Source organism: Oreochromis niloticus, linkage group LG7 (assembly GCF_001858045.2).
Source record: "Oreochromis niloticus isolate F11D_XX linkage group LG7, O_niloticus_UMD_NMBU, whole genome shotgun sequence".
Lineage (NCBI taxonomy): Eukaryota > Metazoa > Chordata > Actinopteri > Cichliformes > Cichlidae > Oreochromis > Oreochromis niloticus.
In genome coordinates, this window is record NC_031972.2 from 60,524,073 (window position 1) to 60,666,453 (window position 142,381).

At 40.1% G+C, this 142,381-nt stretch overlaps 9 protein-coding genes and 1 long non-coding RNA gene across 19 annotated transcripts in view; 8 read left to right on the top strand and 2 right to left on the bottom strand.

Annotated features, from left to right (window-relative positions):
- The first annotated feature begins 4,736 nt into the window (after positions 1-4,736).
- mterf2 (mitochondrial transcription termination factor 2) lies at positions 4,737-7,219 on the top strand. Its single transcript, XM_005471068.4, has 2 exons — positions 4,737-4,839; positions 5,656-7,219. Exon 2 carries the CDS (start codon positions 5,682-5,684, stop codon positions 6,807-6,809), a length of 1,128 nt encoding a protein of 375 aa, XP_005471125.1. The 5' UTR covers positions 4,737-4,839; positions 5,656-5,681; the 3' UTR covers positions 6,810-7,219.
- Positions 7,220-11,471: 4,252 nt separating this feature from the next.
- zgc:153031 lies at positions 11,472-17,127 on the bottom strand. Its single transcript, XM_003447073.5, has 6 exons — positions 15,116-17,127; positions 14,714-14,763; positions 14,044-14,149; positions 13,813-13,939; positions 12,670-12,785; positions 11,472-12,212 (listed from the first exon to the last, which is right to left on the bottom strand). Exons 1-6 carry the CDS (start codon positions 15,220-15,222, stop codon positions 12,122-12,124), a joined length of 597 nt encoding a protein of 198 aa, XP_003447121.1. The 5' UTR covers positions 15,223-17,127; the 3' UTR covers positions 11,472-12,121.
- Positions 17,128-17,272: 145 nt separating this feature from the next.
- cry1b (cryptochrome circadian regulator 1b) lies at positions 17,273-33,090 on the bottom strand. 5 transcript variants are annotated; one of them, XM_005471069.4, is made up of 13 exons: positions 32,950-33,090; positions 32,713-32,868; positions 32,072-32,547; positions 22,772-22,880; positions 22,236-22,378; positions 21,928-22,112; positions 21,714-21,802; positions 21,038-21,178; positions 20,609-20,920; positions 20,123-20,274; positions 19,433-19,635; positions 18,746-18,883; positions 17,273-18,367 (listed from the first exon to the last, which is right to left on the bottom strand). In XM_005471069.4, exons 3-13 carry the CDS (start codon positions 32,227-32,229, stop codon positions 18,282-18,284), a joined length of 1,716 nt encoding a protein of 571 aa, XP_005471126.1. In that variant the 5' UTR covers positions 32,230-32,547; positions 32,713-32,868; positions 32,950-33,090; the 3' UTR covers positions 17,273-18,281. The 5 variants fall into 5 exon arrangements, with proteins under 5 accessions (XP_005471126.1, XP_005471128.1, XP_003447120.1 ...); XM_005471071.4 differs by lacking the exon at positions 32,950-33,090 and having other exon boundaries at positions 32,072-32,253; positions 32,348-32,547; positions 32,713-32,870; XM_003447072.5 differs by lacking the exon at positions 32,950-33,090 and having other exon boundaries at positions 17,273-18,364; positions 32,713-32,870.
- A 232-nt stretch (positions 33,091-33,322) lies between these two features.
- Positions 33,323-35,811, top strand: LOC112847336 (uncharacterized). The gene is made up of 2 exons (XR_003220832.1): positions 33,323-34,049; positions 34,654-35,811. It is a non-coding gene; the product is annotated as an uncharacterized LOC112847336 (long non-coding RNA).
- Positions 35,812-37,770: 1,959 nt separating this feature from the next.
- On the top strand, positions 37,771-99,905 carry btbd11b (BTB (POZ) domain containing 11b). Of its 2 annotated transcripts, XM_003447071.5 has the most exons (17): positions 37,773-38,870; positions 76,230-76,385; positions 84,401-84,605; positions 88,335-88,487; positions 88,735-88,900; positions 89,601-89,690; positions 91,635-91,736; positions 93,405-93,498; positions 93,817-93,952; positions 94,995-95,215; positions 95,316-95,494; positions 96,975-97,080; positions 97,392-97,494; positions 97,964-98,045; positions 98,200-98,268; positions 98,393-98,506; positions 98,619-99,905. In XM_003447071.5, exons 1-17 carry the CDS (start codon positions 38,018-38,020, stop codon positions 98,826-98,828), a joined length of 3,039 nt encoding a protein of 1,012 aa, XP_003447119.1. In that variant the 5' UTR covers positions 37,773-38,017; the 3' UTR covers positions 98,829-99,905. The 2 variants fall into 2 exon arrangements, with proteins under 2 accessions (XP_005471129.1, XP_003447119.1); XM_005471072.4 differs by lacking the exon at positions 91,635-91,736 and having other exon boundaries at positions 37,771-38,870.
- A 2,799-nt stretch (positions 99,906-102,704) lies between these two features.
- On the top strand, positions 102,705-110,776 carry mlc1 (modulator of VRAC current 1). 5 transcript variants are annotated; one of them, XM_019361873.2, is made up of 12 exons: positions 102,705-102,823; positions 105,708-106,028; positions 107,355-107,444; positions 107,610-107,663; positions 107,777-107,878; positions 108,020-108,121; positions 108,226-108,297; positions 108,664-108,780; positions 108,904-108,960; positions 109,248-109,370; positions 109,544-109,714; positions 109,921-110,776. In XM_019361873.2, the coding sequence occupies exons 2-12, from the start codon at positions 105,771-105,773 to the stop codon at positions 109,999-110,001; spliced, it is 1,227 nt and encodes a 408-aa protein (XP_019217418.1). In that variant the 5' UTR covers positions 102,705-102,823; positions 105,708-105,770; the 3' UTR covers positions 110,002-110,776. The 5 variants fall into 5 exon arrangements, with proteins under 5 accessions (XP_019217418.1, XP_025765168.1, XP_005471130.1 ...); XM_025909383.1 differs by lacking the exon at positions 102,705-102,823 and adding an exon at positions 105,063-105,373 and having other exon boundaries at positions 109,924-110,776; XM_005471073.4 differs by lacking the exon at positions 102,705-102,823 and adding an exon at positions 105,064-105,373.
- A 1,301-nt stretch (positions 110,777-112,077) lies between these two features.
- panx2 (pannexin 2) lies at positions 112,078-119,903 on the top strand. The gene is made up of 6 exons (XM_005471077.4): positions 112,078-112,192; positions 114,256-114,921; positions 116,087-117,201; positions 117,497-117,632; positions 117,869-118,054; positions 118,288-119,903. The coding sequence occupies exons 2-6, from the start codon at positions 114,693-114,695 to the stop codon at positions 118,602-118,604; spliced, it is 1,983 nt and encodes a 660-aa protein (XP_005471134.1). The 5' UTR covers positions 112,078-112,192; positions 114,256-114,692; the 3' UTR covers positions 118,605-119,903.
- Positions 119,904-120,191: 288 nt separating this feature from the next.
- On the top strand, positions 120,192-127,305 carry trabd (TraB domain containing). The gene is made up of 10 exons (XM_003447135.5): positions 120,192-120,322; positions 120,870-120,910; positions 121,149-121,203; positions 121,693-121,859; positions 122,219-122,359; positions 122,774-122,884; positions 122,984-123,123; positions 124,045-124,217; positions 125,544-125,640; positions 125,757-127,305. Exons 2-10 carry the CDS (start codon positions 120,887-120,889, stop codon positions 125,926-125,928), a joined length of 1,080 nt encoding a protein of 359 aa, XP_003447183.1. The 5' UTR covers positions 120,192-120,322; positions 120,870-120,886; the 3' UTR covers positions 125,929-127,305.
- Positions 127,306-127,937: 632 nt separating this feature from the next.
- selenoo1 (selenoprotein O1) lies at positions 127,938-136,111 on the top strand. The gene is made up of 9 exons (XM_013272499.3): positions 127,938-128,630; positions 129,577-129,780; positions 129,868-130,045; positions 130,274-130,404; positions 130,566-130,843; positions 131,014-131,182; positions 134,082-134,267; positions 134,494-134,650; positions 134,854-136,111. The coding sequence occupies exons 1-9, from the start codon at positions 128,077-128,079 to the stop codon at positions 135,064-135,066; spliced, it is 2,070 nt and encodes a 689-aa protein (XP_013127953.1). The 5' UTR covers positions 127,938-128,076; the 3' UTR covers positions 135,067-136,111.
- Positions 136,112-136,849: 738 nt separating this feature from the next.
- The window catches only part of mapk12a (mitogen-activated protein kinase 12a), an 8,142-nt gene continuing 2,610 nt past the window's right edge, over positions 136,850-142,381 (top strand). Inside the window, exons 1-7 of the mRNA XM_003447068.5 lie at positions 136,850-137,133; positions 139,232-139,361; positions 139,458-139,516; positions 139,632-139,743; positions 139,825-139,854; positions 139,990-140,037; positions 140,235-140,349. Coding sequence (XP_003447116.1) covers positions 137,015-137,133; positions 139,232-139,361; positions 139,458-139,516; positions 139,632-139,743; positions 139,825-139,854; positions 139,990-140,037; positions 140,235-140,349 — 613 coding nt within the window. The 5' untranslated portion in view covers positions 136,850-137,014. The remainder of the gene's footprint in view (positions 137,134-139,231; positions 139,362-139,457; positions 139,517-139,631; positions 139,744-139,824; positions 139,855-139,989; positions 140,038-140,234; positions 140,350-142,381) is intronic.

Below are 142,381 nucleotides of genomic sequence, written 5' to 3' on the forward strand. Positions count from 1 at the left end.
TATTTTATTGTAAATGAATTATTTTTTGAACTCCTTGTGGTTTCAGAGATTATGAGATGATTATTTTAGGTGTGATCCACTTATTCAAAATGGTCTGCTTCTCCTTTCTCTTTTATAATACCTAATTCCCTGCAACCAGGGTCAATGACACCGAGGACAAAGACCAGCAACACCTTATTCAGATGTGTGTGCAAGCAGGTGTGGGGGAACTTTGAACCAGTAGGATGGTGGGGATGTGATCGCAAGGAGCTCCAATGAGAAGGGAAAATGTACTACAGCAGAAAATCTCATTATCTAACATCTGTCCAAAAGCTAGCCTTACTACTGCCAACAACTGGAAAGAGCAAATGGATGAAGCAAACAAAATCATGCCAAGTACCTAGGTACTAGGTGTAAGTACCACTAGGCCTGGAAGCTTGGAAGCTTGCAAGCCTGTGAGGGTGAGGTGGTGAGGTTTTACAGGGCACAAAGTACGAGGCTTCACTGGACAAGATAAAAAGAGATCTGTTAGCTCCACTACTGAAGCCACAGAGAAAGCCACCAGGTAGGTTTGGATTAAGAAGACAGATTAAGCACCTTTAGGCAGCTGTTGTGATTTGATGTGAAATAAATAAAACTGAATTGAATCCATTGATACTTGCTGCTGGGACATAAGCTGGGGTCTGATTAGCTCCAGTAGACGGCCTGGAAAAAGTCTGATGCTGAAAGACTGCATTACTCCAGGTTACATCACTCATCATGCATCTTTGTGTATCTGTGAGATAAACCCTTCTTCCTCCATGCAAGCTTGATTGCATATTTGTAAATGAATGCAGTTCAGGATTTGTTTACCATCATAGTGATATTGAGTGAGTGGACTAATCTGAACTAAATCTGCATTACAAAACTTGTATTAGGTTATGTTTCTGGTATATTGCACTGTCACTTTTATTTATTTTGTCACTGTGAGAGGACACAAATGATTCATCCGTTGCTTTATCAGTTTAATAATGCAACAACTGAGGAATTTGTACAAGACACAAAAGCTATGTCCTGTTATATCAAGCTAAGCGACATTGACAGTACATTTACAATATGAATGTGAATAGAAGACAGCGTCCTTATCAGTGTTACTACTAGAAGCCTTGAAATATTGCAGTTTGATTATAAAGTAACTGTCTGTGTCTTGTGTGACCTATTTTTTTGGTAGCTGTGAAAGATTTTAAATCTGTCAATAATAAACTGCTCGGCTTATTTACTTCGCCAGCCTTCTGCCCAGTTGTTTAATATGGCACCAGACTAATTAATAATAATACTGACTTGGAGCTGCCATAAAACAACAGGTCACAGCTCATCTTATTACTCCACTTTTTCACTCTATGAATGCTGAGCTCTTTATAGCTGATTAATAGTACAACTATGAAAATCAATACCTCTCTCTGGTGTTGGGTCCTTGGGTAAATACTTGCTTAACATTAGCAGCATACTGTAATATGAAGCAGATTTTCTGTTTTCCAACACTGTAAAGGTAACATAAACCAGGACAGATCTTATCTTCTTATCTATGTAAAATCTGCATGTTCTTGTAACAAAGTAGTCATTCTCTTGGATGTCTTTCTTTCATTTTCACAGGTTGTTACTGCCAGAGCTTGCAGTATGTCAAGGAGAGAGGGCAAACAGATAAGGGGGAAACCCCATATCTGCACAGGAAACAGGTTAGTTGTTGGTCTAATAAGAGGACTTGGTCAAGATGGATTCATTGGATAAGTTGGATAGGTCAGTAAAACATACTGACTTGAGTCCCATTAGGCGATCTGGCAGAGATGCAAGTCTATGATTAAGAGATAGTCTATTTGTAAGCGATAGAATCACATCAAGTATGTTGCAATACATTTATGTTTCAGGTCTTGCCAAGTCACGCACCAGTTACATCAGTTGAGTTATGGAGCTTCTTATTTCAACTTGTTGATTTGCAGTTACAGAACAAGGTATCTGTCTGTTAGATTCTGCTGTAAAGCCATGCTATGAAAGGTGTCTCTAAAGAAAGGTACACAGTTTGTTGGCTTTGCAACTAATGGTACAGCTACACTCTTGTGTAAAAAGCCCTAACATGACTGCCGTTCAATGCATTAATCACAAATTAGACCCTGCAGTCGATGCTGTAAAACATGCTCGAGAGGCCATTTTTACATATTTACTGATGAAACTCATTTTCTTTTTTTCTCAATAAATGGGCTTGCAGATGTGGGTAAAAGGGGGTTAAATGCCCCAGATCACCCCACAGGAAGCAGAAAAAATAAATCATCAAAGCAGACTATACAAATACACCCTTAGTGCTTACATAGGAATTAAGTACCAGCCAGGTGTTGCTAATCAAATGCATTTGATTAACTGAAATATCAGCAATTGTGGCCACCTCCATAAAAGCAGAAGTTCTGGCAGTTTGCTGGTGTGAAGCATTCAGGTGTGTTTTAATGCAATGCCAAAGAGGAAAAACATCAGCAATGATATTACAGAAGCAATTGTGCTGCCCATCAATCTGGGAAGGGTTAGAAGGCCATTTCCAATTCATCATTCTACAGTGAGAAAAATTATTCACAAGTGCAAAACATTCAAGACAGCTGCCAATCTTCCCAGAAGTGGACATCCCAGCAAATTCACCCCAAGGTCAGAAATAATATCCAGTGAAATTGCAAAAAACCCAAGAGCTACATCTCAGACAGAACAGGCCTCAGTTAGCAATATTGAATGTTACATTTTATGAAGGTAAAGTTAGACAAATACAAGAAATGTGTCTGTTTGGAATGCTTACCAAGAAAAAGCCTTTCCCAAAAGAAGATCACAGGATATAAGCAAAAACACCTCATACCAAATGTCAAGCGCTGTGGTGAAGGAGTAGTTTTGTTTTGCAGCCACAGGACTTCAGCACCTTCCAGTCATGAAGCTGACCATGACCTCTTTTGTTTACCTGCATTGAAGATTCAAATGTGAGGCCATGTGACAGGGAAATGATGTTATACAACAGGAAAATGATCTCAAGCACAGATGCTGCGATGAGACCTTGAGTGCATAAACAAAGACTCCAAACCTCAATGAACGAAAGCAATGTTATAACAAAAAGTGGACCAAAATTGCTTTAAAATGATGTGAGAAACCAATAAAGTCATATATAAAAGCAATAAGAAATGAGCATGAGCTATGTGGGAGTTCACACATTTATTTAGAGTGTAATTTATTAGCAAAAATGCAATATATTAAAAGCAAACAAACAACTGATTGAGTAGTTTTTTTCTATTTAAATGTGAATTTTTAATTTAAAAGCCCCTTAAATTTACATGGAATCTAGTGACACTTTGGGTGGCTGTGGCTACAACGTAGCTTGCCATCACCAGTGTGTGAATGGGTGAATGACTGGATATGTAAAGCGCTTTGGGGTCCTTAGGGACTAGTAAAGCGCTATATAAATACAGGCCATTTACTTTAAGAGATTATGTATTTTTTTATCCATCCATCTGCTTCCGCTTATCCTTTCCAGGGTCGCGGGGGGCGCTGGAGCCTATCCCAGCTGTCATAGGGCAAGAGGCAGGGTACACCCTGGACAGGTCGCCAGTCTGTCGCAGGGCCAACACACAGGGACAGACAACCATTCACGCTCACATTCACACCTAGTGACAATTATTATTGTCGATTATCCAATTAACCTATCCCCTCAAACTGCATGTCTTTGGACGGTGGGAGGAAGCCGGAGTACCCGGAGGGAACCCACGCAAACACGGGGAAAACATGCAAACTCCACACAGAAAGACCCCAGCCTGATGGTGGAATTGAACTCAGGACCTTCTTGCTGTGCGGCAACAGTGCTAACCACCGTGCCACCGTGCTGCTGTACAAATATATTTTTTTTATATATATTCATATTTTGCTTCAGTGAATATTAACTTCAACCTTGCTTTAAATGCAGCAGTAACAGCATTAATTATAACAATGTTTGAAATGATGACAGTTCTTGTGATTTCGAGAGTCTGCCTCTGTGTGTGTAACTGTGCTACTGCTATAGATAATGAATGTGCATATGTTGATTCCTGCAGTGACTACTGTTCCTCTGCCAATAAAAGCAATCACAGGCTGCTACGCACGGACTGGAATCAAAAAGTGTTTTAATGTTAGTTTTACTTGACTTGTTTATGAGGCTCATTTTTAAAATCAGTGATCATGTACAGAAACAATCATCTCAAAAATGACCGGATTTGAACAAGATCTCAAAAGGAACTCTCTTTTTTTTAAAACAAAAGCACTGACCTCTTTTCCTTTGAGACATATCATCTGTTTACTATTATATAAACTATAATGAACCCAGATACTCACTCAACAGCAGCAGTTCCTGTACTACTTAGGGAACAGCTTGCAGAGCTGGTGATCAAGCATCGTGATTAAGCACCAACTGCGAGGAAACTCTCCGTGCGTTCAGTCCAATTCAGCCCGGCACTGATTACACTCATCAGGGCCCCGTATGCTGCAGGGTTTTGAAAGAGCACCAACTGCTGTTTGAGATACAGATTTTTGCCAAAATTATTTAATTATCGGACATATGGGCTGCAATAAAAAGAGTGCAGCTTTGAAAAACAGAGAAGTTGGGCAAACTGGTACATCAAATAAAATAACACACTTCTACATCGACTTCTCTGCATTCTGTCTGTAAAATAATTTTTCTCTGGGTCACTTGAGTTTACAGGTAGCTGCCTTGCTGTGCAGTACCAGTCAGGGCCTCTGTGTGTCGCTGTGGAACACCACACAACACAAAGTGTAGACGAAGAAATCGGTTTCATAACAAAACGTCACATCCCCTGACCGCTAACAAAGGTAATTCATTTTTGTTTTGGTGATTTTGCAAAAGTTTCCCCAGTGTTTCTAAAATGTATACATCTTTTGTCAGCAAGAATGAATAAATATTATAATAAATGAGCTGTCAGCTGGATATTGAGACTATCTCGCATAGTTGTTAGCTCAGCTGACACGCTCTGTACCCGGCATGACTCTTCAAATGAAAATACTCGGGTCAGTGCAAGAAGCGTTGTATTTTGACATGGTCAAATAAATGCCGTCAGTCATACAAGCAGCTTCTGTGAAGATGTAACGAACATGTTTATTTACAGTGCTGAAATAAAAAGCTTTGAGTAACAACAGGCTGCTTTCAAAGATGCTATCTACAAATAGTCGTCAATAGTGTCAGGTAATCGAGTTGGCTCTTGCTTTTCCCCTATGAAACATATGGCAGCAGCTGTACAGAGAGACCATTAAGTTCTGATAAAAAGCCTCTGATATGCATGCAAAGATAGGATGAGTGACATTAACTAAAGGAGCATGAAGCATTGGAGTCGGAGCTGGAAGATGATGGTACAAAATGAGATGAAAGATTTAAAGTGTGTCAGTTTAGAAATAATAAAGGTAGATGAATCAATACAGGTTGTGCTTTAGAAATATCCCCCGGCTCTGCGTGCCTGGACCTTGTTTTTGTTCGCTTAAAATTTCTGGAGTTAGTAAAACATTAATATTGTTCTGTTGTCATGATGGGCGCTAACCAAACAGAGCAAGGGTGACCACAAGCCTTAAATAAATGTAAGGATTGGCCTGTGTGCTCTGGTTACTTAAATATTTTCTTTTCCTCCTTGTGTTTAGGGGATTGGTGTTAGGAATTTGCATCAATGCTTCGTTCGATCGCAACATTCCTGTGCCTCCGGTGCCAACCTGTCACAGCTCTACCTTTAAACCTCAGATCACGTGCGACACACAGTGTAGCAGAGAACCAGCAGACTGTAGAAGCTCTTTATGATCTATCTGTGGACATCCAGAAGGTCCGTAAACTTAAAGGATGGGTGCTGCTTCAGAGTCCAGCCTACACAAAAGAAGTAGCCGAACTCCTAAAGAACATGGGGGCCTCGGGCCCCATCATTGCTCATATTTTAACAAGTCATCCTGAGGCTGTCCTCTGTAATCCTGAGCAGATTTACACTCAAAAAGAGCTGTGGATGTCTGTGTGTCCAAACCAGAGGGAGCTGGTTGGTATCATTGAGAAATTCCCAGCCTCATTTTTCACCTCCTCCAGTCACCATGACAACCAGCGAAACAACATCTCCTACTTCCAGAGTTTAAACCTGAACAAACGAGTCATCACCAAACTCATGGCCAGCGCTCCTCAAAGCTTCAGCCGGCCAGTAGAGCATAACGAGCTGATGGTCCACACCCTCCAACAGGCCTACCAGGAGCTCGGGGGGGAGGAGGCCAACATGAAAATCTGGCTTCAGAAGTTGCTGAGTCAGAACCCGTTTGTTCTTCTCAAGCCTCCAGAGGTGCTGAAAGAGAACTTCCTTTTTCTGAGAGACAAGGGCTTCAGCACACCCCAGCTGCTCCACCTGCTGTCCAGGCTGAAGGGCTTTGTGACTGAGCTGAACCCAGACAGCATGCGTCGCACTCTGCTGTACTCTCAAGACACCATTGGGTGCTCTGAGACAGAGCTGCGGGACATCATCCTCAGGTGTCCAGCTCTTCTGTACTACCCTGAATCTACTCTGGCTGAACGTTTTGAGGGTCTTCTCAGTGCTGGGATCAGCATGTGTCAAATCACAGAGACTCCAACTGTCCTAGAACTAACCACGCAAATAGTAAATTATCGCATCCAGCGACTCAAGGCTCGAGGTTATGACATAAGGACAGGTAGTCTGGAGGTGCTAAATGGCACTAAGAAGGACTTTGAGATGAGCTTTGGAAAACTACAGCTCCGTAGGGAGAGACCACTTTTTAATCCTGTCGCCCCTTTAAAAGCGGATGATTGACACGGGTTGTATGGACGAACACTAACTGGATCCACGTCGTTCATATGGGTATTTGTACTTTGTAAAAGATTAAAGTGTCTTAATTACAAATGTGCTTTCACTTCCACTTACATTATAATCATATGTTTGAATTTATTGCTGTAGTTTAATTGGATCATTTAACTACAATGATGCCATTTAATCTGTACAGTGAATTTTGTCTGTGAAGATGCCTTAAATTGGAATCTGAATACTCTGTAAAACAACCTATTAAAGACTTTCTTCATAATTAATTTATTTTTTACTTGTATGTTTAAAACTGGGTTTTAAAAACAGCTAAAGGTACAATGCAGAGAATGTTTTATAGGCTTTCTCCTGCCAAAATCTCCAACCTCGTGGGATGTAATGTAATTAAAATCCAGTTAACAAGCTATGGTGTGAAGTGTTGTGAATGGGTTTTTTTTTTCAGTCTATTTAGGCTGTGTGAATTTTTCCGAATTGTAAAAAAAAAAAAAAAAAAGTAAAATTTTCACTTGTAGTTCAGACCAAAGAAAGGTGTGATTGCACCCCAACATTCAGTTTTTACAAGTCTGAGGTGTTACAAAGAAAAAGCAGTGCACTTTCATGTAGGTGTAAATTCACACTGGAAGAGATGACAGCGGCTATGTGCTGATTTATCAGACTGATATCAGAAAGTGAGACAAATGCAACGGCATCTTAATGTGTCGGTTTTAGGGAAGATGCAGTCCCTTGTCAAAAAAACTCCTTACAATAACGTCACATAAAACTCTGCGTGACATGACAGCTTGGTGACAGACGTGCTGATTGGTCTATCAGATGTATCACGGAGAACAAACAAGGCTTTTCAAACCATTTTATTTACTGTCTGTGCAAGTGTCTCCTTTTCACACAATGTTCTTGGCTGCACAACGGTTCCCCTCAGGGATGAAATCTAACTGCGCCTCAGATTTTTATTGTTACTCTACAGATGGAGACACTTTATTAGAAGCTATTTCACTTCTAAAATGTCACTTCATTATCATTTCAAATGAATTCAAATGCACCCACGCAAGATAAAAAAAAAGGAACAAAGTGATGTGCCTTTGATTTCGGACTGGACCTTTGCAACCTTTCTGGCATTCAAAAAAATCAGTAGACTTTCATTTCATTTAGACTAAATCGATTTTCCATAAGGTTTGACTTTATTAATTAAAGGTTTTCATGTCTGTGTGTGTCACGTGGTTCTAAAAAGGCTTTTGGATAAGTGCCCATTTTAGCGTAAGCCACAAAATCAATATACAATCATACTAGGCATTGTCTAAACCAAGAGAGGGGACCATAAAATGTCTAATTTTGAATGTGTCTTAATGTTTCAAAGCCACCAAAAGCCCTTGAAACATGCTTAAGAGTGCCTTTTAATGGAAGCGAGCATCACAACTAATGAAGTCATGACTTTATGCCTCAAGGTCCCCTCACTCTTATAATGTAGACGATGGGGGTCACAACAAAGAGACTGAGGACTTGTGTGTCTAGAGGGGCGGGGGTGTACGTTAACAACCTCCCATCTGCTGCTGTCTGAATCACTCACCATGGTCCCGTAGACATGGCCGTAGCCGTTGGGCAGATGATTCAAAAAGTGAGTGCATCTGGTAAAGAATTTGAGCTCAGCAGATGGATGTTTGACTAGAGTTTATTTTCCAGCCATTCACAACACAGAAGCCCTGAGGGGCTGCAGCGTTACCTCGAGTAAACTGCAGCTGACGAACTAAAGGTTTCTAACTCTGCACAGCGCTGACATTTGCTTTAATTCATCATGTTGCAAGGTTACAGTGTTCGTCTTTAGCCGATGCTTAGTCATGAATACGAGGGAGTTAATCGGGACGTATCAAGGCGAGGCAGATGAGACGAGGCCTCAGGTGTATAAGTGGAAGTCATCTCAATTTCTTACCCAGTGTCCTATTGTCCTCAGTGGACACCCTCATTCTCCTGTGCTGAGCGCTTGAATTACACGGGCAGGCCAGAGAGGTTAATAAGTAGGAGTATAAATTGTCCTTTTTCATTTCAAACACACCAGTGGTTGAAACTCCCCATGCTTAACATTCTGCTTTTATGGGTCATATCTCACAGGAAACAGATGACATCTGCAATTAGAAGATATGATTTCCAGCTGACGCAGGAGCTCAGACGACCACTGCTGCAGTAAATAGTCCTCATTTGAAGTCAGTGTGAGTTAAGCCCTGGCATTTTCATTTAGAAGTCTATTCTTCAAAAGCAGCAAAAGGAGGTGGAAAATGAGCTTTTTGCCACTTAAATATTCCACTAGGAATATTTAAGTGGCAAAAAAATCAAAATGCCTTATGTAAACCAGAAAAGAGAACCAAACATTAGAATATTTCAAAAGTCATGTTTGGGTTTTATTCATACTAATGTCACTCATAGAGTTTCAGCTTTAAAAATGTGTTTGACTCCATGCTGTGAGTTGTTCTGGTGTATTTACATTTATATCATGAACTGGAGATACTGTGTGCTCTAATCTCAATTTCTCTTTCCCCACCTACACTAGAAAGTTTGTTTTCTGTCACCCTGATGACACCACACAAATATACTTTACATTCTGCAGGAGGGAAATAAATGTCACATTGATGGATGTTCAATAGCAAGAAGTAAATAACTTTCTATATTGAATGTTCCATCAGAGATTCACAACTTTGAAGCAGAGAATCATCTGTCACTTGGTGAAATCTCACCTGTTGAGGGCTGTGGTCTGTTGGACAGCACAGTCATTTATTCACTCGTGACTGAATCTATCACTTGATCAACCACTTGAAACAACAGTTGCATGCCTTTAAATAGCAGGTCTTTTTTTTCTGAGTTTTAGCACTTTTACTGTTTCTTCAAATAATTCTTGGGCAGTATCAAAAATCAGATTTTTGACAGCAGGAGTAGGTTCGAGTCCTATGCTTTTACTGTTCTTACTAGGACAGCTTATGAAAGAAGATTTCAACCAATCATGTCATCAAGCCCTGTCTGTTTAGTAACATATGTTGTATATACAAAAACGTGTGTACACTTGCTTTGAAAATGTCAGAAGTCAGAAGAGAACTGCCAGACTGCTTTGAGCTAATAGTAGGGCAACAGTAGGTTAAATAACTACTCATTACAATCAGGGTATACAGAACAGCATCTCTGACCACACAGCAGACCTTGAAGATGGGCTACAGCAGCAGAAGACCACACCAGGTTCCACTCCTGTCAGCTAAGAACAGCAAACTGGGCTCACCAAAATCAGACAATAGAAGATTGGAAAAATATTGCCTGTTCTGAGTCTCGATTTCTGCTGCAACATTCAGATGGTACAGTCAGAATTTGGTGTAAATAACATGAAAACATGACCTCATCCTACCTGGATCAACAGGTCACAAAGCTCAAATCATCTCAAGCCATTTTCTTGACCATGACGAGGTCAGTGTACCCAAATGGCCTTCAAAGTCACCAGATCTCAATCCAATAGAGCACCTTTGGAATGTGGTTGAGCAGGAGTTTTGCTTCATGGATGTGCAGCCAACAAATCTGCAGCCACTGAAAAATGTTTTTAATGTTATAAAGCCAGAAAAGATCCACCCTGACTGTTAAGCAGTTTTCTTATGATTTATTGTTTCTGACATGTGTTGTGAAAACTGCACTTGGATCTTGTCAAAGTTTGTTATTATGCGTGAGATGGACTCCAGGACCAGTGTTTTGTGCAACTGGAAGAAGTGAAGAAACTTTCTTCTACAGGGATGCAACAATGATCTGCAAGTATTGTATACCATGAACACTGACACAAATACAAGAAAACAGCCTTTGAATAGCTGTCCACTGTAGTGACCACTATGCATGAAAGGGTTAAAGGGAAAAGACTTGAAGGATGAAGACTGAATGAACGCTTGGTGACCTTTTTCTTGACCTTTTGCGACTCCCATGCAGTGGATGAGACGATCCAAAACATGGGTTGGTGATGCTCTTATTCAGGAATGGGCATTTTGGGCTGCAGACTGTGACATTAATACCAGTGTTGATAGCATTCCTCTTGCAACAGTAAACTAGACATGTGCCAAAAGCCTGCTGTTCTGGTTAAAAATATTTCCTTGGATAAAGACCCCTTTGCATTCCTCATTTTTCTGAGCTTTTTAGCAACAACTGTTCCTCTTGTAGTTGGACTAGTGAATAACTGTGCCACTATGTATCCTGTCCCCGTATGCTCATTTCATTGGCTCTGATTAGATATCTACTGAGGTGGTGGCTGGTTAAAGATAAAGACTACATGAAGTCATCATGACAGAGGTCAAAGTAAAGTAGTGATGGATGCTAAACAGGAAGATGAAAACTTCCAGAAAACTCTCACTTAGGTTTATAGTGAAACACTGATCCATGAAGTCTTTTTGATAGACAGTCATACACCCACAGACAGTCAATGGAGCTTTTTAGTGCTCAAATAAATAGATAATTTACTCATAGTTGAGGTGTTTTCTTGTTCTGATTAAGTTAAGTTTTATTTACTGAGCAAATTTCAAAAATGCACTAGCTAGAAGCAAGATGTAAAATATTGATAATCATTTAACAGCAGCGTGCTCATAAGCTTTTGGTCTCTTGCCTCATTCATATACCTCCATCTACTGGTTAAAAGGATCACATACAGCCAGATAAGAGTAAAGTATTTAATTAAAACTGGGGAAAAAAAACAAACGTGTCAATTATTTCTCCATTAAAAATTCACCATGTATCTATGGTTCTGTCATCAAAAACATCCCAGCAAGAGCCGGTATTAACAAATATGAGTCTCACAATTTCCAACTACCACAGATTTAAGCAGTAACATTTTAAATAAGACGTACTATAATGTGAAAGCACACAGGTGGAGTTATTAAATCATCACTTTCTAAACAGGCACCTGTCAAGCTGACTGAGAAGGTAAGAGATCTACTGTGATACCTGGAGTATCAGAGGCTGGCGTTGATGCAGGCTGCTGACTGAACCAAGCACATTTTCTGTGCTGCATTAAATGACTGAGTAGGAGGACGAGATGGGAACACTGCCAAATGACAGGGCAATAGGAGAAAGTGACATGCCAGATCTGATTATAGTAGCTTAAAAAAAGAGCAGAAACTAAAAAAAGTAAAATAGTTGAGCGGCAAGCACTGCAGCACTATTGGAGTGTCTGTACTTATAGCAGTTCAGTGGCTACGGACTGCAAAGACCAAGAAGTCACATTTATACTGTTTGAATTATTCATCGACTACATTTCTAAAAGTCTTTTTTAAGATATTGGCATTTCTTTCCTTAAAAAAGGTATTCTACACAGTGTCAGCAGTGTCTCTCTTGAATACTTGGTATTTGAACTTAATGCCATTCTCCTCTTGAATTTCACTTGGCACACCGGGAAATCTTATTTGAAAACAAGAGAGGAAAAAAGGTTAATTAGAACAAAAACAACTGATCATAATTTAATAAAACAATCAAAAGGCAGATAGGTAGAGTAGAATTATCCTCACATTCATTAAATTGGATATTAAAAGGTTGATTATAAAACTGCACGATAATCTCCCTTATGTAAACATTTGCCAATTTACTATTTCAATTCAGTTTTATTACAGTAACAAAGCTGTTCAAACCCTTGGTAAGCAACCTGTTAAAACCCAATGTCTCAGGCTGACAGATGGTGCTGATGTTGACTTTGTTAAAAAAAAACAAAAATCACTTCCTCACTGGCGTCATAGGCTGGCTGGGTCCACATAAAAAAAGCAAACCCTTTCATAACCATTTCAGTGCCAGCAAATTCGCAAAGAGACACTGAGCCTTTGGGATCGGTATGCCCTGCACTTCAGATGAGGTGAAAACTTACCCTTCCTGTAGTTGAAATAGATTTTTGTCAAATTCTGGGAAGAAAACATCACAGTCAAAGTCAGCCATGACATCTGTCAGGTAAAGCAGGTCACACCAAGGGTGGTTTAATGCATCCTGGTTAAAAGGAAAAGGAAGAGAAATGCTTTTCACATTGAGAATACTAAAATATAGTTTTCCCCAAAGTAGATTTTAGGATGTTGTTGATGAATCTTCCCTATCATATATATATATGATAGCCCGGAGAAAGATGCATTAAATATATGCAAATATCCTCTGACAACCAGAGAACATAGCTAATTGCTACAGCCACTGCAACTCTGTTAAACCACTAGAAACAAATGTGTGAAAATCTGATCAATATATCACCCACTCAGTATAATTTACCTTTAATGGGGTGCTGAGGCTTAGAAAACAAGAATGCTGCGTGTTAACATGTCACTTTGGAAATAAGGCACTTTGTTATGCAATGGGAGAAAATAACCATCCACTTAGAGCCGAGTATGTGAATAATGTTCCTTGGTGCTAAAACACACCAAGGAGCCAAGCAAAGCCTCTTACTTTAAATGTGTGAAACTCAAAGCATACATTTGAATTTTTCACCTGTGACTCAGGATGTAGAGTCAGTAGTTAGCTTCCCGGCTCCTCCAGTCTGCACACTGACGTAACCTTAGGTAAGATACAGAAGCCCGAATTGCCCCCAATGCAAATGTGTGTGTGAATGCTAGGCAAAGTGCTTGGATATAGAAAAAAGCCCTGTGTATGTGTGATACTGGGTGAATGAGGCGTCTAGAAAAAAAACACTTTGAGTACATACTTAGACAAGTGCTGTATACATGCCAGTCCATTTACAATTTATTCGAGTATCACAGTAAGTTAGGACAATTCAGACAGGATCCATGTTAAAAACTACCCAGAAAGTGGATGAACTGAGGGCTTACACCAAAGTAAATATTCTTTTTGACTCCAAATCATGCAAGTCTATTATAGCAGAGTCCAAGAATAAAAATATGGAGCTGTAAATAAGCTCCTGTCTATGGTTTATAGTATATGGTTTCACTTCTATTACACGTGAACATGTCAATAACAGGTCTTCCACTTTAAATACACTGTAGTCTAGGTGGATACTGCTATACTGGTTTACCTTGTAAACCTGCACTCCGCCAACAATCCAGATGGTTTCTATTAAGTCAGCGAGGGGGGGCTCTGCAGCCAGGCGGATGGCACTGTCAAAGTCTCGACACAGGAAGTGTGCATGATCAGGAACCGTGCTGAAAGACAAGACCGCAAGAAGAAAGGATGATGAAGAGAAAACGGGGAAAAACAAAACTGATTTCTGGATGTCTCTGAATTTGCGTGTCTGTGTAACACTCACTCCAGGGTTTTACTCAGCACCACATGCAAAATATTGGGAAGTGGAAACAAAGATTCAGGGTGGGAGTCCCAGCAGAGTCTACCCCAAACCATAAAATTCATCCTTCCTGTGTTTTACAGAATAACATATAATTAATATCTCGGCCTTTGTAGCTTCGTTTCTTTTTAAATTATTGAACAAAATATAGGACTGGGTATCAAAATGTTCAAATTAATTAAGCCGTCCTCACAGAATTTACAAAACTACACTAAAACATTGCCAAATCCCTCAGCGCTAACGCCAAACTGAACTGAAATGTGTCCTAATTACTTGCTTTTTTAAAATGAACTCTTCCAAGATTTATTAATAATAATACTTGTTTTTTGGGGATGGTGGCTGTAGCTCCTGTAGCAGAGCAGGTAGAGAGCTACATAAGAACCAGTCTATTTACCATTTTTAAATGAATATATACACACACACACACACACATATATATATACATATACATATATATATATATATGTGTGTGTGTGTGTGTGTGTGTGTGTGTGTGTGTGTATATATTTATATATTAAATGTGCTCATCTCTTTTTGGTCCCTAAAGGCAGATGTGGTTTTGGAAGCAGTGATTCAAAATTGTGAATGACACCCAAGCCTGTATGAGAAATGTATGATGGGATGTGAAGAATACCTGGTCTTGATACCGTTTTGACAGTGTTCACAAAGTACTGGAATTCAGTCCTGTGAAAGTCACATTTCCAGTGTTAAGTCAGGCAGAAAACAGTTGCATTTCACAGTAAGCTCATTATTTTGAGAAAGCTGACTGCTGCTCACAGGGTACATCTTTTATTAGTCCTGGTTACTCACACTCTGACTTCTAGCACTGCTGCCCTCACTGTTACAACTTAATGACACTGATATTCACAGCACATACATGATTGTTACCTTTGTAACTACTCTTGCTGTTTGAACCATTATAGATAAGCAGAGGTAAAACTCATATCAGCTGTCGCCCATGCATATACTCCGTATGCTATTTTATTTTTTTTTAATTAATTTATTTAAAGCGTCACCACAATGGTTTAACTCTTACGGTAAATCCCAGGGCAGTTTTCCATCTTTCCCGATCCCCATGTCGTTGCAGGCTGCTGCAATGAGGCGAACGGGTTTCTTTTGCAGTTTTTCCCAGCTCGTTTCCATCTCCAGCAGCACTCAAGCCAAACAAAACAGGAAGGGAGCAGGGGATCAAGCTCTGCATCGAGAAACGCGCCTGTGTGTGGGAACAATTTATTGGGGTTTGGACTCTGTCGCCGCCCACCGAGTCCAAGCTCCTTATTGGACACGTTCAGTGCTTCCCCAATAGGATTGTTCGCGTTTTTCACAGCAACGCGACTCACGAGGTGCCCTCTTCGCTAATGCACAATAATCCCCCAAAATATTCAGACCCTTGTGTTACTCTAGTGAAAACAAAGTGAACAGTTTACTTCAAAATCCCAACACAGCTGCTGCATACACGAAAGCTGGTATGTAAACAAAGATGAACTTTGATTAAATTACAAAGTAACAAAATGTGCTGCAGGGTTCAGACTGGAAAGTCAAAAAAAACCAAAATAAAAAAAAAAACCAGTCTCCAACAAAACATAATCCAACAGAAGAACAATGTGAGGCCAGAAAGACCCCAAACACCAAAGCACTTTTAGATAAATGCGTAAAGGTGGATAAACGCTGAAGGAGAAGACGACTTGGAGCGAAGGACGACAGAAAGCAGAACCGATCGAATGTCACGCAGGTAAAACTAATGAAACTGATCAGGAGCATAAAGGCAGGAAGCAAAACCAACAGATATGATTGGTTAACCAACTAAAAGGGGGGTTATTCCCGCGTTGAGTTACGGGGATTCTTGTGAGCAACAACCCTTTTTCCTTAATTGGACAAGCTGGAAAAAAAAATAGATGGGTGGAAATAAAGAATAACGAAAAATCCTAAACACATGGATCCCATAATGGACTTAATGTTGGTGGTTATTGTTCAATTTAGAGATGTAGACTACAAAACATATTTTGCAGTAATGTGCAAAAGTCTTGAGCCACCTTTTCTTTTTCTTTTGCTTCCAAGGAGCCATGTTTTCTTCTATCTTTAAAAGTGAGCAACGGTTCTCCAGCTGTTCTAAATGTCTTTCAGTTTTTCTTTGGACAATATAGGTGCCTTTTCAGTCATTTTCCGTGCAGTCCTTGAACCTGCCTATTTTCAAAGAAATTTGGTTTTTTTCTGTCCACTTAGCACTGACATCTCAATCATCAAGCTAAAACAAAAGGGTATCCAAGTCCAGGGATAAACTAGTGTTGTGTGTTGATTCCCAAATGGCTACAAGCTGAAAACTTGACGTGGTGTGCAGCACATCCTTAAAAAAACAAAACAAACAATAAATAAATGTCCTCCAAAAAGCCTGGAAACCCATTCCTGAAGTCTCCTTGGCTAAGCTTTCTTATTCAAGTTTTCAGGCTGTGTTGCCTTATATGCCATGTATAATGTATACATACACGTTTCAATAAATCAACTATTTTCCTGTAAAATGAAGAAATGAGCCTCACAGTTCTGTATTCTAAATACACACAACTGCTGGGATAGTTTCACCCTTTCACAATATCTGTTGCAACATTTACAGCCTGAGTTTAAAGGTGGACAAACTTCATAAAGGATGCTGAGTGAACGAAGTCTGGCTCATACCGATATATAACTTCTGCTTAAATGTTTTAATGCAGGTACCAGTTTTATCCGTAAAGGAGGGCCTGACATCATTTCTTACTCGTAGCTTTAAGACAAGTTTAGTGCAGATTCAGTAGGTCAGCAAATAAAGGGAAGGACCTTTTGGTTAATCTGTCACCATGTAAATTGGATCTTACTGGTGGCTGAGTAACTCCAACTTGGCACCAACCACACATGACTTTTCATAGACAGGCTGAAGTTTCACAGCAGGAAAAGCAGGTGTGTTAATGACAGCTTCATTCCTCTTAGGGGAGGCGTTGCCGTTGTCCATACGGTTCCCTGGGACACTTGGCAGTGAATCATCGTGGTTAAAATGCCACACGTGCTTAATTTATCAAGTCAATATGTCTGCTGTGAAACAAATTTGAGGAAATGTCTACTTCAGGTTGGAATTATGAAGAAGGCAAACAGTGAATAAAATTAGCATGAAATGAATTACAGAAACAAACAGAGGCATTACAGTGCATAAGAAATGAGAATGCAATAATATTTCATCCTTTATTTCAATACAATTGTAATTTGGTAATTGATACAAAAATAACAGATTTATGATCACATGGGAGAAGGGGGGGGTGGGGTGGGGGGGTGCACATTTTCAGAGAACTTTTTTCGCCCCAGAGTTTATTTTGGTAGCTGTATTTACAAAGGAATTTTGAGGTCCTGTTACCAAATATACAAAAGTTGGAAATTAAAAAGAAATATTTACAAAACGTATGATGCCTTTTCTATGGCCTGCTTTAACAACGTGCTAACCTTATTTACAATCAATATTGTATGGATGTAATAATGATACTAAAGATACAGAGCGCTGTTAAAAAATAAAAAGAAAGTTTACCCAGGTCATTTTACTTTAAGTCAGTTTACTAAAAGTGAGTGATGGTGTCAGCTGAACGCAAAGAAAACTCCTACAGTTCTGTCACTCTAATGGAAATAGTTTTTTATTCTGACATTTTTACATACAGTGTGGAAGCTGAAGCATCAGATCAGGCTATCTGAAAATCACTGATTGTGTTTCACCTTCCAATTAGAGCCTGATCATGTCCTAACCTCACTAATGTGGAGTGTGGAGGGGGTAAAGCGCACTGGCTACTAGTTTCAGCATTTGTACAGTTACATATTGTAGTGGAAGACAATAGGTAGCTTCACAACATCCTGATGTGAAGATTTTATACTCAGCTGTATTTGCTGCTTTACCCCTTTTGCAGATTTTTTCTGTTAACTGTTCATCTATTCCTGAGATCTATAATGTGTCCGATCAGTCATGTTAACAGCTGACTGTTCCAAGTCCCGATAATTTGAATGTCATGTACTAAAGGGAGTTCTTAAGACTAAAAGTCAAGAGACAGAAGATAAATCCAGTTCCCCCCTCCCTTTCGAGCTCTACAATGGTTGGTACTTTTAGTTATTACTGTTCGTTAGTTGGGGCAATGCAGGGGGGATGCTACCCAGATGATACAGACAGACTGAGGAATCCTTGTTCTGCCTTCAGCACCCTATTTACTCTGCTTCCAGGATTTAGAGCTGCTTTCAAGGGGAGTCTCTTCATGACGACGCTTCTGCACAGACTGTGCTCTTTCTGCTTTAAAAACATAACATACGATTAATTTGCAAACAAACCGCATATATGCGTATGTGCAAAATGCACAAAAATGCTAAATGTTCATTTTCCAGTCCACAATTTTAGCTCAGGGCTCTTTATCGGTTTCCAGTAGCTTCTTGAGAACATAACAGTAATTCAGCTGTCCTCTGAAATAAAGCCCAATCCTCAGTTTCTAGTTCTCAACAGTTATCAAAAAAGCCCACAGGTAGGGAATTCATATATTTGACATTACACTTCCTACCACTGCAGTCTCATGAGTACTTATTTTAGTCTCAGAAATTGTATTTTGCAATAAATCAAGATTTTCAATGTTGTAGGTGTAACTATAAATAAATATTCAATATAAAACATACGTACCTGTTTGAGACATTCCCACCTGCACAGAGGGATCATTAGAGGACCCTGCTGGACCTTCATTGGTTGCTGTGCTGACTGCTCTGGGATTAGTGCCATTTCCACCAAAGTTGGAATTGGCAGGGACTGTTGCCAGCAGACCTGCGATACAACAAAAGCATTTCCAATTAAAATAGTTAATATTTTAACTATAGGTTAATTTTATTTAAAAAAATCCAGACAACAATATTATCATCATCATCATTATTATTATTGCCCCGCAACAGACTGATGATGACTGTCCAGGGTGATGGGCTCCAGCCCCCTCATGAAAATTGGATAATTGGAAGAAAATGAACTGGATGGATATTATTATCGTTATTATTATTACTTCTAGGTTCAAACTGTTACCACGTGTCAAACATATTCTCTGCTTGTGCAGTTGCAGATATAATTTAATACGACAGTAGGAGTATTATGGAGATTCCAGCAGTCACCTGTACTTATGAGTTATAATTTATCCTAATACATGGTTTCTAATGAAGGTATAATAAGGTTCTGTGCATTTATCAGGAGAAAAAAAAAAGTCATAGGACAAGAGCAGTCATCCTCACAAACAGCAGATAAAATGTTTATCTGAATAAATACAGGTACACTTAGCAAAATGAATACTGCCATGACATTTAATTAGTATCTAGCTGGCGTCCATACCTAGTCCTCTGTAGCAGGAAAGCTGCTGGTAAATCTGCTTCATTCTCTCAATGTTGATGCGACTGGCCTCAGCATGGTTCACCATGGGTTTGGGGTAGTGGACTCCTATGATGCACTTGGCTGCCTTCTGTACTTCCTCTGGGGCATTCCAAGGGTCGTAGATATATTTGGCTGGAAAACCCCTCAATATCGGCAAATAACGCCTGCAAGCAGACAAAATCAGACGAAGATGACACAATGTAATGTAGACTAATGTAACAGACTGGTCTAGGATGCTGGACGTACTGCATTTAATGTTACATTAGCTGGCACACATGCAGTTAATACTGAGGCTCAAAGTGCATTCTTTTTGTCTCATGACTAATTTTCATCAGTGTTTACCAATTACACCACATGACTGTATCACATTTCATATTCAGGAGAACCTCTGTGGTGCAACACAGGCCACATTATCCCAAATACACTAACAATTATATAAAGTGCTAAACAAAGTTCAATGTTCACTTTTGTAATCTCGATGCAACCGAGACGAATTATTCCTCCCATGTGAGGCCACCAAAAAAAAAAAAACCCTCCCCACAAGTTAACCATGAGATTGTACTTAGTTACTTGAAATGACTTTAGGGGTACACAAATACCCACACTATTGTTTCTATTTTCATGTGATACATCATAAAATGTCTTGCTGACCGAATGTAGTCGCCATTTGGGTCGGTGCGTCGTCCAAATCCCACGGGGCAGTAGCAGTGAAAAAACTGCTGGAAAAATGAACTGCAAGAAAGCCACATCCAACTGCCAGCATTTACACTCCAGTCTGCATCCAAAAGCAACTCTTCAAAAACCTGTTTTAAAAAAAACAAACAAACATACAGAAAACAGTTAACAACAAATGAGAGAAAGACGACAACAGCAAGGTACCCAATTTACTCTGACTCTTCTTTAAGTGCACTTTTAAACAATGAATAATAACCAGAGTGACTCATATGCACTTAAATCTGGTGCAGGAAACATGATTTTGGCTTCACTGGACATAAAAATCTATAATAACCTTTCAGGATATTGTTCTTCAATAAGGCTAGAAATAAACCTGACTCCTGAACATCTTCAGAGGGTTTTTTTTTGGCTTTAGAAAATCTAGCCTGATTTAAGCACTTGTTCCCTTTTCTCCGTTCTTACCTTCATGCCTTCTTCCCAGCTGATCCAGAGGTCTCCCCTGGTGAGGAAACAAGCAACACCGTGCCTTGCCAAATGATGGATCCACCCCTCTTGCCTCAGCTGGGTCATAATAGCATCGATCCAAGGAAAGCCCGTTCGTCCTTCTGCCCACTTGGCCAGTGCCTCTGGGTTTCGGTCCCAGGGTATCTGAACACAAATAGGGTTGCCATCCATCTTGTCAAAGCAGGGGTTGTTGGTGGCGGTTGTATAGAAGAACTCTCTCCACAGCAGCTGGCCGTATAAGGACAGTGGTGGTGTGTGGTTCTTCTTGACCTGATGGGATGATAGACAGCTTATTTAGGCTTATGAAAGAAAAAAACAAAAATCTGAAAACAGACACTAAAGCCTCTAAGCCCAACAAATATAATACTAATACTACGGTATTAGTACTTTTCTGTAGAGATCAGTAAGTTTGAAGTAGAAGAGCCGGCATGAGAGACATCCAAAGCGCAGGTAGGGGCTGAGGCCTGTTGGACTGGCCAGCAGAGAGTTAGCGTTCATACGTGGACGCTCAAAGTTTGCAACCCAGGCCTGTACCAACCAAAAAAAAAAGAAAAAAAAAAAGACAAGGTTAGAAAGCTTCATCTGAATAACTGACAATAATTAAGATGTGACATTTCTGAGTCTCCAACATCAATACGTGACTCAAAAAAAGTTACTACTGAAGGTCGTTAATGACGACAAACGACAGATATTACACTCTTGTTGTAGCTCAGTACAAAAAAATAAATAAATAAATAATTAAGCACAAAATAATGCAAGAGGAACTCAGCTGGTTTGATACTGGAAGTAATGTGAAGAAAAAGAGAAAAGGAAAAAGAGAAAAAACAAACTGGATTACTGACGCCTATGCACATATTGTGTACTGGTGTACTATGTTAAGAACAATAAAGAAATGTAGTCAAAAATCTGAGAAATAGCGATCATCCGGTTAAAGTGCATATTTTGTATATACTGAACAATTCACTGCACATGTAAGGCAGAGATTTCTTTTTTTTAAGACATTAAGCCTGAGGAAGTTTCTAAATTAGTTTTTCACTTTGTTCTCAGTAAGATGTATTTTTACCTTCCGCTCGAGATGCCGCTCTAGCCTCATGAGGGCTTCAGTTTCTCCTCCAGGCCATACTGCTGTGGTTAAACCCTCTGTCTCAAAACCTGAAAAAGTACCATATTTAACTTAAAAACTGCAGTTTGCCCCCAACTCTGACACTGATGGATGATAGACTGCTTTTATATAAAGGCAACAATGTATTAATGTGAACATAAACACAAAAACTTACCAAGCTCTTCAAGGGAGGGCACCCCAAACTTTTCATCATGGTCTTCACTGATTGGTGTGACACAGTTCTTAAGAACCTCAAATGTGATCGTCTCCGCTGGCATCTCCACGGCATCCATTCGATTTATTACAGCCTGGAAGCGTTTGTAGGTGAGTGGAGGCTGATTGCCATTAAGTTCTATAATCCTATGAAAGAGAAAAATGTATTAAAAGCAGTTCCTGCAGAGACAGAGTAGGTGGTCACAATCTGCCTTCAAACTGGTTCATTACAATGAGACTTTCAGCTTAATACTCTACACAGTCACTCACTTGTCTAGATTGTAGAGGGTGTGTGAAATCCGCACCATGACCTCCACCCCAGCCTCATTGGCTAGTTTTTGGATGGCAGCGTCACGTTCCTTGCCAAAAGGCTCAGAGTCATATTCATAAGATAAACGGTTTATCTGCCATTCCTGGGTAACAAAGAAACACAGTAGTGTTTACACATCTGCTGCATTTTATTGAATGCATGCAACATTTGAATGTCAGTGATAGCAAAATGACACTGATTAATCTAGAATTGCATACAATTCATTTCATACACAACTATAAACATGTTTTTGTTTTGTTTTTTTTTAAACACACACACACACACACACACACACACACACACACACACACACACACACACACACACACACACACACACGGGAAATACAGATTTTTCAGTCTTAACATCGATGTAATAAGTTTAGATCTCCTTTGTTTAAGTTCAGCAGTCACAATTTTGCACCTTTTTATTATATTAGGCTTATTTGAAGCAAAAATAAAGTGCAGGACTGCATCTTCTAATCCAAAACTCATACCTTAAATAGACGAGGGAAGACATCTGTAGGCTGGCCTCTAATGACAAACAAGCGGGAGTTGAGTTTGCGCAGGCTGGCATCCAAGTCTTCCAAACACTGCAGCAAAAACCTATTTATTAAAAAAAACAAACAATTTTTTTTTTTTTTTTTTTTTTTTTTTTAAACCCAGAAGGATCAGATAATTGGTTACAATTGATCGATAAAGTAAAACCGTATCAGTCTCATATGACCACTGATAACAGGCACAAGGAATGGAAAAGTTGTAATTGACTACAATTAATAAATTCAGTATAGAAATAGTTTGTTAGTAGATTAACCATTTCTCCCATAAAAACAACATGCAACAACCTCTCCGGTACCCTCACTCATGAGTTTTGATACCTGAATATAGATGTTTTCTGATGACTATGAGAGTTTCCATTTTTTCTTTTTTTTATAATTTTTTATTTTTCCATTGACATTCAGAAACAGACATTCACAGCATTTACATCACATGAGAATACTTCTTGCATCTGTTGTCTGCCCTTATTGCCAAAATAGTATTTTAGTTTATATCCAGGCTATAAGAAGAGAGAAAAACTTACAGCCATAGCAACAGTTGAAACAAACAGGCAAAAAGGAAAAGAAAACAACAACAAAAAAAAAAAAAAAAAAAAAAAAAAAAAAAAACTATGTACTGATAGGGAGTGATCTTACTCTTGCATACTCTCATACATCATAACTACTAGTTTGTGAAAATAAAATCTGGCCTATGAGGCGTGACATATTTGACCCAGTTTTCCCAATATGATGTAAATTTATCCAATTTGTGATTAACAAAGGCTGTTATCTTTTCCATTTTATAGATGTCCATTGTGATGTCCATCCATATATTTATAGTTGGGCTCTCCGGTGATAACCATTTTCTGGTAATACCCTTTTTACAGGCCATTAGCAAAATATTTACTAAATGTTTATCACTTTTCGGCCATTCCTGAGGTACATGTCCAAAAAACATAGTCTTACTCTCAAAGGGTATTTCACATTTAAAGATATACTGTAGAGCGTTGTGTATTTCTCTCCAATAGTCCCTCAAAACAGAACAATCCCAAAAAATATGGTAGTGGTTTGCACTTTGGTTTCCACAGTTTCTCCAGCAGACAGGGGAGTTATTATCATAGTGAGACTTCTGGGAGGGTGTTATAAAGTACCTAATTAGGCTCTTCCAGCCGAATTCCCTCCATTTTTGGGAGCTTGTACACATCCATTGATACCTCCATATTGCCGTCCATTCTTCCTCAGATATACTTATCCCTCCTTCCTTCTCCCATTTTATTTTAATATATGAAGTTGAATGTGATGTCAAGTCCAAAAGACCCTTATACAGACATGAAACAATTCTATCAATAGTTTCTGAATTATAGCTTTTTATAAACAAATCGATCAAACGTGTGCCTGTCTTTGTTGCATTTTTCGTCTTCGTATCAACATAATGCCGTAGCTGCAAATATCGGTAGAAATCTTGTTTTTCTAATAAATGTGTCCTTTTAAGTGTTTCAAAACTGAGCAATTTTCCATCTTTCATTATAGTACATAGGTCTGTTATACCCTTAGCTATCCAATCCTTGAATCTAGAGTCCAATTTATTAGGTATGAACTCTGAGTCATAAGCACACCATTTAAGAGCTATAATGTTGGCCTCTAGTTTATGTTCCTTTATAACAGTTTTCCATGTTTTAAGGGTCTGTTTCACCCATGGGTTATCCATGTTATTTATGTAAGTTTGTAAATTATTATCAGCTAGAATTGCCTGGATGGGAATGGGCAACATTTTTTCCTCAAGGTTTTTCCATTGGGCAGTGTATGACGGGTTACACCAGCATATCACTGCTCTCATCTGCACTGCAAAATAGTAATATCTGAAATAAGGCAAGCCCCATCCTCCCTTTTGCTTAGCCAGCTGTAAAGTTTTGAGGCGAACCCTTGGTCTTTTACCTTGCCATATATACCTAGATAACATTTTGTCCCACTCATTAAACTGATTTTGGTTAATCTCTATTGGTAGGGTTTGAAATAAGTATAAGAATCTTGGCATTATATTCATTTTAATAGAGTCAATTCTTGAGCTAAGGTTAAAGAAAGGAATTAAATTCCATCTTGCTATGTCGTCCTTTATTTTTTTATGTATCGGTAAATAATTCTGTTCAAATAATTTTGTAAGATCTTTTGATAGGTTGATGCCTAGGTATTTAAACGACTCTGTTTGCCATGCCAAGGTGTAACTACTTCTTATTTCGTCTGATGGGCTATAATTATATGAGAGTAGCTGGGTTTTACCTATATTGATTTTGTACCCAGATAATTGGCCATATTGTTCAAATGAGTGCATCAATTTAGGTAAAGAATACGTTGGGTGTCCAAGATAGACCAGAATATCATCCGCGTAACAGGCCAATTTATATTCCGTCCCTTTAATAATGATTCCCTTGATGTCTTCGTTTTGTCTAATGAGCTGAGCTAGTGGTTCTAAATATAATGCGAAGAGTAGTGGTGACCATGCACAACCCTGTCTGGTGCCTCTTTCTAGGGTAAAGCTGTTAGATAAATATCCATTGATTTTAATCCTAGCGGTAGGGTTGTCATATAGTGCCTGTATAGTTTTTATAGTTGTATCATGGAAGCCAAATTTATATAACACCCTGTAGAGAAAATTCCAATTAACGGAATCAAAGGCTTTTTCAGCGTCTACGCTTATCAAGTTTCCATTTTTTCAAGGGCAGAGATCACCTTCACTAATTTCTGCTGTCATTTTGTTCTATAAACAAGCCTGAAATATGAAAGGAATCAGAATACTTTAATAATCCCTAAGGAACTCCTAAACTCAGAAAAGAGCTTCTCGGGTTATCTTAGCAGGTTCTAAGGTCTAAAGAGCTAAATATTTGACAATATGGTGCCAGAAGTTATTAAAAGTGTAAAGGTTCAAATGCACCATGTTGCACTGTTGCATGTCCAACAATGCATTACGTTGGATTGCCAAAACTTGAGTATTTTGCATTTGTGAATAGAAAACACACAAAAAACAAACACATTTCCATTACAGTACCACCATCATCAGAAAAAAAACCTAATTTTAGAACATCACTGATGACCATCATGAGATATGGACAAAACACAATAAATAAACGGCAGACAGTTTCTTTCAGCAACAAAGATACTGCAGTGTATTAATGTGAACATGCAGCCCTCTTCTGGTGAAACTGCTGTAAATATTACTGGCAAAAAAGCAGAACATGTATACTGTAGCAGCACTCATGACTTATGCCTTTAAACAAACATTTTCTCGACAATTTCTCAACAAACCCAGCAGCAAAACAAAACACCCCCCCCAAAAAAACAAAACATCTAACATAATTAAGAAAAAATAAGAAAATCCTTAAGTCATCTCCATGGTCTTCCAATTAACATCTGAGTGACATTTGTATAGTAACTGACACCTAAACCACAACTTAAAAATAATAATTGCTTTATTACTAGGATTTCATGATATAATTCAAGATCTAATAAAGAGTTTGGCTTTGGGAAGCAGATACGGAGTAAATTTTTTTTTTAAAAAGTTATCAGCACACTACCTATAGCTTCTGATAAATACTCTTATGCCTTCATATCCTCATTTAATACACTCGAGTTATTATCCACAAGAGTTTTAATAAAGGCTCGCTTATCTTCTAATTCTACAAATTAAAAACCCTTTAACTGTATGGAAGTAATGAGGAAAGGAGGATTCATGTATCATAATATTCCCACAGATTACAGTATTTCTTAATTTCCCATTGTTACACTGGTCTTCCCTTCTGACACTCCCTCGATATTCCTTTCTGGGTCACACTGACCTATAATCACTTCTGGAGTGGCTTCCCCTCCTCTCTCTGTGCTGCAGTGTGCGTCTGCTGTATTGTGGCAGTGGAAATGGGTGTGTTTGATGGTTAGTGGAGTCAACGATGTGTCAGAGCTGAGCTTGAAGAGACTTGAAAACTGACTAATGTGCAGCTGGTGAAGTTCTGCTCCAGTTTAGTGTCTCTATATGTGCATGTGTGCAGTATTAGAAATTGTGCCGTCTTCCATTTACCTTGCAAATCTTCCTGCCCACTGCAGTTTTCTGCTACTAGATTTAGCTTAACACTCTAGCACTGCTTGCCCAGATCAGCTTAACTCCCTACTTTCTGAATTCTGTTCTGTCTGGTCAGCTTCCCTCAGTAAACCTCTGCTCCACTAACCCCAGTATGCTTCTCTACCTCTGTCTCACCACTCCAGCTCCCCTTCTGAGCCATTCAGACCAATCTGAGGTCACAATAATCACCTTTTATTTACAACCAGCTTTTTCTCTGTGCCTAATTTTCCCTTTCAGTTTAGTGCTTTGTGTAACAGAGTGTATCCAAGGTTAAAACATGGGTTTTCTTCAGCATTTACTGAAAATAAATAATCCATTATTTTTTCCATTAAGGCTCACAAGCTACAAAGCACAAATTACTGACCAGTTTGTATTGTTTCAGCATGAAAATGGAGACAAGACAGGGAGAGCACTTCCATAAGAACTCAAACATATTCCATTCAATCTAAATCAGTGTACCAGTGTGTAGTAAAACTAAGCAGTTATAGCTGCTTCAGTTATAGTTGCTTGCAACATTGTGAACAAATGCGGCTGTATGGACGTATGGGATAAGCTAAAAATAGTGAGCACGTAATAACACGAATGACATGGTGTAGCTGACTAAGGGGGGGTGTGTGTTTAATATAGGTCAAAGCAGTGAGGGTGGATGACGTAATGACCATAACAACATACTGACCCAGATTTGCAGCCCCTGATTTGCAGCCCCTGATTCAGGGTTGAACAGCAGAGTCAGTAAGCAGGAAAAAATAGCTTGTCAGAGTGGCTGGGCAGCAAACTTACTGCCTGCAACCTTTATATGTCCTTCTTGGGATATAAATGGTGAAATCCCTCTCTCTCCCACATAGACTCAGTAATAAATACGTAATAAATATTTTTTGACCACAGTCAACTGATTTTAAAGACAAAAAGAGCTGGACACTGGTGCAACATGTGACTAGTAATGTAATGTAACATATATACATTTGCAATAAATGAATATAGCAAAAATAATTCACTCACTGCTTTCTTGTAACATATGCAACCTGTAATATACTTCAACTTAACTGTCTGCAGCTTCCTCCAAGATCCACTGACTATCAAACTGAAACTGTAATGTCAAAGGGTGGGTTTAAAGAGAATGAATAAAGTTCTGTAGAACTTCTGTACAATTAACCATCAACAATATCATCTTTATTTTTTAAATTACTAAATCTGATGAAAATTATTCCACGGATTCTGGGAAGAAAAAAAAAAAGCTATAAAACAAGAAAAAAAATATTGCCAACTATTTGGAATTGGTTAAGATCTTGGTCACATATCAGCAATTTCCCTCCAGGAATTTGCTGATATGTGTCCTTATATTAAAGCTATGATTATTATCCCTTATACTGAGATGATGATGGTGTTACTGTCATCCTCTCACTGAGTTAAAAAACTGTGGCAAAAAAAGAATCTGGAAATGCACAGCAGAAATCACAGCGTTTTAGTTGTTCTGAATTCTATTAACACAAATTTTTAATATTGGTTGGGGCTAAAATTGTGCTCAATATTAAAATTTGATCAATGTCCAGCCTTACAAGGGAAACTAGTCAGGCAGATTTATGCTTTATTTAAGGGGACACATTCAATATTTTGTCCATGACACAATATGGTCCTCTCTCAGTGTTGTACTCATTTTCCAATTACTTGTACCTTTGCTGTTGGAAGAGGACCAAATAACAGGCATAAAATTATAATATTGCAGCTAATCAATGCTTAAAAACAGCTGCAAAGTACCACCCCCTAAAGCATAAATGTAGATAGTTTAAAACTACTACTTTAACGACTTGTCTGCCTGATCAAAATGAGCAATCAAATTCCCATCATCTATGGAAAGATGTGCAATACACTTGAATTACATAATTCTCCATTCTGAATTAGATAAGTGCTTCAGAAAACAAACCAAACATTGTTTAATAAAACAGTACGCTAGTTAGTTAATGTTAGAGAGCCACTTTGCCCTGCTTCTCTCCTCTTTAACTCTTCTACAAAACGTGCTGGAGTAACGCCTTGCTAGTAGAGCTGGGCGATAAAACGATAACGATATGTATTGCGAAATAACTTTTTCTTGATAGAAAAATTAAACTATTGCGATAGACCTCATCTCTCTTGTCCTCTTTAAAAAAAAAAAAAAAAAAAAAAACAGCCAATCCAAATTAAGTAGCGCAAAGCCGAACCAATCACAGCCGCAGCGTCACGTCACGTGACTTGTTACGTGCAGCACAAGTGCCAAGGCTCACATGTGTATTTGTTTGGGAAGCAGGCAGCCGGGCTGCCCGGGTAATGGAGGAAATGAGATGCCGACTAGAGAAAAATCAACCGAGAGCGTGAGCGAAGGTTACCAAAGAAAAAAACGATGATGGTTCCAATGCCGGAGAGCTTGTCGAACGGAAGGGCCACAGAAGTTCCGTAGTGTGAAGGTATTTCGGCTATTTCAAGTCTGACAAAAAACAGAGTAGCGCGCACTGTAAATTGTGCCGAAAGCAAGTCTGGAAATACAATAAAGCGGTGCATGCTCAATCTCTGACTGAAAGCGCTGATTCGTCATTCGGCTTTTGTCAGACTAAAGTCACTGTTAAAACTGTTTGAAAAGCTAAGCTATACAACAAGGAGAGATTGAGAATTTCCTTTTAGTTCTCAGTTTATTTGATATTGACAAAAGTTAGTCAATTTTGTCTGTTCTTCTGTAAAACGACCTAAGATTTATTTTTAGAATTAAAATTTTGTTTCTAAGTGGAATTGACAATTTAGTGGTCTGTTTTGTTTGTTCTGTTTTGAAACTTAAACGCTTTAGCGGCTGCCTTTTGTGTAGTTTGCAATATTTGCCTTTATTTATCTGAAACTGAAGTCTCATGTTCCTTAAGTACATCTACCCTGTTGAACTTATTATGGGAAATAAATATTTAAATCAAAACAAGCTGCTGATTATTTCACATTTTACTTGTGAGCAACGGCACATTTAAATCTTACAAATATAGTTATTTGGCTTTGTTACGGCTGCGGCCATATGAACACTGTGTGCTGTCTTGTTCTGTCTCTCTACTGTGCTTAAGTCTCTTTGCAGGTCCATCCCCTAATGAAGAGTAGCGAGCAGCTGACTGGCCTGTGGAACACGTGCCCACGTTCAAAAAGCCCCTCTGACAGCTCCCGTGACCGTGAGAGAGAGAGAGAGAGAGAGCGAGAGAGAGAGAGAGGCGAGCGAGCAAGCAGTTTGACAGCTGACTCGGTCCTGGCCCTGGTTTCCAGCCTATACCTTTGCTGTGTGTTTGTGTGAGTGTGTTCTGTGAGAGCCGCTCTTAGTGTATTAACTTAGTGCTTAGGCACCTATAGGCTGAAGCGGAAGGGGTGAGCCGCCTTTTTCTTTGGAACAGTTTTCACCCGTTTTCCGGGTTAGGGAGCGAGGGTTAGTATTGTCATTTGTTTGTTTTGTTTCTTTCTTAGGGTTTAGTTAGTTTTCTCTGGTGGGACTTAGTTGGTTTTGTTTATTATTTTGGCCTGGGTTCACCCTGGAGCTATGCTTCATTACCTTTAATAAAATCACCTTTTTTACTCACAACTGGTTTTGGATGTTTGGCTTGGGAACCAGGGCGGGTATCTGTCTCTTTCTCCTCCAACCTTTATGTGCGTCCCTACACGCCTAGACTAGGGGCGTAACAGGCTTATATCATGATATATATCATTATCACCTGAAATGAAAAAAACATATAGTGATATGAAAAAATCTTATATCGCCCAGCTCTACTTGCTAGTACTGCGTTGGGTCCCTCTTTGCCTTCAGAACTTTCTTAATTTTGTGCCACAGTTTAAACAGCGTGCTAGAAACATTCCTGAGAGATTTCCATATTAACATGACAGCGCCGCACAATTGCTGCAGACTGGGCAACTCCACATCCATCATGCAAATCTCCCGTCCCACCACATCCCCAAGGTGCTCTACTGGATAGAGATCTAGCGTATGTGGAGGGCAACTGAGTACTGTGAACTCGTGTCATGTTCAAGAAACCAGTTTGAGATCATCTGAGCTTTGTCACTTGGTGGAAGCAGCCATCAGAAGATGAGCACACTGTGGTCATAAAAGGATTGACACGGTCAGCAACAATACTGAGACAGGCTGTGGCATTTAAACAATGGTCAGGTATTAAGAGATCCAAACTGTACCAAGAAAATACCCTCCAGGATAAACTCATGCTTTTATGTTGTTTACACCAATCTTTGTATAGCCAGAGTTTCTCATTTTTAAGCTTAGGGTTGTGGCACCTGCTGAAGTCTTTTCTTGTTACAGTCCATCTGCTTCGAGGTTTTACGTGTTGTGTGTTCAGAAATGCTCTTTTACATACCTTGGGTGTAATGACTGGTCATCTGACTCGTTGTTACAAGTTAAATACCCACAAATGTGGTCCTTCTCTTCTCACCTCTGGCACCAACAAAGCATTTATATCTACATAACTGGGTATTTTCTCTTTTTCAAACAATTGTCTGTAACCAAGGATGGCTCTACTGGAAAATCGCAGTAGATCAGCATTTTCTGAACTACTCAGACCAGCCCATCTGGTCTCGACAACCACGCCACATTCACAGTCACTTAAATCATGTTTCTTTCCCATTCTGACGACTCACTTAAACTTTATCAAGTCATCTTGACCCTGTCTATATGCTTAAAAGCATTAGGTTGCAGCCATGCAAATGTCTGATTAGATATTTGAGTTGAAGTTCAAGCAATGAAGTGAAGAGAGAGTGTGTGCAGTTAGTGAAGATAAAGGTTAGATCTAAAACAATATTCAGTTTTGATTGGGTGATTGCTAAAATACCACAGGTCTTGATACTAAGCAACTACAACCAGGGATTAAGTTTGATCTAAACACTGTGCATCCTTTGACAATTGAACGCATTGTGTGGAGATGCAGTTCTCCACAGGTCTGAGGAATCTAAATAATATGACCTCTGTAACAGGCGCTTAAGGATTAAGTGACCAATTGTTCTGATTAGGTTTATAAAGTCAGTGAAGATGTTTGCCTCAAAGTCCATGTTATCTAGATTCAAGTTTAAACTACGAATACCATGAACAAACCTTTAACACACATAACAGTCCTATATACCCCCCACTTAAAGCTAAATCAGCATGTGACACGTCTTACCTCCACCTGTTGATGCCCACATTGGAGGATCCAGCGAACCAGGGGTCTAGGATATAAATACAACGAAGGGTGTCCGATCCCCGGATAGAGTCTTTCAGAGACGGGTTGTCATGCAGCCGTAGTCCCTTCCTGAACCAGTGGATGGTATTGACCACCATGTCGCCTCCCTTATTTGTTTACCACTAGTGGGGTGAAAAAGGTAGTAAGGAGTTCCCACAAACAACAAACGGCGCCCTCTAACGTTGTTCTGTGGCAAAATAAAAGTCACAAACACACATCCGAGGCCGAAGTAGTTTTAAAGCTGCTCTGCGTTCCTGGATGGCGATAAAGGTTTGTCCGACCTTAACCTAGCCTAGCTCCATGAATTTATCCACAGCGTTGGGTCTGCTGACCAGCAATGAATGCATGTGTAGAAAGGTGGAAACCGCAGCTGACGCAGAAAAGGGTTGCAACTCTTCTCTCAATTAGCAGCAACGCTGAAATGGAATAATTCAACATGATCAAGTTCGAAAATAGAACGTTAACAGCATTAAACGATGTTTCAAATGTATTGTTTTGATAAGCTAACACACAGCGCTTGCGCGAAGGCCATATAAAATATGCTAGTAGTTAGTAAAACGTACAAACGCGTACATACTTACGTTTTGTTGCCACAAACGGGGTTCGTATGCACAAATTCAACACTCTCTCGACCTTACTAACATATTAAACACTGTACATAAACTACATCACCAGCCTAAGTCGGCCATGCAAGATGTCCTCGTTATCAACATCTCCACCCACAGGAATACGCAGGGCTGAAAGGAGCGACGTGATTGGCCAGAATTAAACGTTATGCAACGTGTTCCCGGTCACGTTTCCATAATGTGCTTTCATACCTCTGCTTACGCGTCATCTGCGGTTATTTTTAAATGTTCCACCATCGATTTCGATGTTTTCTCGATACAATCTCTGGCAAACTCCGTTTTTAAGCGAAAACCACGTAAATATCGTCTAAACTGGGAGATTAAAGGCAGCTAATGGGAGACTTCGGTTTCAGTTATGTGGTATACCCACAAGTACCCGGATGATCACATGCCGCGCGGCAAGGCCAGCTTCTGAACAGGTGTGCTCGATTCTTTTTCGTGACCGCACCGCAACCGTGCGTTTGGTCGGACATAACTAACCCCGCCCATTGTCATCATCAGCGGTAATCTCTAACCAATGTGTACCCCGCGAGCCACGTTAAATTACATAAAAACTTAAAATGTGACATGGCATCAGCAGTTGTTAATACATAACATTTGCTGCAGAGTTAGGTACTATTATTACTATTGCACAGAGCTTCTCTAATTGGTTTGGACATGAATTAGATTTTTTTGTGTGACAACTTTGATTGCAATAAATAAATTGCAAGTTTTATTTGAATTTTGTCTTAATTTCATGGCAGTTGTGTCTAAAGTCTGTAAGACGACACTGGCATTACATGAAAACTGGGCAAATAAGTTGAACATACCCTTTAAATAATACTGCCAATTTACATTGTGGCAAAAGTAATGTAGCTGGTTGTCACGTGGGTTGCTAATGCCACATTAGAGGGCACAGTGAAATGTTGTTGATATCACACATTTGTCTTTACAAGCTGTCCATTTCGCAGTGATAACAAAACTTTGAGGTGATGAAGTACTTTAAATGACACATTTATTAAATAACCAAAACTGGGCCCACATAGATCGTACTACTAGCAGGGCTGGGGTGTACATTTATCATAACTGGGTATCCTTTGGCTCTGAGTGAGGTACAGGATTACTGGATCAAGACTAGATTAAAAAGAGGTTTTAAGTTGTATTCATTTCTAAGCTTTTTGATAGTCTATCTGGAAGATTTTAAAAATGTTTTACATTATGTAACCACTTTTTTTTTTTTTTTTTCTTACTGTAACCCTGTTTTTAAGTATAGGAAGAACCAGCCTCATACATTTGTTAGAGCATCATTAATGGTAAATTACTTTTTGTTACTATCAATTGCAAAAATCAGAAGGATGGTCATTTTGACCTTTGGTTTAATGAAGGAATGGTTATCGAAGGATATTTCACTCATAAACAATTATGAATGCACAAGTTATTGAATTTTAGGTGTAAAATCAAGCAATAGAAGTTTAATGTAACTTGTTAACAGGTTTTGTTTAAATAACAGAAATAAACCTTTTGATGATATATTGCATCCCACAGAAATGTCAGGGTTGGAGCAAAAATAGCACACTGTGCTCAGTAAGAAGAACATGTTGTATCACCCTGGGGCAGAATGACAAGTTATATCATTGTCGCACAACCAGATCTGTGAAGCTGTGCAATATGCCTCCTTCTTTTCCTAAGTATCGTGCGTAGCTTTTAAAGTACATTACACCTGAGCATTTCTGTTTCTGCTTTCTAAGTGAAAAAACAGCTTGAAACATCCTGCTCAGTGAACCAGAAAATAAAAAAGAAAGTAAAGTTTAATGTAAGGGAGCAGTGTCTGGACTTTAGCTGTTCTGTTATAGGTGTGGATATGAGAGGAATTTCTGTCACTTTCTAACCATCTGTTTTTCTGTCTGCTTGCTTTAGAAGTCCTTGACTGCACATCTCTGTCTTCTGGAGAAAATTACAGTAGATGTGCAGGAATACCACAGCAGTGTGGTTATGTCATGATCCTGGGTCCTTTTGACCCAGCGTTTTGTGTTTTCTATTATGGTACTATGGTTTCTGTTCCTCCTCGGTTTGTGTTCATGCTTTTCTGCCGTGCATTCCTGTGGTTAGTCCGTGTCTTTACATGTATGTGTTCCTGTTTTATTTTGAAGGTCTTTGTCTTATGTCAGAGTGTCCTGTTTACGTTCCCCCACCTCGTCAGCTGTTATGTCTCCCAGGTGTGTTCCCTCCTGTTTCCCATCCCCCTGATTACTAGTGTGTATTTATTGTGTGTGTTCACTCGTCCTCGTTGCTGGTTCATCTGTGTTGTTTCCCTGCGTCTCTCCATTTGTATTTCCCCGGACCTTCCTGCACCTTCGTTTGTGGTTTGTTTTGTTAGTTTTACCCAGTTTAGGTTTTCCGGTTTCATGTTCACCTGCCATTCCTGTTTGTACCCACTCCTGTAAATAAATACTCACCTGCACCAGAGCTGCCGCCTTTTGGGTCCTCTCTACAAACTCCACACGCCTGCCACACCTGGCGTGACAGGTTAAGCCGTGCAATGCTTTTCACAATTATACAGTCAAAGTATTTGTTTGTTTTTTGCTTGTCTGTTTGTATTTTTTGCTGAGTGCATTGAAAAGTAATTGTTTCCAATGTCTGATGGCTTTTTCCGCTGTGACCTTCTGGCTTCTCAACGATATACGTCAACCATTCCTGAAAAAAAGTCATTTTCCATCATTTATTCTCTGCTAATATTTGAAAAAATACTGTAAAATCAGAGAAGCCTATAGATTTCTCTGGCTATAAGAAAGTTAGGTTACTCTAAGGATTATGTTGAAAAAGGTGCTGGTGATGCAGTCAAAAACATGCCATTACACTTATACCAATTGCCACTAGATGGCAGAATGAACCAGAAATTGTTTTTGGAGAGGATCAAAGTGCACTTTAACGTTTTTGCCTTTGAGTCAATTTTCACAAACTTTGAGGGTTTTCTGTCTTAATCTTCGTTTTTGTTTTATTAGAGCTATCCGAGCTTATGATAATCCATTTACCTGGACATGAAGCTGTGATGTTAAATGTTCTGAGCTTCAGTAGTTTTAATCAGTTAGTCTACTTTGCTTTTAAACACAAAGGTTGAGCAATGCAGCTTTTTCCCTTTATAGAGCAGCTATAGGCCAATCATGAAGGTTATAGTGCTGACACAAATCAATCAGCCTTTTGCTCTGTTTTTCTCAGTGAACCTGGAGAAAGAGGACATATACTGCAGTAAATGTTTAATGTGTGTGCGGCCTTCTAAAATGTGTGACAGGATGAAGAAGAAGAAGAAGAGCATGCATACTTGAAGGCAGATCTTAATCTACATCAGGCCACATCACAGTGGCCCAAGAGCACAAGATTCCTCATTGTTACTGATACAGCCTCTTCTTGGCCTCGTCTCATTTCAGTTACATTTAATGTGTTTCTAAATCATCTCAACCAGTTTGCTTTTCTTTTAGGCTGTTGAACATTTTTTAAACCCCTCTATATAAGGATATTATTCTATTTACCCCATTTACATGAGGACCAGAGAGACATCATAAGACAGCTTTAATGTGTGGTTTTGTAGAAATATGACTTTGTTTGCACATATCCCATAATCACAGAACAATACAGGATTATGCTTTTCAGAAATATCTACATGTATCATATGCTTGTATATACTGTATTTAATAAAACATATATTTTAACTGAACACTGATTTTATGAATTACATAATAATGACTTTGCATAATATTGACTTGAAAATATGTGCTAAAATGCTGTGACATGCAGTTATGTGTTGGCAAAGACACTAAAAAGAAATCAGAATGCCTCAGCAGGTTTTACTTTATAATAACAAGTTAAAGTACTATAATAATAATCAGAAAGTCAGTTCTGTGTGCATCAGGGTAGCTTATTAAAAAAGCTCCTTCATCTCTTTAAATGGAAAAGCTTTTGGCCCCACATCAATAAGGGATTTTGCAAACTAGGTGTGTTATCCTGCCAAATGCAGCATGGTGCATTTTAATGTGGACCACTATGCAGCACAGGTTTATGTTACATTAATTGTACAATGCAGTCATCGTCCAATCCTAGTTGTGTGATGAAGTTATTGTTGGAGCTTGTGATTGTTTTTAAAATGCCAAGTCGTTGCCACTGACAAATAAACTGAAGTTTTATTAGCTAACACCAGGGTTCACTGTTGCTCCAAGCTGCTGCCCAGTGCAGAAAGTACTGCAACTAAAATGTAAATGCCACCAGTTTAGGTTAATTACAATCAGCCATTTTTTGTGACACTGAACCCTAAAGCGTAAAGTTATTTGCACCAACCTTATTTTTTGTCAGCCTTACATTTCTTTCACTAGCCTACATTGTTACTGTAAATGCACGTTAATCGCTGTTACTCCAAAGTAAAGAATACTTCTACAGTGTATCGCTCGGTGTTCCTTTATTTAATGTATTCATGCAGATCCTGCAGAGCCGTGATGGATCATGGGAAGGGTAAAAAACTAAACGCAGAAACTAACGTTAGACCCTGAGAGATCCTAGATAATGACCTTGAAAGTAATTCCGATCTTTTCAACGAGTTCTCCTCCAGAGGAACAGAGAAGGATACATTATGCATGCAATCTATTATTAATGGTCTTGAGTCATGTTACGATCAGACATGGGCCCTCAGAAAATAACTGAAAAGTCTGTGCCTCTGGCGGGTTTGTCCTCTAAACACGGTTACATAAAAGCAGTTGCTTTTATATTAAAATATATATTATTCAGTGCAATTTCTGTCTTTTGTCTGACTGGTCATTTTACAGGATGTGCGGTTCAAGAGTTTTGGGGAAGCAAACTTTTATAAGGAGTAGACGACAGAAAGGGGGAAAATGAGCGGAGTACTCGTGTCCTTTACTGTTTGTATTCATATTAACAATCTTTATCAGGAGCTATATCGATGGGGTTTTTTTTTATTGATCCAATTAAAACACTTTGCTGATTCTTCCCGAGAGTCCATTGGTTGACAGCTGCGCTCGGTTTTCTCCGGTCCCGCCTCCATCTGTCAGCCTCTGCGCTTGAACAGCACTGTGTGACTGTTGATGCACTGTAGGGAGATACTACTCTTAACTTTATGCCTGCATGGACAGTTCCAAAAGAAAGCAAAAGAAAAGGAAAAGAATAAAAGATTTCAGTTGACAAGCTCGTGGATGGTGCTTGTGTATCCACACTGCTTCTTCGTCGGTATTTTCCCCCACTTTTTCCAAGCCCTCTTTTTACAGTATGAAGCGCAGTTATGGCAAGGAGTAGCAAGTCAGTAGCAAGGACCCTGGAGGATTTGACGCTAGACTCGGGTTATGGTGGAGCCGCCGACTCCTTCAGGTCTTCCAGTGCGTCGCTGTGCTGCTCAGAGGCACATGGAGGGAATTACTGGCATTTAACCGACTCGATGCACAGTCGACACAACAGTCTGGACACTGTTAACACGGTCCTGGTCGAAGACGCCGAGATCCTGGAGTGCACCGGGCAATGCGCTAAACTACCCGAGCTTGAGGATGTGCCGTGGAGCCTCGGGGAAGTGGCGAGCGCTCTGAGCAAGGACGAGGAGATGAGCCTGCCGACACCACAGCAGGACGTCCTGCACAGGCTCTCGGTTCTGGTCAGCCGGGCCCTGGTCAGGGTCGCCAAGGAGGCGCAGCGCTTGAGTTTGCGCTACGCCAAATGTACCAAATATGAGATCCAAAGTGCCATAAAGATGGTCCTGGCGTGGACCGTGTCGATGAACTGCATCAGCGGGGGCCTCAGTGCGTTGTCACTGTACAATATGAGCACAGAGGACGACAAGTTCACCCGCGGCAAGTCGGCGCGATGCGGACTCATCTTTAACGTGGGGAAGTTCTTCAGGTGGATGGTCGATAGCAGGGTAGCAGTCAGGATCCATGAGCACGCGGCGATCTACCTGGCCGCGTGCATGGAAAACCTCTTCCGCGATGTGTACGCGCGGGTGCTGCGCAGTGCGCTGCTGGAGCGGGATAACGGGATACCCAAGTTTACCGTGGAGACCCTGGAGCAGGCCGTTAACAGTGATGCAGAGATATGGGGCTCTTTGCAACCCTGGCAACACCTGATCTGCGGGAAGAATGCAAATGGTAAGTTAAGGATAAAGCAGGTCACTTCAACAAGAACCCCCTCTCCACTTTGCATTCATATATGTACACATTTTAAATTATGTCACTTGCAGAGTTACTTCTCTCTCCTCACAGTAGGTTTTAAAATCAATAACAGACTCTACACATGTCAGAACATTGAAGATTTATATAAATAAGTAGGCTTCATTCTCTCAGATTCACTTTCTGCAGGATTCCTGCAGCTCCTGCCTCCTCAAAGAACTGTGAAACTTTAAATGACATGAGGAAGGGATTCCTGCAGCTAGAATAGTGCTTTCCAAGAGTGCAGTCGCTGCAAGCAATTGAACACTGACCGAGTTGGTCTTCATGTGAAACTGTGATCCCCTTTTGTCCAGATTGCCTCGTTTGTCCTCTGTGCAAAGTTAGACTGGAGCTGCTGTTCTCTCATATCCTTCTCATACTGTATGTGGCTGTTTTGTTCAAAATGGGTGAGCACAGCATCCCTGGGTTTAGTTATTCACTCTGAGGGCTTTCAGTAAAGGGGGCTCTGCCTGCAGTGATGCTATGCAGAGATGAGTTTCTGTTCTTTTGACCCAGAGGGAGGATATTTATTTTCTGGGTATAGCAGCTGATTCTATTACAGAGTACCCAGACTTTTCAAGTGTTAATAATACTTTTTGTCTGGTGTCTTTGAACATATCTGAATTCAAAGGACAAGTCTAATAGTATTCTGACTTCACTGCCTTTTAACCATCAATACATCCGTAACCACTCTAAGACATTCTTGCCCCTGTTTTGATGGATGTTGTAAAAGCGCTGCTGTGACTCCTCTTGCAACAGGTTTACGTAATAAAAAAGGCCCTGGGGACGTATGTGCTGTTGTGCATTATTCAGAGTGATGCAAATAAAACTGAGTTATAGAAAGAGAGGGAGAATGAGAGACAGAGAGAGAAAGTTAGAAAGACTCTGTGACTGTATTGATGAATCACCCACAGAAGAGAATAGTACTTCATTTTACTGTGCCTCGTGTTTTAAGTGCATGTCAGTTGGTTTGCAATTTCCTTGCTTATTTGTTCACAGTAGTACAGGATTGTAGTTATTTAGTGAGACTCGTTTAGAGACAGGTGACAAATTAAAAGCGCTATACAAATACAGGCCATTTACCATTTACTAGAAAAACAAAGTACCTTAGTATGGTGTAAGGCAGGGGTGGGCAATTCCAGGCCCCGAGGGCCGGTGTCCCTGCAGGTTTTAGATCTCACCTTGGGTCAACACACCTGAATCACATGATTAGTTCGTTACCAGCCCTCTGGAGAACATCAGGACATGTTGAGGAGATAATTTAGCCATTTAAATCAGCTGTGTTGGTTCAAGGACACATGTAAAACCTGCAGGGACACCGGCCCTCGGTGCCCACCCCTGGTGTAAGGCCACCATGTGCCACAAGAACAGCTTCACTGTACCTGGTTCTCCAGTTTTCTTGGAACTCTGCTTTAGGACTGAAACATCATTCTTCCACCATTCCCTCATTTGGTGTTTTGATTATCTAACGTGTTTAGAATCTTCCATAAATGTTCAGTTGTATGGTTATGAGGTGACTGCAAAGGCCATAGCAAACGATTCACATTTTCATACTCATCAAACCATTCGATGACCCTATGTGATCTATGGATAGGGGCGCTATCATCCTGGAAAAGAGCGCTCACCTTAAAGATAATTTTCGGTGTAGGGGTCAAGCATTCAGGCCTGCCACACACGCTCTCACTCACTTGTCAAGAACACAATGAAGGATAATTCATCTGGATGTGGCCACATCTCTGTAGACCAGTGCCTAAGCTTTTTTTGCACCACTGAACTGTCAAATGTGCATTCATCTTTGTAATGAGAGGTTTATACACTGCAACCCATCTAATATCCCTCTATGTAATTGTCGGGGCTGTTCTCACTGACAGTCTGATCACGTCCTGCACACATATTCTCAGTCACCTGAGGAAGAGATCTTCTGCTTTCATTCTGCTACACATCACAAGCATCATGTTTATCACATATGTTCTATGTTCAACTCTAATTACTGATGTCTTTCTGATAGATGTAATGCAGACTGAATTTCTTAATGAAACTCTAGCCAGTTGGGTATTGTTTGTGTCTCCTGCCATCTGTGCCCCCTCTTAAAGTCCCTTAGTTTTTTTTTTCTTATGCTATCTTGACACAGAATCAGCAGTGCTCAGCAGTATTATACATGCTACATTGCATGATTGGATGATAATTGCTTAATTGTACCATGTAGTGCACCTGTGTGGAAGCATCTGCATTTTTGCTGTGTTTATCTACCGGTACTCATTTATAAAAGCTTTTTTGTATAGCGTGTGCATTTATTCGTAGTGATTGCAACACACACTGAACGTACACATGCAATAATGCCAGAATCGCCACATACAATTAAAAGTACCACAATAGAACGTCAGAACTTAGCATATGAAGACAAAGTGCACAGTACTAAATACAAGGATTCACTCAGTAGGCACACTCAGGCCACTTAGCATGCGGTGAGGCTCCAGCTGTGGAAGAGGTGTGATGAGTGCTGACCGGTGTATCGGATAAGTGAATTGGATAAGATGCAAATAAAATATCTGGAGCATATGGAATATTGACATAAAGCTCAAGGCTAGGAAAATAACGTAGTGAATGAAATCATGTAATACAGTGTAATATAGCATTTAGTTACAGGGTTAGGTAGTAATTATTAAACCACTAGCATAAAAATAAACATCAAAACACTAAAAATCAGTATTTTAGATATGAATGTTTGAAAGGGTTTACAGCTTTACAGAGCTTATTGGTTCACCTATCTTTATTAGTGCCATTTTTTGTCAGTTTTCAGAAAGTTTCTAGAACTTTGATTGCACTCCACCGGCCTTAACACCTCAGCAGATACATGTTAGTGACAAGCTAATGAACACAGTGAATCATTTAACAGCTTTTAGAGGCAAAAGCAGTTTTAAAAGGAGAGTAAGAGTACACCTACAATGAGGAGGTGGCAGGAAATTTGACTCCAAAATGAAGACGTATTTCTGTATCTACAAGATAAGAACTTGTTAGAGAACAGTTGCCTAAGAGGTGATAATATAACAGAGTTCAAAAGTTCATCCCTTACCACATTTTCTGTTCTAATGGCAAGACCTGTAAACCTTAAAGCATCCTACAGAGACAGAGAAAGCTGAAACACAACATCATTTGTTTTCTTCCTACTAAAACCAAACAGCCATCCAGTCTGAGGGTGGTTTGACCTTACTGGAGTCGCTGCCTGCCAAACTGAACTTCTATATCGCTCTATCCATTCTGTCTGTCTTACTCAGCCAAGTGGGAGTAATTTAGGTGATTTATCCATATTATGCTAAAGCTAGTGACCCAGCTTCTTGAAGAGGGCTTTATGAATATCTTTATTGCATCTCTTGAGCCAAAGCTTATTTCCATTTCTTTGTTGTCACAAATTCAATAAGGTGTTTTCCTTTTTTTAACATTTAGGTTCAAATACCTTAATAATTTGAAAAGTCATTTTTAGAAGGGGGCTTCAATTTCACAGCAGCATATAAAAGCTACACATTTTGCTTTCTTGCAGCCAGATATATGAAAGGCCTGCTTGACATCTATATAGTCAGTTTTAAACTTTGTCTAAAATCTCATATATATATATACATATCCATATATATCTATATATATATGAAAAAAAAATTCCCCACTCGCCCCTCCGGGTGGTCTATCCTTCAAGTTCGGGTCCTCTACCAGAGGCCTGGGAGCTTGAGGGTCCTGCGCAGTATCTTAGCTTTTCATAGGACTGTGCTCTTCTGGACAGAGATCTCCGATATTGTTCCTGGGATCGGTTGGAGCCACTCGCCTAGCTTGGGAGTCACCGCACCTAGTGCTCCGATTACCACTGGGACTACTGTTACCTCCTCCTTCCACATCTTCTCGAGCTCTTCTCTGAGCCCTTGGTATTTCTCAAGCTTCTCGTGTTCCTTCTTTCTGATGTTGCTGTCATTCGGAACCACTACATCTATCACTACGGCCGTCTTCTTCTGTTTGTCTACCACCGCTATGTCCAGTTGGTTAGCCACCACCAGTTTGTCCGTCTGTATCTGGAAGTTCCACATGATCTCAGCTCGGTCATTCTTCACCATCCTTGGGGGCGTCTCCCATTTTGACCTCGGGACGTCCAGGAACAGCTAAGATACTGCGCAGGGCCCTCAAGCTCCCAGGCCCAGGCCTCTGCTAGAGAACTCAAACATATATGTACACATATTCATCGAGATCTCAGGGCCTCCTCTCACCATGTGTGGCTGTGTGTTATTTGCATTTGCAGGTGGGTGTTGGGTTTCCCTGCTTCAGCTGTGGTATCCTGTCAGAACAGGAAACTATTCTATATGGTGGGATATTTCTTATGGCTCCCACTAGAGCTGGGACACAGTGATTCTTTGATTACCTTAATGACGTGTGCATGTCAGAAAGTGTCTAGTGGAACGTGATATCCACCGCGCAGGGATATCTTCCACCCTGGGGACCAGTTTGTAACCACACTTTATGTGTGAGATGACTTTCAAGTCTGGGCAAATCTTATTTGGTTTTTCAAAGGAAAGTTTCACCCTAAAGACATTTAAAGAGTTGTTGTTAGTGCACCTTGATATACTTGATCTGCTTTATTTGTATATTAGTGGCATTTCTCTTACTCTTACTCAAATAATTATTAATGGCATACAAACTGGACCAAGTATTCATAACCTCATGGCTAAATAGCAACAGCAGCTTTTTGTGTTTGAAAGGGGCTACTCTTTACTGTGTTTATATAAATGTCTTTAAGGTCATTTCTTTGGTTTAATGGGTGGCAACTGTCAATGCTGTGGAAATAGAGTAGTCGAGCAATTACAGCCGACAATGAAACAGATTTTGGTGCAAAGCAGAAAACAATGCAAGAGTACTGTGCTTATTTTATAGATTTCCAGTAGCCCGACTTCAAAAACGGTAATAGGTGATAACATTAGGGGTGTTGTCTTACAGCTGAATCTACTTCTACTTTATAAGCATGATTATGTAATTGATTAATAACAAACAGACTTTTTATACATTCAGCTAATGATTACTTAATGATCTTAACAGATGGAAAAAGACAGAACATCTTCTTGTGGTTAGTATATAGAGTAACCAGAGATGCAAAATGATGTAACATTGGATTTATCAACAGAAATTCAATGCAGCAACACCTTGCATCTTTGTGGAAGTGTTGCCAGGTGCTTGGGAAATACAACACTCTTGAGAGGTAATTTGAGATCTTTTGAACAACAGGCGTGCTGTTCTGTGGTATTGTTCTGTATTCATCCCTACTTTTTCTTCCATGATTAAAAAAATAAAAAAAACCCTTTGTACTAACCAATGCACACTGTTTTTAATCACACCAAAAATAATACAACTTTCACAGTAGGGTATGCTGGAAAAATGTGTGAAATCACCAACTGAAAAGACAGAAAAAAGGGGTGTACAAAAAAAGTAAATTACGGCACTGAAGCACACCCCTTGGAGAGCATTCTGCCATTACATTGTGAAGTGCATAACAGAGGTGGGGGTTTCCTTTTAAAGTCTTAACAGCAGACCCTTCACTTAAAATTTAACATTTACATTTGCAAAATTTTGGTCATCACGCGAGACAAGCAGCTGTCCAGTCGCTGAGTCTACAGTATGTGTGCTGTTGTAACAAGAATGCTTTATTGCCGTACGTTCAGATGTTTTAATTACGTTGGATCTCATTGCTGAAGTGCAAGAGCACTGGTCCAGCTACATTCCAGGTTTTTTGTTTCTTATTCACTTGCTGGTGTTGTTGTGCGAGGCTGGTGCCTGGTGCACATGTGTGTGTGGCGAAGGCAGGGAGACAGGAATGACTGCGGTTAGCAGCCGTACCACTCTGTACTGGTGGAGACCAGTCCCCATTATGTCTGGAAGTAAGATATAATATATCTGTACTAGGGAAACCCTGACACAGCAGCATAGACTTGGTCATGTAAGGCAGCAACAGACACTGGCAAGGATTGAAACACACGCTCAAAGAGCCACACATGGCCAGGGGTAGATCTGGTTTTAATTGCAAGTTTTTGGGAGGGAAGGAGGAATGCTGATGTGACATGGTGTCTGGCACAATGAAGGGGAGCTTCAGCCAAGTTAGCTTCAGTTGATTAAGAGGAGACAAGTGATAAAATGTAGTTAATTCTGTACCCAGCTGGCGGTGCCTGCAATGGGCTGTGCATCATTTTTTTTGTTCTTTAGCAGCCATCCTTTTTTCTTATGCACTTCACTGGATTGTTTAAACTTTCCATTGCCCGTGCATGCGTGTGTGTGTGTGTGTGTGTGTGTGTGTGTGTGTGTGTGTGTGTGTGTGCGCGCGCGTACATATGTGTGTTGGTACATTCGGCTGGTGGGCCGCTATTAAAGTCAGTCACTGCACACTGAAAAGGAGACACACAAAAAATAATCGTAATAGTGTTAATGTTGTCCCCTATGACTTTTCAATGATGAATTGATGAAACTGCGCCTTGTTATTGTTATTTTTTTCTGGAGAACAAGAGCAGAACAGAACAATACAATCTCCTCCAAAATAATCAATATTTATGAAAAATCACTTCAAGGGTAAAACCCCCTGAGCCACTGAGTGATGTCATCTAAGAAAACACTACTGGAGCTGCGGCAGCATTGACTAATTTAGCTCATTTTTATGCTTGACCTTTCATACCAAAAAGAGATTTACTCCATTACGGCCCTGGCAGTGTTAACCCAGAAAGTGTGCACTTATTGCTATAAACTCACTCAGCATAATGTTTTTAGTTTCATGTTTACTGCCCATGCAAGAGCTATGCTATTTTTTCATGCCTGGATGACATTATCAAGGGAGCTTTAGCCGTTTTATTTCTGTCTTTGGGGTAAATTTGTTTCCCTCTGGACCAAATTGTCTGAGTGTTTTTTAGTAGGTTTTCCCAAAGCACAGATGGAAAGTTTACCTTTTGCAGTGTAGACACTAAAAATATGCCACTGCTGCACAAGAATAGTTTGATAATTACTCTGCATCCAGTAAAGCTGTGGCTAAGAATGAATTGTTCAAGATGTCGACTTTGGAAGAAAAGCAATGAGAGAGGAAGAGGCACAGATGGCAGGGATCAAAACAGGAAAATCCATAAGAGAAGCTGTGGGTGACAGATGAGACCTATACAAGCAATGTCTCCTTCTTATTATAGTAGGAAGAAAAGTCTGAGCAAACAAGTACCAGCAAGTGGATTAGCTAAGGTGAAGCATCAGTATCTATTACATTTTTTTTGCAGCTCTGAATTCCTTTTGTTGTATAGAGGGAAATGATCCTATTTAAGTAACATCCAGTCTGGCTGGAAAATATGAAGAAAATACTGGTAAACAAGCTTTGAACTTGTTTTCCCTCTTTGATGTGAGCCGAGCAAAACTCAAAGAAATTGTCTTGTCACTGGTAGAAAAAGTGATATGTGTGTTAAAGACAGCTGCATGTCAGGACATACCGGGGCATTTCCAGATTCACAGTTGGTGAACTGTGAGCCAAATTCCAAGATATTTACATAAACAGATTCATGCATGCATCTCACACACACAAATACACACATACAACACTTCCATCGTCTCCCATCAGATAAATGCTGCGATCAGCAGAGCGTGCTTTCGGCTAACATAATGCGCCATCCCGTGTTATGAGCAGCACCAGTAACGAGCCTCGCTGTGCTAATACATTTAGGTCTGTATCATCTAACCTGTTGTCGTTTGATCACAGTGAGACAAAGATGAGAGGCAGCAAATGTTGCAGATCATTTCATTGTGAGAAATCCATTTCCAGTGACAGGTAGCTTCCTCTAGATGGGTGTGGTTAATGTTTAGCTGATAATATTAAAGACAGTTCAGCCATGCAGAAAAAGTCAGTTAGTTTATTCGCTCAGAGGACCTAGTGACACCTGTTTAACAAATGCTTAGATGATTCCTTTGATTTAAACACACACACTCACAGATAAACACCCAGTTTTTCTACTACCTCCCCCACTCATGACACTTTGTGTTGTTTCCCACTAAATGTCAGAACTGTAAATAAAGATGGAAAAAAATGGGACTGGTGTTTATTCTCTTTTGTCTTGGAAGTTAGATGAAAGCGTCACATAATAACAGAAAAGGAAAGGAGCTTTGCCTGCCTGTCTAAGGAAACCACATTCACATATTAGCAATTTTAAAGCTTGCTTAGTAACAAAAACTGTGTATTATTGTAGGGTCTACCTTATTAAATAAAGCACCTTGAGGCCACTGTTGTTGTGATTTGGTGTATATAAATAAAATTGAATTGAATGGAATAAAATAGGTTGGCTGTGTTTTCACTTATGCTTGACATTCCTAAGTTGTAGTCTGGATAGCAAAACAAACAAAAGAACCAACATAAAACCACTTGTATCCTTTCAGAATAAATTATCTTATTGTATCCCCCAAAGTTTTCAGTGTCCTGAACATTTACTAGGGATTAGTCATAGTGGACACACTTTTGCGGTCACTGAGTCATTAGGGTAAAACTGTGAGTTTGATTTTAGAATTAGCATAATAACAGTATTCTGACCCTTGATAACAAAAAACTAAGCTGCAAAGTTGGAAATTTTCTGCTCCTGTGAAAGAGGAAATACACAAGACGCCACATGTTAGCAACACAGATGCTTGTTTTTATTTACATGTTAGCAACACTGATGCTTGTTTTTATTTACACTTTTTCATATATATAATTTTTAGCTTAAGTTTTGATTGGTCAGAACCAATTATAAAAACAAAGCAGGTATAATTCCACTGTAAAAGCACTGGATACAACTCAACAAGCCTTTTTCTGAACTGCAAGATTTGTTATGTAATATTTGAGGCCAAAGGGTCATATTGGATTATACTTTTTCCCCTTGGTTATCCATTTCTGTAACTTCGGTCTGTATTGGACTGATACTGAAAATTAGTTTTGAATCAGTACGTCACATGCGCACTCTGCTGGGTTAAACACTTTAAAGGTTCCACACTGATTTGCACCAGTTGTTGTGTAAGAACTGAACTTTGCATGCTGATAGTAGTTTGGTATCAAAATGAAGTGGGACCCTTAAAATCTGAGGAAACAACCAAACCTGATTACATCAACCTCAAAATGTCCACTTTCAATCAACCTGCTTCACTGGCAGTACTTGTAAATCAGTGATTGTTTTTCTAGCATTTCTTAGACTTAAACTCTGCGATCACCTGCGTGGGTCTTAATTCAGTTCAATTCAATTTTATTTATATAGCACCAAATTACAACAACAGTCATCTGAAGGCGGTTTATATTATAAGGTAAAGACCTAAAATAATAGAGAGAAAAGCCCAACAATAGAGAAGGATGCCTATCTTCTAATCTTCTATGAACAGATTAGGTAGAAATGTAACTTTCTGGGGAAATAACACACTGGACTATATGTTTGCAACAAAACATCGTTTCAGCTTTGAAGCATGGTAGAGGGAGTTTAATGTTTTGTGGCTCTCTGTACCTTCAACAGTGCTTTCCAATTACTGCAGTAACTCGGAATTCCAACCAAATCAAGAAATTTTACTTAGGAGAGGTTAAACAGAATGACAAGACAATAATTAAAAGCACAGAAGTAAGTCAACAATAGAATGATTGTTAGTTTGATGTTGTGGTATAATCTGATCAGTTAATGACCTGAAGAACTCTTTAATCAAGCTGCTTATTGTCCTTGACGATATATTTCCCTTTTGTTTGTATTTTTCTTTGTATGTACTGACTCTATTGTACTTTTTAGTCATTTTTCAATGAAGTGTGTACAGTCGCCTTTGAGCAATGAAATGACTACAAGAGAGCTACATATTAGCTTAGTAGTCCTCAAACAGGCAGGAGATTTGCTGATACAGTACTGATTCTTTCTGCTGGACCAGTATCCTATTACCACCCATTTGAGCTCATACCATTGACCTTCAGAGTATGCGTGTGTCACTGCACATACTGTCAATGTATGCCTGTTTGCACAAAGTGAATGCACTGTTTCTCATTCTGGTTTTCTCTGTGAAATTGCCTCAATCATAGTATGTGGCGTAAAAGAGTTATCCAGCTGATTGTCCTAGGCCTAATCAAGATGTGAATGAACTGATGTCTTCTACTTGTCTGTCCTCACTTATTTCTCTGTCTTTTATCCTTTTGTCTCATTTATGCCTCTGCCCGATTTCTCATTCTCTCTGTTTTGCTTCTTCAATTTCCCCTGTCTGTTTCAGTCCAGCTTTCTCATTCAGTGCAGAGTTTGTGTGATAACAAATCACACAAACTCTGCCACTGCCTAGAAGGAGAACTGGTGCCGAGCTGAGGTAACCTTGTCCCGTCCTACATATCTGGCAGGGCTCTTATAGTTCTGTCAATGTAGACATGGAAGGCCCCATTGGGGAGCCCGGGGTGAGCACACGCTACACATGCAGACATATGTGTCTGAACCGTGACAGATCTCCTCCAAATTGAACTGCAGTCTGTAACTATAGTCTGTACTGTGGAGTGGAGTGGATGGTGGTATGTGTTGGTGATGTAAGCGAATTGGAAAAGTGTCAGACATCAACAACAAAATAAGCTCCACACATACAGCACCAAACAGTTGGTTTTTGCTCGAAATGTGTTGAACATCTTTTTAGTCCTTCAGTCCAGCTGAATGAGTTTGCTCAACCCCCGACTGAACCAGCAACATGTGGTACAGATTACCACAGGAGAAGGTACATGTCGATTTTGCTCATGACATTTTTTATTACTAACATATGCTGGTTCCTGCTTTACTCCCACAGCATTGTCAAAGCGGATCAGAGACTGGCAGAACAACCACAGTGAAAAGACAGATGCCAACAGTGACTGTAATGTCTACTCTTTTCTAAAAAAAAAATTAAAGAAAGAAACACTGAAAGTCCACACTGTAGCTTTTGTTATAGCCGGCATTAGCAGTGAATAGTACCTAAACCCATATGATAAATATAGCTGGGCACTAATGTGTCTAAGTCAGAGTTCTGCGCATTGTAATCATCATTCCTCTAACTTTCCCGTGGATAAATTATTTTCATTGCCATGTTATGCTCCGCTAAACCCACTTTGTCCCATTTTCAAAAACTTTAGAGAAATTGGTAATTAATGACACACTTATGTAACGGCTACACATGAAGTAGATCTTTCAGAAATGTCTGTGACAAATGGATTTAGACAAAGACTTCAAGTAAAATACTGCGAAAGGGTTAAATATCATTTTTTAACCCCTTTTTGACAGCCTCTTTGCAGTTCAGCTTTATGTCTTCTTAGCCATATAAAACAGTGCAACACAAGACAGTTTGTGTTTATACACTCACCAAATTATTATCTTTTACAATACGCACTCACGTGAGAAACTATAAATATGTCTTTGGGTTAGAGTCAGTTTAAAGCAGCTGTTGATTGTGTCGTTTAATACTGCCTACTTCCCAGTTAAGGAGTTCAGTGTAATAGAATTCATTGTGAACTTATCGACAAAGTGTAGAAACACTTTCAGACGATACTCAGCTCATTTTCCCTGCACCACTAATTACGTCATTGCTCACAGCTAAAACCTGACAGAACATCTGCTAAAAAAAATTAATGTGGCATGCTTTTTTTATTATACTGAGTGTGTTTTCTCCATTAATTCTGCGCCATGGTTTTTCCTTTGTTGAAATACATGATGGTATGTATTCATATGTTAATAACATTTATTATTTGGACAAAAAGTATTGGGCCACATCTCTTAATCTCTCACTTCAGTTGTTTTCGGTCCCATTGCCAAAGTTGTATAAAATCAAGCACCTGGCTATGCACTTTACAAACATTTGGGAAAGAATGGGTCGTTCTAAAGAGCTCATTTAATTCAAGTGTGGTGCTCTAAAAGGACGCATGCACAAGTCAGTCTGTGAAATGTATTTCCTCCTGGTATTATTGCAAAATGTTTAGAAACCACAGCAACTCAGCCACAAAGTGGCAGACCATCTAAAATCACAGAGCATGGGCAAGTAGTGCGTAAAAGTTGCCAGCATGGCTAAGTCAGTAACTACAGAGTTACAAGCTTCCTCTGGCATTAACATAGCGCCAAAACTGTGCACCAGGAGCTTCATGGTTTCTATGTCTGAACAGCTCCTTAATGTGTAATGTGTGGGTGACCCACTACTTTTGTCAGAATATTGTATTTGGTTAGCATCCAGTAGTTTTCATCAAGCATTGTGGGATACTTTGACTCCACTATCCACGGGGCATGCAGTCAGTTCAAGTAAGGTGAGCTGCTTTGAGCAGTTTAATCTCTACACAAATTAATAAAAATTAAAAGGTATAATGACAAGACAAAGTGTCTGACACAGTTGATGTCTTGTTTCAGTAAAAAGCTGTATAAAGGATAGTGTTTAAGTTTTAATAATACTGTAAATACTGCAGGTTAGCACTGTTCTCATAATCTGATGTTCAGGAATGAGCTAGTTAGAACGCACTTAAACACCATAATAACAACAATGGCGCTTCTGAGGTGCTGCTACAATCAGCTGTTGCTGCTTTTCAAACACAGTGTCTTGGCATGAAGCTTTAAACTTGCAAGTCATATAACTTGTTTCAGTGAAAAATACTGAAACATTTAAAGTAAACAGACATTTTTGTTAAGAGGGTTTTTGACCACCTTTAATAATTAAAACTAATTTCTGGCAAACACCCACACTGCTGCCACAGTACAATAGTGATAAAAAGCCACCAAAATGAGTCAACTTCATTATTATACTCTGTTGTTTTAGCTTAGCTGTTGTCGCTTGTTGGACAGACAGAGGTTGGGTGCAGTATCTGACTCACGGGATAGAAAGGAGTAAAGAGGATGACACGATGCTGCTGAGACAGGTGTGTCTGTCAGTTTTATAGCATGATGTTGTACCAGCTCTGATGCACACATTCACACATATGACTAGAAGTCTGTTTTACTTTTACCGACTAGAAGGCTGTTTACTTTCAGATTATCTCCAAACCTAATGAAAAATGCATGGATTGGGGAATTTTCACGATTTCCAAGAATCACATGACTATTTTGTATTTGAGCATCTGGAATTGAATCATCTTTGATGCCTCAGAGTTAAAGTATCTACACTTTCTTACTCATCTCATTTTGTAGCTGGAGGCTTCTGTTTTCTTATGGGAAATATCCCGAATGTGATAATTCAAACATTTTTTCATCCTCCGCTGGAAGAAATATGACATGGTTTATCCTGTATCTGATTACGAACATAAGACCTTTGTCATTGGGGTTGAAGGAGATTCATGCACCAGTTGCACCATTAGTTAGATCCCCATATACCGTCCCAAACATAAGTCTTCAATACAAGGTGTACACGAATGGAGGAATGTAGCCCCAAAGAGTTTTGAAATAAGGCTTACTGGCATACAAAGGCCCACCTCAGAAAATTTCAAAATCAGACTCCTTCTTCTTCCAGGATATAAATTATTGATGGTCTCCAGGCGATGATGACTGCAAAGCCGATTTCTGCTGGTGTAACCTTTTGCACACCTGCAGAACATATTGTGAATGAAGTGATAACTTCAGCCTGCTGCACTAGCACAAAGACCCCAAGCATAATTTATTTTCAAGCGTGTGCTGTGTACTTTGTGAGATCATACAGCGCTATTGAAGAGAGGGGGGAAGGAAGAGTAGTAGATAGAGGGCAGGGTATAAAAACACTGGGACCAAGGGCTCGAAAACAGAAGACTGCACATTTTGTATGTCAGATGACAGAGGGCTGAGTCGAGATCTGAAGTGAACTATTAGGGCTGACACTGCTGGCAGGGAAAGCTGCATCCATCCAATTTCGTCTCTTGCTTGCCTGTCAGTGGCTTGAACCAAGCAGTCTAAGCGCCATCAAAAACAGCGCAGCCACAGTGACAGTATAGTCCAGCACTCAAAAAAGATGCATGACAACTACTCAGAGAGGGAGGCAGGAGCTGCAGCAGTACAATGAACTACTGATGAATGGAGTTATTCAAAAGGAGACAGCTGGACGTATAAGAGGATGTCCTTTTATGTACCAGCTGTAATAACAACACCGCAAAGATTTGATGTTTATGTTTTTAATCTCAAACACGCTCCTACTGATAATGACCCCTAATTAGTAGGCTTCATATTCTATCAGTCCGTGTTTCTGCCTCACAACATTATGATACTGAGATCAAAACTGTGATACAGATGTCCGCAGTATCGTATCGTGGCTCCATTTTTCTGTACCGTGATGCCCATGTAGAGCTGTTAATGCTTTGGGATGGTGAAATGGTAATAATCTCTCTGGCAGCAAGTGAACTGGAATTGCTCTAAAGTAATAGAGATAATTTTTTGTTCATGATCCAATCATAACGGAGTGATCAGGCCTGTGGTAAAATTTGTAATCCATTCCTTCTAAAGAAAAAAATGAGGGATGAACTAAACCATGGTTTTGGAAAATTGTTACACCCCTAATCTGTGCTGCTCCTTTGCACTTTATAAATCGCCTGGTGTATACATTGAGTGCCTTACATAATTACACTGCATTTCTGTGCAGAAGTGAGATAAACTTAACAGCACTGCCAAATAATTTCTTTAAGCACCAGTGTTGTCTGGGCCTTTTTTATCTTGATGATGCGCTCTCACACCCAAACGCTCAGCACAGTTTTAAGTTTTAAGGCAAATTCCTCTGTAAAAAATGGGTTGCAGGCACTGGAGATAAAGACCCTGCCCTTTGGCCTCTGCTGCCACTTCTGGCTGTTTGATAACAAAAACAAAGGCAGAGAGAAAAAAGCTCCTCGGGGTTGACGAGTGATGTCGACCCCAGTGTGACCCTCTGTGGGGGCAAAGAGATTATCAGATAGACATCATAGTGTCTGTTTTAACTGGTGCAGCTGAGGATGCGATGCTTTATCTCGAACATCAGAAACCGAATACTCTGCTTCTTCGTGTTAAGCACACTGTATATAAGTAGCGCTGATTTTCAGACTGATTGTGGCTTTAATGGATAAAATGAAGCGGGATTCACGCTGATCAAAAAGAGTGGGAGCATTCTTCTTGTCATCTTTTGGAAATTGCAGTGAGAGAGTTTAATGCTATATACCGCTGTAGACCTACATATTTAGATTTAGCCTTGTGGGCTTATCCATGCCTTACAGTGACTGATTTGAGTGATAGCACAGCATATTGTTCTGAAGAAGAACATTCTCACCGCTGCTCTAATGTCAGAGCGTGTACTTGGATCAGTCAAGGATCTAAGTGTATACTATGATATGACTTTCTCCATGGACAAGGATTACTGCTGAAGATTCAAAAGAGATACGAGTTATTTGCATATTAATTCTGGCAGGATGAGAATCAGTCTATTTCTTTCTAAAGGCATATTGGATTTTAAGTTTGAGGGATAACTGACTTGCTTGTACCCAGATTCATGTTAAGCACAGATATTGTGAAGGTTACGAGCAAACGCGCGGAGATGGATGCTTGACAGAAAGGGTTATTTTATGTGTAATCGAAGTCGGGTAACCATGAGTGCATAATTTGTGTGCAGAGATTTGAAATGTGTCCCCTTTGTGATGCAGACTCATGCAAATAAATCATGTCTAACTTATCACATGAGGTCTGCCTCTCAAGGCCTGATTGTCAGCCGGAGAAAAATGAGAGCATTGCAAGGATGAGTTTGATCTGCTCAGAGACCTGGGACAGATAAATCTTTCAGTTACTTCCAGATGACAAAGTCACATTTTCAAGATTTTTTATTTCTTACCAGAAGTGTTGACATTTGGGATCAAGTAGATGGGTGTGATAAGCTTGCTGATAAGCACTTATATAGAGCAGCTAATGGTTTGAAATGATTGAAAGTCCTATTAAAATGTCTCCTCCTAGGAGTTAAAGGTCAAACAGTTATGACTTAAAGCAGAATTTGGATAGCTCAGTATATAACAGGTTTATATAGTATATAGATTCACACCTTCACATTGCTCTTCTGCCTCAAAGTTTTTATTTGTCTAAACAGACCAGTCATAATTTTTAGATTTATTGGGAAATGAGAGTTCAGCCTGTCATGTCATATTTGACTTCAGTTTCAGAAGTGTAAGAGCTCTAGTATGACTCATTGAAACTGTCAGAAAAGACTTGAAATCTAAGGCAAACTATTTATGCATCTCATCTTTGAAGCAAAACACTTTTGTTTTTTTAAGTGTCCACTGTTTTTGCATTTCTGAGTGATGTTGGATGTATGGATTTCCCTCCAAACCTCATAAAATTCACACATCATAAGTACAAATCATGACCAGAGGAGAAGTAACTCTAGATATATCTAGTGGATTCACTCTGCACCGCTGGCAGGGTCTCAGTGGAATTTAAACCTCATTAAGAAACCATGAAAATATGCTTTACTTTGAAAATCAAACCTACTATATTTCTCTACACATGGAAACTGCATAACACAGCTGGCACTCTGCTTTGCTGAACTCTTCTCATGTATTGCAGGCACATTGGAGCTACTCTGAGAAAAATTATGAGGTGGCAATAATACTTACTCTGTACCAAGGGGGCTGACTTCAACAGTCGAATTCAGTGGTAAAAAAACATCCTCAGTCTGTGTACAAGCCAGAAATTCTGCAGTTAATATCCTAAAAAAAGCAGTGTTAACCAAACAAACACACTCACAAAGGCCACTATTACACTGCCTGTGTTCTGTACTGTTACTTTGTATTTGCTGGAAATGTTAGCTTTTCTATATGAGGACTTTGTCTGGATCATTGAATGTGCTTTTGATTTGTAGTTGATGGCCCCGAAGCCCATAATGATGTGTCTTTAACAGCGTACAACAGCTCAACTCTGAGGGCCCAAAACCACTGCAGTGATATCACTATGGTGCAGCTCAGGATGAAGGAAGCTTTAAAAAACATGTTTTAATAAAAGCATGCCATATCATATTATCTGTTCTGTGTTTATGAAGTGAACTCCACTTAATTAGTCGATTCTGTCCTTGTAAGTAAACACAAGCTGCTCCTTCACAGTATCACTGCTGCCTGCAGGGGACATTTTCTCATTTCTAATCATTAATTGCTCATCTGCGTCTGAACTCGTATGGGTTTCACATGTTCACTTGGAGCTTTGCTAATAAAAAATTGCCCCATGACATCACAGCACAGTGCGCCTCTCCGGATCCATTTGGATGAGACAGCATACCGAACAGAAAGGACCCACATGCTTGAGTTGTGGTCATGTTGGTTTTGGGGTTTTTTGGCCCATGGTGTAATGAGGGAAGAATGGCAAAGATCCACATGAAGAAAGATTTGTCATGAGAACAACATTCAATGATCCACAAGCAAGAAGCCCCTCAAGCTTTGTGATGACAACATTAAATTTGCTCATACGGAGGTCTTTTATTTTTTTCTTTAGTGAGCTATTTAAGAAATGCATCTTATAGGAAAGTAAGATGAATTTCCTGTCCTTGATCATGCCCTTTGTGTGCATGAGATCAAGAGCGACTCATGACCCTTCCTGATCTGTTTGTAAGAGGAATATCGTGGCAACATAGGACAACAAGAAACTGCACAGACCCATCACTTATTTGTAATAGTTCTGCTTGAGAGAGAGATGATTTCTGACACTGTATTATTTAGCATTATAGGCACTCTTAGATTAATTGGCTCCCCTCATGTTTCATGTGAGATTATTTAGGGTCATATTAACATGCAGACACAAAACTGACATACATCTGCTTCAAAGCTGTTAAAAAAAGCAAATCTAAGAATATGTCGAGACCTATTCCAAATAAGAAATTGGAACATTTACTACAACAATGAGGTCAGGGACTAAATTGCTTGCCTGGCTACACTGATGATAGAAGGGGTGCTGATATAGCTCACCTGGTTGAGCAGGTGAATCATAAGCCTGTAGCAGAGCCTGGGTTTGAATCTTCCCTGATGCCATTCCCTGAGTGTCTTCCCTGCTCTCTCTCCCAGCTCTCCAAAAAGCACCCCAAAATAATAATGGTAGATGGGGAAAGGGACAAGGCCTGTGCTGATGACCGCAAAGTGAATTTTCTGTCTTACCTGTTGTGTTCTGCTAGTGTCAGGTTCCCCGAGGGGAAAGGAGATTAATATGTCATACTGTGTCTCTGATCCTTCTCCCTGTCTGCACTTTTTTAAAGTCTATGCTGTGTTACCTATCCCCATATCCTCAATTTGATTCAGCTTTTAGTAACAAGTGCAAAATTGCACTGAGGTAAGAGTACAAAAAAGCTGCATCACTCCTTTTCCACAAAAAAAGAAAGATGTTCTGTTAGCGCCATCTTCACACTGATAGAATCTTCTTTGTTGTGTCCTACGACACATGTTTCTAGAGAAAAGGCCTTATGAGACACTCGCCGTGCCTTAAGATAATGGAATAATCCATGTTTGTATGACCTTTGCACAAAATATAGAAAGCTAATCCGTTTCTGTTCTTTTCTTTTCTTATTGTGAACTTTAATCATCCTAAAATAATAATGTGACTACATTAAAAAACAAAGAAAAAAACAAATCAGTCCACGATCAGTAAAGTCAATCCTCCAACTCTTCAAATAGCTACACAGTGGTGTTTGATCAGCATGTGTGGGATCAATGAAGAATCGTCCCGTGAGTATTCAGCTGTGTGCGGATTTGCAAAATGATGACAGCGTACTGGCTATGTATGTCAGACTGACTCATTATTTGGGCTACACAGATTCAACACACAAGAACACAATATCAGGAACACAAAAGTCCAGTGCAATTTCATTTTGGCAACGTGCAGACACCAAAATTGGCATATGTTCACACACAGAATCTGTCACTAAACATAGCCACAAGAACCTTCATAGAGGCAGTATTTATTGTAGAGCTATTTTATTGCATTGCCTCATATTGTATTTGTTTTGTTTTTGGGTTGACTCCCCATGGAGGCAGCTGTTTATTTGTGGCAAGTGTCATTACAGATATATGGAACAGAGAAAGGGCTGAGAGAGATTTCCATGCTCTGCCTTTGTGCTAAGCTGAATGTCTACTGGCTATTTATCCTACATATGTAGCAATAATGGCATTGAATCCCAAAAGAGAAAAGGCAGAAGCATATTTCCCTCAATCATTTCCATTAATTGCATGGCTCCATTTTTTAAACTAAAATCCGTATTGTATTTTGTATTATATTAGATAGTGTATTGAAAAACCACTGTTAGCTGGAGCAACTTTTTTTCCATGACTATTTTTGTGTAATGTTTCCAAAATATCAGAACACAGAAATATACTATGTTTCCAATAAGTGCCCATATGGTGATTACAGTTTAGCTTCATACTTTGAGTGACCATCTCTGTTGAAACATGACTGTTATATGATGTAAAAATTTACATTCATGCCACATAAAACACAGAAGTAGCAAGAAGTACTTTTTCACTAAATATCCAAAATCATGCAGCGATGCTGAAGTATGATTTTTAAGAGAGAAGTCTTCCACCTGCTTCAAACACTTTCTGCAGTATCATAGCCTCTCTTCAACAGCCGAGGCCTGTGGGACATTTTCCCTTTTATATTTGGACAAGGACAAACAGGCTTTTCACACCTGAACACCTGCAGGTTAGAAACTGTACACACCTGCAGAGAAAATCAGCGTGTGACCTTTTGAACTATACTTCATTCTTCATTGCTGCTCTGGCGGTGTTGGTTCTTGTTGTCTTCACTTGGTCACATGGCAAGTGCGGGTTGGCAGGTGTTATGGTGTATCGGATATAACTCTCCCTGCTGAGGACCTTAGACAAACCACTCAATTAATTTTTGAGATGAAAAGTGAACCAGAGAAAAGTCATCCTCGCTCATTAACCGCTGTAGCTGTTAAATCTGCATTAGCATAATACTGTTGACTTTGGTGTGACAAGGACATTAACATTGTGACTTTTGTAAAGGTTGGATCAGGTTCCAAAAAGTGCAAACAGAATAACTTTGTGTTCACTGTAACTTCCATAAATGACAGCTTTGTCCTTTGTTTTTTGTTTTTTTGTCGAGAGATGTGGTTTTTCCCAAGGCCTATGCAGAAAGAGGGAGAGAGAAAAAAGGGGGGAAGGAGGGACTGTGCCCAGCAGTTTGCATGCTGTAGTCATTAGTTGGTGTGGTGGGAAGTTTTATTGCTTCCCACTTTTGTCAAGTCAATCCAACAATTTACTCTGCTGCACTCATTCCCTCTCCCCTGTCAATTTCATGTACAACTCTTTCTTCTGTGGACATTTCTGGTCAATCAGTGTAATGTTCTGGATGGGTGACCCAGTGGTCTGTCAGCCCTCCGGCTGAGGCTGCGCAATTCCTCGAGGCAACATGAGGGCGGGTGGAGTTCTTAACTGGATGGCTGCAGGCCAGTGGCTAGGATAACCTCCAGCAATTGATGTCATTGTGGCTTTTCTGGTATCAACGCCCTCTGGATGTATGCTCAGCCACGGTAGTTTGTTTCTGCAGGGCAACAGAAAGTAGAAACACCATCCGAGCATTTTTTCGAGGCTTCCTTTGTCCCTGTCTTCTTATTTTATCCCACATGTAGCCGCTGTTTTCTAAACACATGCAAAGCTAGATGGAAGAAAAAAAGCTGCATGAAGTCAAATGTGGACTGTGGACTTTAAAACACTGATTACAGGGGTTGACAACAAAGACCTATTTTGGTGCTGTAAAACTTGCTGACCTGGAGCTGATGGGGAACGATTGTGTTTCACATGCTCCTGCAGGCTGTTCTGCCCTGCTCACACAGGCCGGGGGCAGACACACTATCGCTTTTTCCAACCAAAGAGCACTGGCTACTGAGCCCCAACCTTCAGGATGTATTTTTGTCACTTCTGCATGTGGACTTGGACATCACAAGGTCATTGCAAGACACAGCAGAAGCCTTTTTACGGGTGATTGATAGTCACATCTTGGCAGGTTGTATCTCCACGATACGTCAGGGGAAGTGACTGTCAGTAGCTGGCTGTACTGTCTCCAGATCCTCTCAGGTCTATTGACTGTCAATCACTGTCTCCCTGTTTTCATTGATTTCCTCTCCACTCTTCCTATAGCCAACCCATCACTCCTCACAATGTGATCTAGCTCTTTCCTGGTTTAAATATGAGTCAGTGTCTAGAGTGAGCAGGAGGGTAATGGCCTCATTTCAAACACCTTTTTGTCAAAAGAGGAAACAGGCTTTTCTAATTACTGCTGACCTGAATGTGTAATTGAAGCCCCTGAATGTCAGCACATGTTCCACATGTAATTCATGCAATTTTGGATTACATGCATCACACTTCCTGTGTTATTAATGCTTTATTATCCTCTTCCTCCCTGTTTTAATATAGGACAACAGAGTCTTGTTCATTTAGTCAGAGTGTGTTACTCAGTACAGTCGTTTCAACACAGCTAAAGTAGAGAAAACACGCACTTATCCCTTGCGTGTTTATGCATGTGTGCACACTCACATGCACGCATGCACAAATCCACTCCTGAAGTGTGGAAGCCGTCTGGTGTGAAGGCGTGTCTGTGGAGTCAGATTACCTGTCATTCAGGAGACTGTTGTTTGATGAGCTGAATCCTGCTTCTCTAGCTAACACAACACCTTGCCTGCTTGTTATTTTCTACTCATGGACCCAAGGTGCTTCTTGCATCTGCGACTGATATCCTCTCATCTCCCAGTGCTATGGCGACTGTATCACAGACTTTTCTCTGTCTTGACCTAGAGTAAATAACTGGATCACCGGCTCCATCCCCTCAGGGAGGATATGAATGGCTTGCCAGTCATTCATTGGCAAATAAACATTCTCTGGCAAATATAAATTCGCTGCAGGGGTGAAGAAGCACCGGTGTGACACAAGCTGCTATTCTGACAGTCCAAAGTCCACTGGCTCTTTTTCCATTCACAAGCTGACAGTAGAGTCAAATGAATCCCATCATTTTCTTCTTATATTCAGTGAAGTACTTCCTGTAATAAATTCTACTTCTTTTATTCACTAAACTCAGTATTTAGGCCATTAAACTATTGTGCTTTAAAGATCAGACTCTTTGTTCTCTCATTACATTAGCGTAGCAGTGAATGGCACTGTCTCTCTTCATCTAAATGAACTTTATTGATCATTTGAGCACAACAGAAAATAAAGCAATATTAGTTAAGCATGCTTACACATCACCAGTGCCCTTGATGCTTCTGTTCCATTTAAAATCACAGATGGATGATTAGCAGTGTAATTGTTATGCAGCATTTTCTTGTAATTTGTTGTCCTTGTTTTGCTGTGTCTGTGGATATTGAACTTTTGTCTGTGGTTTTCATTATAGTTTCCCCAAAATCGAAACTTAATTAAAAACAGGTACTTAAGGTACTTAGGTTTTGCTCAGTTTTTTTCTCTTTTATTAGTTAAATGGAAAGCAATAGGCTGCCAAGCATACATCTTGAATAGCTCCCATTAATTATATGAGATTCAGTATAAATGCATGGAAATGATTCTACATTATGAGCATTCTGCAACTCCTTTAAATGTGAAAATGTAGCTTTTGAATGTGCATGCAATGTTTTATTTGCACATATTTAGTTTTATCTTCAACATTAAAAGGTAATGAGTCAGTGTGGAATTATTTAAATGTCACTCGTATTATTTAAAATTTAAACAAACCTGAGCATTATTTGTTTTCTGTCCAAGCATTTCCTGGATTGAGAGGATTTGTTAAGTACCTTCATTAGTTTCTTGGTAAAAATATGAAGCTTGTCGCTCATATTAAAGGGAAAAATGTAACAAAGAAGTAATGCATTACTTCAATCCCTCAGCCTTAATCCTGTGTGCTTCTTCTTGTCTGAGATGACAGTGTATGTGGTGTAAATCAATACGTTTCAATTTGTTCTCTTTGTAATGGTGACTGGCTGTTTGTCCTTCTCACACTGAGACATTTTTTTATTCACAGTGTGTGTGTGGAAGGGACTGTGAGACTGGAAATAAAGGATCAATGAATGACTTAATTCAACAAACAATAGCTATATATTTCAGCAGCCTGCTTCACATTTGGAGACAAAGGTATTAGTGACTGCAAGTATTCAGGCTTTCTGTGATAATAAGGATTTGGAGAAAACACCACTCCTGTTTCTTTTATGCTTAAACAGGATCATGCACACCACTTGTAACTGGACTGAGCAGAGTCAAATGGCACCGTGCTTTATTAGGTTAAGGTTCCTACTGTCTTTGCAAACCTTGCACACTGCCACTCTATACTTTAAGGAGTTAGGGGTTAGGGGTCCCAGTCATACCTGGAGCCTCAATCAGTTGTTTTCCTTGCCTGATGAGAAGTGGTACCTCAGCTTCTAAGTGTTCTTTTTGATTGTGTTGGATGTGTTTATTATATTAGCTGAATTTAGTGAGGAGGGACACAGACTTTGTTCTGTGGAAAACCAGAGTTTAGTCATAGCAAATGGGAATTTCACATTAAATATATTGTGCAGGATTTTAGAGGTAGTTGTGTTACCTTCAGGGACACACCAGCTGTTTTGTTTTACCAGTTAACACTTGATTTAGACATCCGGGTTTTGGTTTGATAACATATACCTACTTTATAATCACTAGTATTATTAGTCTATAAAAGAGAAACTGATATCAAAACACACCTTGAGATACAAAAACAGTATCAGTGTTGTCGTCTAACTCTTGGGAGGGAGTGCTTTTCCCAAGAAATTCCTTTAAAGACTGATCCACATACCTGTGAGTAATTGTGGTCTCCACCCAATCTGCTACATTGTGCAACCATCAAACACCTCAATGGAGTCTACATATCGTAGCACAAATCACTACATATTGTGCATGCCAGCAATGCGTATGCAAACATATAACTGCCAAAGAAACAATCTCACACCATTATCTCTTAAGGAAGTGTCTCTAGTGCCCTTTTCACTCCAGCAAACTGCTCAAACACTCCTGCTGCTCCCTCAGGCACACCATATGCTTTAACGTCCTCTCAAGAGTTTCTAAGTCATCGGCTGGTGCTCTTCAGCTTGATTTTACAACAAAGTGTTGCTATTCAACTGCGACCTAATCTTTCAAGCCTTGCTGCTTCACCTCGACTTTCAACTCATTCAATACACCTAAGTATTTTCTTTTCACACACCCCCTCTGCGTATGCGCCCATCCCAAAGTGAGCTCCTTAGAATTCACACCCACCAGGATCGACAGGTCTCACCAAAACAAATTACCCTTTCCCTTGCAATCTACCTGCACACTTTTATGTTTCATTAGTGTCCTCATCAAAGTGATGCTTTTCTTTCTGGGAGCTAACAAATTAGTTTCATTTCCTCGCAGTTCTAGCTCGTTACACTGTTGCTGGAGTGAGAGAACCACGTAGAGAACATAAATTAGAAAATGTGGCAAGGCATGAAGTGGTTAATGTAAACTAGCACTACCCTTACAGAACACCTTACATGAAAGAAGTCATATTAGCAGACTGTGTGCAATCAGACATGCTAATCTCTAGAAACCCCACCCCTTCCATTTTTAAGGCGCTCACACGCTTCGTTGAGACGGTATGGGTTTTGTCCCTGTGCAAATACACGTACTAATACCAAATCTACACAGAATGATTGAAGACCATGAGTGTGACTGATCGAGCAGAGGTTTAAGTTTGATCTTCTCTCTAATTGGAACAGGCAGCTGAGTATTTTGGAAAACTCTAAAAGGCGGATTTCAGTTCAAGGCGTTGGCCCTTCATGCTTATACTCTCCATCAAGTCCTTGGCTGTAATACCCCTGGCTGCCAAGTCAGCATTATATAATGCATATGAGAGTGTGTACTGTGAAAACACAGGAGACTGCTCTTATTAGCTTAATGGCAGTAAGTATTGCAAACAGAGAAAATCATTTACAAAACTCATTACTTTTCAAGCAGTGCAACATGACTGAAGAATGGATGGGAAAAACAAAAGTCTATTAATACCAGTGCTCAGACTTTTGCCACAAGACTGTTGACAGCATGATATTAAACTGTGACAGGCCCTTGGGTGTTTCTACTCTCATTTTTGCTGAAGAAGACATAGGACTCATAAGCATTCCACAAGGCTTAGAAGTCCAAGAATTATTGTGTCCATTGTGCAATTAACCGTCCAACAAGATTTTTGTGCATTAGAAGTCAAACACTCATTGTCATCTGTGGAGATATTAGACACGCAGAACATTTGAAAGGCAAGCTAACACGACACCCATTTGGGATCATTTGTTGTTCTTCTTCATGCGTAGCTTCTCCAATATACCTTGAAATGGATACTTTCTGTTGATGCCTTTAAGGGGGGTTAATGCAAGCAGCTGCAATTTTCAAAACGTGTCCAGTGTGCAGCCCTCTCTCAGGCCGATTCACTTCAAAGTCACACTATCATTCTCCGTGAAGAAACCCACACATATGCAGATTTAATTTCACTTTTAAAAGGTCAGTTTAAGAAAAAAAATTATCAAGCTCTTGGGGTTTGGCCCCTTTCCATATCTGGCTACGCAGCCAAGTGCATTAAGCTGCACAGATGAGGTGCCACAGTCAACCAAGCAGAAAAATAACTTGTGCTTGCCTCTGTTAGCTAGGGCGGGGTCGGTCCGGGTCAGCTTTGGACTCTCTAGTGCCTGGGGTGGCTGGGACCTGAAGACTGTTAATTACCACTGATGAGTTGAGTGTGAGTGACCTGATGATGATGGACTATATATCTTCCTCACAGAAAAGGGAATAATATGGGAATCAGTGCTTTGATGGGACATGTGGGGAAATGTGGCTGCACTGGTTAGACGGGTGTAGCAGCAGATATGCATTTTGATGATGTATAAATAATTACTGAGGGAAGAAGAGTTTTGCACTGATGAAGAGAAAGGGGAACTACTCCATAGCTTCCACAAGTGCTAGTTTCTGGTGCTGTATATTTTATTTCTCAAAAAACACAGACCTTTAAAGAACTTTAATGCACACTTTGAAATCTTTGAACTACACAGTGGACTCCTGTTTGTGTCTTTGAAAGACTCCAGTATCCTTGTTTTGCTGTTTTAAACTTTTGAGTGAACCCCACCTCATAAACTAAGTGGAGAGTTAAATGCTGCACTTGGCCATTTCAACAATGATTCCCTTTTTTGCATTTATATTCCTGGCACGCAATGGGTATGAATCTACAGGGTGAAGCTGGAACAGAGGAAAAGTGTGCATTTGCATGTGCGCATGCTACAGATGTGTATGTAGGCAGGGGTGTGTTTGTATGTTAGCGTGGCGTGCACATTCCAGCTCCATGTCCATGTGTTTGGATTTGAAGCGGGTGCTCTCTGCCAGCCGTTTTTCCCCACCCTTTTTTTCCTTCTCACAGCAGAGCTAGTGTACCTGGGAGAGAGGATGAGAAAACTTGTGGGGGAGAACTTGATGGAGCAGGCGGGAGACCCAGCCTACCAACTGCCTGCAGCTGACTGGAGTCAGTTGATGCAGGGGAGTCACCCAAAATACGATAGGCTCAATATTGGCTTTGGCCTGGTTTCCCTGTTTTGGTAAAATATGGACTGTTGGCATGGGCTGTGACAGTTTTAACCTGCAATAACAATTCTACTTAGGGAGCACATCCTCGGTTGAAACTTTACCTTTGCTGCTAAGGCCTGCATGCGATGCACAAAGTAGCAGCATAGTTTGTAGCTCTTTTGTGTTTAGTGTGCTTTCGAAAGATGGCCGATTTAGTGGGCGATATTGCAAATTGCTCAATTATAGTTTGGCCGATGTTCATCCATAAGTATGAGTGCACTCCTTCATGCACAAGACTTAACAAAAACCCCAGTGTTTTCCTGTCAGACTTTCCACATTTTCCATAATAACCAATACAGCTGAGGCAACCAGGGCTCTTCCCCTGAGGTTCTAATATTGCTGAAAATTGAATGATTACATGTCAGACACAAGTGCTCTCCCCATTATAAAATTGACAGGAATATTTGAAGCCTTGTGAGGGTCATCCCCCGATGGAGGGTCAGAGGGAAGCGTAGAAGCAGCAGGAAGCGACACACAGCCCCAGGCCTCATCATTCTCTGCCAGGCATGGCCCACTTCCATGCTGTGCCTGTGCTACAAGCAGCCACTTTGCAGAGTCAGAGTGATAGATTACGCTAGGTGAGTTAAACAATTATGGAGTAATTTGGAACTCAGTGCCTCGTAAATTGTTAGTCCCCCACCCTGAAACAAGTCTTGCAAGAGTAATGATTCAGTATTCTCAAAAGAAAGTGAGATTAGTCACTCAAGCTAGTCTTTGATGCTAATAATTACAGCATTTGGGGCGTGTCAGGGACTCACTTCTGTGCTGTTTTGCCACATCTACTGTGTTGGAAGGTTTTAAAAGAAGGCTTGCAAAACCATAAACATTCAAACTTACACACTTATGCCAAGAGATAGAGTTAAACATACACACACCACTGTGACATTGCATTTTTATCCTCAGAAGAATAAGAGCAGAGTAAGAAGACCGCCATAGTGTACACTCTGCAGGGTGATATCATGCAGGTGGCTGATAACTGACTCGTCTGTCGACCGTAAATATAATAAACTGGCATTTAGAAAGTAAATCGGGAATGAGAGAACAGGACACGCCATAGACGTGACTCTGTAGTGACGCACAAGATGGCGGGGGTCTAGCTTGTCTGCTGGGATGGCAGCAGTTATCAGATTATTTCCGCCAGTTTTCAGACATGAGACTCCTGGGAGGAGCAAGGGATAAAAATAGAGATAAATTTTGTGGCCAGCAGTTCTGTGTTGGTAGTGATTGGACATTACACATAGAGTAGCCTTTAGGTGTAAATTTGTGTAAGATGTCAACACAAACAACAACAAAATAAACCAATCACTGGATTCAGATGACCAAGTGGTCTGTTTTGGAAGCATAAAACAAACTGTGCTCCACAGGAGAAGGAGAGGAAGCATAACGCAGGTGTTATTCACATTCACATTGTTATTAAAACCAGAAAAGGCCAAAACTGACAACATATTATTCAGCCTCAAAATATGTTCTGACTTCACCAGACTGTGGCCCTCAGCTTCAAGCTTATTTGTTTCAACAGTGTCCTGTAAAATATACCTTCAAAAACCTCTGCAATGGCAACACCCCTGCCTCTCAACAAGTAAGAAATATGAAATTTCTATGATATCATATGGTATTCTCTGCACTTTGAGAGCCAAGGATTGTGTGAAAATAATATTTGTAGATGTTGAAGGGGACACCCCAGCAGTGTTATCTTCTGTGCTGATCTGCAGGGTACAGGGTGCATTACAGGTGGAAAAACTAAGTGGGTGCCTACACACCTAAACTAGAATTACTCATTATGAAGTCACGTCATGTGTTCTACATGTTATTAAACCAGAGGACTGTACTGCAAAGCAAGATTTCATCTTATCCAGGTAACAAAAGAGGAACAGGCCGTGAAACAATCCAAAAGATCTAACACAAAGAGATCAACAGTAATGCTAGAAAGTCCAAAAGAAAACAGTGGGAATGCAAGGGGCAGAACTAGACTTGGGGAAATAACTGAGCATAACAATCTGCCAACGTTTGATTGGGAAGAGGAAACAGGTGTAGAACACAGGTGATGCTATTCATGTCAGGCAAAACAAACAACGATGGAAGATTACTAAAGGAAATGAAACTGACAAACCAAAGATTACAAAATAGGTCAGGAAATATTTTAAAGTAAAACATAACAACAATGTAAAAACCATGACAGGCTGTGGGGCTAAAAAAGTCACAAACATATAGTTTTAAATGAGGCTTAATATTTTTCTTTTAACCACTGTAGTTGTCTTCAAGTGTCACTCAGGCAGGTGTAAAAGTGCATTGGAGGGGGAATGTTTTCACATTTGAAGTGTTCAAGTTCTATTTTATAGCAGCTGGACCTCTGTGTTGAGTCAAAATAAACTGCTCATTTTCAGGGGGATGATTGTTGACTTTGGTCTCTTTATGGAATTTGTTAACAGTAAAAATATTACCACAGCTGCCCCGTGTCTCCGTGACGACATTTCAAATATAACTTCTCCTATACATCATCCACTGATGTATACAGCTTCCCTGTGGATTACAAATCCTGGTGTCATCATTTGTCACTTGTCCTTACATCCATCGCTGTGTGTAATGTTTTGCCTAGAATACTTTGAATCATCCTCTCTGCCTCCTTATTGGAAATGCCATGTTTGTTGCGTGTTACTGGGATTAAGTGTAGATTCAGATCTGCAAACAGAGTTGAGTTTTTTCTATTCTGACCAGTAATCTAAATATGTGCCAAGCACTTCCTGGAAAAACCTTCATCTCATACGTACACGCACAAAACAGACACATGCAGTCAGACTGAGACACACACATGTGATGCAGACACTCACGGACAGAAATAAACATTGAACCGTGCATATATTGCACACAGGCAGTGACTGCACCTTTGCTGCCTGAAGCACTTACTGTCTTATCTACTTTGGGCTTTGCTTCACATTTATGGAGTTTTAATGTCCGAGAGCCTTTTTCACTTAAAAGCTCCGAATGTTTACAAGCAGCTCCATATGATGTCATCCCATTTAAAAATGACCCAAAGGGAAAGATCCCCTCGCAGCAAATCTCATTTTATGACATTAGTCATATCCTTTAATTACTCCAGAGCCCTCGGTCCTAAATGAGCAATTACTTCAGAACACTGTTGCATTTAGCATGACTGCTTCATGTATTTGTTGAAGATTCAGAGTCTTCTCATTTTTTTCTGCATAATTCACATATGTTCTCTTTTTTGATTTTGACTGCATGCAGGAGATTTCTTTTTTCCCCTTAAATTCCTACCTACATCAGATTATGTGAGGTAACGGCAAGAAGGAAAATACCATTGCACTTATTTTTAGGCCTCTCCCAAATGCTTGTAGAGAAGCAGTGCAGGACGAGCGGAGAGATTACGGCTCAGTGACTTCAGATTTTTCCCTGCTGCTGATTGCCAGTGTTGTCTGGAAAGCATCCTGCGGGAAGCGTGCGACTCACGGATATTACACACAGACTTATTACCCTTGACAGAAGAAATGAGATGAAAAGAGAGAAATAACAGTGAAAGCACCACTACCTCAGGGTGGAATAACACACAGCCAGCAGGCAGTGCTGGTTTCTCTTTGATTGGAGAAGATTGCATAATTCTAGTTGTGCCCTTGTTGTGTGTCGGTCACCCATCACAAGTCCTCTGTGTGTGTGTATGCGTGTGTGTGACTTTGGGTGTAGGGTTTGTGATTTTTTTGTTTACTTCTATGGTATGTTACACTCTGTTTCCTTTTTTAGCTCCTAGTTTCTGTGTGTTGCTATTTGCAGCAATTTTGCAGGCAGTATCTTGAGAAAGCCGGCATTTATTCCTTAAAAATTGCAGATTTATTATCCATAGTTCATTCAGCTTTTGTTATGCTGCTCAATTAAGGTTACTGTTTACAAGAGAAGTGAGATTTCTACAATTTTGATGTCTAAACTGTAAAAACAAAAAGCAAAAAGAAGATACTTACTACCAGATACTACCACTAAACGTGAACCTGCTAATAAAGCAGAGTCTTACAAAAACTAGCCCAGTTAATAGCTGAATATTCAGTGTAAGAGTTTCACGAGCTGTGGTAAATAAATGTGGAAAATATTAGTGAGAAATTTGAAATTCAGATTATCTGTGTTTAATTGAATTTATATTAAAAATTTAATGTCCATGTTTTTCCATTGTTTCCTTTAATGGCACCCAACATGAGAGATAGTTTTGAATTAATTTGCATTAATGTGCAATTTCTTCGTGAAATGATATGTAATTATAGTGGAAAAATGCACTACAGCTGAGAAAAACACTTTATATGTATAGCTATAAACTTAAACGATATTGCATTTAAAATTGAAAGTTTTAGCAAATGGTTGCCCATTTGTACTTTTAAAAGACCTGGTTTCATTTGGAGCTGCATTTTTGACCACTTGCAAACTGAAGTTCACTATTCTGTCTCATTTAGAGTCGATTTGTGGGGTCTATTTTTCGGTCCTTTAGCTCCTGAGGAAAATATCTAGGCCTTTACCTTCAAAAATCTGCCTTTGTAGCTGGTAAACATTTTCTTTTAGAGAATTACAGATAGCATCCAAAAGTTTATCAGAGTGTTTCTTTATGCCTGTGTACCTGCAGCAGCCTAGGCTAGAGGTTTTCAGGCTGGCCTGTAGGCCAAATGTTCCTTTATTGTGAATCCAATATCCCTCAAACAACTTGAGAACATTTCTTCAAAACTGGCAAAAGCAATGAACTGATTAAAATTTGATTTGATTTAATTTACGTAACTTAAAGATTCATTTGCTAATTCTGAACAATTGCCATAATTTTGAAATAGAAGGAGTGATGGATGTAGATATCACCTTTCTCTTTACTGTTTAAAGGAAACATGCAAACGTGTGCTGGTTATTCATTGGGAATGAAAGCAGTAGTGGGGAGCGAATAAACCATTAAAACTGTGACATGTAAAACCAAAATTAGCCACAAAGATTCTCAAAAGGGTAAAAAGTATATATAGTGCAGAGCAGATTAAGAACTATTAAAGCGCTGTCCTCAGACGCTAGTCTACATATTAAAGGCAGAATGCACTGAATTGATTGTAATCTGTCTATTTACTTCCTGATTTGTCAGTGTGTAATGGACTTGCTTCAAACAAGGTCAATGATGAGGTGTGACCTCAATCAAGAGAATCTAATCTAAGACAAGAGCGAATCGCGCTAACAACTGAAGCAGAAACACCATAAAGGGCAAGGTGAAAAAATGGTTGCCATGTTGTCGAAGCTTCAGAAAGCAGGAGCTAATTGTGTCCCTGAAGGTGTGAGACAGTGACTCTATCAGCTTGTAGAGGCATCTTTGTTGTATTTCTAACACACCCATGACCTCTGTGTGGAGGAGGGGTGTCAGTAAAGGATCAATATAATACTGTATTCATTTTTAGATTCATTATATGAAACAGGAGCAGGATTTGTTTTCAGTGGGCTCTCCCCTCTGATCATGTGCAAACCAAAACAAACCTAAACCCACAGTGGGAACGTGTTTCCTTTGGCAGTTTACTCATACTTGTATAAGAACACATCAGGAGGCTTGTGTGTTTCCTTCGGAACAACACATGATGTAAACTCGGAAGCCTTTTCCGTTCTGCAGAAAGGATCATCAGCAGACTGTATCTCGAACGTGACTACAGAAAAGGAAATATTCAGTTTGGGTTTAGCTGAACACATTGTTCTACCAGCAGATCACAACCCATGAAGTGTCGGGGATTAAGACTTTTTAATTACTGATAATTATGTGTGTGTCTGCTTTTGTGTGCACGCTCTTCAGCGTTGCATACAATGTGACTTGTTATTAACCTGTTTGCAGTTCCTGACTGTAAATGAGTGTTTGTGTGAATGTATGTGTGTGTGTGTGTGGTTCCCTCTGCCAGTTTCCTAATTTTACCAGACATTTTGAAGGGTACATTTGCTTTTTTGCAGAACTCCTTAACAGCCGTGTGGTGAGCACAGGTCTAAAAAATTGAAAGCTTGTGGCTACCTCAGACCATACTGTGGTTACCTGAGAACCCAAGCCAAAACCATACCTCTGGAGATTTACAGTCTACCCATGCATACCTGGTCTGTAATAAAAAAAAAATACTAGCTTTATATTTACGCCTTTTCTTTCTCCAGTTCAATTACTCTTCACGAGTAAGAAAGGAATTTTAAGACATTTCACCGCTCTGTTTTCTGCTTTCTGTCGCGCTATGTCTCCCTCTATGATCACTTGCTCAGTATACATATGGTGGCCATCTGGCCTGGCAGAACAGTCATGGAGCCTAGCGTGGGGCAGCACTACTGTGATCCATGTACAGTAACAACATGATTAACCCTTTACAGCCAAAAAGAGTGTTTATGTCAGGCCTGTATGATTTTTTTTGACTGTCTCCCCTTCTGCTTTCTTTTTCTCACTCTACTATTTAAATAATAGTTCAGATCCTCTTGTACATTAGCGTTGCTTAAAGCAGCTTTTTTCTAAAACAAAGCCCCACTCTGCTTTCTCTGTACCTTATCTGCATGTAAAAAACTGAAGCCAGCGTTCCTGCAGAGCTAAAGTATGTTTAGAGAAGTGCACTTCCCTGTGCGTCCCTCCAAAATAGATTTTAAATGCAGGGTAGGAGCCACATCGAGGTCAGCATTCCTGCCCCACTGCTCTAGTCAACCCTGAGAAGAGTCACCAGATCCATACTACTACTACTACTACCACTGCTACTACCACTACTGCTAATCAAATCAACAAACATTGCAGTTTTTTTTTTAATTCATGTACAGTCTCACAGTTTAGGTAATGTTTAGTGATATTTTGGGGAAATCCTTCTAGCTGAAACATTAAGAAAAGAAAACTAAAGTGTCGTGCTTGTACATTTCTGTGAATTCACAGGATTTGTGGCCGGAGTGCATCCAAGTTTTCACTGGGTGAGAAGTGCAGGTTGCCAGTCCAATTCACTGGGAAGATTAATATGTGTTTATTATTGCATAAAGCTTTTAACTTTAACTTTTAACTTAGCTTTTAACCCAGACCATGAAAAAATATGAATTCATCATTTACATTTAGTTTCAGTTAAAGTGAACAAGTACACCAGGCAGGACTGCAATAGTCCTGCAATAGTACACATCTATCCAAAAGTTGGTCTTGTCACCCCCAAAAAAACGGTGATTTAAGAGTTTGTAACACACGTCACATCTCAATACATTTAAGTGGCAAACATGTGAAATACATTGGACCATGCAGTGGGTCCGATCTATGCAGCTGTCTATCACTGAATATGACTAAGGTGCATTCTGTGACATCTTACTTCTTCTTCGTTGACACTGTCTTGCCTGGAGGATCATCCAGCCTCATCTCTTCAGCAACGCTGAATAGCTGCCATATGGCAAACGCAACCGGCCCACTTAAAGAGAGGCAGGTGCCCGATAGGATATCTCAGTATTATATAACCTAGCGTGGTTGCCAACTATTATTTCTTTATGATTATGCCCAATAATAAACTTAAAACATTATGCGAGGTAATGGAAAAACCTGAGAGCATTGCATTTCCCAGGAGATTCAAAGTGTATTGACAGAGTGACATCTGGAGGAAGATACTCACGCAAACATAGACACAGAGAGAGCAGCCGCAGTGGCTGCCTGGCATGTAGGAGCTCCATCAGTGCCTGCCTGAGGTTAGACAGTGCCTTGCATTAGGAGGCAGAGAGCCAGTGAGTCACCTTGCCTCAGTCTATACTCAGAGCAACCACCATCACTGTCAGCTGGTTCTGCTATTTCCCTGAACAAGGTTAAGGAGCATGACAGTTGAAAGATCAAATGTAATGTATGTTTGTTCGTTTTTCAAGAGGTAGATTTTTTTACTTCTATGTTTATACACAAGTTAAAAAAGCCAGAATGATGAATCTCATTGCTTATTTATTTTCACAAATTAGTTGGCAACTTATCACGGAGACAAAGTCTGACAAACACTTGCTCTACTGTGATGCTGTGATGAATGTACTGTAAACCATACAGTCAGAACAGCCATGATAATACAATTTCAGAGTTTTCTGCGCGACACTCACTAAAATTTTGTTGTTGTTTCTTTTGTTGGTGAATTTCTAACGATAGATATGTGTGATATAGCCTGTAATACTGCAACCAGTCCAGGGTGTACCACACCTCTTGGCCAATAACAGCTTGAATAGGTTCTATCCTTGCTGGAACCCTGAATAGCACATATGGTTAAGGAGATGGATGGATGGAAAAGAATAATAGGAAGTAATGGCATAACGGGTTATTTATGACCTGAGAAGATTTATTTATTTACAAGTAAATGAAAGACTGTCAATGGACCAAAGCCTACTGCTTCCATAAACATATATTTTTCCATCACTATGCTGTGGGGATGGTAGGGTGACCACTTTGGTATAATAAACAGGTTGCTGTAATATTTTGTACAAATATTGTACAGTTCCTGTTATTTTTGCTGGCTTGATAATAAATTGGCTGCACCACTTGCAGACTAATTTGCAGCCATCCAAATTTGTGGACTTGTAGCTTGTTAGAGATGTAGTTGTAATATTTCTGTAATACCAGATTATTTATATATTACTACAAACTATTTTTGCTGTAGTAAATCTAATATTGATGGTAAGTAGATGTTATGTAACTTGCCTTTAAACAGCTGTATTCTTTTTTAGAGAGAAAGGATATAAGTAATATGTTATGTATGTGTATCATTATCATAAATTTTTTGACAAAAAGTATCAAATTAAATTATTTAGTCTTTTCTATCCATCCACACAAGATGAACAAATAATTAAATAAAATTATTAATGAAAGATTTACTGGTTTAAAATGAATTAGGCTTTTTGAAATCCTTGTATTATAATTATGGTATGTGTAGTGCAGTATTCTACTAGATCACACCTGGATGCCTTCAGTCTGGGCCCATCAAAGGAAGTAGGTCATGGGTCCTGTAGGCACACTGAATGGGCTATTTACTCTGATGTATAATTGTTTGAAAGGAAAGTAAGAGGCTGGAAGGTGCCAGGGTATCCCTCCTGCTGGTTTAAATGGTTTAAGATGGATTTCCAGCAGTTTGCACAACCACATGTGAAAGAAGGCACATTGTGAGCAATAAAAGCAATAACAGAGGTGTTTTAAAAAAATCCCTGCAGACAGGTTCCTTATGCAAAAACAGAAAGAAGGTTTCTTTTCTTTAAACTCCGTCTTGCTGGTTCACGTTGGGCTCTGACTGAAAATGGAAGCGAGTAAGAACACCTGACACTGGTGCAGCAGATGATGACATCTCGCGCAGGCTGACAGTAGCTCTCTGGTTTTACAAAGATGTAGATTAGATGGTGCCAAGTCTGCTGCTCTCTAGGTTTACAGGATAAGTAACTGTGACTTATTGATTCTTTTTGCACCAGAATTTTTTATTCCTTGTATAATGCATCATGAACAGCAAACATAAATAATGTACGATTACAGGTATTACCTCCGATGAGAGGTGAAATATCTTCAAGAAACTTAAGGAAGTTCATTCGCTTTTCTTTCAGAGCTGCGTAGCTCACCTTGACCTGAATGACTGAGAACCTACAGACACTAAGATCACAAGTATTTTTTTTATAAACCAGCACATTTAAAGAACTTCCTCGAGTTGATTATTATGGCTGTTTTTTTTTTATCTCTAGGTGTAAGTAGAGCTACACTTGATCTTTCTATTTGCAAATATAAGTGCACATGTGCTCATATGTTTAAAAAAGTTTTAAAAAAGTAATATTCCATGAGCAGTGCATTAATGTAATAATCATTCAGATTGTCCAGTCACTGTGTAAAAAAAACTATTACAAAAACTGTTTATGTCGGCCTTCTGCATGCATTTTTTTCTGCCTTATGAAAGTAAAAGGAATCACTTTATAAGTAACTGCCTGCTTCCCTCCACAAACAGAATAATGAGTGCCACATGTACATGTGCAGTTAACTTGGAAGAATATTCTAACAGACATTAAAACCAAAGCTAATTTTCCATCAGTGATTAGAGGGCTAAGTAGAGAGTCGCAGCCTTTAGTCATTTCATAAGTTGACACCCTGCGAACATTGAGAAGGCTGCAGCACAAAGCTGCAGAGGAATCGGAAACTGTCAGCAGAGCGAAATGGAGAATCTGCCTCATCACTCACAGAGCGAGGAAGAGCTGTGAATAATGAAACCACATTTTAAATATTACACGTTATTACCTTTGGGAGAAGTGTCTGACAGGTGTAGCTAGGAGGCAGAAATACTACATTGTATTGCTTCCATTGTTTTCACAATCAAACTCTCACTCTGGATATAAATAATTATGCACGCAGTTTCTAATATCCTGAACCTTTGTGTTCTTTCCATTTATGTGATAAGAGGAGATAATGAGATATTAATGACATTGTAGAATGAATCTACCCGTTTTATTCCTTCAATAATATGAGAAAACAACACAGCATATTTATTGTATTTAGCAGGGACATTTCTCCATACACGAATAGTACTGGATATACAATTGCTAAAAAGCAGTTTTTGCACAGGGGGACTCCATGCACAGATTACAGAGATAGAAGATACCATTGGTGAAAAAAATCAAACCTGTAAACATTAAAAATGTGGCCACGATAAAAACACAAAAACTGTGTCCGATACACAGTTTAAATGATCCCTTTTTAGAGCGTGCACGCCTGCCTGTGCTATAGCATGAGTCCCACATGTACATGTGATGTTCATCTGTTTTTCTCTCTCTCTCAGGTGTGCTCAGCCTACCCGAGGGTCTAACTCTTCAAAGGGACCATCAGCAGCAGCGAGCGGGGAAAAGTGGAGAGGGAAACACCTACAGTCAGTCCGAACTGCGCTCCATTGAACAGTGCTTACTGGCCACGAGAGTGGGCAGCATCTCTGAACTGAGTGAGTCGTATATGTATGTGTGAGTGCATGCATGTGGAAAAGTGGAGGTGGAGAGGTGAGAAAACTATGATATGCCCCTCCCCTCCAGAACCACTATGCATTTGAGCAAGGCATTTAGATATTCAGCTCTTTCTTTGGAGCCGTTTGTGTCCCATAAAAATGTTACTGGGCTTGTGATGCTTATTCAACATGCTTTTCTGTTTCTGTGCACAGAGCCATAGAAAGTTGTTTCCCAGCTTTGGTTTTGACAGTTGACTGAGATGTTTTTTAAAAATGAAACAAAACCTCAAGTAAAAAAGTTTGACTTCAGTCTCCACCAACGCCTGTGGGATAAATTTGCAAGTGAGGTCTTATCATCCGACTTTCCCAACAGTGAACATTTTTCACAGCAGACATTTTGACTAGTTACAGCATAAACCTTACTGATGACTTTGTTCTACGCAAATGTCCCAGTAAGCCATGCAAATGTGACCGCGAGACAGCATACCCAAAACTCTTACTGCTTGAATTCAGCTGTTATTAATAAAATTATGTTGGAGCGAAGCAGGGCAGCTGCATTTCAATATCTTGTCAAAAGACTTTGCAGAACAGTACGGCTTTTATAGCATCACATTCGTGTTCAAAAGTCACAACTGCAGCTGTGATATTTATATGTCTGCACTTTATATGTTCACACAGTTTTGGATACCTGCTTCATATGACAGGACAGGACATTGCTTGAGACGAGTACTTTAATTCCTTTTAGAGGCCTGAACTTTAAAAATACAGTGTGTGCATCAGTCTTTAATCACTGAGGTTTGAAAGCCTGCAGAAATCTTGCAGGCGATTTTCAAAACGATTCCAAAAAACAGGGGGAGGAAAAGGAAATTCTCTTATCACTTACAGCTATTGTAGAAAAATCTCCATCCTTGAGGTGATGGATATGTCAAAACTCAAGTTTGATCTTTGTGATTCCTGCTGCTTTTACTTATGACATTTTATCTAGCAGCAACTTAAGGATGGGGATCAAGAACTGGTTCCTTCCTACAGCAGAAGTTCCCACTTCAACCCCTAAGATCCCATAGTGACCCACCGTCCCTTTGCACACTGAGGAAAGTTGCTGTTAAAGTTTCAACTTTGACTCTCCCATCGTTTTCCCAACAATAAAAATGGTGCTGGGCTCTAATGGGTTAATCATGACATGATCAATATTTATGTCATAACATGAAAACTCAAATGTGTTTAGCCGATTTAAAAAAAAATCAAAAATAATGAAGGGAATAAAAAAAAGCAAACAAACAAAAGAAAATATAAGGCAGGCCAATATGTGACATTGATATCAGTAGACTTTTAACCATATTATCCATCTTTGATCATCAAGGTTTCAGTTATCATGTGTAGATCCTTTGCTTAATACAAACAGTACTGTGCAAAAGGCTTAAGCTTTATATTTTGCTTAGGAGCCAGGCTTTATTGTAATTTTTTAAAGTAGTCTTGAGCAATAGTTTCCATGATCAAAGTTTTTTTTCTTTGGAGAAAATAAATTGTATCTTTAGGCACTTTTTACTTGCTGTCTGTTGCACACACACACAAAAAAACCCCTCAAACATCATATGCCAATGGTAACACAGGTATAAAACAGTACTTTTGCACCAAGAGCTATTAGCTAAAACTATAAGCCAAAAAGAAGTGTCAGGCCTAAAAACAGATCTAAAAGTATCTAGTATCCAGTATCTAAAAGTCATGCCATTGAAAAAAATTAGAAATCCAGCAAAGACCTGACTCTGTACCTGCAGGACGCATCTGATCATTTCAGTTGATTCTACTGTTCGCTGAAGCCTCATCAGAAATGGTCTGAGGAGAAGGGAAGCTGTCAAGAAGTCATTCTTAAGGAAGGGAAACAGGGAGAAAAGGCTGAGGTATGCCGAATTATTTAAGAACTGGACTGAAAATAGGTGTCAACAGGTGTAATTAAGTGATGAATCCAAATTTGCCATTTTTGGTTTAAAGTATGGAAGGTGTTAGGAGAGAGGTACAACAGTAAGTGTCTACAGCCATCTGTAAAACATGGTGTTTCTGTCATGGTTTAGGTTGCATTACAACCAGTAAAGTTTTCAATCTTGTCTAAACTGATGGAATTATGAAATACCATAAGATTTTAATCCACAATGCAATACCATATGGAAAACATCTGATTGGCAGCAGCTTTATTTCTCCCAATTAATGATCCCAAACATACTACCAATGCATTTAAAACATGCCTGGATAGAAAAACACACTGTAACACTAGTGAAGCAGCGTGGGGTCATCTTGAGAATGGAACAAAAAGCAGCCAACATTCAATGAAGAGCTTTGAATAACCTTTAAGAATCCTGGAGAAATATTCCTGAAGACGACCTAAAGAAATGACAAGAAAGCTTGCCTAAGAGAGTTCAGACTGTGTTAATGATTAAAGGTTTTCAAGCTTGTTAGAACTGCACAAACTGTTTTTGCATTATATATGTATTTCCATGTACGTTTACACACTTTTCAATAATCGCTGCACCCACTTCCCTACTCGCACAAAGAAATGGGGGGTGTTTTTACACACTACTGTATCTTACTCTTATTCTTTTTAGTGAAGGTGTTCAGCTCTGGTCAACTGGAAAATCTTCAGATTCCAGCTAGATGACATTATCATCTAATATGACAATCTGATGTTTGATAGAGCAGGAATATTGTCCCACTCTATCAGTAAATCACTATATCATAATCTGACCACAAGTGTGCTTATTTAAATAAATGTGAATGTGTGGGAGCTACACTGTCAATGGGAGCAATTCTAATGAACCACAGCCATTCATTAAAATAAATGATTTTAGCTTATAAGTTTGACAAGTCCTCAAAAAAGTTAATTGAATGCATGTCCACTCACAATGTACTCATTATTCAAAGAATAATGGGCGTCATAATGCTGTCTGCTTACGCTTATAAAACATGAAGTCATTTACATAAGCCTTAGTAGTCAGTTTTCTCTAATTGCAATAGGTTTTCGGCATCATTTCAAAATTACATACTGATTGTATTTTACATTTTTGTCTTTGCTCACAAAAAATGGACAATATGCTATAGTACTCAAACAAAGTCCAGTATAAAGCTTTCATAACAGTTTCTACTTTGGGTTCTGTTTTAAGGGGAAACTTTGCAACAAACGATAATGGCTCTTGAAGACATCTGCAGCAGCAAGCTGTGCTGCGAACCACTGAATACACAGCGGCACATATTCCCATTTGATTTGATCAGATATAATCACAGAATCGAGATGTTCATTTTCAAGTGCTGAACAGTTGCGTCTTCAGTTGCAGCTCTGCCAGAAAGAAAGGACAGCAGTGTCAAGAAGAATAATGGCGCATACGCTGAAAAAAGCACAGATTGTGTCCTAATGTGCATGACAAAAAATGTAAAAATAAATAAATCCCCAAGCCAAATAATGTGGGTAGGGTCTGTTTCTGTTGTTATAGCATGAGCATGCTAAGAAAAGACTCAGAAAGTATTTTCTGTATATCCAGCGTAAATATTTATCATCACAATAAATACTGAGACAGTTCTCTTCACTGTATGCTTTTCTCAGCACTGCAGGGCAGCTTCAGTGATGAGCCACATCGCAGGGCCTCTGTCCGTGTTGTATTGATGAGGTCAAGCAAGGACTTGTTCTGTTATGTTGACACTGCAAATACACTGTGAGACAACAGAGCCGCTCATGTCTAATAGGACAGCTTAGTCCAGTGGTAATGTTATCAGCTCTGGAGAGCAATTCTGTAAATAACTAGAGGATTTGCAGCCAGTTGCTCAGCTCAAGCTGAAACAAAATGAATAACTGTGAAAAGCAGCAGTGATTGCCCTGTCAGGCTGTCACAAAGAATATTTTTTTAAAGAGACTGAGATATGAATGGAGTAAAAGATTAAAAGGTTAGGGGAAAAGAACAGTAAGAGTTTCTGAAACAAATTTCCTGGAATAAACCAACCTTGGCTCTTCCAGCACAGTAAAAATATAAATCCTGCAGTGTGAGTTTTTCACACTGGCATTTAGACTCAATTTAAGAGGTTTCTCACTGATTTACCTCTTTGTATTTCCTCATCTCTTCTAGCAAAAGGCCATATTAGCATATTTGAGATGATGGCTCCACAAATGCTGCAGTTATTAGGACTATGGGTGTGTCATGATCACTCAGTCATGCTGTCCTGCTTCAGATATTTTCCACATATTGCTGTGTGTGTTGCTAAATCTGAACTAGTCTTTTCACAGAAGTGGCAAAGGATGAAGGATACGTGTCTGTGGAAACTCTTTATTTAAACCATTTCAGCACCACAAAGAGAAATAGATGTATGTTTTCTGTGCAAACTGCTTAAACATAAATTTGAAAGAATTAGTTTAAAATATTGGGAAATATAGAAGAGTTACGTGAGCCAAGCTTGTCCGTGGTATTTAAGCTAAATTAAGGTAACAGTGTGCTGTCTGTTGCGTCATAGACTATTTTTTTCTATTGAATTTTACGATATGAAACATTACACTTCCTTCCATAAATCAGTTTTAATACTAAACTGAATTAATCCTAAAGCCTCAAGGTTCTCAAATTCTCCCTAAATGAGTTCCCCATTTTTTTAAGAAGTCAGCCTGAATCTCTCCATCTTTTCCATCTTTTTGCTGCACGCCATTAATTTGGAAATAATGAGACTGACAGCCGGACCAATTAACAAACTGTTGGAGTTGTTTCCAGAATGCTAACTAATATGATGCTGTGTAGAAAAGAGTTATCCAATCTGTAATTTTGTGCTTTTACACAGACAGCATCGCCTATTTGAGCAAATACTTTGCCTTATTAGACCACATGGTGCGAAATGCAAACATCAGAAATCTCTCCAGCACCAACCTGTTTTATTTGAGTTTTTTTGTAACTCGTGCAAAGGTGAAGTTGTCTTACAGTTTTCCAAAATTCATTAACTCAAGTAATTTCAATAGTATCCTTCAGGGCTGTTTAAAAAATGACTATATAGAACCATACCATCAATTTTGTATGTACTAGACACAATTTGGAAACAGAGGAACAAGCGTGAAGCAGTCACAGATTACCTCCATTCTGTCTCTAGTTTTATATGTCACTAAAATAATAATGCCTGTATTAACCATTCATGATTCAAAGTTAGACTTAATTTCCTTTGTCGGTACTCAGTCCTTTATTATTAGTTAATGTCGCTGATTAAAAAAACATGCTTCAAATGTCATTATTCATTATTATTATTAGACTTTTGTCTCATCTCTTTCTGTTCATTGTAAAATGTAAATCTTTACTCTAAGTCGAGTGTGATTGTTTTTCTATTCTCCACCAAGAACTTACAGCAGGTGCTGCTAATCAGCCACTGACGTTTAAAGATCATTTTATTACTGTAGCTGTGAAAATGTCTGGATTTTTTCATTTATCTCCTCTGAGGTCGTGCTTTTTTTTTTTTCCACATTTCAAATAAAACAGCAAGTTAATTATTTTTTTGTGTGTTTTTTTACACAAAGTGTTAAAAGTGTTTTGCTCTGTGGTCGGGTCAACACTTGGAATTATGTCCTTACAGCCTCGATGCTAAATGATATCAAATGAGGTTAAAAAGTGTCTACGTGATGGTTCAGCTCTTGTTCACCATTTCTCTCAAAGCTATTCTATATCTACAACTATGTATGTCAATCCTCTGCATATATATTTCCTTCTTTACTAAAAATTCTCAAGTCCTCTAACACCAAGAAATGTTACTTTTGGAATTTGTCCAAACTAAGCTGTCTAGATTGAAAGAAGGCAGAGTTCGGACTCACACAGATTACTGCAGGGACGCTGTGCGCTGTGATGGCCACTCAAAAGTAAAGCAGATGTAGTTAAAGAGTAGAAGTTCCACTCACGGCTCCGCTAACAGACAATTTGTGCCCTCCATGCTATCCGCTATGTGTGGCAGAGAGTGCCTGAGAGTTCTGGATGTTTTGAAATGAACAAAACTAATAGCAAAAGAATAGCTTAGCATGTTGTTGACTCAGGACGGCCACACACGGCTGTTATAATCATAGTGGCAAATAACTGAAACACAGAACATGTGATGATGGCAGCAGCTGCACAGCGAGAGTTTCTACATTTATCTCGCTCACTGTTGAACATTAAACTGCCTTCAGACTCTGCAGTAATGAGCAGGGTGCTTGTTATGTGGGTCCTGCATTGCTGTTTACTGACCTTAAGCCAGCTCTCATAAAATCCCTTCTAATTTAAACCAGTGCTATTATACTCTGTAAACTGGTCGATTTGTGTGATTTTGCTATTCGAGGATGGTTATAAAGCTTTGAAAACATGGAGAGCATGACCCCACTGCTAAAAGGTAATCACTGAGATACCTGAGAAGCAGGATGTGCTGTGTGTGTCCTCCACCTCTCCTCTTCTTGTTGGTATAAAGAATTAATCACCAAGGATGAGGTATTGATTAAAAGCTTGGATCTTATAATGAAAAGGCTATTGACATTTTAGCTTATTAAACCGTCGCACTTCTGAATGCCCTTCCAAAGAGAAATCTTACCGTTTTGTGCTGCACCTACACCTGCTACAGTGATCTCACGTGAAGCTGCACTACTGTTGGACTTTTTCAGCATTAGAAATAATCTACATTCTTATCCTTGCGAGCCTTCTCAGCCAGGAAACGAAATGTCACAGAGCAACATAAATAAGACATGAAAACTGCCTGCTGCTGACCACCTTGGCTCCCTTACTGAACTTCAAAGGGAACTGTTACCAGCGTATCTTTATTCCCACTGGTACAATTAAGAGAAAGAAGGAGTAACAGAGAAGAGGTGGTCATTCCTGGCATAATTTGCCCTGCTCATTGCATCACAACATGATTTCTCTATCAGCGCAGCGCCACTGTTCCCAAAGGACAGTTGACTGTTTTATTGCATGAATGCTCCTCCCTCACTCAGGCATCCTTTTCACACTCGCCTCTCACATTGTCAAGGCTAAATGGAGTCTTGGCAAGTGCCAAAAAGCGCAATTTTGATGCTAAACAAACCCTTTTGTATATGAGAATGGCTGTTTGTTCCCTCTCTGTATTGAATAGTCACACATACAATATAGTCCATTGGAAACAGGGAACCAAGTGTCATCATGCTCTATTACTTTTGTGCCTTCAACAGTATGAAACTGGCCAGGACAATATGTCACAGTGTGTCTTTCTTTCCTTCTTTTTTTTTAAGAGCGACCCTGCTTCACAATTTCATTACATTTTCTCATCGCGCGGTGGGTCTAGACAGGAAGGGAGAAGCGACAGTAACCTGACAGCATTCAGCAAAATGGGATTTGAGTCCACGCTGTAATAAAACAGGGTTGTTTTTCAAGTAAGCATTCAATAACTAACCAACCACAGTCATATGAAAGAATTGGGCTGTCTGTTAAAGAAACTTCTAGGCCAGCTCTTGATTTCTGATTAACTGAATTTGCTCTACAAAAAGGCCATCTGTCTTGTCCCCACGGCATAAAAAGCTGGCTTGAACATACTTTTCCAAGAACTATTTACTTTTTTTCTAAACCAGCTAGAATGTTCAAATTTTTATTAGCAAAACCCTCTCAAGTTTGGAGTTTTGAAGCCCAACTGGATGACCTTAAAGTACTGACAAATTATGCGGGGGAAATAGCTTGGAGTAGCTATGTTTATCCATAAATATTCATTCTTCATCCATTGCAGTCCTGGGCATACTTTTTCTCCCGCTCTCCTCCTGTGAGCTGTACAGAAAGAACTGGGATGAACCCTGTCTTTTTCCTGATTGTGGTGCATGGAAACTCTTGATTTCCCCTGACAGACAGAGTGAGCTCCAAGGGGGCTGGGAGGAATAAAGATAATTCCCAGATGTCTTTTTAAAGGCCATGTGCTTAAAATATTTCAGTCTCATCTCTCTCATCTACTGAGTGAACCCGTGAATTCGTTTTTCACTGCCTGTGTTCCTTTTGTGTTTTCCTGTTTGTATTGTCTGTGTATGTGTGTAGGTGACTTGGTGTCACGGGCTATGCACCACCTACAGCCACTGTATATGAAGAACCACAACAATGGGACACCAATGCACCAGAAAAGCGGCATGATACACTGGGCACCTGAAGCTATCTACACGCTGTGCTACTTCATGCACTGCCCTCAGATGGAGTGGGAAAACCCCAACGTTGAACCCTCCAAGGTTACCTTACAAACCGAGAGGTTAGAAGCAAACACGCAAATAAATGCACGTCCACATTTCTCATCAGCAGCATTTAGCAGTAAAAGAAAAAAGTCAAAGTAACAGAGCGTCACTGCATCTGGTGGCTCACAGAGCCAGTGAACCAAAACAGTTAGTCTGCTTTTCTTATTCGCGCTTGTTTTCCTATATTTTTTAAAAAGAAAAGAAATGTCTAAACATGTCTTTACAGCGTCAAAACACACAAAGCCTCTAGCTATGGGAATGTTTACAAGCTGGAAAACAGATTTTTACCTCAAGAATTAGCAGACAGCATAGATTTTATAGACCAACAGGGTTATAACTGAAGTGATTTCACCTATTGGTTTGTGGGCCACCATTTTGAAGTCATATTGTTTGTATGATAACTGGCAAAAAAAAGAAACCAACACCACACAGATGGTTGCGAGGTCCTGCCGGAGTACAGAGCACCAGAAATGCTGAGTTCCCCCACCTGTCACCCAAAGCAACACAATATTGTTAAATTATAGGAAATTCCTCCACTTCATTGAGTCATGAAGGGGAAACTTTTTTCTGCTTTTGTTCATTTCTGTCCGTGGCTGTTTAAGGGACTGCAGTTTTTTACACTTGGCATTAGATTTATTTTTGAGCCCCTGCGATCGACGCTTTATGAAGATGAAAACTGAGTGAATGTTTATCTTACCTTCATCAGAAGGACATATACAAAACTCCCAATCTTCTTGATACCTGTAAAGGTTGTCAGCTTAATTTGAAAAAATCTGTGGGCTATAACAAACTATGGAACTGAGATTCAGTTTAAGTCATCCTGCATCAAGACCTGAAAAGCAAGTCAGGTGAGCAGCACAATGTTAAGCCTTTATTTGTCTAAAAAAATAAAGCACTACATTTTGGAGGTAAAACAGGAAAGCTCATAAATATTAAAATTTATTAATTTACTAGTAATAATAAAGGCACACCACAAGTCACAGGGACAAAAAGTGGAAACTGCCTTTGGTTATACACAATCAAAGCTTCTGCATGTCTCTTCCTCCTCCTTATCATCTTATAACACAGTCCAGTGGTGATGCTCCTTCTGCAGAGATCATTCTGCTGCAACTGTACACCTCTGCTGACTGATTTTTCTTTATTATTGTATTTCTGGCTCTCTGTGCTAAGCCGTGAAATGGCAGACCAGATGTTTTCCTCTGGAAGGAAAGTACAGTGAATTGTCAACGTCTTGGCTACTTGAGCGAGCCCTCTGGGTGACCTGAGCAGTGGAAGGAAGGGGCAGTTGGAGCAGCCGTGAACAGACTTGCATTGAGAATTACCACCACTGCCCTGTTGGGAATTTATATTCAGGAAGCTGTGGGACTCTGACGGTGACACATGTGACATGAAAATTAGGCAGTGTTTCCATAGTGCTTGGATACAAGTTCCCACAGTGTTCACTTTCTTTGCCACTTCTACTCATGAAACATTTATTCACTGTATGTTCAGTATTTCCTCTGCTTTGGTAGAAACCTCTGTGGAATACAGAGCTGACAGTTGAGCCTGAGCAGTCGAGACTTTTATCACCTGTCGTGGAGCAATTTATCAGTTAATGTGTGTCCCAGATATCCAACTTATGTCTGCTTTAGCTCCACCGTTTGTAACCAACATCACATTTAGCGCATGTTATTTTATTTTTTTAAGTCATTTTAAACCCAATTCTGGACCCAACATTAAGGAAATCCCTCTGATTTCCACTGTTTCCTTGCAGAATGTCTGCACTTTAAAAGAGCACTGCATGGAAACAGGGAGACCTTGAACTGCTTGTGAACCAAAGTTTCCACTGGGCTTGTGAAGGAATGCATTGGCATTATACGTTCCCTGACTCTTGATTAGGTGTTGTGCGGAGCTTTAATGAAGTCTGCAGAAGTAATAATGTCACGTGGCTGTAGGTCAGGCTCCTTTGAAGTGAGTAAAACACAAACACAATGGTTTGCATTTCTTAGCATATCAAACTAATATTGAGTGACCCTCCTGTCAGCTTAAAGTAGCAGAGATGAGAGAATTGTGCACTCAGCGTGTGTCAAGGGCAGCCCAGCCATTAAGACATCCTTTGTAAAGCGACATGCTGATTAATAAATCCCAGAAGAACACACAAACACAAGCACATAACCAGCTTCTGAATTTGGCAACAGTCAAATCATCTGTCAGATTTTTTTTAAAAGAAACTAAACAAATTGCTACTACTCTACAGTCTATAATTAAAATGATAGATGGTTTAAAAAGTAAATATCAGTTTGTTTAAAAACATTTTTGTTTGCATTACAATAGCGTGTGTCAGACTTTTGTCCTATTATATTACATAACAAGGTCTTGAAAAGTCATTGTTCTTTTGTAGTTATAAAGCATGGGGATGTGCTATTATGTTTTCCATTACCGACTCACTTAAGATTGCATTTGTATCAGTCAGTCACAAAAGTGAACACACATATTGCAAATGTATTTCCATTCATATGGATTCCATATGGCTGTTGTAAACACTGATGCAGGATGAGTGGAGGAGAGAAGGCCAGAGGTTGAGGTTTTTAATTCTTTTATCCTCATAGCCATTCTATTTTACATAATTAGAGCCAGAACACGGCTTCAGGGATTAATGATGGGCATCTCTTGTTATTACTGACATTTTATACGCTGAGCAATCAGGCTGTTATAAATGAAAATGATTGCCACATGTATTGATAATAAAAAAAAGTTACAGGCTTTGGGTGATGGTGGGATAATAATACGACCTCGCCTAAGGTTTTCTCTGTGCTGTTTACTGATTACATGCAAAGAGGACAACTTTAATAAAGGTGAGCTCAATATAAACTGAAGCATTTGTGGTCCTGGCGCTGGGTTTTGATTCTCTTTTCTCAGCTGTGGTCAACATGGAGCATGAAGGAGCTCGACTCATTTGAAATGAATCTAATTACATAAGCCCAGATGATATGTAGTAAACATAGCTTGTTTGAGAGCCCATGGGGGTTTTGCCTGGTTGGTAATGCAACCTAGATTGTTTGCTCTGTGCAAATACGGCTTTAAACGCCTGTGTGCTCTCTCAGTCTTCTCTGTCAGAGAACAGGATGTATGATGTATAATGGTTGTTACCTGCTGCCCTCTGAACTCCGCAGTACATTTCCAAGGAAGCAAACACATGATCAGTTTACCTTAACTGATAATGATCTTTTATAATTACTGAAATACATTACAGGGAGCATCACAGGAAAAGAAAAACATCAGGAGGAACTGCAGTACTTGATCTTGTGAAGTGAAAATGATGACACATGTAATTCCTGGCAGCATTATGACATCACGATTCTTTTAAAGGCATATAAGTCTTATAATGCATTATCCCCAATTTGCAGTGCATTGTGTTGGTTTATATGGTACATTGCGGCATATGGGTTTATGTTCTATTAAACAATAAGCAACAGCAGGGCGGTGTTTTATGGTATTATGACAGACTTTAGATCATTAAACAAGAGCAGCGCAGATTAAAATGATCATTTTTTTCAGTTATATATGGTCTACAACCTCTCTACATCTAAACACCTCTTTTACGTTCTGATTTAGGGTCTTCAAAGTGAGTTAATCTTTTTCTCAATAATTAACAGTGGCAAAAAAATAACATGCAAATTCCGTTTTAGGGAAATGCCTGTGCACACCAAGTGTGACTTCACTGTGTTTATGGTGGCAACTACGTGTGCTTCTACCTCCCTCTATAGGCCATTTCTGGTGTTGCCGCCTCTGATGGAGTGGGTGCGTGTAGCTGTGGTTCACACCGAGCACAGACGCAGCTTCACTGTGGACAGCGATGATGTGCGGCAGGCTGCCAGGCTGCTGCTGCCTGGAGTGGACTGTGAGCCCCGCCAGCTCCGGTAGGCCTGGGAGGAGTGGGCTTGCGCTTGCGCTGCAGAACATGTGTGCACTCAACTTCTTCATCTGAACCCACAAAAAGCATACACGCATACATGTCAATTATACATGCAGGGAAAGATGTGCGTGTTTCACATTCTCCCTGTAGTGTCAAGAAATAAAGCCTGCAAGGTGTTTAGGGAAAACACTGCACGTAGCAAACAGTAATACTTGTCAGCTTGCACTCACTTTGTGTGCTATGCCTTTCAGAACGGATGACTGCTTCTGTGCCTCGAGGAAACTGGATGCTGCCTCTACTGAGGCAAAGTTCCTGCAGGATTTGGGCTTTCGCATGCTCAGCTGTGGACGCACAGACCTGGTAAAGCAGGCTGTCAACCTGCTAGGGCCGGATGGTATCAACAGCATGAGTGAGCAGGTTAGAAACACAGTCAACATATTTAATAATGCATATACCGGCACATTTGTTCTCATGAACACATCAACACACACACATACACAGCCTGTGGAAGAGTTTATTTTGTTTGTTTGGTAAACTGAGGTGCTGACTCTTGAGCTAAAAGGCAGTTATGCATATTAAATCTTATTTTGACATATATTTTCCTGCATTAGAGCTCTGCACTATATCATGACTTCCACCTCAAGTACAATAAATCATCAGGGGAATACTGCAAGTGTAGCTCCTGATTTTCCTTGGAAAAATCAACATTCAGTTCAGGGCTGAGCTTAGCAGAAGCTTTCACATACAGAGCGCTGTACTGCATGTGTCCGTCAGACAGCCTCGGGTGGTGTCCCAGATGGCCCAGAGGAGATATTAATTCATGTGGTATCCTTTAAAATGTTCATCAGAAGCAGAATATTGCTGCCATCGAACTCAACCTTGAATTTGAGCTGTCAAGAAGACAAGCAGACCAAGCATTAACCCTTGTTCTGTAGCTAAAAACAAATGGTATAACTCAAGTTCACATTACTCAGTGGACATTCCCCGAGAATTTAGAAGTGCTTGAAAATGGTGTCCTGGAGCGAATTTTTAGGATTTGGTGATGCCATTGAGTGTTTCAAGAAAATGAAGGAATAAATCGCAGCTGCTTTCATTCTCTGTGCATCTACTTGTGTAGGGTATGACCCCGCTGATGTACGCTTGTGTCCGTGGAGACGAAGCCATGGTGCAGATGCTGCTGGATGCAGGAGCAGATATTAACAGCGAGGTCAGTGGTTAAAAAAAAAGAAAGAAAAAGTTTATGCCTGCTGTTCTGCTTTTGGCATTGAGCAGAAGTCAGCAGAACTGTACCACGCTGCTTTGATTAGAGAATAGAAATATCGTTTACCTTTTTTGTATTAAAAGATTGAGCTGCTGAGTATAATTGAAGTCTCTTTGTCAGACATTAGCACTCTTTATGCCCATTTTATATGTAGACAATTTAAATAACTGAAATAACGGTACACATTAATGTAACAAATGTATTTGTATACTTATTTTTCCTTTAAATTGGAGAAAACCAAACATGTCATCCGTCATTTCCTCTCGTTTTCTCCCATGTGTCGTGCTGCTAAATGTATAAGAGGTGAAGATCATGAGGCACTCACTGCTGTGCTCTTATACGCTGAAATCTATTTGCATTTCAGCAGTTAGAGCGTGAAACGTGACACAGAGGTTTCCTGCTGACTCATTCTTTTCTATGTCCGGGAAAAAATAGAGATCGGCTGACTTAAAGCAAACAGGATTCCTCACAGAGTCTGCGGAGAATCGTGACTTTGACTCTGCGCAGACATCAGCGAGGTCATTCAGTTGAGGTCTCATGATCCTGATCTCCGTTAGTCACTTCAGCAACAACATGTCCCATCAGCTATTGTGTCAGAGTTGATTTGCAGCCCACTGCATTCATGACAGCTGGCTAAAGCACAAAGCACTGTCAACAACTAAAACCTAAAGACCCACTTTAATATTCATTTCAGGCATGTGTATTTCCATTTTTTGAAATGTATTATGTATGAATGTTGTTTCAGCAGACTAAAATTTATCGTGTACTTTCATTGTATGAATCGGGTACCAATGATAAATCGTTCCTACTGGTTTCTAAATCAAAGTACATAAGAATAAAAAAAACCCTGCAGACTAATACTACAGGTTCCAGTAGTGGGAAAAGTGTAAGTGAACTAATAATTTTCCAATCCAAAATGATCCATAATTACTTACTAATTATGGAATATTGAATAAGCCAAAATGGCAAAGTAGAACTTTGGGATTAACTCCGAAAGCTCAGAGGATGGTGTTCTTGAGGGACATGTAGAAGATAAGGGTTATGTCCCCAAAGTGCTGACAGGTGGACTCGCCAATATTAGATTTATAAATCTTGTAAGAATGAAGGACCTGTCATATTTAAGGGGAATTTCCATAATGCTTGCCTACAGTATATAGTCTACATTGACTTCAGTGTTGGTTCAAGTGCTATTACCTTGTGCTCTTGACACTTATTATGTAAGAGTGCTCCAACAGAAAATCTCTTCTCAGTCTGATAGTATAGACTTTAGCTCTTCCAGAGGAAAACCTTGGCCAGCTTACACAATATACAGTAACTACAATAAGTAATAAAAGATGTGTATTTCCCCTGTATACTCTTCTGTATTCAGCTGGTACCTGGTTCATACAACAACATGACACTATTAAGTACCGATTCATAAAATCTAATGGACATCCCAGCCTCTTTTTCTCCCAGAGCAGTTTAAGTAAAAACATGTCCCTTTGTGCTTTGTTCATGCTCCTGTGTCTCGTGTATGTCACATTTTTAGTTTTTAAACCTGGCCAGCGAGCTGAGCCTTAGAGAGGTCAGTTCAGAGCGCTGTCAGAAAAAGCCAAAGCAGAGGGCGAAAAATGAGGGTGCAACCATTAGGACAAGGCCTAACTAGACAGATCAATTCATCGTGTTCATTAGAAGGCAAACACAGTGGCAGGATGTCCTCTGCAGCCCCATGATTCCTGGTTAATTACTCTAGTTTCTCCTGTAGAGCTTGCTCTCTCCCCTTCTCCCCTCCCTTCAGCTGCTTGTCTTGTGCCTCGTAGGCCATGTAGTAGATTTAATGGCTTCGTATCTCTCTCCCTCACCTTTGTCCCTCCTACCTACCCAACCCACCTACCTGTGTCCCTTCCCCAGGTGCCAAACTCAGTGCACAAGCACCCCTCAGTCTTTCCCGAAACACGGCAGGCGACGCCCCTCACTTTCGCTGTGTTACACGGACATGTGCCTGTGGTGCAGGTAGTGACATTCTTTCTCACCTGTGATTCTCTCATCGTGACCTTTTGTTGTGCTTCAGCTCATGGTTGGTCATCATTGCCATTTCTGTCATCAAAGCTTCTCAGTGGTGATGATGACGGCTCTCCACTAAGAGTTTTCTCCTCTCTCTCTTTCTCTCTTTATTTTCTGTTTGTGAAAATGACCTAGTTGCTAAATATATACAACATGAGCTTTATACATTTAAAGAGGGCAATTGTGCAGCCATGCTTTAGGTCAGCACATGGCTACCTCCAGTCAATTTGCACTTTTGAGCAAATGGATCAAAGTGAGTTTAGCAAGTGGAAAATGGAAACACAGCAGCCTAATTGTTATCGAACTCATTTAACTATTTCTGTTTGCCCTCTGAGGGATCTGATTTTGAACCATTAAAGTCCAGTGGAAAATGTTTTGGTAGTGCTGCAGCTTGGTATTTGAGAGCATCAGAAAACTGAAACCCTGAAATTAAAAAAAGAGTAAATTTGGTGTAAAGTCATATAAAGTAGTACCATTAAAATGTAACAAATTCAAGAAATATCTTTCATTAAGGAGATGGTTTAGATCATTAGCTCATTAAAAATAAATAAATAAATGAACAATTTTAATAAAATTGATTTATTATTATCAAATTTTCTGCAGTCAGTGTCATTTTAAGTTTTCTGTTTACTTCTGATAGGATCTCTTTATATGAAGAACTTGAAGAGCTTTACTTTTGCTGAAAATAAGTCTTTCTAGAAGTATAGTACAGGTGAATTATCTAAATGTAGATAAAGTAAAGTTAAACTGGACTGGCCTGAAAGGGTCCTGAATGTAGGCTGGTTCAATTCTTATTATAATCATACACATCTTAAAATAGCTAGAAATATAACAGAAAACTTGCACATTTCTGTGTGTTCTCTGGTTTTTGCGGAAGAGGTGCTGAAAGACACTTGAAGAGTGCCTCAAAGACCCTATAACGGCATCCCATAAGTGTATGTGCCAGGCGCTAAATCTTTCATGCCTTCAGAGCTTGCTAAAGCAGAATTTGGGCCGACAGTAACAGATTTTGCTGCAGCAGCCAGGTTTCTTTTATATCACTGAAAGAGCCTACATACAGTAAAGTTAAGAAAATGTCTTTAGGTGTGGAAACGTTGTCTGTATGTATTAAAAATATTCAAGAAAAAAGGTTCCTGGATTGTCTGTAATCGACAGAGTTTTTCCAGCTTTTTTGGTTGTGGTTTCGCTTCTTATTAGATTTATTCTTATTATATATTTTTTGTACAGTTTTGTAATGTGAAAATAAAGAAACTAATGGAAAATTAGCAACCTATAACATTTAATAGCAAACAACACTACTGTATATGGAACTTGTAAAATGCATTAAAAAACAAAACAAACAAAAAGAAAACTAAACTTAAAGTTGGCCAAAATTGACATTCATACATTTGACTTTCATCTATTTAGTTTATTTCTCCAAAAGTAGCACTTCTGTTTTAAAGAGAAAAAATAATAGGCAGTGTTTTAAATTAGCCAGTTAGGTTAAACCTACCATCCTGACATCAAATCAGACTCATTAGCAAATGACTCTTCCTCTTCCCCTCACTCTCCTCTCTTTGTCTTCTTCTTTGTCTCCGTCTCTTTGTCAATCATGCTCACCTGCATCCTCACCTGCAGCTGCTGCTGGATGCCAAAGCCAACGTGGAAGGCTCCCTGCAGGATGGGATGGAGAACTACACGGAGACACCGCTGCAGCTGGCTGCTGCTGCAGGTACTAAGACACAGCAGGACTCCCATCTTCCACCTCCTGCCCAACTGTATCGCACCGTGCTGTCAGCAGCAGCTGGCCATCTATACTCAGCTGATAACAACACCTGAGTGTCAGCATGATCAGTGGCTGAATTACAAGTTTAGAAGCTTGCTTCTCCTGGGGGCTGGAAGAATAAAGACAAATAGAGCCATGAATGTGGAACAAATGATGAAACGTGTGCTTCGCTCTCATCTTTCTCTCGGTCTCATTTTCGTTTAATCTTATTATTTCCGTGTGTGTGTGCGTGTTTAAACTGAGCCAGTCATTTTTCATGTGCAGGTAACTTTGAGCTGGTGAGTTTGCTGCTGGAGCGAGGCGCTGACCCCATGGTGGGAACTATGTACCGCAATGGAATTTCTACTGCACCACAAGGCGATATGAACTCCTATAGCCTGGCAGCAGCACACGGGCACAGGTAGGTGACGAATGCATTCATGTTCCCTTCAACAGCAAACATACAAGCACTGTGTACTCAGCGTATAATCTTATTTATGTACAAACACAACCTCCATGAGGACGTCTGTGAAATTAGCACCACAGGTCTTCAGATTCCTGCATGAGTAACCTCCTATTGTCTTTCTGTTGCTTTCAAAGTATTGTTAAGACTTAAAACTCTGCAAAACTATTTTAAAAGTTTGGCTTAACAAAATGGCAAAACTGATGGGGTTATACTGCAAACAGTGTACTCTGTACAATACTGTACTGTCTTTTAATAATCGATCCAGAATAGTTTCTGTTAATGCTTTACAAGCTTATGTGTATAAACGGTCTCTGTTTTTGTGTCTTTGCCTTTCTTGCAGCCAGTAAGCAAAAATTGTAATTAGCAGGGAATTTTCCATTCGAATCATATGTTTCCACTTCATTTTGTGTCAAATTATGTGGTTGTGCTTGCAAATTAGGTGGAAATCATTCTGAAATATAGACCTGTAAAATATAGCATTATCGCAAACCAGTTTGTTTTTGGTTTTTGCTAGTTATTTTTCAGGCTGGACAGCTGTATTTTTGAATTTTTAAGCTAAAGGCATCTTTATTCAGGTGGGTTTTGCATGAAATTGTATAAAAGCCGATGTGTGTAATTGCTGTTTACTAGTGAATATAGTATACTTTACATGCCACAAATATAAAGCTCTTTGCATAAACCCTCTGGGTTTTTGTTTCTTCTTATGGGCTCATTCTCTTTTTTTATCCAGCCACACCCATTCATCAAAATGCAGCTATTTCCACTGAGCCGATTTATTTTAACTTGCCAGCAGACTACAACAGTAATGACCCCCAATTACTATCATATCATGTTCAAGTCCTTCCATTTTTTTTAAAATCTAGCCCACTTCTAATTCAGGGCTGGAGGTGCAAACTCATGTTTGGTAAAGAATGAGTCAAATAGAGTCCTGAAATCTGTTCAGTCTAACCACAGTTTTTTTCTCTGCTTTTGTTCTTTTGCCTTTTTTGATTTGTAGAAATGTGTTTCGCAAGCTGTTGTCCCACACAGAGAAAGGGAAAGGAGATGTCTTGTCATTGGAAGAGATTCTCGCAGAAGGCTCAGAGCTGGAAGGCAGAAGCATGTCTCAGATGGATCTGATCAGAACTGGAAAAGCCAAACTTAAAGCTCTGAAAGAAGCCATGTACCACAGTGCTGAACATGGGCATGTAGACATCACCATAGATATACGGAGTCTTGGTGGGTTTTCTGGAAATGTGTGCATGCGTCTTCTACAGTATCTTATTTTGTATGAAATGGCACATTCTTTATTTCATATTGGTGTACTTGTGAAACTTAGGAGTCCCGTGGACTTTGCACACTTGGCTGGAGTCTCTGCGCACATGTTTCCATCAGCACCGCCGACCTCTGATCCAGGGTCTTCTGAAAGAGTTCAGCTGCATTGAGGAAGAGGAGTACACCGAGGAGCTCATTACGCATGGCCTGCCTCTTATGTTCCAGATCCTCAGAGCCAGCAAGGTACTGCCCTGTGTGTGTTTCCTGTTAACATAAAACACAGGCAAGTGTCACGGCATATTGGATCATTACCGTAAAAGTAAGAAAATTTTCTTCAGAGCTACACTTTAGTCTCCATCCTCTTAAGTGTCTGCTCTTCAATAAACCACAGCCATGTCCTCCTCTTTTTTTGCAGTAATGCTATTACATAGTCAGGTCATCAGCTTCACAGTAACCGACAGAGCCCCAGTGGCTTACTCAATATCCATTACCTAAAATGATAATGATTTCTGATAGACGCCCATTCCTCTCTGTTGCAGTTTATCATATTAGGCCCTCGTCTCATTACTTCAGCTTAGGATCCCTTGGTAGGCAATGTTAGAGTTCACCCAGCTCATCCTTGTCCTTATCCTGGCACTCGTCTTAGCTTTGTCTACTGTGCCTTAAGCTTGATAATGCCCTGATGGCATGATAGGTTAGCTGTCATTGCTGATATGAGAAAAAAACACTGCACAGTTACAGAGTGTGAGTGTGCATCCACTTATATAAATTAAAATACACAAACAGAGCCACAGAGACTCACGTGCATGGGTCTGATACCAGCAGCATACCTCTCTCACATGCACACACGCACATACTCATATACTCGTACACTCCAAACATGCTATGCTTCGCTGGATTGCTGCAGTGTCAGTCCTTGTTTCTGTCTTGGTTGATGTATGGCTGGGGCCACTGACCCTCATCTCTGAGAGAGGCTCTGCTTGCATCACCTTGAGGTCTGCAGACATCAAGGTACAGGCCGTTTGTCTTTTCTGTACCAGACACTCTGTTGCCGTGTTCCTCTGAAGCATTCATTCAGCTTCTTAGTGTTTAGTTCATTTTAGATGACATTGATTAAATGTATATCTGTATATCTCTACCTCGCTGCCTCCCTATCGCTCTTGTCAGCATAGAAAATTTTGAAGACAAAGCAGAAATACATATTTGTTAGCAGTTTGTTGCATTCAAGCAGGATGACTGCACACATGAGGCTTGTACTGTAGCATGCCTCTACCCCTCCTTACCTTCACTTTACCTCTGCACACACACAAGTGAAAAGTTTAGAAGAAGGGTAAGAAAAAATCTCCTGTCTTTTCCTCTTAATCTCACCCCTACAGTAGCTCAGCCTGTCGCTGTATTTCCCACCACAGCAACCTCTAAGGAAGTGTGGGTGTGAAAAATAAGTCTGATATCTATCTGATCCCCTTTGTAATGTGTGAAATATCCATAAATACAAGTTTTACTGGAACGACTGCTTGAATGAAGTGGATGCTAAGCCTGGTAAGGCTGCAGAAGTTTAACCTCTCTTGGTATTTGCGTCGGAGCTGTTTGTGTGGGAGAGGCGCGCCGTGCAGTATGTGCTTATGCTCTTGCATAACATAGACTCCTGGATGCTGGTTTAGCATGATGCATCCAAGGTGAGCTCTGCTTACCCTCTTCTGTCACTCTGTCTGTGTTTTGTCAGAATGAAGTGATCAGCCAGCAGCTGGCTGCGATCTTCACTCAGTGTTACGGCCCTTACCCCATCCCCAAACTGGCAGAGATCAAGAAGAAGCAGTCATCACGTTTGGGTGAGCATATTTCTTCATCATTTCATTTAATTATTAAAGTGTATTCACATACATACAGGCACGCAGCAGAAGCATCAGAATCATTCGTCTTGTCTTTTTTAGTCAGCCCTTACTAGTAAATGCAGATTAGAAAGTGTGCATGACACCATCTAGTGTTCAGAAACTGGAATAGAACTTTTCAGGTCAATACAATCAACTGCATGGAGCTGAAATGGGTGTAGAACGAGTAACAAGGCTAGGTTGAACACTCCATCAGCTCTTTTTATGAAAATCAGAAAAACATAAAGTTCTTCTGGTCATGTGTCTTTCAGATCCCCACTTCCTGAACAATAAAGAAATGTCTGATGTGACCTTTTTGGTGGAGGGGAAACCTTTTTACGCCCACAAAGTTCTGCTTTTCACAGCTTCCAACAGGTATTTAAACCTCCGCCTTTAAAATGCACTTGTAGGATGTTTACACAGTATATTTTGTAACCCTACAGTCCTGCTAAATACGATTACCCCAACTCTGAATTGTTTTTAATATAGCAAAATACTTTTGATGTAATGTTTTTGTGAGTTCTGATGTTTTGAACTTTATCAGGTGAATCTCTAGTCTTTTTTTCTTCTTCTGTAATCTTGAAGGGATTTTTAACTCTATTTTATTTGATTTTATGTTATTTATTTATAACAAAGTAGGGTATAAGTAAAGGCACATAAGGCAAATTAGAATATTGTAGAATGAAGTGATAGAATGCCAGTTAATTTGGTCTCCACTCTTGTGTATTCTCCCTGCAGTTGTATGTTAGTAGTGTTTATTTCCATTCAGTGAGTTCTTAAAACATGACCAAGTTAACCAACCCGTGACATTTCTCTCCTTTTGTCTCTTTATCATTCTCTACAGATTCAAAACTCTTCTAGCTAACAGACCATGTGGTGAAAACACGTGCATTGAAATCAGCAATGTCAAATATCAAATATTTCAGGTAGTGTTATTATGTTATTATATGTTATTATTATTATATAAGGCAGACGTTTTAAGTCAAAGTTAGCCACATGTTCAGACTCTTTCCTTTAAATATATATGTTGTGTTTCCTTTTCTATGTGCACTCTGTAAAATATGGATCTTATCTTATCAGCTTGTCATGCAGTATCTGTACTGTGGAGGGACAGAAGCTCTGCACATCAGGAACACTGATGTTATGGAGGTTAGATCATTAGTGTCTCGAGTAACAAATCATAAACATGTCTATCATCAGGGTTTTTTTTAGTTAAATTAAAAAACTACATTTTGAACTTGAATTTTGAGTTGTTTTGTTGTTGTTTTTTCAGCTTCTGTCAGCAGCAAAGTTTTTCCAGTTGGAGGCGCTGCAAAGGCATTGTGAGATTATCTGCTCTAAGAACATCAACACAGACACTTGTGTTGAGATCTACAATCACACCAAGGTAAAAACTAATACTGTGCTATGAGGCATTTTGAGGTGTTGCAGTGGCGCTCAAGTGACGTAAAATCAGTGATATCTTGAAAAAGTTGATATATATTCTCCCTGTCCTTCAGTTTCTCGATGCTCCAGATCTAGCATCCTACATAGAGGGCTACTTTCTGAAGAATATGGTAATTCTGATTGAGTTGGAGCCCTTCAAACAGCTGCTTTATGACGCACCTCCCGACAGCCCCGGCTGTGACATCCTGCGAGACTTGGAGAAAACCTTGGCTATTCGCATCCAGTCCATCCACCTGTCCTCCTCCAAGGGATCAATTGTCTGAACTTCTGAGCTTCCTAAACCCAGAAACTAAGAAGATTTAGCAGAGAGCAATCAGAGCCGTGACACTATATTTATATGCATCTGAGCGATGAATAATTTCTAGATGAAATCAGGTGTCGTGGTCTTGCTCTCCGTGATGCTCATCAGTTGCTAAAATGCTTCTTGTTAGCACAGATGGTTAACACGTCTGTCTGTCTGCCTTGTTGATATATGTCTACTAACATGACATTCATACGATAGCTGTACAGTATTATGCCACAACTTGCCAATAACATATATGACTGTAACGGTGTCCCTTATTCAGCAAAAATCTATCAGCTAAGTAGTGTTACACTCTGTTACATGTCAAACTGATCAGGATCAGCTGAGGCTACAGAAACTCAGAGGAGAATGTTCAACCTATGTAATGAGGTAATAAACAACATCAGAATAATGTGATACGCCATCAGTTTATCCCTGGATATGAGGAAGGAAGTTCAGCCTCACGTTTTTATTTGCCTACACATGTGGCCCCTGTACAGACAAATTCATCTGTGTATTTGTCAGTCACTTACTGTAGACCTGAGCTGATTAATCCCTAAAGCCAAACAAGACAACCAGCTGTAATGTGACTGAAGCACGTGACTTCAGGCAACTTGGTGGGAAAGAGGACTTATTCTTCTGCCGTAACTCTGTAAATATTGTTCATAAAAACAGAGCTATTGATAATGTAAGTTAATGTATATATCCACAGATGTTTTCTCATGTGTTTTACTGTTACTGTATTGCTGTAAAAACAAAAAGCTCATCTTTTAAATATCTATGCTTAAATGTTGCATGTCAGAGGAGTGACTTGTTTTTATGTTTGAACTGTTGGACGATTACATTGAGGACCTGTTTCCACACTACCTTCGTCTTCAGCATGGGTCACTATAAATGTGTTGCGGTCAAATGGTGTCATCATTGTGTGTGCAAGAGGCGCTGGGTCTGTTTAGTCCTAAAACTGAGAACGTTACGATATCAAATGTTCTCCAAGGATCGTGAAACCACATTACTTGTATGTGTGTGATCTTTCCACTATAAAGATTAATATAAAGAATGTTATCTATTTGCTTTCACATTTATTTGATGTAGTCTCTGGCCTAAAAATCTGAGCATGGGGACATCTATAATTCTGTCAGATGTAAAATTTAAAGGTTGCCCTTTTTAGTATTTTGTTCTCCACGGCTAGAAGGTTAGGTCACAGCTGGTAGGCAGTTTAATGTGGCATCACAAACACATGTGCAAATAAATGAAAATACACACAAAACATGTTAATTCCTCACAACACACTTAATTCATGGAGTCTCTTAGCTGACTGTAAAATGTAAATTAATGTTCATACACTGCATGAGTCATGTTAACTATCGCTATATTTTAAATAGCTGTAGCATTACTTTATTAACTCTCCTACAAGTAGCTAAAGCTTCATAATTGTAGCGTCCATACGTTTTCTTAACCGCTTGTCCACTTCAGGGTATCTGGAGCCTTTAGGCTGTCATAGGGGGAAAAGCAGACTACACCTTGGAAAGGTTGTAACTGTTAAAGAAAAGCCAACATTTCAGGGTCACATTCCAATCAACCAATCTAATATACTTGTCTTTGGATTATGGGAGGAAGTACTGAGAATCATAAAGTCACAGGCAGAAAGGCCACGGGACTTCAGTACAACAGTGCTAACCATTACACCACCAGCTGCCAACCTACTGGAACCCATGCAATTAATTTGCTAATGTGAGGTTTATAAGCACCATGCTTCTGTTTTAATAATACTTTAAATGCTGGCTGTACATATTTGAGTCACCCCCAGGTCAGTGGAAGCCCTGACGGCCAAAAAACTTTAAAGCCTCTTAAGCCCAAAAGGGGGTTTCTGAGCTTCCTGCTCAAAAATGAAATGCCCAAAATTAATTGATTATTTCTCTGCAATTACAAACTCTGTGTATACAATACTGGTATCAAAAAATAAAGCTAACACTTGTGAAATTTCATCAGAGGTGTAAATATTGCAGCAGCTTTTACTGTGTCAAAGTTACTGGGACTGGAACACAGAAAAAGTAAGTAGATTTTATCCTTACCTAATTTTTCATTTAATTTTTTTAGCATATAACCCTTTAAAAATATGCTTCAATTCACATTTCATTCCAGAAATTCAGTAACCAACATATAAACATCATCTGTGCAAAGATTTATGTTTCTAACGTGAAACAGTGAAAAATTACAGCAATGTCAATACATGAATATCCAGACATTGTACAAATATGTCCAATTTTGGCACACATTGGACACCATGTCAGTTGAACTTTTTAGGTATTAAAGAGCAGAAATTAATCAATTTTATTAAGAGGCTTTAAAATGCTAGATTTTTTAAATATATTTTTGAAGAATTAACCACACATTTACATGGCAATGGGCCTTTTCTGCCATAAAGCGTTTAATTGGCCTCTGGCCCTTTAGACTAGAGGGGCTGTAACTTTGGTTTCTTTTGGTCAATTTGCATGATTGACACCTCTTTTTAAACGTTTGAGCCAATAGGATCTCCCAGTAATGATGCCATGTTCACTTCAACCAATCACAAGTTGCAAGGCCAAACCCCAAGTGGGACCAAAGCTGTGTCCAAATTCATGGGCTGCATCCTCCTGAGGACGCATTTGTAGACCTATTACGTCACAGCGAAGCGCCGAAGGCTGTAAGCTGTGTCCCAAAAACGTCGGCTGCATCCTCCGGAGGCCGCATTTGTAGACCTATTACGTCACAGCGAAGCGCCGAAGGCTGTCCAAATTCGTAGACTCCTCCAAATGCAGCCGACAAATGCCTCCTCCTTTTCCCCGAATTTGAAGGATGGGTCAGGTGTGTCCTTCGTAGCCCACCATATCCCAGAATTCATAGCGCGGCCCAGCCAAACTGCAGTTCCCGGCAATGGCGGCCGCTACTAAGTTTTACAATTACTGTTATTAATCCTTCTGGGTCACAAAATAAACTTTTAACATATTTTCAGGCAAGAATGTGGGTGTAAACTTGAAATATCTGCTCGGTTTATCAAGACATCGCATATTTGCAAAAGTGCTTCGACGTTTTCGGAGACGTCTGTTACCCACCAGCTCGATAGCTAGCCGAGCTCAAGGGTCACTGAAGCCGCCGAGAACGGCACAACTCCCGGCACATCATTTTCAGATCACCGCCGACTTTCGCTACTCTGGTTAAACGTAATATATAAGTCACTTAAACAACCTAAAAATGATATTGTTTGGCTTTTTTCAGTGTTTTATTTGTTCGTGAGTAAATCGGTTTGGCTGAGATTAAAGTTATTAGATTAGATAAAATAAAACTTTATTAATCCCCTGGGTGGGTTCCTCCTTGGTTTTAGGCTACGTTCACACTGCAGGCGAAAGCGCATCAAATCCGATTTTTTTTACCCTATGCGACCCGTATCCGATCATGGTATGACAGTGTGAACGGCACAAATCCGATATTTTCAAATCCGATCTGGGTCACTTTCGTATGTGGTACTGAATCCGATACGTATCTGATGTTTTAGAAAGCGACTGCTGTGTGAACGGTAAAGTCGCATTAAATCCGTCTTTTACGTCACTGACACAAGACAGACGCCAATTATCAGCGCAGGAGAAGCGGCCGATGAGCAGACAGCCGAGTTTATTAAACTCCACCGAGACAGCAGTGACTTTAATCAGAAGGCTAGACCGTCCAATTTCACAGCCGTTTACTTCCGGCCTACCCGACCTTCTGAGGACCCGGCCCACGTAGACCGCAAAGGCCGGGTCCTCAGGAGGATGCAGCCCATGAATTTGGACACAGCTCAAATTTACTGCATGTGGCATCTGTCCAGTCACGTGTCTGTAGGTGGGTCTAAAATGGAGGTGTTTGATGGAAATGGCCCTAACGCAGCTAGTTAGCCGTGGTAACTGCTGATAATCAAGAGGCTACCAGCTACCTGCGAAAATAATGGAGGAAATCGGGACAGTAAGCCAATTTCTGTCTAAGTGCATTTGCGCTGCTATGTGTTTTTGTGGTCTTCTTTTGTGGCTCTTTCACTGAATTTTGGTCAGAGTGTGGTGAAACTTGGTGTTTGGAATCAGTGATAGCTCTGGAAGATAACTAGCCTTCCTTTAGCCGGTTATATGAAGTCTGAAGAATTTCTGGTTTGGTTTTGTTTGTTTAGCGGACTTGTGCGCATTTATGTAACTGCTCGTTTAATCATGGCTTGTTTTCGTTGTGTTTGGTGGTTGTAGAAATGGTTTATATGAGATTTTAGCTGAGATTTAGAGGTTTCAGTGGATACCTCACATGTCGGGACTTATATTTCTGACTGTTTAACACGATCTCCTCCTTTTTGCCCCTAGTACCGGGGGCGTGGGGTTTAAATTACAGCTGTGGCAATGTGCAAATTTTGCAATGACAGAAGAAGAGACCTGGCCTCCTTAGGAGGGACCCATACAACTTGGTCTTGAGTACTGTTCCTGAAATAAACATGGTCTTTGTTATTTCTGAAGTAATAAAGTTTATTTTAATAAACACTCAAATATGTTATGAAAATAGGAAATATGAAAAAAATACATTGTTGTGTATTAAAAATTGTTTTTCAAATTTCTACAGCATTTCTAGAACACCCATTGTGTTGTATTTTTCACACCAGTGATAACCGAAGTGTGAGCAGTCGCCACCTCATGGGCCATGAAGGTACTGCAGGTGGGCCCTAAAAATCGCAGACATTTAAAAAAAAAAAAAACCTTTTTAATAAAAAATCAGTTAACTGAAATACTCAGTTATTACAAAATGTAAAAAGATGTAGTAGACAGGGACATATCATTTAACACGTAAACTTACGTAATCCTTAATCCTCTTGGATCTTAACCTGAATCTTAATCTAAAGGTGTTGATGGAGAATCAAGTCACGAGTAAAGAACTGGGTGGGCTGCAGAAGATTTTTGCATTTCAAACTCGGGCTTTGGCAGTCTGAAGTCTGGGAATGATTGTTATGTGCAGATTTAAGCACCGGCCAGATGTGCTTGAAATGTCAAAGTGGTTTGGGGTGTCGAATGGAGTTAGAGTGGGAAGCAGACAGATTCTCATCAGAGGGGAAAAATGAGTTAGACTTAAGTATATCCCTAAAAGTCAAGAGGAACAAGAGAAACAAAGGCTTTTAGAGTGAACAGAGTTTGTTCTTTTAAAGTTTACACTTCTACAAAAAAGGCTAAAAGCGTTTGTCGCAGACATGCATCCATTTAAAATTATTGTCAAGACAATAGCAGTGCCATTAGAGTAGCTGCTTTTTCATGCCACCCTCCAAACTTAATACTGACATTAATTTATCTTCATTGGACATAAATATCACGAGTAGCATAATACTCTGTTTTGATTTGTTATATTAATATTTGGATATTGATTTGTGTCTCATTCAGTCAGTGTTTTCCAGACCCTCTGCCTTCTCCAAGGGCAGTTTCAAAATGCTTGTCTCTGAGTGGTCATGGTATTTGCAGTGTGTGTGTGTGTGTGTGTGTGTGTGCGTGTGCACGCGTGTGTGTGGTGTTTTGGGCGGAGAATGGCAAGGGCTGTGGTAACAGCAGTTGTTAAGGAGTCGCCATGGTTACCACCGCCAAGGAACAATGTTGAACTGAGAATGCTTGGCTGTGTTAAAGACTGAAAGGAATCCCGAGGTGCTCACATATGTAGACATTTAAACACGGACACAATTAACACACACCCACAAAATGTTGTTATCCAATTGGATTTAGTCCTTAATGAATCATTAAGAGATTCTTATATGGAGCAGAAATGATCCATCATCGGATTAGCCGTGTCACACAAGGGACCATGTGATTAGGCCATGGAAATGTCTCTGTCGCCTCTTTTCTAAAGCACTGCTGGGCATCTTAATTTAGTGGGCTGTGAACTGCAGTGAAACACTAAGTAACACAGAGGGAAGTTGTGAGGGAAACACAACAGGGGGACGCACTCAACTGTAGGCAAAAACCAACAGTTTGATTCTGCACTTTTATGCGAATTTCTACTTGCTATGAATGTGACTTTCTAAATTTCTTATGTGCTCAATTCTGAAGGCCTATTGTTCAGTTTTGTGAGTGCCTCGATGTGCATGTGTGGCTGCATGGGCAAAAAGGAGGGTAAAGAGGGTGTTTGCCCTTCTAACTCTGCCCCCAGTGCGAGCCCCTTCATCCTCCCCTTGTTGTCATGCACAGCCGCTCTCTCTTTGGCACAAAGTAGGCTGGCAGCACAAGAGCCATGTGTTTTAGCTCCACACTTTGATGGGCTCAAAAAAACTTTTCAGAACTGTTTCTGAGTAACGTCGTGTAACGGGAAAGAAAGCGAGGAAAAGGAAAAAGAGGAGGAGAGTGGGGGTGCAAGAGGCTGCAAGTTGCGAGGGAGAGAGATGGGGAGCAGAAGGAGCTTCGAGCAAAGACAAACTGTCTTCTTTGTGGCTATATGATTCCAGTTGTTGAAGGATACATTTCCAGGAAAATAACTGGGAAGATTTTGTGAGACAAACAACAATAGGTGAGTTCAGACAAGCAAAAAAAGAAGCAGTGGAATTTAGAGTAAGTTCTCTTGGCTTCAATAGACAGAAACAAGGAGAGGGGGTGGGGGGTGTTTTTGTTACACTGCATGATTAGTAGCCTAATGGCATACTTTCTCTTTGTTTAATGTGATTTTAATTGATTTTCCCCTGAAAGCCCAGATCTGAGAGCTCCGATTGCCATCTTCATTTTTTACAATTACTGGACCTCTGGTTGAAACGAACGATCGTAAAGAGAAACATGATGAGAAGACAAAGAGCTTGTCCTTGTTTGGAATGTGATATTGTTTTTTGTTTTTTCATTCTTTCCCACAGGGTGTTTTCTTCACTCCATACTTTTCATCCTGCTACTGAACCAAGCCACCAGCCACTTTAACAATGCAGCGCGAGGAGCTGTCGGCCAGAGAGGAGTTCACCTACACCCACATGCCCACTCTGGAGAGAGGAAATGGGACACTGGGACGACGGGGTGACCGGGGAGCTGAGAGAAGGCCAGACAGAGGGGAGCGGGATAGGTCTGAACGGGACAGCTACACAGTGGACGTGAGGGCCAGTGACCTGCAGCTGGCCCAGCCGGAGCCCCTAAAGCACCCCTGCTTCAGCTACAGGGCCTGGCTCTACAGTGTCCTCATAGGGGTGAGAGGAAAGACAGTCAGGGGAAGCAACGGAAGCACACTACAGGATTTTTCTATTTAGTCCATAACACACAGATTTAAAGTTTGGGGTGATTCCTTTTTTTGAGTAGCCCCAATCTTGAAATTTTGAGTGACAAGTGGCAACAAGAAATCTTGTCTTGTGCTTCCACAAGGAAAGAACACCACGATGGGGTTGCTTCAATAATTAAAATGTTAGCAGATTGATTTTGGGCATGCATATTGTGTTACACTATGTAGACAAAAATATTGGACCACCTAAAAGCTCTTTTAGGACATCCCATTCTAAATCTGTAGGCATTTTAAGGACTTTTTGCCCCTCCTTTAGCAACTATAATACCTTCCACTCTTCTGAGAAGCCTTTTATATAGAAAGTCTGGCTGTGGAAATTTTTGCCCATTCATCCAGAAGATCATTTAGGTTGGACACTAATGCTGGAATAGATGACCTGGCTGAAAATCTCCCTTACAGTTCATCCCAAAGGTGTTCTGTGGGGTTGAGGTAAGGCCAGTCACGTTCTTCCACACTAAGCTCACCTAGCCAGTCCTTACTTTGTGCACTGGAACATAAAAGGCTCTTTCCCATGAAGTTAGATGCACATAATTGTCATGGTAAGCATCAAGACTTCTCTGCACTGGAACTGGAAGGGAGCCAAAGGCCAACCCCATATTATTATTGAGTTCAGTGATTAAGAGATGTGGCCCAATACTCTTGTGCACATAGTGTAAGTGTGAGGAGACACACCCAGCTCAATGCAAGGATCAACGCGGGCAAATTTTGAAGGTTTTGCAATGTGTAAATTGCTTCACATTGGAAGAAGCTGAACTATACAGACGTTACCCTAGATAGAAATGAAGTTTGGTTAACTAAAAGTAGTCTCCAATACTTTGTAAAATGAAAATGATAATGCTGACTACACAAATATATATGATAAAATCTAATACACACTTGTAAACGCTACATGCCAGAAAATTGTTGCTCAAACTAAAACCGAATTGTGTTTATTGCAAAAAAAGTACCCACTTTGTCACAGATATACTACTAGAAACATACCTATGTATTTCTGGTAAATTGCAGGTATATCAGTTATGATTATTTAGTGTTTATCAGTCAGACACCTGCCCACCGGACGCAAGAGTCTTGGTGGGGCTGTTGCACCAGGCAGGATTATGCAGTTGGCTTAGTTACTTCTCAAATGGCACGTGTGTATGAGGGAGGAATTCTTGCACAGTTTTACCTGCTGAATGCATTTATGACCCTTTTAATTGCGTATACATGGCTGCATGTGTGTGTGCGTCGGTGTCCTCAGGGCAGTCTGCTCATCACATCTGGTTTCTCTCTGTACTTGGGAAATGTGTTTCCTGTTGCCATGGACTACCTGCGCTGTGCTGCGGGCTCTGTAAGTGACCATCACAGTTACTTTAATCACATGCTGATATTGCTTTGAAATCTAGCATACCTTGCTGCATCTTTCACACTGTTTATACAGGAGTCATGTCAAAAATGGCAGTAATTGTCTTCACAGATAAATTTAGCAGCTCCTTTTTGTTGGTATTCTTCACAGGGCATCCCTGCAGCAATAGCTAGTTTTGCTATTGCCAAGAACAGACACGTTGCAGTGAGTAAACAATGAACTCACCAAAGGCTAAACAGATAATTATGTCTTAATGGTTTTTAATTGAAGCTTTTACCGAAGCACGATACTAATTAGACTCTCATGTTTCCTTCAAGGTGTCAGATTTTCAAGTGGTCTATGTGTCAACATTTGCTGTGACGACCACATGCCTGGTTTGGTTTGGTTGTAAGCTGGTCTTGAACCCCTCAGCTGTCAATGTGAGTCCATCTGTATCGAGAACTACGTGTCCTTTTGGATGCACAAACACAAACATTTTGAGTTATTCTTTTATAATTTGTTTTCTCTTTCAGCTGTCGTGTCTCTGTTCTCGCCCCCTAACATGTTCTGTCTGTTCTCAGATTAACTTCAACCTTATCCTGATGATCTTGTTGGAGGTGTTGATGGCCAGCACTGTCATCCTGTCAGCCCGCTCTGCAGAGGACTGCTGCTGCCACAGGAAGGTGTGTGAGTGTATGCATGTCTACATGAGCGATTTTTGTTTTTGTTTTTGTTCCCTTTCATTCTTTCATCCTAAACACTTTTCATTTTTCTATCCATCCTCCAGTCGGGGTCATACGACAGGCCTGTGATTATCAAACCTGCAGTCTTCCCCACTCGGCTCCTTAAAGCATATTCTGTGAGTAAACTTGCATATAAATAAGTATAACTATATAACCTATATATGTATATGTCTTGATGCATTCTCAATCATCCAGGAAGGTAAATCTCCAAAAGTTGAATCTGTTCATCTGGACGTAGCGTTTTGTGGGAGAAACGTTTCGTCACTCATCCAAGTGACTTCTTCAGTTCAGAAACTGAAGAAGTCACCATTAAATATGTAACAATTGAAGGAGCTGCAAAAAATAACCCTCTCAAACAGAACAATTAAAAGTTGAGCAGCGATCACAGCAGTACATGAACAGATTCAACTTTTGGAGATATATATGTATATGGTTTTTTTTAATGTATGTAATTGTTAATCCATAACTGATGTCTGCAACAGGTGATTGAAGTGATTGTAGGAATCTCGGCTGTATTTGGAGGCATTATTGCGCTCAACATGGACGCTTTGTTGCCTGGTCCCTACTTATCTGTTACATTTTTCTGGATCCTTGTGGCTGTAAGTTGGCTTAATAAAGCTTACTGTTTTTTAAGGCGCTTGTGGCCACTCAGAATGATAAAGTATATTTAAAGTGACTGACGAGCGACTCAATCGCCTAACATTACCTGTTATTCTTTGCAGTGCTTCCCCAGTGCTATTGCCAGTCATGTTGTGTCAGAATACCCTAACAAATGCCTGGTGAGTCCAATAATCTGATAGCTGCAGGATCTGTGACATGGATTAGTACAGTGTGAATGTAAAGCTGTTATACCATGGAGTTGGTTTTAAACTTGAAATTCATATACTTCAGTGTTTTATGACTAAACTTTTTCCTCCTGCTATTTGCTATCATGTGGGTGCAAAATGTCATTGGAGCAGGTATAATTTCATCTATCTAAGTACCACATCTATTTCTTCTTTCTACTGGCTTTTTGTGTCCTTTTTTCCGCCTTTCTTCTTTCTGCTCTCAACCCTGTATCTCTCAGGTGGAGGTGTTGATTGCCATCAGCAGCGTGACGTCTCCTCTGCTCTTTTCAGCCTCTGGCTTCCTCTCTTGCAGTGTGATCAGCTTTATTGAAATATTCCTGCATGATGTGCCTACAGCCAAAGTTAGTCTAATGAAGTGAAAATATATGGTTGTGTTTGTACTTTCAAGAGTTATCCACTTAGCCCTGGTGTCATTAAAAAAAACATACAGGAGCTGGGGAAATAAATCATGAGAAATTACTTTTAAAACTCCACCAATTTCACATATATGTGCTTGTCTCTCTTTGTATCCCAGCAATCCTATGACATATTGCTACTGATTCTGATGGTGCTGCTGCTGGTGCAGGCAATTCTTACTTCAGCCACTGTGGTGCACTGTGCCACCTACAAAAGTCAGCTTCGCATGGGAGCTCCAGAGTGTGATGACAACATTCAGACCCCGATGCATTACTGTGAGGTATGCCAGGTAAACACACCCATATGTGCAAATCCTGCTCTTGTCTATATCACTACTTACAACAACAGACATTTACTGATCAGTATAGCATCGAGGTATACCACATGTAAATGCATATGTATCAATTAATGAACTACATGCAAAAATAGCACGGTACCACTCATGCTCAACACCTGATTCCTCTGAATATTTTCTTTCCTTTTCATCCTCCACAGCAGCAAACATCAAATGGAGCGTTGCAGGATTTTGAGAAAGACAGAGCTTGGAAGGCAGTTGTGGTCCAAATGGCTCAATGAAGAGAACATCCAGGAATTTGGAGAGACATGGTGATAGAAGAAGGGTAAAACAAGCGCTGTAAGCTGCAAATACAAGAGTACAATCAGAAGACAGAGAATATTAGAACAAGAGGGAAAAGCAGTATTGGAGAGACATGGGAAACTGGAGACTGGAATAAAGAACAAAATACACGAAAATGAAGCAAAGATAGGAGAAAAAAAATTGAAACCGTGTACTTTGTTTTGCTTTTGTTAGTTTTTTTTTCTTACATAGATAATGCTTTTATGTGTGTTTTCCATATTGGTACCACTGTGGTGTTTTTAGGTCAGATTTAATGTATTTTTACACTGTATGCTAGTTGTATTGAAAATATGCGAGTCAATGGCAAGTAATAGAAAATGTCCCTAGCACCACATTGAAACAGAGTTCATTATATATCCTAATTTGAAACAGTTTTCTGCCCGTTCACATGTTGGTGACTAATCATGGTGGAAGATGCAACAGATACAAAAACTAATGAAGTGTATTTAACTCCGTGTCAAAGTCTAACTCAGTAGCTGTGTTCCTTGTGTGGTAGTTTTTACAGGAGAACTGCTTTAATATAGCCGCTGTGCAGCAGTATCAGCTGATGTAAATGATACTAACTGAAAGTATGCCTTGTGCAAAATAAAATGCCATCAGCACCAAGTATGTAAAGAGTAAATTTGTGCACGTGTTGAATGTTTTTATGAATGGGAAATGTTTTTTTCTGTGCTGGGAAAAAAAAGAACAAGAAAAGTCTTCATCTGAAAATAACTTTCATGGAAATGTTGTTCAGATATTATCTTATAATTTGATACCAAGCTGTGAGGTGGAACTTATATGTGTATTGATTTAATTGCAATAACTTCAGCACCCCTGTGTTTGCATTTGGACATGAAAATTGCCTTCTCATATTGTTATATTTATTAACTTCATTTCCTTCCTTTATTAATTTTCCCGCATCCCTCTGCTCCTGTGTCTGTCTCTGAGCTAGACACCGCACATCTCTTACTCATATTAAAAATATAAAGGAGGAGGAAATGGGGTGGTCACTATAATGATGTCTGGTCAGTTTTGGCTTGTCAAGTATGAATATAATCCTCATCACATCAGGTCATTAGCCTATTATTATAATTATTATTATTTTTACTTAAACCGCCACAACAAGACGCTTTATCATACTGCAACATGACCACGAAGAGGGTGAGAGATGGCAGACGGTGAGGTAAGGATACCCCAACCGGTGGAAACCGGCTTGAGTTAAAAGTGTCTGAGACAAAGAAGAGAGAGCATCGATGAAACTGTCCTTGTACAGGAGTGTTGTGCTCTGCAGCAGAAAGTTCATCCGTGACATTCAGCGTGATCAAAAGCAATACATTTCAGCGCACTAAGCAATTTATGTCGTTTTCCTTTAAGTACTTCTTGAAATTATGGCCTACATAATTTAGTAATAGATGACTAGTTGATGTCTTGGACCGTCCAAAAAAAGCAAAGATGCTCGCCACACCCAGTGAGTTTGAATGACAGACATCTTTCCCATTCCCTGTTTGCGTGTCTCTGTGGCAGTCCCACAGTCACAGATGATGGGCAGGTTGGATAAACCAATATCAGTGGGAAACAAAAGCCTGTCAGTGCCTTGTGGTTTGGTTGTAGACTAAGCTAATGTGGACTTTGAGTAGACTAATAGCCGGTGTTTGTTTCACTTAGCCTGTACTAAAGGCTTCAGTGACAAGTCTTAGCCTTTAAATATAGTAATACTAATAACATTTCTAAGGACTGCTTATTTATATTTAATAGAAGGTTATCTTTTAGGGCCTGTCATATCCAAGAATCCTAAAATCCATAGAGCTGTGTCTATAAGAGGCAGTTTCACAGGTAAATCTTTCAAAATAAATATAATCCGGATATGGATTGGGATATGTTTTTAGCATCTTAGCTCGCCTTTCTTTCTGAAATGCGCACTTAATCCTGCGATTCAAAGAGAGGGGATGTGTTGAACTACAGAATCTTAATGTGTTTCTCATCTCTTGTTTCTGAGGAAGAAGCAGGGCGGGGAGGGGAGGGAAGAGGAGAGGGTTGGAGCTGGGGGGGGAAAGGCGGAACAAACCGGTGTGCCTCGGATACATGCTGTAGCTGCTCGCCCGCACTGCAGATTAACTCTTACCGTGCCGGGAGATGCAACGAGAGACGGTGAGTGAATTTTGTTTTTGTTTGTTTATTTTAAAGCTTGCACATTGTTCCGTTTTTGGCACCAGCGCAAGAAATGTAGCGGTGGTTCATCTGGTGCGGACAGGTACACAGTTCATACAGGTATTCAGCATCCTGAGCATCTCCTCTTCTGTCTCTCTCACACACGGAGCAGCACACACGCTCACACATACTTTCGCTTCTTCTGACACACACATTGAATCGCTACACTTGATGTTGTTTAGCGGCTCGTCTCTGGCTGGCTATTCGGGAACTATCCACCGCGCGGGTGCTGAAAGGGGTCGTCATTTGCAGGCAGCTGCAATTCACTGCAATGCCATGTCTGTGGTGAAAGTGTCCTCATGGTTTTTCGAGTGTCTTGGACATGATAGTCAGGAAACAGCAGTTAAAGGTATCCTAGCAGAACACCGGCTAAGGGCATGGTGATCTTCTCAACCCAAATAAATCTTCCTGCAGGTGTTTCCGTCAGAGACTGACACAACTGAGGAAACCGTAAGGGTGATGACATCGTCTCCTGTGCACTGTTTAGGACATATAGAGAACGTTGTCTAAACTCTGTTAACTGGACTGTTATCTGATCACATTTGTGAGAAGACATCACATCAGTCCTGAAAGTTCTTCCTTCCTCAGCTATCATTAATTAATAATGAATGAATGGAGCTTCTCTCCTTCAGCTCTTGTCCCGGAGCCTGGCTCTGTGTCTTTGTAGCTGGCTGAACTGGCCAAACTCTAGCTGGATGTTGTAGTAGCCAAGAAATCTGGGATTCCCTCTCTAAACACTGGTAGCATTGCCCAACTGAGGAGTATAATCTGTCTGACTGGACCAGTGCCAGTGGTTCGCAGACGGCAGTGCAGCTTCCAGCTGAGCCCCCGAAATGGGTGTTCTACCCCTTTAAATTTAAATTATGCAAACTTTACTTCTTCTCTGATCTTCCATGAGATAGTCTTTGAGGGTAAAAATAAAAATGATCTTGACTGTCATGAGGCAGTTGAGAAAATAGTTTAAAGTAGATGTTTCATACCTCACGAGAGACATCTTCTTCACTATTTCAGATATAGAACCAGTGATCTCATCATTAACTTGTGCAACCTTGAATATTATACTCTGCTGTAATTTCAAAAGAATCATCTTCTTATGATCCTTCTCACTGCTAAGCATGTGCTTTAAAGCTGGCAGCTAATTGTCCCTTTTACCCATGAAACCACATTCTCAAGGTTGTCCTCATCAAGATATTAGGTTACATTTTGAGCCTCAAATTGAGAGCTTTAAAAAAAAGATTTCACATATGAACTGTGTTTTTACATAAAGAGAGGTTGGAAAGGAGGCCAGTAGGAGTAAAGGCAAGGGGGAAAATATGCAGGAGCAAGAGGGATTGTTGATGGAAAGTGGTGATGTATACGAACTCCGCATGAAGGGAATTTTTAAGAGCTTCCTGTGAAATGACCAAGCAAGTTTAAAGCATTTCCATAGTTACAGCCCTGACCATGCATGCATTCAATCTCAAATAGCCACTCTCAGACGCAGACGATAAGCCACACATGATAACCCCCCGATGTCACTGACAAGTGTCGGGGTTCATCTGACATCCTTGTGTGAACATATTGTTCCAGAGAGTCCAGAGAGGAGCGGAGTGAAATCTGTAACAGACTCAGTCCCCAAGATATCAGGCCTTTAATGTATTAACACAAATAGATGCTTCATCAAAATGGCAAAGTCTGCTTTAAACAGTTTAAAATTAAAATAGTCCTCTGAGTATAAACTTGCCCTTTAGTGTCCTTGCTTGATCAAAGACAAGAATCCTCCTCATACTTCACTGGTCAGAGAGGGAGGATTAGAAATCCCTGGGCACATGACTGCATTAAAGAGGACGATGGATGGGAACAGAGAGCCTTCTGGAAGAAGGTGTGAAGCAGTATCAATCAGACTGTTGCTCTTTTAAATTATACTAATATGCTATTGTACATTCAATGACAACTTGCACCTCGGTGTACCTTTATAGAAATGAACACACTACACTGCCTTTAACTTGTTGTCTGTCTTTCAGGAAAGGACTGGTCACAGATTCTCCTTTCCCAAGCTCATGTAACAACTGTCCCTGGGGTTTGCAAGAACACATCCCCAAACTCAGCTCATTTCTCAACCTGCAGCACAGGGTCTGCAGACTGAGGCCAGACACTGTAGAGACACACAAATACAGGGATGCACAACGGAGAGGCTGAGTGAGCAGTGCACATTATGTCTGGTTGTCTGCAACAGAAGAGCTGCATGAAACGGTAGAAGAGTCTGAGCCCTGAAGAACACAGGCCACACAGTATGACCCACTACTTTTCCACACAAGGTGACAGGGGCTGAAGCTGGCCACACGTTCCTGCGCGCGTGTGGCTGCTAGCATTGTTTTGACGAGTATCTAACTTCATCAGGGAGTGTCTAGTCTCCCCTCTGGCCCAGAGGGGGTTGTGGTGTGCATTATTTGTGTTCCGGATGCAGAACATCCTCGATCAAAACTTGGACATGGCTACAGCTCTACTTGCAGGCGAGAAGCTGAAGGAGCTGATCTTGCCAGGTTCCTCTCAGGATGAGAAGGGCGGGGCACTGGCTGGCCTCATGGTGCAACTTAAACTGGAGCTTCCTTTTGATCGCGTTGTTACTATAGGGACGGTCATCATCCCCATCCTGCTAGTCACCCTGGTCTTCACAAGGAACTTTGCAGGTGAGCTGCTAAAGGGGGGGGGGTTCATTGCTAAAGCCACACCTGCAGCTGTTTGCCCTCTGACCGCTTTTGATCAGAGAAAGGTTTTGGCTGCATACATACAGTAGTAAGAAGTGTAAGCTGGAAACAAGGCATAAAAGAGAAGGAAGCAGTATGGTGAAGAGCAGAAAAGGAAAGCTGAAATACTAGATGCCAGAGAGAGAAGAAAACAGATTGGAGAACTGAGGGAGTGAAAGTGATTGCAGATTTGGGAGACAAGGGTGGGTTTGGGTAGAGGACAGATTGAAAACCCAGAGAGGAATGTCGGTTCATTGCTGAGTCAGGCTCTGTGTAGCATGTAACCAGCTGGGACTATGTGTTTAAACAGCAAGTCAGTGGATGTGCAGAAGAGTTTATTATTTTTGAGGAAACTCAGCACAAAGATGGTGCCTAGCGTTCTGTGAATGAAACAAGTGTTGTCATTGCACATATTATCCTTATCCCTAATAACAACAGAATGCATGTTTATTTAAAAGAGAAAATCTAATAACCACTGATGATAATAACAGAGGTGACAGGGCTTAGTTTGAAAGATTAAATGGAACTGGTGATACCTCAAACCTTTTAGTCTTGTACATAATGGACAGTGAACTGATCTGGGTGTTCTCATTTACTCTATGAGAGCCTGAAAGGTGCTTCTTTCGTTTCAAAATGTGGCTTGAGTATTATCAGAGACACACAATGCTTTGTGTTGAATGGGTTCTAAAAGATGAGATGAGAGTACTGATTAAAAATGAAGAAAAGTGCAAGATATTTCCTAGAGAATGTAATGAATCACTGAAACATGTGTCTACTGATTCATAAGTCATAGGTTTAGCTTGAAGAAGAGCTATTATTTTAACTGTTTGTAAGGATATGCAGTGTTTTGCAGAGCCATGTTATGGTTCAGTTTTGACTCCTGATACTGAATGTTGCACAAGACTCCATTTCCAGATATCACTTTTAATAAGTAGCATAGATATCATTGTTATTTAGAGCTGATATTATTAAAAGTATTTCTGCCTGATCTTACATGTCATTTACTTACTAACATGTTGTTACTAACAGAAATAAGAAGAACAGTTTGCAGCACAATTATGAGATATAATTTAACGAAAAGTTTGAACTGATTCTTTATACTTCTCAGAGGAGTCCATATACTGTTACACACCACACAACTTCACTCGAGACCAGGCACTGTATGCAAGAGGCTACTGCTGGACAGAGCTTCGTGATGCTAAACCTGGTATGGAGCCAGCTGAGTGGCCTTCGCTATTTGAGCACAAGTTCCTCCCCTATGCCCTGCTGGCCTTTGCAGGAATCATGTACATTCCTGCTTTGGGCTGGGAGTTCCTCGCCTCTACAAGGCTCACTTCAGAGCTCAATTTCCTGCTTCAAGAGATTGATAACTGCTATCATCGAGCTGCTGAGGGCCGGGCCCCAAAGATCGAGAAGCAGATCCAGTCCAAAGGGCCGGGCATAACTGAGCGGGAGAGGAGGGAGATCATAGAGAATGCAGAGAAAGAGAAGAGCCCTGAGCAGAACCTTTTTGAGAAATATTTGGAGAGACGAGGCCAAAGCAACTTTTTGGCCAAGATTTACCTAGCTCGCCATCTTTCTATTATCTGCCTCAGTTCAATACCCATTTCCTACCTGAGCACCTACTATGCCCGCCAAAGGCAAAATGAGTTCACCTGTGCACTAGGTGAGCACCCAGACATTAGCAGCTATCCAGAGCTGAAGCTCAGGGTCAACTGTAAGCTGCCTGCTGTGCAGCTGCAGCGCATCATGGCAGCAGTAGATATCGCTCTACTTTGCACCATGAACCTCATCATTCTGGTTAATTTGCTGCATCTTTTTGTGGTGCGCAAGTCCAACTTTGTATTCGACAAACTCCATAAGGTTGGAATTAAAACTCGGCGACGCTGGCAGAAGTCTCAGTTCTGCGATATCAACATCCTGGCCATGTTCTGCAATGAGAACCGGGATCACATTAAGTCGCTCAACCGACTGGACTTCATCACCAATGAGAGTGACCTCATGTACGACAATGTAGTCAGGCAGCTGCTGGCTGCACTTGCACAGTCCAACCATGATGCCACACCCACTGTGAGGGAATCTGGGATCCAAACAATTGATCCCAATATGGATCCTTCTGACCTCGGGGTTAGAGAGATGGGTGGTGAGCCGCTGGTCGTCAAACGACCTCGTAAGAAGATGAAATGGATCCCAACCTCAAATCCTCTTCCTCAACCATTTAAGGTAAGGAAATGTGTTTCTGAAAACAAAATGTACTATCCTCTAGAAGCAGAATGTCCCTTACTTTAAATATTGACTCAGTGGAGTGCACATACTCTAAGCCATAATCCTTCAAATGGTGTAATAGTAACTCTTGATAAGGGCCTTTTTCACTGAAGAGGCATAAGAAGCAGCTTTCTTTTAGGACTTACAATATATGCAAAATAGTAAGGAGAAGACTACATCTGTTGCTTTTGGAGACTTGAACTGTAGTTGAAGTTAAGATATGACCTCTTTTTATTTTCTGTCCAATATGAAGGAACCTCTCACCCTGACACGCCTGGAAAATAACACAAAGCCGGAAAAACCCAAACCTCTCAGACGAAAAATAGTGGCAGACAGCATTATTGCACCTCTTCTGGATAACAAGAGCACACAGCATCCTTCAACAAAAGGTATCGGGTAGTTTGAATACGTAGTAAGAAAGAGATTTTAAAGCTTTTATAATTAGTTTAAATAAGCTAGGCGCACTATCCGACCAGTATGATACAAATGTTCTTATATATCCAGTATTTTATGTATTATGTAGGCAAATTCTGTGACCATAAAATCAACTGACACAGTTTAAACTACACTCTTAATGGATGGTCTCCCCACCTGCTCTAATCATCTACTTATTTTCTGATTGTAGATGTAAGTGGAATGGAGAAAAAGCACACACGCAACTTCTCTTTGGATGTCCACCCGTATATGTTGACAACTCGCAAGCCCAAGGTGGAGACCACAACCACAGAACCACTACCCTCAGAGCACAACATGGATACAGTGTACCTTGAAGGCACACACACTGTGGTTCATGTGTCCAGTGCTATTACAGGTAGGTCTCATTGTGCTTCTGCCTGAGACAGAAATATCACTTCATTTGGATGTGCCTTTCATAGTGCATTTCTACAGCAGGACAGTGGGCATAGCTATTTACAACATACAAATTCTACTTGCATACGATGCTTGTGCTGCATGGCCAATCGCCTTTGGCCAGCTAATATTTTAGATTTTGACTTTCTTTCTCTTTATCTCCTGTTTTTATTCTATATATTTATTTGATTACAGAGAATAAGATTCGCTCTCCAGAATCAACCAACGCTGCCTTCTCTGCAGGGACCCTGTCCACCACTACATATGTAAATGGAGTTAGCCCCAACCCTCCCTCCAGTGAAGATGCGCTCAGTCCCAAGTCCTCACCTCAACAATTGGGGCCTTCCACTCAGAAGGAAAATGCTGAGTCTCAACCACTTCCACTAACAAGAGCCCCCACACACCAGCTACTGAGTATGCATCATACTCTCTTTGAGGAAGAAGAGGATGAAAGCGGGAGGGACAGGCTGGCAGAGAGGCCTGGGGAGCTCATTGCTGCAGGAGAATGTTGAGGAAGAGGAGAAGAAGAAGAGGAAGAGGAACCGTGACTGAGATTATTTTCCCTGACACTGCACTCTACACACATAACCTCCATGCCAGTCACCTTCTATCAGCTGCCACCTCTAATCTTTCAATTAACTTCTGTACTTCCAGGATAGTTGGAGCAGAAATGGAATAGATGTGACTTGAGAAGACTCTTGTGGCAAAGCTGAGCTTTCAGAAAGGATAAACTGAGAGATATATGTTTCTTTACCTGTGTTGACCAGCTTATTACTGTAGGAAATGATGTCACACTCATGTCTCAGGATGACTGTGTATAGCTAATCACCCACCAATGAAACCAGCAGTGACATAATTCAACAGGGTGCTACAGTGCAGGGTCACACAGTTATATTGAAAAAGTATATAGACAGGGTAAAGAGCGATGAGTGACTTTCCTAATAATTATTTAAAAAAGGCAGACACTTTAGAAATGCAAATCTGCAACATCAAACAAAATGTATTTTAATCACATGATAACGCTTAGTCCCTTTATCCCACTAGCCAAGTAGAAAGGTAGCTCATGCAATACAGTTGTTGAGATCTGCACAATTAATATGCAAAAGATCACAGTATAATTGTGGCAATAATGTATGCGCTTAGAACATCTTATTCCACACGCTATACATGTATAGACACTGTATATGACTCACTGCTTGTGGGGTGTTTAAATATGACATGTTTCATGGCTAATTACTGCCATTTCACAATCGCATAAGAACACGATTCTTAACTATACTTGCACGCCATTTGAAAGTACAGCAGACTCCCCATTGAAAGCGTCACTTTGTAAGACAAAGTAGAACTGTAATACTGCTTAGTGAAACTAATGCCAGATATGTTTTAATGGTGTAAAAAAAGGCAGTTACAGTGATGTGTTCTTTTTGAAGACTTTAATAGCAGCTCTGAGATGAAGGGAGCTGGACTCACTGGTAAAATATGACCTTTTGTGTTCTGTTGGCTTCTTGAGGAAGTGTCTGATGTGAAGTGAATGTATAGATGAGCAGGATAAGAGTTTATAAGAATGACTAAGGTTTTCATTATCAGCTATAAACACACAATCTTTTTTTTTTTTTTTTTTTTTTTGCATTTCTTGCAGCTGCATACATTAGGGTACAGAGACTAGAATAAAGGAACTGCCTGCACTGACTCAGAAACCAACAGGACATCAACTGTTGAAGACATTAGTCTCATTTTCAGGGCCTACCTAAAGAATGGGTAGACCTATGCATACTTTTTTTTCTGGGGCATTAAAATTAAATGAAATCTTTTGTCTTGGTGATACTTCATCTCCATAGGCTAGCTCAAAATCCCCTTGTTAGAGACTACTTAAGCACACTAAATGCATCCAAAAGCACTTTAGGACGAGTAGTACTAGTGTGTGAGAGCACATTGTATCACAGCTCTGATTTAATATGATTTTACTGTGTTGATTTACACATTAGGACTGCTGCCCTGCGAAAACCTTTGGCAGTCCTAATGCGAGTAATCACATGGATAATATGGCTTTGATTGTAACGTGTGAAATGTTCATAAAAAAGGATTAAAAGCGTTATCTTTATAATTAAATCCCCCAAGATGGGTCTAAACAATCAATGACTACATGTACCAGAATGCACCGCGGCTGTCAGATGCAGCCGAACACTGCTGCTGTACTAGCGGAGAGCACTCTGGCAGAAGGGCCGACTTAGTAAGTAACAGGTCTTTCTTTTTATAGACAACTAGCGCGTATAGTATCTTATATCTCGTATTTCAGATTCGCATTAATTAAAAAAAATCCTCTTCTTTAAATTCCTCTAATTAGAGTAAATTCCAGGCGTACTTGTTAGCCCACATTAGCTTGAGTAAGGGTAGCTAGCCAAAACGAAGAGCCCTCGGTAACTACACGTTCAGTATTTAGCAGCTCTACACCTGGAAGTAAGGTATTGCTCGTTAGACCTTCCACCGACTAGGCGCTTCTTCCTTTACTGCGCAGTTGTCCTAACCTTACAGATAATGCTCTCGTTTTAGATAACGGTGCCTCTTTGATTTAATTCTCAGAAATCAGCGGCAGCGACTACTTTAGCCAGCGTTGATAGCCTTTAAACTGCGTTTAGAGAAGTCGGCAGCTGTTGTCGTTACACATAAAGCAACGTCAGCAGTCACTGAGGCTGTGCTGTGTCTACGTTACTGTCAGTGAACGCATCACCGCTCTCTGTGTGCGCCAATGACTTCCATCTGCTCTCTGTCACATACAGCTCCCAGGGCTGCAAGCATGGACCAAGAAAACAACTCGGAGGTTGGTAAAGAAACACGTTTGTATTGGTCTGGCTGAAAAATAGGGTGTTTTATCAGGTCACCCTCTGAGTTTTTAGAGTGATGTAACATAGTCTCTGTTGTTTCTCAATTACCACTTATGTGAAGCTGCCCCACCTTTCTTAAACTGACTTGACTTGAGCAATAAGAGTAACATTTTAATCTGCTGCTGATGTAAATAAGCTCACTATATTTAACTTTGTTGTTTCAATGTCTCACAGGACGATTCAGTCGGCCCTTCTGGGGACGGAATGCCGTGTCTTCCTCCAGATCTTTGTGAGTTGTTGTTTCTTTTTTTCCCTTCTAAACATATTGTGAGAACAGTATTTCATGAGACGATGTATGTAGTTCCTTATTTTTAAGGGACCGCTTGTTGTGAAATATTGTCTCACATTCATAACTTTTTATTAAGAATATTTGAATGAATAAAACTGAATGTAGTCTGAGACCAATGAATGCATTAGTATTACGGGGGGCATTGCAATAGGCATGTCATTATTATTGAAGTAAATCTAAAATAATAATAGTAATAACTTCAAGTAGCTTTCTATTGGTAAAATAGTAAGAACTCTATTTTTTGTCATTTAAATGCACGTGCTAAGGAGTACCTTAGTGTATTCCTCACTAAGGTACTTTTTAAATGTAAATTTCTACAATTTGGCATAGTGCATTATTTACCTTCCCTCACATACTATAATGGTTATAGTAAGACATAACTTTAATTTTTCTGTCAGTTTAATAAACTTTTATCCCTCTCCTGTATAGCGGATGGTGAAGCAATGGAGTTGCTTTGGCAGTTGCGAGCCCAGCGCCGCCAGTCGTCTCCTGAACTCCCAGAGACGGTGTCTTGTCTTACTGCACCTGATGGAAGCATCTTATACCTGGTGGGCACTGCCCATTTCAGTGATAGCAGCAAAAAGGACGTAGCCACGGTGAGCCAATGAGGGGGGAAAACAGGACTGTTACAGAGCAGGAAGCCACTTTAACCCTTTTAAAATGTGATATACTGTTAATGGTAGGTGAAATTTTATGTGTAATTCTGTGAGTCCGGAGAAGCACTTTAACATAGGAAAACTGATAATGAGTAGGCTAACATATTTAAATGTCATTTCTCTTTATTTTCTTGTTTTAGCAAGCATAATCTTGTCTCTTTTGTTCTTTCACATTGATTTCTCTTGTGCTTGCTTCTTTCATCAATGTTCATTTGCTTTGACATTCCAGTCTTCTGCTTTCTTATTCTGTACTTGTCTCTTGATTTTTCATACCCGCTGTGCTCCTTCTCCTGGTGCAGACAATCCGAGCTGTGCAGCCAGACGTGGTCGTGGTGGAGCTGTGCCAGTATAGGGTATCGATGTTGAAGATGGATGAGAATACGCTGTTAAAGGAAGCCAAAGACATCAATCTGGATAAGGTTCAGCAGGCTATCAAACAGGTCAGGATTTATGAAAGGTGTTGGTTGTGTGAAAAACAGCAGTGGTAGATGAAGAGAGGTGGAAAAGTTCATAATAAAACAAACACAGTAAAAGTACATATATTCCAAATAAGGCAATGATGGTCAAGTTCTGATATTTTAAACTTAGTTTCATCTATGAAATCATTGAAGTATGGTGTAAATATAGTGTTGAGTGTCACTTAAGAGTTTTGGGTTTGTTTCCTACTTTTTGATATTTGGGGTAAAACTTCTGAAGTAACTTCTTTAGTTCAGAAGTTAAGAAACCTCTGAGAGATGCTTCTGATTCAGCCCTTCTTACCTCAGTGGCTTGTATTACTGTCAGATTACTATGTACTTAAAGAATGACCACTGACCACTGGAAGTGGGTGTTAATTTATTTGCTCTGTTTGTCAGAATGGGCTGATGTCGGGTCTGATGCAGATTCTGCTGCTCAAAGTTTCAGCTCACATCACAGAGCAGCTGGGCATGGCGCCTGGAGGAGAGTTTAGGGAGGCCTTCAAAGAGGTAACTCATGCACACAAATGCAAGAAAGTGGAGAATAATTTGATTATGTGTCGTTGTTTTTGTTTTGTTTGTTTAAAAACTTTTAACTTTCTCTTTTAGGCTGGCCGGGTACCTTTTTGTAAATTTCATCTCGGGGATCGGCCAATTCCTGTGACGTTCAAGAGAGCCATTGCTGCTCTCAGTCTCTGGCAGAAGGCCCGTCTGGCCTGGGGTCTTTGCTTTCTGTCAGACCCAATCAGGTATAAATTCATCTTGATCACTTTCTGTCACACAGTGTCAACATGACTCTGTTTTAGTACCAAATATTCAGCTGACAGTGTGAATCATTTCACAGCTTGATCAAATACATGAATAATGCTCAAGTTAGAGAAAAGTCATCATTCAGAGTTTTTGGCAAGAAGGATTATATTGCTCGCTAAATTGGTTCAGGATGGTTCAGTTTTGTGAAAACGTACAAAAGCAAAACAGAAGTTTAAATGTTAATGGTGAAATTTGTGGAAATTGGTAAAGCGATAATACCGTTTTGTTTTCAGGAGTCTTTGCCTGGGGAAAGATGCAACTACAGTGTATATGTGTGAGCATCATGCCTTGCTGTGTTTGTGTTTTGTGTACAACCAGGCAGTGAGCACTCACATTTTAAGAGTAACAGCAACTCTACCACTTCTTTCTAAATGATGACGTCTGTAAATCTATAAAACCATTGTGGCTTTCAGCAACTCTGAGATTGAACTTCAGAATTATAAAATGGTGTTGGTTATGGAGACTTAAAGGAATACAAGTATGTTTTTAAAGCTTATGTTGGAGACCAACCAGTCAGTCTGATAAAGTCTATTTAAGCTTCATGCTTACTACTGTGCCAAAATTCAGGAACTGGAATTTTGGTCTCTATGCTGAAAACCTTAAATGTCAATGTTAATCCAGACTCTGCTAGTACTGCACTAAATATAATTACGAAAATTAAATGCTTCTAAGGATGAGTGTTGCTTGCATCCTATATAAAGGCGTAAAGTAGGAAGTGTTAAATTGTTTCTAAAACATGTCATATAAAAAACTCAGTGTGCCATAATAAAATGCAGTTATAGAACAAAACTATATTCTCTGCCCTGTGCCACTTCCTTTTCACTGTTAAATTGACTGCTATATTGTGTGTCTTGTTTCAGTAAAGAGGATGTGGAGAAGTGCAAACAGAAGGACCTGCTTGAGCAAACTATGTCAGAGATGATCGGAGAGTTTCCTGCTCTTCACAAAACCATTGTGGCTGAAAGAGACATCTACCTCACACACACTCTCCGACAGGCTACACGCTGTGTGGAGTCCCCCCCTAATGCCCAGAGTGCGTATTACAATCCTCAAAAAGCTAGGACAATGGATTAGTTTCATCTTATGTTATTATACATTTGCTGGCCAGTTCATTAGGTACCCCTGTTCAAATGCTTGTTTGCACAAAAATCTAATCTGTCAATCAGATGATAGCAACTGTATGTAGGCATGTCGACATGGGCAAAACAATCTGCTGAAGTCTAAACTAGGCATCAGAATAGGCAAGAAAGGACTTGCCATAAGGTCTAAGTGTGACTGTGGATTCTAAGTGTTTCAGAAACTGTGGAACTACTGTGATTTTCCCACACGGAAATATCTAGTGTTTACAAAGGGCCAAAAAAACAGAAAATATTCAGTGAGTGCCAGTTCTCTGCATGAAAATATTGTCTTGTTGATGCCAGAGGTCAGAGGAGACTGGCCAGACTGCTTTCAGCTGATTAGGAAGGAAACACTAACTCAAATAGATACTTGTTATAATCAAATTATGTAAAAGATGATTGTTGGACACACATCAAACCTCCAAGTAGATGTGCTAATGCAGCATTATACTAAAATGCAACTTTAGCTGTCATGTCAATATGGGCCCAAATCTCAGAGGAATGTTTCCAGCACCCTAGAAAATCTGTGCCATGAAGAATTAAGGCAGCTCTGAAGGCAAAAGTGGGTTAAACTGTGTTTAACTAAGGAAGTGGCCTGTGTATTTCACTGTATAGTTTTTTTTAAGTCTGTCTTTCATTCTTATATAGGTGTTAATTCCTTTTTTCCAGTCACTTATAAAATACTTTTTTGTCTGTTTAGTTTGTGGTTAAAAAACATTGCTCAATATAATTGAAACTAGAGTCAAAACTTTATTTTAGCTGTTAAATACTGAGAGAAAATGAGAACTATCTCTGTCAAGGCCTGTGCACATATCTGTCATCAGATATGTGGCTCAATTGTTGTGAAATCAGCTGACCAGTAATGACGGTGTGGTTTTAATGTGGTGCAGACATTTAATGGAAATACTTAGTCATTTTTTAAGAACAGTAAGTTTTTCTCTTCTGTTTTTGCTGAATAAACTTAAAAACTAAATCTGTATTCATTGTGAAACTACAAAAATGGTTATGGATGTTGTAGTTTGACAGTAACGCCCATGTTTTGCAGTAGTGAGAAGTTTCTACAATAGTTAAGCTAGAGAAAGCTTTGCAGATTTGGAGATCGTTTCCCTGGAATAATTGTGTTATTTTTAAATGTAAAAGTGGGGATGTACTCAGTTCCCCCAAATAATCAATGCTTTTATGCATCAACATAAAAGCATTGAGTGTAGACGTCGTTTATGCTATCGTTGTTCTTTTTGTAGAAGTGCCTGCTGTGGTGGTGGGAGTCGTAGGGATGGGTCACGTCCCTGGCATAGAACGAAACTGGGACAAGCAGCTTAATATTAATGAAATCATGAGGTATGTTTCGCATATTGTTTGTACACAGTAAATTACACCATAAATCCATAAACATAATCCTTTTGTGTTTGATTTGGCATTACAACCGTAACTCTGTGTGTCTCTGTCTTCCCTAGTGTCGCACCTCCCTCACGCATTGGCTGGGTGTTGTGCGCTGTCATAAAGGGCGTCATGATGGGAATGCTGGGATATGCCTGTTATCGTGCTGGTGGAAGTTTAGGTAGAGCCCTGCTGTCTTTACCTCCAGTCCGATCTTTACTGGAGACACTGCGGCCTCTTCCTGCTTGACCCAACTGGTCTTCTCTAAGCCATCTGTGAAACAGCATTATGATCTATTAAAACAATGCATCCATCACCAATGGCCTTAAAATCAGGTGTCAGGTGAGGCTGGAGGAGGAGGGTTCACCAGCCCACATTGTGAACTAACAAGGACCTAATGGGGTTCAGAGCTCCCCACTTTATAATGATGTCTCTGTAGACACAACAGGGCTGTACTGCCAAAGAAACCATGACAGTACTCTTGAGTACCTTGCATATTTTGTGCAAATCCATGCATATATATATTTTTGTTTGTTTGTTTGTTTTTTGGTAAGATTCACAAAGGCCAATAGTTCATTTTGAGTACATTTATAATTTCCACACCATTCCTTCAAAGGACTCATGCACACGTTTTCTTTTTCATTATTATTATTTGATTAGCATCCTGATCATGAGGTTCACTGTTACTCACCTGCCCTGATATAGTGGGGGATTTTTCTGGGAGCATGCTGTTTCTTTAGTCCTTCTTCATATAGTGCCGACCGTTATTGTTGGTAATTGGCCTGTTTCAAGTTCAGCAAGTTCAGCACTTTATTAGCGACTGATAAGACTTTTGTTCTGTACATGCAGTCTGTTGAAGAAGGAAAAAAATTACAACTACGTTAAGAAAGTGAAAAAAATACAATATATAGTTAGTGCATAGACTGGCCCACATATGTATGTAAGGAATACATGAAAATTCTATGAATCAGATTGAGCGTCATTCTCCTAATTCTCGATACGTTTTTAAAGCATTAGACAAACTTCACTCCTGTGCACCGTCCTGCCAACATCAACAAGACAAGTGCCTCATATTGGAGCCGGTAAACTAAATAAAAACCGCAGAAATGTGTGTTGTTATCTTACACGTGCAAAAGTTCAATGCAAGATTAAAGAGGATGTCTTTATGATATTACATGATCTGCCTATTTTCTAAGTACTAAAAAGTTTGTGTTGACTTGGTTGCAGTTGAAACGGTACCATACACCCATTTATGTCATCACCATGCATACAGAACAGGATTATATATGCCTCAGGAAGAGCAGTGCATCATCTAGTAACTTCTAGAGTTGTTTATACCTCCAGTTTGGGGCCCTCTCACACAAATATATGCATTATATACAGAAAGTTGTCTCTAAAAACCATCACAAGGAAACATCCTAATATTCAGTGTGCCAACTGTACTTTTAGAATATATGCATTATTATTTCCCAGTCTGAGATGAACTCATGGACCGAAATACTGAAAATTGCAAAACATGTTTCTTTCTCTCACATGAACCATCATGTTTTTAATGACTGTTGTTTTTTATCTTCTATGAAGGAAACTGAGCCGGTCAGATTTGGGAGATAAAGCCTTATTCTGTTATCACTGCTGCCTTTGAGTCTTACATTGCCCAACACTGAGCTGTATTCCTTGTAGAGCTTCTTACTGAGTTTGTAATCACATGACCTTCCCTTGAAATATGACATATGAGATGTTCCATAAATAATAATCAAGTAGTCTAAACTGTACAGACATTAATTTCAAGGTAAAGTTAGGAAAGTTAATTTCCTTTTATAATCCCAATAAACTAATATGAAAGATTAACTTGAAATCATAACTGGACAACTTGCAAGCTTTCCATATTTTGGATAATTCATATAATCTGTCATTCAGCTGATAAATAAGAAAACTGAGAAAGCAGAGTCCAACCTCTGCAGCATCTCCTCTGTGCGTCTCCCATTTCCTGTAGGAATCCTTGTATTTCTTGTAAGATTTTCTTCCTCAGCGTGTTGTACTGTCATTGATGTAAACACATCAACACAGCAAACAGTGAGATTTAGTAATGGAATTTATAAACATTTTAAGTAAAGGAAAAATATATTTGTCTCAAAACTATTGTAGTCCTGTCGTTTTAATTTTATTCAAATGATTGTTTTTATTCAATTTATTTTGATAATTTATGAGAAAAAAATATTTTAAACCTAAATAACTCAACGCAGTTCCGTAATTTCTGCTTGTTTCCGATCGGACAAATACTATCGTTACACCGTATCTCACAAACATCCGCTGTAGCTTGCAGGATTATGAAAGCGTGATTAGTGAATACTTTTTAACTGCGCCAGCGGATAGACGCAGACAGATGGCCTGGTTTGGATGGCTTATTTAGGGCCTAGGCTGGGACCGTCACGCGTCTTTCTTTCCGGTGTGTCCGCCTTAAGACTCCTCTCCTCTGCCGGGATGGACGACATGGGTCTGGCCATGAGTCGTTCTTCGCTGGAGCGGCTCGAATTTGACAACGTCGCCCTCAAGAAACTTCCCCTGGATCCATCCGAGGAGCAGGGGGTGCGGCAGGTGAAAGGAGCGTGTTTCTCCCGGGTGACACCACAACCGCTGACCAAACCTCGGTTCGTGGCCGTGTCCCACCAAGCTCTGGCACTGCTGGGGCTGGACGGAGAGGAGGTCGTGAACGATCCTCTCGGGCCAGAGTATCTCAGCGGATCCAAAGTCATGCTAGGATCTGAACCCGCCGCTCACTGCTACTGCGGACATCAGTTCGGACAATTCGCCGGACAACTGGGCGATGGGGCGGCCTGCTACCTGGGAGAGGTGAAGGTTCCGTCTGGCCAAGATCCCGAACTTCTCCGAGAAAACCCGAGTGGCCGGTGGGAGATTCAGGTGAAAGGAGCTGGGCTGACCCCGTACTCCAGGTACAAGGGGTTGCTTTCATTGTCAGTTTGAGTGGTCTTTGCAAGATTATGTTTAATTTATTTCAGAATCAGAATACTTTATTGATCCCTAGGGGAAATTATTTTTCGTTACAGTGCTCCATTATAAACAAACATTAACAAAGACAGACAATACACTAACTAAGAATAGCACAATATATACAGGCATATCTATACATAAAAGTCACTTATTAATAAATAGCTGAAAAGAACATGTGCAAGAAGGGTGTAGCTGTTGCAGTAAACAGTGTGTTAAGTGGATGAGTTGTACAGGGAGATGGCCACAGGCAGGAATGATTTCCTGTGTCGTTCAGTGTTGCTTTTCGGTAATCTCAGTCTCTCACTGAACGTGCTCCTGTGACTGACCAGCATGTCATGGAGTGGGTGGGAGGTGTCTTTATCTTGGACAACATCCGCCTCTCTGACACCACCTTGAGGGAGTCCAGCTCCATCCCCACAACATTACTGGCCTTACGAATCAGTTTATCGAGTCTGTTGGCATCTGCGACCCTCAGCCTGCTCCCCCAGCATGCAACAGCATAGAGGATCGCACTGGCCACAACAGACTCATAGAAAATCCTGAGCATTTTTTGGCAGATGTTGAAGGACCTCAGTCGCCTCAAAAAATAGAGACGACTCTGGCCCTTTCTGTAAAGTGCTGTGGTGTTTTTAGCCCAGTCCAGTTTCTTGTCAATGTGTACTCCAAGGTATTTATAGTCCTTCACAATGTCAACACTGAGTCCATTTATTAGGTTGAGAATAAATGTGGCTTAATCTATTTTTATAACTCCACCATTGAGATTAAAACATGAAAAATACTTTGATTCTCTGTTTTAACAGAGCATATGTGATTGAAGAAGGGCAATATTCAGCAATCAGAGGCACCTTTTTTGCTGAGTATTGAAAAAAGTCCTTTTCTCTTCCACAGACAAGCTGATGGCCGTAAGGTCCTGCGCTCCAGTATAAGAGAGTTCCTGTGCAGCGAGGCGATGTTCTTCCTGGGTGTGCCTACCACCAGAGCAGGCTCTGTAGTCACTTCTGACAGCAGGGTCATACGTGATGTGTACTACAATGGGCACGCTCGCCACGAAAGATGTTCTGTGGTCCTCCGCATTGCTCCTACCTTCATCAGGTGGGTACACATTACCTGACCTACTTACTCATATTGAGTTTCTATTTGTGTTTACATGGGATTTGTTTGTGTTCACTACCTGAGCAGGTTTGGATCTTTTGAGATCTTCAAGCCTGCCGATGAGTTCACAGGTCGCCAGGGTCCCAGCTATGGGCGCGATGAGATCCGAGGTCAAATGATGGATTATGTCATTGAGATGTTCTACCCTGAGATCCAACAGAACTACCCAGATCGGGTGGAGAGGAACGTAGCTTTCTTTCGAGAGGTCAGAGCATGAGTTACACTCTCACCTGTCAGCGTGTAGAGACAGTGAAATGTTGCAGTAAATCAAAAGTTGTTATGTACTCAAGATTTTCTGAGCACTGTAGGCCTGGAATAACTTTGATAACATTTTTTTCTGATCCATAGAAAGACGTTATGATGTAATATGCTCAGGACTGTTCTCAGATTTTAGAGACCTGATGGGATTGCTGTCATCTCTTCCTGTATGTAGGTGGTGCTTCGTACAGCTCGACTTGTGGCTCAGTGGCAGTGCGTGGGATTCTGCCATGGTGTCCTGAACACGGACAACATGAGCATCCTGGGACTCACGCTGGACTATGGTCCATATGGCTTCATGGACAGGTCAGACATTTGGAGTGTTTAACTGTATGCATTTTAAAACATTCCTGTCACATATGTTACCATCATACTCATTAGGTTAGAGTCACGGAGTCGGAGTGAAACCATAATTATAATACATTAATTATAACACATTAGGTTTGAGCGCTTCTTATTTCTCTCAGATTTGATCCAGATTTTATTTGTAATGCCTCGGACAACTCTGGACGATACTCCTACCAAGCCCAGCCAGCTATCTGTAGGTGGAACCTCGTAAAGCTAGCAGAGGCTCTTGCTCCTGAGTTGCCACCAGACCGGGCTGAGGCTGTACTGGAGGAGTACCTGGATCTTTATAACCGTTTCTACTTGGAGAACATGAGGAAGAAGCTGGGTTTGCTGAAGAAGGAGGACCCTGAGGACGAGATCATGATCACCAAACTGCTTCAGACAATGCACAACACAGGTGGACTATTTAGTGTACTGCTTAGAAAGAGAGTTTGATGTGACAAAACATTTAATCCAGTAACAGACTGAGTCTAAGAATGCGTGCATACGGCACTGCATATGAAACATGAAAAATATTTAATGATGGATGCAACATTGTAATAACATTTTTCTGCCTCCCTTCTGCAGGTGCTGACTTCACCAACACTTTCCGTAGCTTGAGTCTGATTTCTTGTCCCACTGAGGAAAATAGTGAGGGAGAAGAGGATTCTGTCAAGAAAGCCACAGACCTCTTGATTGAGCAGTGCGCCTCCCTAGAGGAGCTCAAGGCTGCCAACAAGCCCACGATGGAGCCACGGTGAGCTAGCTAACAGTTATACTGCTACACACACACAAGCCCAGCGTGTTACGCATCATGGCCAAATTCACTTATTATTATTTTTACTTAAAATTATTAGAATAGAAATAATGACTGTGCCTGTGGTGATAATGTCAAATGTTTTGCTTTTTATTCGGTGTAGTACATATTGCAGCCTCTGGGTGTCACTAGTGAGGCTTCATATACATCTGTCATGTGAAGGCTGTGTGCAGGCAGGGGTGGTGAAATGGAGGACCCAAAGTGGAGACTCCGGAGACAAAACGTGAACTCAAAAAACAGCTTTAATGCTGAACTCAAAAAGTAACAAACTTCCAAATAAACTTACACAGGCAGGCAGACAGAACACACAGCAAGATGAGGGTAGATAAGGGAGATCGCAACACATACCAAAGAGAACACGGGGCTAATACACACAGAGGGAGCAATCGGGGAATGAGAGACAGGAGGGAAACACAGCTGGGACAAATCAGGGCTTACGAGACAAAGGAAGCAAAACCAGACGCATTAACATGAGACACGGACTTTCAAAGTAAAACAGGAAACATAACACAGAGACGCGGGGCGTTTCTCAATATGCGTACTTGTGCGTACTTGCGTTCTCGTGTACTCGTGATACGTCATCATTCGGAGACCAAGTACTGTTCCAATTCGAAGTACGCATCAAGCTGAGAACGCGAAAAAGTCCCGGATGTATTCTCGCTCCGCCCGTTTTATCGAGCATGCATCGGTGTGGACTTGGTACAGCTAAATATCCCAGTATGCATTTCGTCCAAAACTCAACAGCGGACTCCCGGCACATCGTTTTCAACCCCCCCCCGGACTTTTCACTACTCAGGTTAAAGACACCCCAGCAGCTGTCTATAGTATTGAGTGTCCACTAAAATAGAAATAAAAGCGTTCTAACATCTCACCTGCTTGTTTTTATTAAGGTCTGTACAGGTATGTACATGTACACTATTTTTATTAATAGAGGTTTCACTACTGAGGTTAAAAATGATATATAAGTCACTTAGATCACTTCTAAATGTTAATGTTTGGTTTATTTCAGTGTTTTATTTGTTCCTGAGTAAACCGGTTTGGCTGTGATTAAAGTTAAGCTTCATAACATGTTACTCACAGTTAAATTAAGAGGGGACGGCAGTAAAAACTCCGGACCTGTGACATCATCACGTACGCAGGTGTTCCAATTGTACATATCGCGAGTCCGTGCTCGCGTTCTCGGCGGGTACGTACTCACTGAGAACGCGAGTACGTACTCGCGTACTTGAGAATTGAGAAACGGCCGCGGACTTGACAAGGGGATACAGCTGACAGGGGAGACAGAGCAACTACAGAACACAGAGACAAACCATAAGACAGAACTCTAACAAAGAAACCAAAGACTAGAAATGATAAATAATATAATAAACTCAAAACTCTGGGTCAACGACCCAGGCACCCTAACAACATCATGTCTTTACAGTTTATCAGTATGAAGTTTCTTAAAGCAGCATCTGTTGATATTTTTGGTCACTTGAAGGCAGCAGAAAATGATGCAAACATTGATATTATTGTTTCCATTTATTCACCCATCGGTCAATCCATTCATTCATTTTTTAAAATTGGTTATCCACTTAAGGGTCAAAGGAGTCTAGAACATATGAAACATGACGAGAGGCAGCGGTCACCTGAGCAGGTTGGCAGTCTATCTCAGGGCTAACACAGAGTGACTGCCAACTATTCATCCTCATATTCTTACGTGCAGCCAGTTTGGAGTCACTAGTTCACCTAACTGCACCTCTTTGTACCGTGGAAGGAAGCCGGAGTAGCCGGTGTGCAGTCACAGAATCTTTTTCCTGTGAGGTGATAATACTAACCACTGAACACAAAGTAAAATTATCACTCATTTTAGGTCACATCCCTGTCCATCCAACATTTTTAACTCTAAAATCTGTCCAGTATCAACAGAAAGCAGTAAGAATCGCAGTAAATAAACAGGGATACTGTAACACTTTGACAGAGTTTTTGGAAGCACTTCGGACCTTGTTTTGGTTTGCACCCAGTGGGACTGTTTTTTCTTTTCTTTTGGAAGACTTTTGGAAATGATACCCATATTTGCTGTCTGTTGGATGTTATCAGAAACCATATGCCCTTCCCGGATCCTTCACATCCATATCACATGTCCATTTTCCTAGAAGTAGACAAATGCTTTAACAAATTCAACATGGACAATAAATTACTGCCATCGCTGACCTTGTTTGCCTTTGTTAGCAGCTGTTGTGCCATAATTTTATTATCCTTCTACTGCCTACCCAGCATAGCTTTCAAGCTGGTCCTAAAATGCTTATTTGAAGTGTTGTTGTTGTTTTTTTTAGTTTTTGTTTTTTTTATGGGACCCTGTAATCTGATATCTTTCTGTTAAAATGGGATTTGAAAGTATTAAATTTGATTAAAATTTCTGAAACCCAATCCTTATCAAATTAATTTAGGAGGGTAATGGTACCTGTGATGCATTTTTCCTGAATGGCAACGAGTGTCTGCAGACTGGAGAGAACATTTGATGGAAAGAATCTGGAGCTCAAATACAGACAGAAATAGCTGAGCTCATTATTTAGCAAGTGAAACAATTATAAAGAAAATATTTAATTCTGCGTTTTATGATGCCCCAAATTATGTGGAAAGTTGGTCCCTGACTAATCTAGATATAAAGATGGACTTTAGACTGAGTTTTGCGTAACCCAGTCTTTCTATGGATGCAAACAGTCACTGGACTCTTTATCTCAGTACCTTATTTTCTCTCTAAACTCTCACATTGCCTGCACTATTTCTGTGTTTTCTTTCCCAACGTATTTATTTTTTGGCCTATAAGAATTATAACAGTAATGTTTTGTATTTGCAGTGAACTGGCAATGCTGCTTTCTATGGCTCAGAGCAACCCAACACTGTTCCAGATGATCTCAGACAGAGCAACAATTGCGAGGCAGTTAGAGCGACTCAGCAAACTAAAGGATCTGATGGAGACCACCCAGGAGGAGCTGAAAACCAAACAGGCAGAGGATTGGACATCCTGGATCACTCAGTACAGGTGAGACGGGGGCAAAAAAAAATGAATGAGTAAGTTTTATTAGCAAGGGACGAGAAAGAAAAGCATGGAAAATGAGAGCAGAGGAGGAACTGCATAGACCGGATTAGCTTTTGGGTTTTTTTAAAATGTGCAAACAGACAGAAAAAAGAGGAAATGTGTGTCGAGGTGATTGTTGTTCCTTTGCTGCAGTTCTCTGAGGGAACGTTTTGTGTTATCACTGCCACAGGAAACGTCTGGCTCGTGAGCTGGAAGGCCAGAGTGATGTGCAGGCTGTGCAGGAGGAGAGAGTGAGGGTGATGGACAGCACCAACCCTCGCGTGATACTCAGAAACTACATTGCCCAGAATGCCATAGAGGCTGCTGAGAATGGGGACTTCTCTGAGGTCAGGTTCCAGTCGATTGTAATTTTTACTAGATAGAAACATAACTACATGTTTGTCTGCTGTACATTTTGGTAGAGAAATATGGACAACTTCCCTAGAAGCATTCACTGGAGATCAGACTGTTCTTCATTTACCCTTAATTCCCTTTTCAGTTTTTCATTTTCAGTGTGATGACCCGGTCTCACTTCTGCTCTTTGCTGCAGGTCCAGCGTGTCCTCAAGGTTCTGGAGAAGCCTTTCTCTTCACAGCCAGGTCTGGAGCTCCCTGCGTGGGTTGGTGGAGGTGGGACCAGTGCAGAAGGAGAAAGGGATGAAGGAGAGGAGCAAGAGCAAGAAGCAGCTACCTCTATGGCCAGAAATCCCGTGCCTTATGACAGCAAGCCCCCAGCTTGGGCCCATGAAATCTGTGTCACATGATCTTCGTAGTAACTTCCTTGACTGTAATCTCTCCTGCATAAAATAACAAGAGAGTTTCAAGGTGTTTAAAAAAATTTTTTTTTTCACATTTTTATAACTCTTCAGCTACTGGACAACTTTGTTATTTTAGCAGGCAGTTTCAGGAAGGTCGGCATGAGGCACGGCACCTCACAGGCAAGCTGGATGGCACAAAACAGACAGGCAGTGTGTTGAGTTTGTTTCCACAAAAAATACAAATTCCATAGAAAATTTAAAATATATATATATATATATATGTTTTAAAGCTATAATAACAGTTTTTTGTACCCCTGTTTAACATTTGAGTCATCCTTAAATAAGTGGATGAGATTTATATAAAATTTATATGTGATATTGTGCAGTTTAAGCAGTACATTTACAGAAACTCGGGTCAGATTTTTTTTTTTTTTCCTGTCTTGTTTTGTGTTTAATAAGCTATTAATGATGAGTCAGGCAACAAGTCTTACAGTGGCCTGTCTGGCTCTGACAAGCTGTGAGGTGTCACCTCGACATATACCAAAAACGTGTGTGAGAGAGTTAATGTGTTATGATGATTTTATATCTGTGGCTAAAACTGTGTTACTGTACATGATTAGAAAGCCGCAGCCAACAAACACGCACAATATAAAGCAGGTAAGCACGCACAGTATGTTTTCCTATATTAGAAAGCATTTTCTTTTGCAGCTGTCAAGACATTCATAGAGCCACGGATGTAACTGACCTTTTTTTTTAGTTGTCTAGTAACTAAGTTTAGTGAAGGACAAATGAGAACAGGATGTTGCGATTTACTTATTTCAGGTTGTGGCTACACAGAAAGAGGAAGTTATTTGTAGAATGTGCTACAAAGAAACTTTTTTTGTGCAAAGAGTAAAAGACAGTCACAGCCATTCATAGATTTGTATTAACTGTACTGCATACGCAACAGCACTACTCATCACATGTTGCGCCTTTTTGGTGAATATGCATTATGTGAAATGTCCGTTTGAGCTCTTCTAACCGAATCAGTAAACTGATTGCTCAAGAGTCATTGTGTCTTTGTTTTTTGTTTTTTTACTTTGTGGCATACCTGCAGTTCAGTTACAGAAGGAAACTCCACGTCCATGTCTGTGTAACATTTTAATGTTGTCACTGTTTCTTAATCTCCCAAATAATAAATTTCCTCCTGTATAAATGTCACAAAGAACACGTGACCATGTAACATTTCCAGTTTGGTTTTTTGATAGGCTTGTTTCCTTGTTCTGTTACCTGGGTGACACATTCAAGGATTTCTAAAAGCACAGCTGGTACCTCCAGGCTTGAGTAATGTTCCTGTTCCAACAGGCCTGAAACATTTGCTGTTTGTAGGCTACTCCTAAATAACACAAAGGAATGTAGACTACAGTAATTGTGTTCCAAACACGCAAGTTACAAAGACAACCGGATTGCCAAAGCCAAAGCACGTTTCACGCCAATTTCTTACTCGTTAAACCAATGAGTGACTCCATCTGTCCTATCAGTTGAGGCATTGTCTACCCCTATTTGAACAGAAATACCTCATCATGAAGATGTTTACTCTGAACAATTTTTATGTCGTTTTTAGTCAAGGTTGTAGTTTTTTCTTTAATTTGTCACTCGTTTATGTATTTATAAAATTAAATCATATTCTTAGGTTGCTAAACAAGTTTTACGCATTTAAAGCGCTTCTTTCTTCGGTATGTGCTCCTTTCACTTACGTTGCCTTCTCTTCTTCACCTTTAATTGTAGGCCTACTAGAGCAGGACTCGGGAGTGGCTTTTAGCGACCTCAGGGTGCGCCCTGAGTACAGCTGCGCAATGATCGCGGGTGAGCGCATAGGTGGGATCTGGGACAATGAGATCGTAACGCCGGAAGAGCCAAAACAAGTTTAAAAGGGGCTTGTGCTGTACTGCCTATTGAGTTTTTAATAGATAAGATGAATACGCGAATCAGACCGGGCTATCACCGCCTGGAAATTAACAAAACATCATGGGAAGTGCCGGAGCGGTACCGGGATCTGAAGCAGGTGGGGACCGGAGCGTACGGGACGGTATGGTAAGTGAAACCTTAAGAAATTGGAAGAAACTATTAGCCGACAGCACTGCTGGTTGATGTGGAGCGGTGAAACAAAGAGAGCGACGGAACAGATGGTGCCATACAGACGGCTGCACTGTGCCACAGTCAAACAAAAGAAAAAGTATCTGCGCTCCGCTGAACACATGCTGCTTCACTTCCTGATATGATGGAGACGCTTGCAGCAACACTACTTGCGTTCTACATAATCACCCTGACAGCAACAGAGCTTCATTATGAGCAGCACATTTGCGTGTGAAATGGCAAAGCTGAGCCAAGTTTAATAAAAGCACGATAGTAAAAAGCTGCTTTTCAGGCACCTTTGTGCGTCTCGCAGCATGCGGACCCTTTGTTATCAATGATTAACGTCTTGGGCGGACACTGACCGACTGAATACAACTTAATAACACATGAACAGCTCCGTTCCAGCCAGAGATCACTGCCGAGCCACGTCAGAGCAAGTAGGTGTTTGCCTGTAAACACAGTTTTGGACTAACAAACACAATTCCTCAACCGAAGATAAGAAAACAACTTTAGGTTACACAGCCTAACCAGGAATGTTCCTTGTCTAGATTTCCTCATACAGGAAATAATAATGGGCTATTTTTAAAATTTGTCTCACGCCATGGCATATGTATAGTGCAGTGCAGATATCTTGAAATCTTTGCTTCCAAGAAACCAGACTTTCTTTAATATTTTTAAATGCTCTCTGGCATCAGTTATCCAGGCTTACTGAAGGTCTTTATAAATTAATTACACATTGGCTGCTTTTTAAGTCTATTCCTTGAATCTGACCATTTTCAGAGGAATGTTGACCTATGAATCATTCAAGCATAAAAGGAGGCACCAATGTCGAGTGATTAACCACTGTTGTGTAACAAACAACTTAACAAAGAACTGATTTTAGACTCTACCTTTAGGTGCTTTGATACTAGTGGCCCATCACAAAAACAAATAATTTGTTTCTATTTCTGTTTCTATTTAGCTGAATCTAAGTAAAATCCCAAATATAACAAGAATGAAATAATATTTTTGCACCAACAAGGTAATTCCCAAAAAGCTATTAGGTAGAAGCTTGGCCCATGTTGGTTTGATGAACAGTGTGTGCTTTAAAAATAAACAAACTGGAAAAGAATAAGTGGCCAGCTTAAAAAACTGTCTCTAACACATGAGCAGTATCTGAAAGTCATGTCCTTAAGAAACTCGAAAAATCCAGCAAACGCCTGACACAGGACTCGAGAGATGCATCTGGCACTTCAGTTAATCCATTTACTACTTGCTGAAGCCTCATCAGAAATGGTCTTAGTGAAAGGATGGCTGTCAGGAAGTCATTGTTAAGGAAAGAAAACAGGGAGAAAGGCCAAAGTATGCCAAACTACACTGAAAATCAGTGGTAACAGGTCCTACGGAGCGATGAATAAGAATGTTTAAAGTTTTGGTTTAAATCTTCGAAATATAAGAGGAGGTTGAAAGACAGATACAACAGTGAGTGTCTACAGCAAACTGTAAAACACAGTGGATACTCTGTCATGGTTTGAGGTTCTATTCATGTCAAAACTGATGGAATTATGAATGCAAAAATGATTTTGATCCACCGTGGAAAGCATCTGGAAAGCATCGGATTGCCAGTGGCTTCATTTTTCAGCATGTCAGTGATTCCAAAAACACTGCTAAAAGTAAAAGTATACCTGGATAGAAAAACACCCAACAGACAATGGAAAACTATCAGTCATGGATTGTCCTCTGCAGGGTCTGATCCTTAACATTACGTGCAGGGATCATCTTGACAAAGAGCCAACAAAGAAGAGTTTTGAATGTCCTTGAAGAAGCAGAACTATTCCTGAAGCTTAAAGAAATGAAAAGAAAGCTTGCCTAAGAAACTTCAGGCTGTGTTGAAGAATAAAAGCAGTCATACAAAATATTGACTTTTAAGCTTGTTAGAATTTCACAAATTCACATATTTTCATTTATGTTTGTACGTTTCAATAAATCATCTGTTTCCAATTTTCCTAGCAAAATATTTCAAAAATGCAAGTTGTCTCGAAACCTTTGCACAATATTGTGTTTATATCTCCTTCAGCTCTGCAGTAGACTCAAGAACAGGAGCAAAGGTGGCAATCAAGAAGCTCTACAGACCGTTCCAGTCTGACATCTTTGCAAAACGGGCCTACAGGGAGCTGAGGCTTCTCAAACACATGAAACATGAAAATGTGAGCATAAAAAAGTCCAAACATGTTAAAATGAGCAAACTAGTTTCTTTATAGACACATGTAACATTGATTTGATGTCATTTCCTCCTGATGCAGGTGATTGGCCTGTTAGATGTGTTTACAGCTGACCTCTCTCTGGACAGATTTCGTGATTTGTAAGTACCTTTTCTGCCACTCTGACAGAAACATGGAGATATTAAAACTGTGTTCTGTGCAAAACCTCAAGGGCATTTGTAAAGTTTAAAATCATGATTTTTGTTATTTTCCAAGTTATCTGGTGATGCCCTTCATGGGGACAGATCTGGGGAAGCTGATGAAGATGCAGAAGCTCTCAGAAGAAAAAATTCAATATTTGGTTTATCAGATGCTTAAAGGGCTTAAGGTAAGGAGCTCTGCTTTGATCAGCTGCCAGCCCATTATTACTATGTTTAAATATTCAGCTTGTTGCATTCCTTTATTACAGTATATCCATTCTGCTGGTATCATTCACAGGGTAGGCTCTCTTTAATATGTATTTTTCACCATACATATATGTGAAATATGTGAAAAATATTAAGATAAATGGTTGTTGGTGTTTCTCCTCCTACTATGGTGTGGCGTTGCTTGTCTTTAATGTCAACATTTGCAGGACCTCAAACCAGGAAATCTCGCTATCAACCAAGACTGCGAGCTCAAGGTACACACGAACACACCCTGATAAAAAAACAGTCATGTCTCAGTTTTTATTTGTTTTATTTGCGTGCACTGTCAAAACTGAGTTCTGTAATAACACTGATAACTGCACGGGACAGAATTTCATTGACGTTTGTATATTTTTATATTAAGTCTCTATTCGGACTTTAATGTTAATTTTACTTTAATGTTTGTTTGCAGATCTTGGACTTTGGCTTAGCCAGGCAGGCAGACAGTGAGATGACGGGGTACGTAGTAACTCGCTGGTACAGAGCCCCAGAGGTGATCCTGAACTGGATGCACTACACTCAGACGGGTAATGTAGAGCTCATTCAGGGGCGAAAAAAAAAAGCACTCGTACTGTGATCTTTCTATCTGTGTGTCAAGTTCAATGCTCCCCATTAGCACCAAATCATTAATAGCACAAAGTGGTTGTTCTACTCACTGTGTGCTTAACTCCATTTGCTAGATGTTCCTTTGAACAGTGCCCGATGCTTGTAGGTGGAGAATATTAGCTGTAGGGAAAACATGGCAAAGAGTTTGTCTAGCTTTAATTTTAAATTAACCCTAAAGTGTGGGATTTTTGCTGCTGGGTCATTCCATTAAAAGTCAATGAATCCCTCCTTTTCAGAGTACGTGGGGTGTGTTGAAATTTTATGTTCTCTTATTTTTCCAGTATTTTTTGAGCTCTTTTAACTCCTGGACAGAAGATAGTCCCATTAAATGTTCAAAGGCAAAAGTGCAACAATTCAATTGGCAGGACATAGAGAGCACCGAGTCTTTGTACCCTAAATGTTTGATGTGTTTTCTGCTAATTCGTTAGGTGAAACTTCACAAAGCTAGTTTTGGGTAAATTTTCAAGGACCATATGGGATAGGTGGCTGGTCAGATCAAGTTAAGGTCTCCTTTATGCCTCCATTCTGATGCCAGGCTCATCTTCTGACCTGTGATTCCTTCTGTCTCAAAATATTTTTTAATGTAATCTTTTTTTTCATACTTACCAATTTTTTTTTAATTTATATACTTTTTAGTGAAATTAAACCAATGTTACACTGACCAAACAAGCACTATTCATGTGTGCAATATTCTAAAATATGTGCTTTGCAACTGTGCAACTCTCTGAGTTTGGTCATAGGCAACATGCCCAGTCTCCATACATCAAAATCTTGTGAAAAAAGGACTTTTCTGTCTGATCATCATGAGGGTGTAAAGCTTAGTCCAGATAGGAATATAATATAAAGAGTCAACATCCAACAAGCTTTGTGTTCTGTTACTTTCACAAATGATATGTGTCAGAAGATGAGCTGCTGTCAAAAAGGTTTATGTGACAGACTTGGAGCAATGATTAAAAACTTGCACCCAGACCCAGTTTATAACTAACATTTACAACAGCAATCACATCCTGACCCTACGGCAACCCTTTGAACACAGCACATCTCCTCTGAGTTCAGAGTTTGACCCAATGATGTTCATAGCAAAACAGAAAAGGGCAAGTTTTAGGATCCAGTAAGACAGTCCTGCAGAAATGACAGCTATTCTCCAGTTCATGAGCCCCAGCTGAAAATGTTCATGTTGTCGAGACGGTCGTCAAGAATGGCAATATAACTGCGACAACATGAGCAGTATTAGCAGTTAACACCGGTCCCTTTGTGACTGCTGTCTATGACAGCGGATGGATATAGTGATATATTTGAGAAATAGATGTTGGGGTTCTCAAACAAACACAGAAGGATCCAAAAAGAGTACAAGTACTTTCACATTACGACATAAGCCATGAATGTTTACAGAAAGTAGACCTATTTAAGTTTTCTGTGGTTAATTATCAGAAAACAGACTAAACATCCAAGTTAAACACTTACACATTACAATTTTTAAAAATGTGAGATATCCTGTGATATTGATGCTCAGCTGGTTATAGAATAAATCTTAGTGAACAAAAGAAAGATTTGTCTGTCCCACTGTCTGTCCCAGTGCTCGCTCTCAGGGGATCGTCTGATTGTGGTGGTTTTCCCTCTAATGTTGTAGCATCTTTATCTTAAAATTTAAAGTGTCTTGAGGTGACTGTTGTTGTGAATTCACACAATAAATTAAATTAAATTAAATTGAAAAGTATGAATTAAAATATGCTAAAGTTATTGTACAAAAAGAAGAGGTCAGTTAGGTGAGGTAAGAAAGTGGCCACAACTGCTGAGAATATCTTTTTAAAATGAAAATTATCTTTATTTTTCATTTATATTTTCCTGCTATGTCCTACTCGATCAAAGTGAGTTTTACCGTTGAGTCCGGTTTTGTCTCAGTTATTATCCACTAGGTGGGGCTGTTGTAGCACTTTGTTTTAGAATGGATTA

Coding starts and splice junctions, on each gene's coding strand:
- mterf2 (XM_005471068.4), top strand. CDS start 5,682: ATGCTTCGTTCGATCGCAACATTCCTGTGCCTCCGGTGCCAACCTGTC.
- zgc:153031 (XM_003447073.5), bottom strand. CDS start 15,222: ATGGAAACGAGCTGGGAAAAACTGCAAAAGAAACCCGTTCGCCTCATT. Junction 14,764..15,115: donor AAACTGCCCTGGGATTTACC/GTAAGAGTTAAA, acceptor TGACTTTCACAG/GACTGAATTCCAGTACTTTG. Junction 13,940..14,043: donor GTGCTGAGTAAAACCCTGGA/GTGAGTGTTACA, acceptor CTTGTCTTTCAG/CACGGTTCCTGATCATGCAC.
- cry1b (XM_005471069.4), bottom strand. CDS start 32,229: ATGGTGGTCAATACCATCCACTGGTTCAGGAAGGGACTACGGCTGCAT. Junction 21,803..21,927: donor GCCCTCCCTTGAAGAGCTTG/GTAAGTTTTTGT, acceptor GTACTTTTTCAG/GTTTTGAGACAGAGGGTTTA. Junction 20,275..20,608: donor GCTGGGAAGAAGGCATGAAG/GTAAGAACGGAG, acceptor TTTTTAAAACAG/GTTTTTGAAGAGTTGCTTTT.
- btbd11b (XM_003447071.5), top strand. CDS start 38,018: ATGGCAAGGAGTAGCAAGTCAGTAGCAAGGACCCTGGAGGATTTGACG. Junction 93,499..93,816: donor GCAGCTGGCTGCTGCTGCAG/GTACTAAGACAC, acceptor TTTCATGTGCAG/GTAACTTTGAGCTGGTGAGT. Junction 98,507..98,618: donor AGATCTACAATCACACCAAG/GTAAAAACTAAT, acceptor CCTGTCCTTCAG/TTTCTCGATGCTCCAGATCT.
- mlc1 (XM_019361873.2), top strand. CDS start 105,771: ATGCAGCGCGAGGAGCTGTCGGCCAGAGAGGAGTTCACCTACACCCAC. Junction 109,371..109,543: donor ATGATGTGCCTACAGCCAAA/GTTAGTCTAATG, acceptor TTTGTATCCCAG/CAATCCTATGACATATTGCT. Junction 109,715..109,920: donor ATTACTGTGAGGTATGCCAG/GTAAACACACCC, acceptor CATCCTCCACAG/CAGCAAACATCAAATGGAGC.
- panx2 (XM_005471077.4), top strand. CDS start 114,693: ATGCAGAACATCCTCGATCAAAACTTGGACATGGCTACAGCTCTACTT. Junction 117,633..117,868: donor ACAGCATCCTTCAACAAAAG/GTATCGGGTAGT, acceptor TTCTGATTGTAG/ATGTAAGTGGAATGGAGAAA. Junction 118,055..118,287: donor TGTGTCCAGTGCTATTACAG/GTAGGTCTCATT, acceptor ATTTGATTACAG/AGAATAAGATTCGCTCTCCA.
- trabd (XM_003447135.5), top strand. CDS start 120,887: ATGGACCAAGAAAACAACTCGGAG. Junction 121,204..121,692: donor GTGTCTTCCTCCAGATCTTT/GTGAGTTGTTGT, acceptor TCTCCTGTATAG/CGGATGGTGAAGCAATGGAG. Junction 125,641..125,756: donor AATATTAATGAAATCATGAG/GTATGTTTCGCA, acceptor TGTCTTCCCTAG/TGTCGCACCTCCCTCACGCA.
- selenoo1 (XM_013272499.3), top strand. CDS start 128,077: ATGGCTTATTTAGGGCCTAGGCTGGGACCGTCACGCGTCTTTCTTTCC. Junction 130,844..131,013: donor TCAGACAATGCACAACACAG/GTGGACTATTTA, acceptor TCCCTTCTGCAG/GTGCTGACTTCACCAACACT. Junction 134,651..134,853: donor AGAATGGGGACTTCTCTGAG/GTCAGGTTCCAG, acceptor TCTTTGCTGCAG/GTCCAGCGTGTCCTCAAGGT.